Source organism: Genypterus blacodes, unplaced genomic scaffold, assembly GCF_046128005.1.
Source record: "Genypterus blacodes isolate CSIRO-AG114 ecotype Tasmania unplaced genomic scaffold, CSIRO-AGI_Gbla_v1 ptg000215l_1, whole genome shotgun sequence".
NCBI classification, from domain to species: Eukaryota; Metazoa; Chordata; class Actinopteri; order Ophidiiformes; family Ophidiidae; genus Genypterus; species Genypterus blacodes.
Window position 1 is genome coordinate 1,241,846 of NW_027467014.1, and position 133,155 is coordinate 1,375,000.

Consider the following 133,155-nt stretch of genomic DNA (forward strand, 5'->3'; position numbering starts at 1 on the left):
TGCCATGTCTAACAGGGTGAGATCAGAGTTTCAGTACCTGCCTTTCCCCGATTCCTATTTCTGCCAACGTGAGCCGTTTTCTGCACAAAGTCACCACAGCAGGGCCGCGTCACAAAGCTCTCATAAAGTCACAGCCATACAATAGTACCCTGGCCACCAAATCAAGGCTAATAACCTGCAAACCAACTTCAGACGCTTCAAAAGGGCAATTAAGAGCATTTAGAGGCGTTATTTCCAATGCTGGTGTTCTCAGTGAGCTAAAAACAGCTCAGATTGACTTGAACACGCACACAGAAACAAACGCAGGGCTTTCTTGTGGTTGAAGCGAGCGACTTTATTGAGATAGAAAATTAAGAGAACTCTTAAAAAGAAAACGGTGTTAATTCAACACAGACCAAGTTGCGCTGGAACAAGTAACAGATGTAAAGGCGACAAAGGGTTAGCACGTCTCTACGCTCATCCCAATGGTGACATGTTGCAAGATTTTCCGCCAGATGATGACAAATTAAAATGTATAAACAAAAGGACTGCTAGACGCATTTTCCCTCAGAATTTAATCCATGAAAAAGCTTTGATGGGCTTAAGCATGAATCACTGAAGACTAAACCCAACGCTCATGAGCCTTCATCCTCAACTTCAACTGGACTCTTTTTCGTTTTTACCTTGCAAATGCGACACACGGACGAGACCAAATCATTCAAAGGATCATTTCGGGGATGAGCACTGAAAGAGTTTGTGTTTTCTGGGTCGTCTCTCTGCTGGAGGGATGCACACTGGGATGTGAGCTCATCGCCTCTTCCCATGCAAACGGGGGGAGGCAAATGCGTCATCGTGGCCCAGACATCAAAGCGAGTCCATCCATAGGGGTTAACATCCAAAAGAGGTTAACAGCGGTTATAAAAACACGTCGGTAACACGGCCCCCGCCAGTCAGCTACACTTTCAGTTATTACTGGCCCCCCCGTCGCTGTAATAACCCAACATTACGACAACAACGTACGTAGAGGCACCGCGTGCGTACGTACAGTCACGCGAGGGGATTCACTCCGGAGGTGTCAGAAAGACTCGCACATCAATGTTGCTTTACTCGCCGATTGAAAAATAAGGGTGGCACAATGTAGGGCTGGGTTCCATTTCTTTTACCAATACAACAGGAAAGGATAGAGGCTCAATATGCAATATGGCTTTAGCGATATGTTGTTGTCTCTGCATGTAGGAACCTCAGTGGTACACCAGAGGTGTTTTCAAAGGTTTATTATAAAGAAAGTATACAATACCTCTACTCAAGTAATACACTGAGATGATAATACATATATATATATATATACACACAATAAGTGATATTTCTAACAACGATCTGGGATAAAAGGACAGAAAACATCAGGCACGTCTCCATGTATGCTGAAGATCATCCGACGTCCGTTCTGATTCACTTCAGCAGGAGCATCTGCAACATAAACATTATCATTCTGTTCCAGGCCTGCCAGCGGTGTTGGCTGAGTCATATTGGTCTTGAACAGGCTCAGGCTCCTCTTGAACCCCCCCCGCTCCTTAGTCATGCCAGCCTAAGCACTCTGTCCGGAAGATTTCCTAGCATGAGGAGCGCTGCTGTCACGTTTACCATCATCATCTTCCTCATTGTCTTCCAGCTCCTCTTTAGTCACCTCACCAGCTCTTACCCGATGCCTGTCCTCTCCACTAAGTTCTTCCTCCTGTTCTTTCTCTTCATCGCTGCCGTCTGTGACCTCCCCCTCCTCCAGATCTTCCTGAGCTGCGTCCCTCTTGACCCTTTTCTTTTGCGGGGGTTCAGCTTCGGGACTCGTCTCTGGGGTTCCCTTGCAAATGCCGGCTTCTCCCACGGGACGAGACCCTTTCGGTGTGGAGATTGAAACCTGGGTCAGTTCCTGCTTTTCTTGGTCCGCTGCTGAAGGCTTTGTTGCAACAGTGTGTGAGGCTGACGCAGGTTTAGCTGGAACTAGAAGATTAAACACGACTATTGCAACAGCCAAGATCTCACAAGTCCAAACATACAGAAAAGTGATTAAGGACTATGTGTGTGTTGGAGCACAGCTGGAGTTGCGTACAGACAGGAATGAAAGTGAGAAAGTGGGAACAATATAGACACATTTGGAATGGTGACGCCATGGTTTGGCTCCGATGTGACTTTGTGGGATGAGGCAGCATGCCAAGCAATTAGTTATGCAATAAAGCGGGGTGGACATGTGTGAAAGAGAGGCTGTGGAAAAATGACGGGGGAAAAGATAATTGTTGATTATACGCAATTACTCCTCACATTGCGGCGAGTTTAAGAATGTGTGCTGTCATTCGCACAATAAATGAACTCTGACACCTAAAGGGCCGAAGTATTTGGTTTACCTGAATCGAGATATCAAACTGAGCTCATGATAAAAGTCAGTTTTAAGGAGCAATAAATCTGAGGAACAATCCACATCCACATCATACTCTTGTGTTACTGAGATGTCCTTCAGTTACAGGATTTCTGTTCTTTCCAGCTGATCTTAACAGGCTGAATATAATGAATCCTATTTTGGGGTAAACTATAACATTCATTTTATGTTGACGCTAACAGAGGGCTATTGTACTTTATGAGGGAGTATTGGAGCAACTGTTGGAAGAGATAGTTTGAAATGACAGTGGTAATAGTTGGAGGAAAAAAAGTGAAATATTAGGAGAATAAAGCTTTTTGAAGCTGCTGCAGAGACACAGAGCTGAGTCAGTCTGAAGGCAGAAGAAGCCTGAAACCCACACGCCAAACAACTGGCCCTCACACAAATACTGTAACTGCTATCTGGACTGTGGACTGTGAGAACCAGGAGAACCTCCTGAACCTACGGATGTATTATGCTCCAAAAGGGCCAGAAAAAGATGTTAAAGATTTTTCTCAGCTGAAAATTGAGCATTGGGCTAGATGGAGAGAATTCAGGACAAGTTGTCGCTGAAAGGCAGAAAGAGCAAAAACTACACGTTACAGATTAACGTTTCTATGTCTAAGACGGCTATTAACTCAATTCCCCACAACCCATTTCTTAAAGAGCTTACAACTTAATTCTACCAACATTTCCCTTTTTTCCTCTAAATATTATGACTTAATCCTTGTAGAATCCCTTTTTCTCACAACCTTACGAGGTTCAATCTTGAAATCTCTATTTTCTTTCCAACTGTGGCCACAACACTCCGTCTATTGACTCAACTCTGGTCATTTCTGAGTCCATAATTAGTGGCGTCCTTTTGCTATTACATCATTCAAATGTTTCCAGCGGGTTTTCTCCGCTCCGTTTCCTGACCTGTGGGGAGTGAGACCCCTTTAACACGGACGGCAGGGAGGGAAACGGCTTTAGCAAACAGTCCAAACGTATCGGAATAGGCCCCCAATCTAATTTTGAGTAACAGCGAGCGTTATGAAGAGAGGGCCACCCCCTTTTGTTTACACACAGACTGTGGATTGTGCCTTCGTGGCATCAAAAGGTCATTTACCAACATGGCTCATATAACAGAGAAAACGCTCTAACGGAAATGTCAGTCAGTGGCATATACTGTATAACAACATTGACGGGCCTTGAAGGACCTGCGGTTTAATGCACACTAACACTGAGCGAGTGTGTGCGAGCCTGCTCGGCCCTTCACATCGTGTTTACCCACACTGGATGAGCCGCTGGCACGCCGTCCGATTGCTCCTTATCGCTTCCTGGCCGGCTTCCCGGGCAGCGCGGCATTTGCAATTATCAGGATGTCTCTATGGTGGCGAACAATATAGCAAAACAGTGTGGGAGTGAGGCCTTATCACTGAAAACACACACGGGCTAAAATTACCCCCCTTGTCAACGAGCGTGATACAGGGCCTGTGGTCCTTTCTTTGTTTACTAATGCTGCGCAGAGTTGCACAGCGTGACCGCATTGTGTCTATTTGAACAAACAAGGATTCTCTCTCGTTCCCCATGCGGCCTGATGCAGTGACCAACTATCTGACACTAGCAGGTGAGAGGAAGCACAGACTCGTCCTCTCATTTCCTTGACCTCGTCCTTTTCTGTCACTTCACAAGTACATGATGTCACCACGCTACGTTTGATCCTCGTTTTGGCTACGGACGGCGCTTAGGTTAAGCTGGTGTGTGTGTGTGTGTGTGTCTGTGTGTGTTTGGTGACGCTGTGCAGAACACACTCGTTTCCGTTGGGGCAGCATGTTGCCATAGTGAAAAATAAGGGAGCGGGGAGTCTGAAAGTCTCTGTTGGGAGGAAGCAGGACATGATACAACACTGCTGGAATTGGGGGGAGTGGACAGTAAAGGGGAGGGGGGGCGTGATTTTGGGACCACATACATTTTGACTCATGTCATGTTTCCACCCTCTCCCAGCTCGGTCGCAGAGAAACGTAGGTGTGAAACTCAGCAGATGCACGAAAAAGAAACACAAAGAGGAATACTGTAAATGTACTGACTGCTTCTTGATCGATGTTCAAACACTGAGACAAGGACGATTGATTGCCTTAATCACAGCTTAATCAAACGTCATGCCCAGCTGGAGAACAGCAAGGACTCGCTATTCGTATCTTTGCCTTTAATCACAACCAGGACACACACTCAGAGTGGTAGTAGAAGCTCACGCGAGGATAGGTTTGTGTTAAAGGTATTAGTCGTGTAAATGAATATGAATCAAGGAGAACTTTTGAGAAATCAGTCAATGGTGTTTACCTGGTCCTGGTCCTTTCTGTGGATAATCCTGACTGTAGTCTCGGAGTACAACATGCAGCACAGGATACTCGATCAGCACTTTGTAGCTCAGATTGTCCCTCAGACTCTTCTTCATGTCCAGCTTGTAGTATCTGAGTCAAACACAAGCAATAAAACAACAGGAGATTATGAGACTATCAACACAAACCATTGTTGAATGTATTTACTAGATAATTGAATTTCAGCAGCCGGTGGCAGGTTGACTAAAGGCCGATTGAGTTCACTGGAGATTTGACAGAAGCAGTTTAAAGCTTAATTAAATGAATTAAACTGAGCTTAGCAACATCTCACACAAGCACACTGAGATGACACCTGCCTTGTCTTTTCTCCGCCACGCATTAGTCATGGTCGTAAATCAAAAGACTAAACTGTAAGCTGGACTCCGATCCGGACTTATCCGGTTCAAACTGTCATCACTAAAAACCCCAGAGACCCAATATCCCTCTGATGTATAGCCGGGTGCCTCTGACTCGACGGGTGTTTGCTTTGCTAAAAAGACACGAGGAGACAGAGAACGCCCACTCTCTGAGCCAATCAAAGCGCTCTGCTGTGCTGTGACATTTACAGGGCACTGATGGGCCCGGTTCCAGGAAGTCCACCTCGGTTCCTCTGAGGTGGGTCTTTAAGATCATCCCACGCAATCCCACGAGTCAATGGCAATATGTGTTGGCATTTCCTGCAGGACGAGGATAAAGGAGCGAGGCGGCGGCGGCGGCGGGGTGTGTGGGGTTGACATACCTGAAATATCACTGAACAACATCTCAAACAGCGCCGGAACAAACAGAACACGGTGCAGTTTAAGTCTGTGGGAGGCTAAACTTATACAGAGGTGCTATACTGTATGTGAAGGCATCTACACAGGTATCATGGTATTTCTGTATAGATCTCTAAATTAAACTGAAAACTGCCCCACACTGCACCAGATAGATGTATGTGACACTTATGCTTCTTATTTGTTTGACTATACAAGCTAAACGGAAACACGAGTATTTGTAAACAACAGAGGAAGCGGGTTTGATAGTGAGGCTGACCGCAGCTCCCCTGTGGTGTCGATGGGGTTGTTAAAAGCCTTGGCCACCGCGAGAAACACAACGAGCTGGCTGGGCCCACAACACGCACACATCTGGTCTCTATATAGTGTTCCCCTGAATGAACGGAGGGGCGAACGCCGAAGCTCTCTCTCCGGGGGAGGCTGCTATTGTTTTCCACCGCCGAGAGGGGAGACAGCGGCGGCGGTAAGGTGGAAAAGCCACGAAAGCCCACAAATATTTGGACGGTGAAGCGGCGGCGTGATAACCTGCAGCAGTCTCCAAAATGACACGGCAAAGGAAATGTGACTCAGAGGACGATGTGTTTACGGTGAAGATGACACAGAGGCCGTCATATTGTTAAAAACAATGAGGTCGCACGGGGCTGCAATACTTGCCCGTCTTCATCCTTTTCATTTTTCCCCTTGAGATAGCAGAATGATCTTTCAAATTATCATATCAAAAGGATATTGAAAAATATGATCTCATTATCGCCGCATCTAAGTTCTCAGCGAAGTTCTGAGCTGGACAGATGCGTGTGCTGCGTTCTGAATTTTGCTTTACAACGCCGGTGCCACCCACAATTTCTGGTCTTTCTTATTTAGCGTTTAGAGTTATTTATGCCACACACCTCCATAAAACAGCACCTACACATAAAATCCCTCTGGTCTTCTTTACGGTTTCTATTTTCAGCCTTGTGCTTTGTGTTGCAGCAGGCATTTACGGCTAATTGTTGGTGTTAACAGCGTGAGGCAACAGGTTAATCATGAGCGGGATGGGGAAATTGCACGGCAGTAGGAATTTGGTGTATTAGCGCACATTAGCTCGTCATTATAGGTGGCTATTAAGACTGCCTTTCTCCTTTTTTAATGACAATGAGCAAATGCGAGTTGTGGAACTGCGGGGGAGCCGAGGAGAAAGCATCTGCTGCACGGAAAACCGACCCGAGCGGCGCTGTCGGGTAAACTGAGGGGAGAGCAGATAGACGGGCTTAGAGGGGCTGAGGAGAGAGAACGCCACAAATATGCGAAGGAGAGTGAGAGAGAGGTTTCTTTCTTTCGCTGCAATGACAGTTCAAGAGGCATGGATGTTCTGTTCGTGGGGAGAGGAAGAATTTAGGCACACATTCACTCCATCCCAGGCGTGGAATGAATCAAAACCAAACATAAAGTTAGACAAACAAACAGCTGGTGGGAGTGTGAATACTTCTCTTGATGCTAGAGCGTCTCCCTTCCAGTAAGGAGGCTGTTGACTGATTACACCGCAAAGTTTATTTTAGTGCAGAGGACGCAGGAAAAAAAAACGCTTTGTGTTCAGACTCGGCCCCGGATGACCTGCAGGGTAGCTGGGCCTGCGTTCCTCACCATGCTTTGCCTCCGCGACTTCATATTCTTAATCACACGGCTAAAGAAATGAGGGGGATACTTACTCCATCTGTGTAATTAGAAGAGTGGAGGGACCTTTGTGTTTGGAAACGCTCTAACCCTCTTTAGGATCCTCAAAATGAGACGTGACCTCTCTCCGCAGGGGGCCTCTGCTCTTTATTAGTCTATGGATATTGCCGTTACGTAACCATATGTCTTTGGATGGGCTCAATATGCTTGGCCTCCCTCCATCAATCCCTCCATCCATCCCATATACTGCCTTGATCCTGTTGACGGTAAACTAAATTGAACTGTGGACTTGAAGGCCCCCCGTTACATAACGCAGAACATTTACGCAAAACCGTACGAGGCAGAGAGAGAAAAGATGAAAATACTCAACAAGGCAATGCAACACAACATTTACACACATTTAAGTTGATATTGAAAGTGGGTTTATCTCCACAGAAATCATACATCAAGAGAAATCATACTTTCTTAACACTTCTGATCTACCAGTAAACTTAATAAATAATGTAATGTTTGTCTAATCCTGCAGGGTGACATTGTTGAAAGACAAATCCTCAAGCTCACATTGATTGACCTGCTTAAATGTGGCTTTGATGCATGAAGGAACCGTTCAAACACGTACAGACGATACACACAGCCTTCAGACTGAGGTCACGCCAGGCCTCCGTAAACGCTTATGAGGCAAAAACAGATAAAGCGCCCGGGCATTATGGTCAACAGTGTGTTCTCTTTTTTTTTTCCATGAAACCCAAATCGCTTTGTGTTTGTGTGCATTTCCCATATTTATCAATCTGCGAGTCTGCGGAAGACATTTAAGCACTGGAGTCTTGTGGAGTCTCAGCCGGGCTCTAAAGGAAGACACACAAAAACACCAAACATCTGCAAACCCGGGTCCCGTTACACACATACACACACACACAGATTCATGCATACATACATTTTATCTCAAAGCCACCAACTGAGTGTAATCCACACACACACCAGCCAAGAAAAACTATTCAAGCGTGTGAGATGGAAGGGAAAAGCCTGACTGAGTTTACGTAACAAGCACCCCTTGTTCGTGTGTGTGTGTGTGCGTGTGTGTGTGTGTGTGTGTTAGGGTAACACCTGACAAGATGAAAACCCTCTCAAATCACACACATTGGATGTTTATGTGTGATTAGCTGTCAATATATACATTTTTCAGTATTTAGAAAGTACCACTACTAAAAAGTGGATAAAAATCTAATGAATGAAATCAGAGGGTTGACGTGTGTGTGTTGACGTCTGTTTTCAGCTTCAGTTTCTGTGGGCTGAGGCATTCTGAGATATGATCGCTCTGCTAACTGTAAAACACGCTCAATGTGTTCCAGCGTGAAACGCAACATTTTCAACAGAGAGTATGAAGTTCAATCATTTCAAGTTGGACGCCGTCGACTCTGGATTATGATGTATTAAAAATGCTTTCATCTTCTATCGGCTTCCGAGAGATTGACACATTTTGAAATATGAAACATTTTTCAAATTCCGACAAGCTAAAAGAAAACCCTACGCTTGATGCGAAGCGTCGGCTGGCTGCTGAGCTATCATCGTCTCCGCACTCCTCTTTCTGCAATTCATCTCTATATAACGTTATAAAAAGTAATTTATTTGCTTCGAAAAGTGTGTGATGCTCGGCCCACTGAGCGTGCATGTGTGCATTACGCGGATGAGGAATGGCGATGGTAGGGTTTGTGATGTTTCGCGCTGGCCAGGGGGGTAACGATTATGAGCGCTGGGGATCATAATTCACTCCATGACTAAGTGGGAAATGGAGGACGGCCAAAGAATTCGAAACTAGGCGAGGCAAATGGGTGCTATCATCACCCCCCACCCCCCCCAAAGGGACTATGAGCGGGGGAGAGGGAGGGAGAGAGGCTCGGTGTGAGCGAGACAGAGAGAAACGAGAGGAATGGAGGTTAAAGGTAAAACTCTTTCTCTTTCGTGATCAATGGCATTCTCAAAGTTGGGAGTCACCTCTCTAAAGGACAAGAAGAAAAGAAACCCTCCTTCCCAGCTTCAGCTCTGCGTAGCTTTGCAGGAATTTACAAAGTCGCTGATGTCATGATCACAGAACAATTATGTCGATTTCATACGCGGAGGATAAATGTGCCATGCAGCGAGCGGGTCGGTCACGCTGACGGGATGCCAACAGGATTCTCACACGCGAAACGAGACGACGAAACTGCCTCCCATTTTCATTTCTGAAACTAAACTTTTCACACACTGACAATATTCAGTTGTGACGTGACCGAATGATGAGACAAGTAATACAAATAAAAAGGAGAAATTGCAGCATAAGTGACCTAGTGGTTGAGGAAAGTCCCATGTCAACACCCAAGCTGTTCAGTCTGAGCAGAGTAAATGATCATGCTGATGTAAGGCATTAAAGGCAGATCAAGTGGCAAAGGATTGCCCCTTGGTAGAGAACTAACCGGTCAGAATCGTCCATTTAATCTACATTTTTGGTCCTAAAAACTCAAATATAGAAGCAAGAAAATGGGCCCGAGTGTACGCTGCTTAAACTAATAATCTTCTAGCTGTCGGTCAGTGAGGGAATAAAAAGAAATGATGCTTTTGTAAAGAAATAAAGCGTTCATTTTGTCACTTGGGAATGGAGAAGAAAGACAAGCAAGAGACTGGAGCTCACCTGGTAGAGTTGGCCTTCCTCCCCTCTGCCTTCATGAAGACTCTCACGTCATCAAATGGGGCTTGCGCGTACATCTTCAACCTGGAAGAGACAAACACACCAACACAGGACTGTTATGACACAGTCAGGGGTGGGGGGGGGCAACAGAGCCCTGAATGCCCCCCGGGCCGGTGTGCTGACTGATGTACAGCCTTGGATTTAGGGTTCTGCGCATGCAGGGGGGGACGACCCGGCATGCCAGCGACGGCTGTGGCGTGTGAGCCGTGGAGCGCAGCCAGCCAATGGGCCGCGCAGAGGCAAACCCCACTTGAATCCAGACTAAGCAGAGTCTGCTGGCACCGGGCCACATCTGTTTAAGGGAAATCACCGCGGCCACAACAGCTCCCAAAACTCCCTAACACAGTCCCCAGTGCTTTCATAATGCGGCTGTGGTGACTTTTCTACGGTAGATTGCTTTCTGCTGATTCTGTTTCCAGGACAAAAGGTCAGGGCGGGGGTCTAGAGCGAGTGTTCCGCAATCAGAGCGAGCCTTGTTTGAGGACAGCGGTGCATGTTAGGGAGGATAAGGGGAAGTAAGGCAAGGTAGAGTAAGATGGTGGGACTGATAGAGCGCAGAGGTGGTGATAATCTAGCGTGGCGGAAATTGGATTGTTAATCAACATGAAGGATGCGGACAGAAATCCACCTCAATCCAAGCCAAAAGTTTTACTGCCCCAATACGAATGGAACTCTCGTGAAAACCAACACATCTTTATTTGTTTAACCGAAGAACACTAACAATCTGGGAAGGGTTAAAATCCTCTATTGCCTTCCTCTTGTTAAGTCACAGGGCTTTGACCATAGGCCAAGCAGCATGAGTGTGTGTGAGGGTGCGTCATCGTGGGCGCAGTTGAGGCGCTGGCGTCACCGAGGCCACGGGACAACAAGAGCAGTGACGAAAAATACAAGGCGGGAGGGGAGGAGCCTCCACACCCAGGAGCACAGACCTTTCAGATTTGGGAATATGAAACTAGAGGTCATTTACTGTTTACTACTACAAACATCTGCAGCATCATAAGTTCCCTTTCATGGAATGTTCACTTAGACACAGGCTCAAACCTCCAGGACTGAAGTTAACAGTGGGAAGAGTCACAGCTCGACCTGTTTCCGCCTTCTGCACAATCTGGCGAGCATCAAACTAGATATTGTAAGATTTCATTATAAACATATTGCGCTGTGACAAGCAACAGGCTTCATAAAAACGTAATGGCACATTTTGCAGGAGCCATTCATGGTGCCGTTCCCAGGGTGATGGAACGCAACGGCAAAGGATTGCAACTGTCATAGTACGTGTGTGAATTTCAGCACCGACGCTCTGAACAATGCGAGTCTGCACTTCCATGATCACGGGCATCCACTAACTAAACACAGATTCAAAGCGATAAAACAGCTCATTTACTCACTTACTGATGGAAAAGAGTTTTTTCCTCATACTTCCACACCACATATCAAACTGGTGTTGATTTCTCAGCCTATTGTCACATTGTTTTCCTCTCTTTGGTGGCAGATCACAGTAAATAGCATTGTTGAATTTCTGCCACATTCTGCATTCATAGTTGCTGACTTTGCACCAGAAACTGTGTGACAAAGTGTCAATAATTTGATACAATATCATTCAAAATAACATATAAGAAACAGCATGTTGTAACTTACATTCTAAGCTTCTATCGTCACTGTGACGTCATGCTTTTTGTTTGTGTGTGATGACTTCCTGATGAATGAGATGCGATAATTGCTGGAAGAAACATGTTTTTCTACAAGGCCACAATGGAATCCTTGTGAATAGTGTAGACATGCTGAATGAGCGCGCAGGGGAAAGTTTGGCAGTCAGAGGAAGCGGATAAAAATGTTAAAAGCTGCAGAGGGACTCTAGAGCGTGTTGTTTCTGACACAAATTTGTTTCATAGTAATTTGCTATTGCTGTCATTGAGACCGCTGTCGATGATACAGAGTCCCTTTGGAGATCATCTGTAACCATCAAACTCTGTTATTAGTGTCTGTGTTTGGCCTGTGTTCTTGGTCTACACACCAGAGGACGTTTAACTCATTAGGATGCAGCCAACACTGGGAGCAGCTTTCAAAATTGAACCCCGAGTGAATATTAGTGAGACCCTTCCAGCCAACACACCACATAGTTCCCCCGTCTCTTATAATCACTTTAAAATGGCTGCTGAGCCAAACAATCCATTAAATCGACACAGTTGGGACGTGGAAATATGTCACGGAAATACACGGCTGACAAGTCAAACAGGGAGTCTAATTGCCCAGGAGAGAAAGCTCACTTCTGCCGCGTCACTGGGTCCGACTCTGTAGGGTGAATATAAGAGCTCAGGATCTCCTCCAGGGTCTGTGTGTCTGCCACTCTGTCAGGGGAGAGATTACAGAGGGGAAAACATAGCATTACAAATGTGCTGCATTGAGACTTGACTTGAAATAATTGAAATGGCGAGAGTACTGTTGCAGAGGCAGAAGCCGTTTGTGTGTCTCACCTCCTGCGACTGAACCCTGCGTTGCTCTGAGGGAAGACGAGCTTCAGGTGCCACAGGAACTGCTGCTCTCTGAAAGAAACAAAGGAGGACGTGTCAGTGGCGGAAACTCATATCTGGCTTCTCCCCGCAGAATGAGATTAGTAATGGCCGAATGGCCTGTTTGGATTATTTTAAGATTCTATAAACAGATTATGTCACTGGTGTTCTCACAGCATCCGACTTGCAAGTCAAACACAAATGGCCTTGTGTAAATTCAGAGCACAGAAAGGGTTCGGCCCTGATCTCTTTAAAGACAATGTGCTTGACTGCTCTCCAAGATCTCGTCCATCTGTGGGGCTGTGTGTAGTGCAGCGAACAGGCGTCGCCAAGGAGACCATGACATATACACTCAATATTAGGACACCAGCTGGGGGATATCACATAATCATTACTTATTCTGGGGTAATGCTTTGGGCAGTAACTACTAAAGGCGGTTGGGTTTTCTGGGTTGCTGGGCGTTGCACTACAACCAAACACTTATCCCCCCAAACAGCTGCTGCCTCCATATCGGCACTAATCGCCATGTAGAAATGGTCAAGAAGATAATATTTTGAATTGTTTTGTGAGTAAAAACAACACAAAGTAGTTCTAAGTGATGAAATAATGATCATATGAAAAAACTCAACATACTGGTCAGTGAATGATTGGCCATTTACAAATTCCTTGCTCTATTATCCAAACAAAAAAAATATGTCCAAAGCCAAAACCCAAAATATGGTTCCAGAGCCTCTATCTGCCACACACTTAGTGGTGATCATGACTACAAGGACTTGTGGTGACCGAGGCCGCAGATTTTGTCATACGCAGGGTGGAGCAGATTCATCGGCAGCCCGGGGGGACGGACGGAGGCCCGAGGGCCGAGATGAAACGTGCTCCCCCCAGAAAGAGGCCAAGCATAATTGTAAGGCGCGTATGGGCGACCTTGTTATTAGGGCTTGGGAGGAACTCGCCGAGCGTTTTTATAGCAGCAGTTGGCAATTACCTCTGATACCTTAAATCTAGCTGATGTATTTTGAAAGTGTTATCTGGTCAAACGTAAATATTACACTAACAAAGATGATAAATCAAATCTATATACATCCCAAAGGTACAAATAGTGGGTCAGCTATGTTGTAGAATGTTGATTTATAGCAGCATAAGCTAGGCTGTCATGATTTTCCTCTAACCCTAATGTGAACTATCTATCTATGACAATATTCCTCTCCAAATGTCCCCAACGCCCTGAGCACTATGATCGATGGCCCTGACCTGCTGAGCTCCGCCCCACCTGTGTTTGTGACAGCCGGCCTAGCTCTGATGCCTGTGATGCTGTATGGATCCAGATGGGAGCATTATACAACGAGAGGGAGGGAGGGGGTGGAGTGACAGGACATGTTTTCCTTAAAAACAGAAGAAGTGGGTGTGAAGGAGGAGTTCAAACGTGAAGAAGTATGTGCACAACTGGCAAAACACCCAATGAAAAGGTGGTTATGAGTTTCCACTTGGTTGTAAGGAGCAGGGGGGGGGGGCTAAGGTGGGAGTCCAGGCAAAGGGGCTGCAATGGGGATTCCCTACGCAAATATGGGATGGAACCAACACCTACAGCTACTTGGTCAGAGGAATTTATACCTTCACTTGGTTTCTGGGAGTTTCCTATTCCGTGTGTGTGTGAGAGTCTGCAAAACTGTCTTTCTGTCTGTCTGTCTATCTGTGTGTGTGTGTGTGAACACGTATAACAGGGTGGGGCATCGCCAGGTGTGATGCTATTATTCTACCATTGCAGCAAATGGAAAATATGTCTTTCAACGGAAAAGGGGCTTGGCCCAAAGACGCACTCTCTCATTCCAGACGAGGCTGCAGTGCAGAGCAGAAACACCAAACACAAGCATCAGAGGACTCCTACAACATTGACTGCTGAATAGCCTTAGAGCAAGACATTTAAAGTCTGCAGGAAAGTGTTGACCAGCAGCATTAGACTGGTTGTACAGGACAGGCAGCCTCTGAATGACACAATTCCTCGTTTAAGAGTAAGATGCAAGGTCGATAACATCAACAACATTCCATGTAATAAGTGTTGTGTGTATTTAAAGGCATTTTCTTCAGTTCCAAGAGGCATTATTCCTCCAACAGCTTCTTGGACAATAAAAATCCAAGGTGAAGTAGCCTTGGGCAGTGTCCAAAGTAGAATCGAAAAATTGTCAACAGACGTTTGATTATGAATGTGTGTGCAACTGAATAATTGCAGCTGAAAGTGTTTTTTTTTTGCTGGTTGCCAGGGACCACCTCTGTCTCCAACCCATCTCTGTGTCCACGGGTGAGCTACTGAATGGGGACGAGACGCACGTGTGTCACGCTTACATATGTGTGAGGAAAGTGCTCTCCAGATTCCGCGGGTGGCCAGGATAATGAATGATGGAGGTTTTTAGCTCTGGAAAGTCATGCAGCCAGATCCAGATTCTCTTTATTTTCTGGGTAAATTTCACCGAAACCTCATTGTCTTAGAGAAAACATTGGGGTTTCAAATCATTTCAGCACCCTGACTTGAGTAAAGAAGCTTTCATCTCCCGTTGCTTCATAAGTGGTTGTCGTTTCCTCTTCCTTCAACTGGCAGAATAAAAGTATTTTCTGATTTTACTGTACTCTAGTTGGCTTTTCTATGTTTAAAAAGAATCTGGTGAACAGGTTGACTTCTATTCTAATGCCCAAACCTGGGATCTTGGGTTAGGGCTCTGAATAGCTTTACCAATACAAAGCCTGGTTACTTGCCTCTGCTGGGTAGGACCTTCACTTCTTCCTCCAAAGATCTAACAATAATACCTTGGTGCGCAAAAGATGACGTCTCAGACACGTTTTAAATGCAGGAGCACAACCTCTCGTGTTGGAATTGCACATCATTGGCATTTCATGAAGCAACACACGATGAGCCACTGTGGGTTCGAGGAAAAACAAGGAGGACAGGCGAATTCATTTACATGAACACAAGATTGATTAAGTGAGTGGCTCGAGCTGCTTGTACCATCAACACTGGAGCGCAGCGAGAACGACTGGTGGTTTGGCAGAGCGGGAGCTCATCTGGCCGGGATTAAGGGTTGGACAGCTCCAGCGAAAATGCTGCGCCATATGAAACCATGTGTCCTGTGCATCTGCTGAGGGCTAACGTGCCAGGCTTTGGGCAGCGAGAGGGTGCGGGTGGAATGAGATGACAGGACTTTGGTGCCTTTGTACTGAGGTTCAGCAAACAAATCCCGTATTCACTGCCACACTAGGCTCGGCTGCCTCAAAGCAGTGGGGGACAGAGAGGCCGATACAGTGAAGGAAGAGGAGGACAGAGATTACAGGCAGATGTATCTTTAGGATCCTTAAGTGCTGGCTTGACCCTCTGCTGCTGCTGGACAAATGAGGGACGGATAATCGTGGTTCTGGTGGCTCTCTAGTAATAGGAACGGAACAGCACACACAAGTCAGAGAGACAAGATGTGAATGTTTGTCTAAAGACGTGTGTAGAATATGTATGTAGAGGAAAAGATGACGCTTTCATGGCCAAAGCTCGTTAACGCCGATGTTCATCTGTCATTAGTGGAGGATTTATTATTATTCAACACATGGAAAGTATATGATTAAAACTCTATGTCGACAAAACATCACACACTCTCATTAGTCACATGGCTGTGTACATTAGTGCTTTGGGGTTTTCATTCAGAGCATGTAAGGAGATCAGCACGTCGCCCCCAGTCAGGCGGCGGAGTTTGATGAAAGCATCTGCAAACGCTGATGAAACTGCTGGATGCTGCTCTGATACGGGGACGGCAGAGCGGCGAGTCTCTGCTGCTGCGTCGACTGCAGTTCATCAAGCCAATGATAACCAGAAGGTTATCTGCCGGAGCCTGACACGCATCTGACTGAGGCCGCTGACGATGCTTTTGTTTATACGGAATTTTGGAAAGAGAGCGTCCTTGTGTAAATATGTGCGCAGTGACGAATAAATGTCTTCCATAACCAAATCTGGGGTGAATTGTGGGTCTGTCTGCTTCTCTCTGTTTGTTCATTTAGCACTCACATGCAACATCTCACACGACTCGGGATTTGCGCAAAACGCGGCGAGGCGACATCACCGCTGCGCTCCAGCTTGTCCAGGACCGTACCAAGTCGCCCGACAGTAGGAGAAATCACTGTATATCCCTTTTTCATAGCCCCAGCTGAGCACAGGAAAGCGAGGTTTTGTGCGATGTCTGTGTGTAAACTCTGCGCCCTCACTTCAGGGAGTAACTGTGCTGATATTATCGTCCTGAGGGAAAAGCTGATCCCTGACACTCTCCACCCTGAACTCAGCTGTGTCATCACCCCGCACAGATGGGAGTCACAATGTGTGGTCAAGCAGCAGACAGTGGAGAATGTGCAAACGCTCCCTATGTTGGACTTTTATTACCTTCGTGGCACCTGCGTAATGTAAAGGCCGACATGGTTTCAGGGTTTTACTTACACATTCTTGTTCTGCATCGCTCCGTTTAAGGATTTTTCTCCTGCCTGGCTGAGCTGTGAGCACCGATTGAGGTCAATTAGCGCTACTGTAAATGTAAAACTGAACAATTCCCACTGTTACTTTTGCCCACCAAAAACCCTGCGGGGCTTTTATTGTGAAAGCAGTTCCAGGATGTTCTGATTGAGCCAAGAGTCATTTACGTTTTAGCATTTTTTTCCGCTTTTTTTGTTGGCGAGACGGAGGCAATGGAGGTGCCAAGTGCTTATTGCAACTGAAACCAAACAAACGCTTCTTCCAATGCGGATCCCATCGTATAAATCTGTACATATCTGCATTGTGGGTGGTCTTGGCACGGCGCTGCACAGGTACACCAATTGTGTGGAGCTTGGGCATTATTAGACTCAAGAAATCGCCCGAACGGAGGGTTGAATAATCTGAGGCAAAGCGTTCGGTTCTGAATGGTAACAATGGCGCTCTGACATCACTTTGCGGTCGAATCCAAAGCGGCTCATATCATCAATCATTTCAATTCATTCTATAAACTACGTGTGCTCCCCCGGTAACGACATCTGCAAAGTGTAACCCGGCCTGCCGAGGCTGCCTGGGAGGAAAGTGCCCTGTCATGCCAGGCTGGGTCTGTAGAAAACATAATTCTACTTTAACACAACTACTCCCAATGTTCTGCCAAATGCCAGCCATTATATACTTACCCTCCGAGGGCTGGACTCAGAGGCAACCTGCAATTTTGACTCTCTTCTGCATTTGTGCCTTGTTATTGAAATTAGTCACTAGGAAGAGGTGGGAAGAAAGTAAATGCATAACCATTATCCCCGAGTGTGTGCGTCTAATCGCAGACACATGCTTTGCACGGTATTGCTGCTCATGCACGTACAGTACAGTCGCACCTATGCATGTGCACAAACAAACGGGCGCACACAGGCACACACACACACACACACGGAAACACACGCGCGCAGCATAGCCAGCCATGAAAGCCCTTTAGTCAGCTGTCTGCCAGTAATGATCCTTCTCTGGCAGTGTGAATGCGTAGCATGAATATGTCGCTAACCAGCTGCAGTCACACCACTCGCACATCTGCTTTATATATTATGTACTTGGTACATTCTGAAGCACATTCTCTCTCTCTCTCTCTCTCTCTCTCTCACCCCCCCCCCCCCCTCTCTATTCACTGTAGTTTATAGTATACCTTTTATCCCCGTCCCTTGTGCCCACTTACAGGTCTATGAATGGGACACTGTTGCAAAAACCTACAAGTGAGACATACTGAGGCGATACTGGGAAGGAGTAAGGCTCCACCGCAGGCCGGGGACACTTGTATGGACACTGTCATAGAAGAAACAAATAGAAATAGTAGAAAATAAAGCTTCTTGTACCCATTTTCCATGATACTATTTCCAGGAACCTACCCTTTATGAAGCAACTGACCCTGTGGCGTGCTGTGTTAGTGGGACTGTAGGGTTGAGGACGTGCAAAGTCAGTTCCTCAACAAACCTTCACAATGTTGCCTCATCCTGAGATGTGACGTTCCTCAAAAAAAACACCCTTGGCAGACCCGAGTGGCTCTGTCACTAACAGACCAGGGAGGCCACATGTGCGTCTCTGTCACACATTTCACAGACGGGGTTGGTGTTGTCACGCACTACACTGTCTACACATGACCTCACTGGATACAAGCAGCAGTTGGGACTTAACAAGAGTGCCATCCTGTGGCAAAGTTAAACATCACTAATCGGAGGAGAAGCCCAAGCTCGGTGTACTAACAGCCTGACAAAGCTCGCGGGGGAAGCTTCCAGAACCTCAAACACCACAGATGTTTATAACTCCGACACACTCCATGATACTGAAGCAGGATTGTTAATTCTGTCATACATACATCTCGCTCACGTCTTTGCCTTCATCTCTGTACAGGGAAGTACTCAGAGTCTTATGTGTGGCATGCATGTGTAAGCAGCGAGGTTCGTTGCCGTGACGATGCGAGTCCTTACTTCTTGTAGAAAAAGGTGGAGTTTTCTCTGCTCTTGGTGAAGGTGTTGGGGAGCAACCGCAGCGTAATGTTCATCTTCCTGGCGTTGTTTATAAGCAGCCTGGCCTGAGAAAGGCAAACACACAATATTGACGCAGTGTTTCCTGGCATGTGACAGAGTAATCGTGTAGGATAAGCATCCCTCACACACCGTAACTTGAACAGGAAGCGCCGCCGTGTTTCTATTGTTGGCCTTTAACTCAATTAGGTCAGACCGCAGACTGGCTGACATTTCAGGCCGGGCGGAGGACGTCAGCGGGGGAAAGGCATGTTCTGTACCAAACATTTTTGGCTAAATACCAAATATCTGTTTGCCCTCAATAAATCTGGTTGTGCAAGTTTCATTAACCGTTAAACCCGAGACTACCTGGCGTTCCTGTTGCTACCCTGGTGTAAAATGGAAAGGACAGCCCGTTCCCGACTGGTACCGCTACGACTCCTCTGTGACTGGAGATTGGCAGGTAGTGAGACCCAGTAAAAGAGATTTATTGATTGGTAGGTCTACACAAGGATAATAACAGATTACAACACTTACAAGGTTTTGGAGGAAACCCAGAGACCAAAGCTCATCACGTGCCAAGACTTTATCTCTTGCTGAGCGGTCGGCTCATTATGTGAATTGATTTGTGAGTGCTGAAGCGGAGGAGCCGAAAGAAAACACACTTTACTCCAAGCTATCAAATGTCACTTGGGTTGTTGTGGAGCAACAGCACAGGTGAACGTTTGAAGAAACACTAAATCTAGTATTATTGAATGTCAGTGGTTTGGACTATTAGCAGCAGCCATTACATCACTACAAACCACAGTTCAGAAGGACACCAATAAATAAAAGGCACAAGGAGACAAATATTTACACACAGTGGATTCAGCCACTACTGTTGCTATGGTTTTGTATTAACTATCATATTAACCTTTACATTTCCAAGAGGAAAACCATCCAGAACAATATATTCTAAAGGTCGTGTGTCCACAAACTTAACTACTTTCTTATCTTATCTTATCATTTTACACATTATAAAACATTTGTAAAATAATCAACTATATTCCTCCAATAGAAATCTAATAGAATTTATCTAGAAATACGACTTTTGTATGATTTAGTCATACAACAACTGAGAGATGATGTTAACATTCACATCTACATTTGCTTCCTCCTCTCTTTAGAAAGTGAGGAGCATCTTTAGGCCTTGTCATGTTTAAAGGATCTGCTGCCTGCATCCATGTCCTGTGTCACTGTGCTGCCTGACCTGAACCCTCGCACGTTCAGTTGATCATACCTGCTCATACACCCACATTATGATACAACACTGACTGACTTACATGAAAGTTGACTCTGGGGGCCCGAATCAAAGAATCTCTGTTGGCACCATCGGCAAACCGCCCTGTATCCTCCAGAAGCCTGTAGTCTGGAGCAGAGAGAGACCACACACACACACTCAGGTAAACACTAATACAGCTGATTTTGAATGATTTAACGATGTAAAACTACCCCAAGATCCACATTTTAGTTCTAGTATCAAGGAGGACTAAAAGTGATGAAGGACAAACTCACCATTTAGAAGAGCCATCTCATCAAACTGTGAGAGGGCCACGTAGGCCGTCTTATCTCTTACTCCTGTGCATCCTGAGCGTTCCTTGTGATTCTTCACACACAGCAAGCTGGAGAAAAACACAGGAGGGAGAAATCTTTTATTAATGCTTCAATTATTATGGAATTTGGGTTGTGTGGCATTTGAGCTGATCCAGACAGGACTAAAAGGGCAACAAAGGACAGGAAGCTGCAAATGTTATCTGGGGCTTGTTGGTCTGAACAACTCACAGAGACAATTTATTTTCTGGGGTGTCAAAAGCCCCTCAGAACCTAACTGAAGGTTCTTTGATTCACTTTACAGTAACCTTTATGTGGGACCGCGTCCATACAAAAAGGAAGATTTATCACAGTTAAATTTGGTGTTTTCATCACAACCAAGCCAAAAGTGCATATTCAGACAGGAGGACTGCATTAAAAACACTGTAATCCACGCTTGAATAGACCAACTTAGAGACACTCGCTGAGAGACGGACAGTTGGCCAGCGTCTCTCAGCGAACGCATCCCTCGAAACTATGCAGGAGGAATGCCGAACGATGCCCAAAGCAACAGGCAGCCGTGAATGCAGGGGATGACATCTCCTGGCACCCCGGTATGAATCTTAATGAAAAATGCAGGTATGACCTTCAATAAGCTTTGAGTACAGAAGGTTGAGTTGTAAATGCTTCAGCATCCATACAGTTCAAGGAAGAGGCCATGGACTGTTGCCATCAACAGGGGCATGTTGTTGCTGGCAGTGAATCAAAGGGAAGCTCAGTGAAGATCAGTCAGTGAAAACAAAAATACAGCTGTAACTCACCTCGGAAAAAATATCAAGTTAGAGCACGCAAAGGTAAAACTATTATTCTTTTTCAATGTTGTTACATCATTTCTTAGTGAAATGATGCGCAGCTGGTATTGAGATACAGAGCAAATCAAGTCATATCCATTCCCAGAGCTCAGACTATTCACCTGACTTTCACCATCTTGACTTTTATTGAATACAATTGACAAACCTCATTGTCAATCCAGCAGAGACACAATCAAGGACTTATATCCAACATACAGTATACCATGAGGCTGCACCTCAGTCTGACTCTTTACTTTTCTTTCACTGTCCATTGTGGACTACTCACTAACGCAATGATCCTATTAACACACATATAAGACCTGTATGTGAGACAAAGCTCAACAGCCACCGTCCTATTGTGTTTCAGTGCGCCCATGCAATATACTGAACCATAATGTGCTTTATGTTAAACTCCAGAGACAAAAGTAATCATGTTTAACCCCATGTTGCACTCTGGTATTGACTATTTACATGACAGAAAGTAAGGTGTACCTCTAGTTAGAAATATGAGCAACAGACAGGTGAGTTGATCTATTTGTACTGTATATGTAGCAATTCAAACATAGAGAATGACCTCACCTGCAGGAGTGTTTGAAACAGGCAGGACACTTGTACTTGGCCTCCTCCGAGCCACACTGACCACATCTGTTATAAAGAAATAAAATGACATCTTTGTTACAATACAAGTACAAACACATGGACTGTGACATGAATGCACATGTGTTACAGAAACACTTTAAACGGGTGATAGGGTCAAAAGTATGTGGACGCCCTTTGCAGTTTGTGGGTTCTGGTGCCGTTATGGAGGATTGGCTAAGAACATGGACAGGATTACAAATCAAAACCCAGACCTCAACTCAACTGAAAACCTTTGGAATGAACTGGAGACGCTATCGTGATTCAGGCATTAGCCCGAGCCAAATACTAATTTGGCTGAGAGGAAACAAATCTGTGCAGGCGTGCACAGTACAGGATAAATGAGAGTTAAAGCATGCAATACAAGTGTAAATTAGACAAAATAAGAACAGCACATACTAATTTGTTGTCCTAAATGTTGGACAAACTTGAGTCACACAGGGAGGGAGAGCTGACATGCTAACTGTGTCTTGCTAATTTAGCTAGTCACGTCAACTGCTTGTAGGTTTCCCCTTGGTTACTTAGAAACACATTTTCACACTGACAAACTGAGAAAAGTAAGTTAATAGAAAGTAGAGCAAACATGTACACACGTGTCTCAGAGAGAAGCCCCTGTGACGTACATGTGGCTTACCGCTAGCTAATACTTCGCCTCTGTCTGCTAGAAACTTACTGTGACAGCGACATCTTTCGTTTCGCCGCCCTCGCTTCATCTTCCTCACTGCTGTCTTCGACCCGACTGTCTCCAGCGGGCATGATGTCCATTTTGGGGACAGTTAAAGAGCACATGTCTGAGGAGAAGCAGCCGCACGTTTCGAACACGGCACCAAAACAAACTCACTTCCGCCGGCGGGGCAGCAGCAGAAGAAGCGCGTGGAGGTTAATTCCGGTTTGAAATCTGCACATTGGCGCCTCCCAGTGTCAAATAATTGGAAATGCAACTGCCATGTTCAAAGAAAGGCACAATAACAATATGAGAAACGTGTGAAATAGCAACTAAACTGGTTTAAACTTGATACAAACACCACTGACAGGGTTAGCTATATTATTAGATCAAAAGTAGTTACATTAGGAATCACAGAGATACAACAAAACACAGCTTATTGTGGTGGTCATATGGAGTATGATGTCACCACATGGTCATGAAGGGAGCAGTTGCTTGGGTCACTACTTCGGAGTATTGGTGTCATAAATGAGGACATGAAGGTTGTGTGTCTATGTCATACACCAATATAAAGACTAGACTCAGGTAGCTGGTCTGCTAACGGCCAATACACTCGAAGGAAGAAGAGGAAGAAGAAGAGGGAGCCTCTCATTTGTAGCCATGGCCTCACTGACCAAGGTACAACTGCTGAAAGAGAGATTCTTCAATCACTTCAAGAGACAACCGGCGCAGGATGACAATGAGCAACCTCGTGAGGAGAAGAAGAAATCTTTATTTAAGGAACTTTTCAAGTCTCGTAAGAGTAAGACAGACTTGCTGCTGGGGAACATGAAGGCAATGAGTCGCAGGATCGAGCACGAACAATGGCGCCAAAACTTCCTTCAGAATTACAATGGCAAGCTCCGGACAGAAAACATCATCTTGAGACAGAAGAATGGTGATCTGCTGAACACAACTGAGGAGCAAGAGCACTTACTCATCCGGGAGGAGGAACCTAATATGAGTCTCCTGCACATGACTGGAAGGTTTGAGTTTGAGCAGGAGGAGCCAGAAGCCTTTGAAGAGCAGAATGATGAGCTGTTGAAGGAAATTCAGGAGTTGCAGTCAATAGCTGAGGAACAGCACATAGTCAGTCAGAAGCAACCTAATGTGAATCTCCTGGGACTGACTGGAAAGTTCAGAGCAGAGCAGGAGATGGCAAAAGCCTTGAAACAGCAGAATGACGACCTGCAGAGGAAACTTCTAGAGCTCGAGATTAGAGCCGAGGAGCTGAGGATCACCAATAGAAATAGGTTCAAACTTTATGATGTCTGGGGGAAACAAAACATGGAGGATAAAGAAAAGCACATTCTGGCTTTATCTTTCCTCTACAGTGGTGATGACGGGCAACACAAAGGGGAGAATAAGCTGAAGGAGTCAAAGCCTGAGAGAGTCTGTGAAGAAGCTGCCCTCCATCTAAACACTGACTCTACAACTGCTCCCCATCTGCTTTTGTTACACTTAGCAAACTCTGAGTAAAACAGAAATAAATGTGTCTATTAATTTGATTAATTTTAAATGGCTATTGTTGCTGCTAATCAGACTTCTGCTTCATTCACATTATCTACTGTTGACTTCCAACCACAAACCTTGACTTTCTGTAAAATAAATAAAGCATTTACAAACAAATTTGGCATATAAATACAAATGTTCATGAGTTTGGGAGCACTAATACTAATACTAATAAAATTAAATAAAATAGACAAGAATCATAGTGGACGAGTTTCTGTATTTCCCTTTAGTATGACCACATGTGTGTAATATGACAGAGGATGTGTAAACAATTTATTTTGATTGGTAAAGTCTCCCCCCCCCTCACTTTTGGCACAATGCGGGTGTCCAACCAGCAGGTGGCGCGAGTCAGAGAAAGAGCCGCAACCGCATATGACGCAAGAAACGTGCGAAACGGCAACTAAACCGCGGTTATACTAATACTACTACTTCTACTAATACTATACAATACTTCATATTCTCCGATGTTCCATTATTTACCTTATTTACCTAGCGGTTCCTATCGAGTATGACGTCACGATGCGATCAAGGAGGGAGCGCTTGCTTTGGCATTTAGAGTCGTTGTAATGGCGGTTGCTACGGTTTATGGGGCGGTTGCTAGGGTCGATGCCCTAGAGTGACGTCATAAACGAGGGGGGGGGGACTTCATTGACTTCGTGCCTTCATTTAGCACTTTAGCATTTAAGCACGTGAGTTGACTAGAACTGAATTGGGCTTGAATCTATAAAGGCCAGGCTCAGGTCAGTCATGGCCTCACCCATCATGGTGCAGCTGCTTAAGGAGGAATTCATCAACGTGTTTAAGAGACAACAGATAGAAGACGACAAAGAGCCACTTCTTCAGCAACACTCAAGCGCTCAGTGCGACATCATGGAGAAGAAATCCAAATTTATGGGACTGTTTGAGTCTCGAAAGACTAAGAAAGAGTTGCTGCTGGAGAACATGGAGGTAAAAACTCGCAGGATCAGGCAAGAACAATGGCCACAAAACTTCCTCGAGAGTTATAATGTCAAGCTCAGGAAGGAAAACAGCACCTTGAGACAGCAGAGCAAATGCCTGCTTAGGACAGCTGAGGAGCAGCAGCACTCACTCCTCCAGGTGGAGGAACCTCACGTGAGTGTCCTGGTAATGACCTGAAGGATTGAGGCCAAGGAGGAGCAGCGAGAAACACTGTGAAACAGCAGAATGATGACATGAGGAATCAAAATGTGTAGATAGCTGAGGAATCTACGCAAAGTCTCCTGGAAATGAGCAGAACATTCAAGGCAGAAGAATCATGACCTGCAGAGGAAACTGCTGGAGATTGAGATGAGAGCCGAGGAGATCCAGCAGAGACATGAAGGAGAAGAAAGCAGGACACAATCTGGCTTTATCTTTCCTTTACCGTGGTGATGACGGGCAAACAAGTTGAGGCTCCAGGACATCAAGCTGAAGGAGACAAATCCTTTAACAGCCTGAGAAGCTGATCGCCATCCAAACACGGAGCATCTCTGTGTGGAGGTTACATCTTCTCCCCACAGGCTCCGGTCACTAACCAAACTCTGAGCATAAACACACCGTAAAACAGAAATGGAAGTTGTTCTTATAACATAGCCACCTATCATCAAACTGCACATGATGTCATTTTGAGAAGTTGTTAAGTCGATCCAGAATGGAGTTTGAATAGATTTCTTATGGCTGCTGGAGCTTGAATGTTTTCCACATAGAGCAGATTGATGTTGCTTCATATAATCTTTATGTGGAATCTCTATAATGATTTGATGGTGATTTCAAAGTTCCAACAGATCATTGGAGTGTGACCGACTGCACATGGGGAGAAGGTTGGAACAGTGACACACACGTACACACACGCACATCCCTTTCTACTCGTTTGGCTTCAGACTGCAGTAAAGTAGTAAGTCAAGATCCAAACCGTTCTTATGTAAAGGATTCAGCCAGTAAACAGATGATTTGAAGTCATAAACTTTAACCAGAGATGTTTCTGCCAAACCTACTGTGTGATTTCACTGTGACCTTTGCTTCCATCAAAGAGGCAACAGACCATTTGTGGGTAAAATGTACCATTTATTTGTTGTCAACATATTTACATTTGCATCCAACTTTACCCTCCAAAGAATTTATATAATTACACTTTGTTCATGGTAATATAATTTAAGAATATGCCGACGGTTTTAAAGGGTTCTGACTCTGGCCCACTGTAGCTGCCAGCCCACCAAAGCACCACTGAATGAGCAGAAGAAGTGTGAGAAAACTACAGTCACAAGTGTGTGTACACACAAATACACCTATTCAACATAAATACTTCTTTAGACTGAGTTGTAGCTGACCAAATAGTTCTCTGAGAGTATAACTTACTGCGGTACAGTAATGTGAACAAAAACAAAAAGGATATAAATAAACATACAGTATGCTGTCAATATATACACAGGAAATGTAAAAATTCACTGATGACTCATTCTTTGTTGCAGCACCATGGCAGGTTTCCCCTGAAGAACCTACCACATAGAAGGAAAAGCTACAAAACATATGTAGTGTATCAAAAACTGGTTCATAAATTAGAAATGTCCAAATCAACATTAAGTACTCATACAACGAAACAACTCTTGATGTAACCGGTACATACGACGTGAAAGCAAAAAGGACTATCTTGACATTTTAAGCATCTAGTCTAGAAAGCGAATGAGCAGGTAGAGGTAGAGCACCATCTGTCAAGATGCACATGTCCACACGACTGGGCAGGACCAGAGACACAAAGTATCATGAAAACAACAAACAATATAGCCTTTGAATGGAAATGCAATATTTAAAATCAGTCACACATTATCCACATGCTATTGCACTCTTAGAAACCGTTACGCACAGTGCTCCTGTGTGGAGGCCTGGCACTCTCCTTCGGGTTAGGCCCCTGGTTAGGATGGCGAGGGTGCGCTGGGTGTGAGGGCTGGGGCGGGCAGAGGGGAGGAGTGGGGTTTAGGTAGGTTGCTACGTGATCAGGCCCCTCCCCTATGGTCAGGGAGGGATATGGGTCCAGGGTGCAGCCAACCTAAGCACCTTTTAACAGACAGACAAACAAAAAAATACTCTATACATTTAGTTGATAAATATTGGCATACATTGTTCTCCTTTGGCCTTCTCGGCCCGGGATGTTCCACACAGATGGAGTGACTGCACGGTGGTCCGCTCTTGCTCTTGGTGGTCTGGGCCGGACGCTCGTCTGAGTCTCACTGAGCGCCTCAGGGAAGACCACCGACTCCCATGGACACCGTGACATTTTGGTGTATGAGCCGCTCTTTGGTAGGCAGCCATTTTGTGTTTTAGTAGTTCATGTATATATGTTGTAGGATGGTGACATCGGCCTCAGAGGAAGCAGACGGGTCCAACTTCTATATGTCGCTGACTGTGAGCCTGTGAAGTGGGGGGCTCCTGTATATCTACGATAGGTAGCTGACGACTATCCTGAGTATGGAAGAAGAAACGCGACTGGTGCCAGCTGCCATCTTGGATCTGGAAGGAGACCAAGGAAATATGACCCAATTTATATTCAAAACTGAGAGAAACTGTCTTGACAGTTAAACAAAGGTCCTACAGAATCAAGATCAAGCCTCAGAAATGTGTTCAGTTCTTTACTTAAAGTAGACCAAAGGCCAAACAGCTGATTCCTGTCACGTGCTCTTCTTACCTTGCACTCGTCTTGTAGCACGTGTGGTTCAAGTAGTGTGTCTTCCTCAAACACCTGTTTGTTCCAGCCGCGGAAGCGTAGCCTGGTGCTCTCCTGGGGTTTGGTGCCGGTGGGGGTGAAGGTGTCTGCGGGGCTGTCGGGTGGATCGCTCAGGCAGTGGACCGTGATGCTGTGTGTGGCCTCAGTGCTCAGCAAATGGAGAAACTTCATTTGCACTTTTCCTACACTAAACACCATCTGCAGAGGGAAAGAGCAGAATGGAACGTTTCAGAGGTGGAGCGTATCTGAACTACAATGACTCCTGCAAATCAAAATATGTCATTGCATTTTTCGTCTCGTTCTTTGATATCTGCATCTTCCGGCCCGTTCATTGTTACCTTATTAGAGGCCAGTGGATGTAAACAGGTGTGTCCGCCAGATGTGAAGTTGCAGAAGACCTTGAAGGCGTCTGAAGTACAGCCCAGGTTTGGATCAATCCAGTACCAATCTGAAACAAAGAAAGGAAACAAGATAATAATCAAAATATTCGTTTACAAATGCTAATGTGGCCTCTCCCCTGCTGGACGGAGACCCTCACCGTCTTTGAGCTTGTGCTGGCAGTCCAGCAGATCTTTGCAGACACGGGCTGGGTTCTCCCTGGTGCCCAGCGGCTTCTTGATGCCTTCGATCACGCCGCTCAGGTAACGCAGAGTTTTAATTATCTCCAAATTCTGATCCGGCAAGGTCGTCTCAGTGTTCTGGTAACTCTGGACAAAGACAGCAGACTTCATCATCACTCAGTCCCTCTACTCTGATTACATATCCACCATCCATTCATGTTCTCCTTCTCATGAGTATATGAAGTACTTGCCTCTGTCCTGAGCGCAGCGTTGTACTCATACAGACCGTGAGCTGCTGACACGTCATACATCTGCCTCTGGATACAAAACCAACACATTTAGTTTAGAGAAGAATAAGATCAGGTGCCTCATTCATCATTAAACTCAGAGAATCTAATCCGTCTCATTAGTTTTATAATCCTCACAGTTTATGTTGAAAAGCGTAGCAGAGTCCGAATACAGTCGAATACCAGAGGAGAGCAATGAAAACATCTTTCATCAATAAACACATCACATTCTGAACGTCAGTGAGGAGGTAAGAACAACACATTCCACTCCACAGAGCATATTAACGCTGCCATCAGCACGTCATCTGCCTCAACTGAAAAAAGACATTTGATAGTTTTTCCTGCTTAGAATGATCGGAACTGAAAAAAAGTGGAGCAGACAGCGTGAAGTTCCTCCCTTTATCCAGACGTTTCATATATAACTGTAGATAGAGAGATACTGGACGCGATTCTACTTTCCATCAACAGCGCAAGACATGTTTAAATCAAACTTCAAACTTTGTCCTTCAGCTGACCACGTCTCTTCTGTTCTTTCCTCCTCAGGATTGTATCAATACTTGCGTGATGTGAAGCACTTACCGAGGGCCCGGGAGCACCAGGGGGTCCCTAAGGGTGGGGAGACAGAAACACACAGTGAGTACAATAGGAGGGATACAGTGAGTATAAACAGTGAAGAAGAAGAATACACATTCACGTATCATTTTACACTGGACATAAACCTATTTGTGTTTCATTTGGGCTGACATACATGTACATAGTTAGTTTGAATGAAGGATTGGCACAGGGAGAAACACTTACTCTGGGACCTGGACTGCCGTACGGTCCTTGAGGCCCCTGAGATTTACAAACAGAGAGAAAATGAGTGTTAACATGACAGAAATGTCTGAGTGATGTTTCTACGGGCAGTTTAGATCCACATTAGTGACTCTTCATCACATTCCTGCTCCTATATTAGTTATAGGCATTGATCCATCATCTCACTTCACCTTTATGGAAGAAACGCAGTCGGACTTTAACTACGTATCACACACACACCGCCTTGGACAGCTGGTGTGTATTATACTACTGTTGGTGTGTTTATGTATGTCTGTACGCATGTACGCGAGAGAATACCAACACGTTTGGCATCGTGGGTGTCTGAGAAGAAGCCTGGAGTGAGTGAATGAGTCAATGGGGCCATTGTGTGCGAAGCATGTACAGTATGTGTGTGTGTGTGTGGTATGTGTGTGTGTAGTGGTGTAAGTCGCAGTGGGATTAAGGTAGAACTTACAATCTTACAACAGTTTACGGTACGGAGCGGCAGCAGGGATGGAGCCAGTGTATATAAGGACCAGGCTGCGGCTCGCTATGCCAACGTTTTGACAAGGCATTTCCTCCACCGCGTCTACACCAGAGGGGTCAGGAAGGGGCTGAGGCTGCCAAGGCCCCACGGAGCGTTGCGCCTCCTCAAGACACTAAGAGACAGCTACTCTCACCGTGACTCAGCCGCAGAGGTGTGCTGACACTGTGGGGCGGTTGCATAAACACAACCCGGCGGTGAACCCGGCGAGCGTTCACGCGTCTATAAACAGGCTGTTCATCATTTACAGCAGAGCTTTTCCTTTTTTGCCACCCACAACCTGGTGTGAGGCGGTGTCACAACATGTATCATTACATTATTCTTTGAGGCAGATCTTACCATTTCGCCGCCGTTTCCTTTTGGACCCCGAGGCCCCTGTGGCAAAGACAAAACGTAAGGACTTCAGTTTGTGTCATATTTAAAGATTTGATAGAACAGCAGTTTACAGTACATGAGACAGGAAGTGCAGGAGTAGTGATGCTGTTTGGAGGTAAAGGTTCATATACGACACACATCCACCTCAGAGTTTTGCCTATTAAAGGCTCATCTGGTAACAATTCAGTGAGGTTTGGCACATGAGCAGCTTCAGAAGCACTAAAAGGTAAAGTCCCTTCTGCCAAGTCAATGACATCACACACACACAGACACAGACACAGACAGACACAGACACACACACACACACACAGACACAGACACACACACACACACACACACACACACACACACACAGAGGGACCTACAGGCATTCCCAGAGGGCCGTTCAGTCCTTCAGGGCCAACAGGTCCAGAAAATCCCTGAAACAAACAACAGGAATAGACGACTCAGTTTGAATACGAACAGTGCAGCAGCGAGCCGTAAAGAGTGTTTACACTACAGAGGCACATGTATGTAACAGCAACTTGTTCCAGTGACAATACATCCTGACAAGAAGGTATACAAACAGACATACTTCTATTGTTTTATATTCATTTTTGTATATTATTATTTTCATCAATAATAATGCAACTTACCAGATTCCCCATTGGACCCTTTGGACCAGGGAATCCTTTCCATCCAAAATCACCGTTCGGTCCCTATTCCAATGGAAAAAGACTTTGCTCAGTTACAGAAATGTCATGATTCAGGGTCAAGACGGGAACTTTTTTCTTTACGCATCTTATTTCCTTCCTCCTCCTCTTTGTTTGTTACTCATCCTCTCACCTTTGGTCCTTGGAAGCCATGTAAACCAACCATCCCCAGATCTCCAGACTGGCCCTGAAGACACAAAAGACAACCGCGTCAAGAACAGCGACGCCTCACATTTGACAAACCACTACATTTAATATGGAAACAGGGTTTATGTGTGCATGTATCCCAATTTATCCCACTTTTATGTCCCATTTTATCCCTACTGGGAAGCTCCAGACATTATCATTCTCTGGTTTCTCTGTCACACACCACATTTCCTTGTTCTATACAAAAGGACTGGCAGACACACAGAAGACTTAATGTCTGCATCCCAAATACACTCATGTCTGTATCTAAAATAACCCCAAACGACATCCATGCACCCACCCAGACAGCCAGAGAGAGCTTAGGTGTCTGTACCCCTTTCTGTGGCTGAGCTCTGTCTGTCATGGCAGACGCTCTGTTTGCACAGCCAGTCATCCACATCCTCTAGACAGCTCTGCTTTCTGGACAGAAAGTTTGGCCGAGAAACTCTATTCACTGACAAGTGTAAATGGATATGACCCAGGGGCCGGTGTCTGCTCTCTGTTTCACCGGCATCAATGGAGATAACCGGGCGAGGGGGGGGTCCAGTGTTGACTCTTTTTTCTTCTCCTTTGAGTCGTTACATAAGTAAAGTGGAGCACCTCATTTTCAGCTCCCTGGAGTGTGAGGATCTTACATAACTTGGCTTCACCAGGCGGAATGTTTCCATTCGCGGTCTCGCCCAGATCATTTCTTACTCCATTCAGAGCAGAAAAGTGTCACACACACATTTTTAAGCCTCACAGCAGCTTAGCTCCAGAAACCCCCACAGCTATATTTAGACAGGTTTAAGAAAATGTGCATATAAGCCTAAAAAACTCTTTTCTAAGGTGAAAAACATTTCTCGGGATGGTATCAATTTATCCAAAGGAATGTGGTCATGTGTATTTTATCAGAGAAAGGTACAACACAGACTTTGATTTGAGGAAAAATAAGCAGAGTAACCAATTGGATTTCACTCTTATCACACATGCAACTTGCTACAACGTCCCCAATCCAATTATCTCATTGATTGATTGATTGATGGGAGTATTGACGTGGCTGACAGGGCTGTTTCTGCTTTTGAGATAGTGATTAGATAGAATGATTGAACACAATTTAAGTTGGATTTTAGTGCTGGAGCATACTCACTGGCTGTCCTTTGGGTCCTATGTCACCTTTCCTGCCTTGGTCACCTGAAACCCCCTCTATGCCTTTCACTCCTGCGGCTCCCCGATCACCTGCAAGGCCTGGCTCCCCCTGAACCCAGAAAGGTCAGTTAGTTGGTTAGTTCAGTTAAGGGGGAAAACTTTCTAACTCTCTGGTTTTGCCAGGACAGAGAATACATGAATTCCTGATTGTGGGCGTCACACCTTCTGACCAGGTGGTCCCATTTCTCCAAGTAGTCCAGGAAGTCCAAGTTCTCCCCTTGGCCCCGGGCTTCCATCGGGTCCCTCCTGTCCCGGCACGCCTCTGTGGCCCTGAACACACAAATACCACAATCAGTTAAAAGAAATCGTCACATTTAGTAGCTTTTCTTATTTCAACCACAAAGAGTAAACAGAGTTCAGATATAGGAATGAAGAATTTAACATGACTGTGAGTCACTTATGGGAGGTAAAGAGACTGTGTGGTCAAAGCTATGGTTGTGCATTATGCAAATCCTGGAATGCTTGAAATTGCTGGCTAGCTGCTGAAAAGTACAACATGAACAAGCTGTTTCATACAAACAAACTATAAGCAGACATGAACATTACAAGGAGGATCATTTTGTGGTCTCTCAAATGTCTGATGTTGGAATTTTGTCCTTGAACGCACCACAGGGAAATGGTTTGAAATTGTCAGTTGTTACAGATGCATCACCATGGGATGATGGGATGGAATTGAATGTACCCGAGCACGTGTCAGATCACTGGTAAGCGGGCTGTCATAGCTTGCATGTAGTTAATTCATGATTTAAGTATTTGATTTTGATAGATGATTAAACAATATGAGATCATCCTGGATTAGCAGGTCTGTAGGCCTTTAGTGGACCCTCGTTTCCTCAGGCTCCACGTGTTGCGACATTATTGCTCTTTCATCTTAGATGCCGTTACAAACAGCTGATGAACCATAATGAGGTCATAAACTTTAATGTACCTTTGTCCAAACCTTTCTTAGCTCTAAGGTAGAATTTCTTCGCACAAGGCTTTCTCTGCATATTTCCCCATTTCTACAACACGCATAATCCCACGTTAACCTTCTTTTGATTGATCCAGAGATCACCAAAGATATGTTGTGGACCAAGAGATGGTGCGAAGATCTGAACTATTGAAGAAATTCCGTTGGTGCAAACTAATAGCATCCTAATTCACATTCAGTCCTTCTCAATCTTATTTGAGTGTTTATTTCCATACTCCTCTAAACACACATCTAAAGCTGTCATGTAGTCGCAGCTGTAAAACCACAGCGTGAAGCCCACTGGCCTCTGCCGCTTTCTAACATTTCTTGACAGTTTGTTCCTAAGCGTTTCCCATAAAACTGACTGCCTGTCACCGAGTTGCTTTCTCACACCGCAGACCACAGCGGTTTCCTGCTCCATCAGCAGTGCGCCGTGGCAAAAGAGCGCCAGCGATATTAGAATAACAGATCGAGTGGGTCTTCGTCTCGCATATGGCTTCTGTTCCTAGATCACCGTGAGGAGACGTGATGGGTCAGGAAGCAGTTTGGAATTACACCGCCGTAACGCCTCTTAGGTGAACCTCCAACCCGGTGGGAGAGAAACTGTTGCGTAAGGAAAGGTCACCGGCTGTCATCTCGATAAGGTTCATTTAGAGACTTAATGAAGCCGGTCCGGTGTTCCAACCCTCAGACACAGACGAGCAGGGATTTATGTAAGCAAAAACACACAAACAGACCATTCAGACGCTCAAGGAAAATGGATTAAGTTGTTGCGTCAATGCAAATATTTGGGTAAAATTAGTGTGAAATGAGGGGAAGAGGCGCAAAGAGGGACGAACTGTAGGAGCAGAGCATTACATCGTCGATCTCTCTCCTTACGGTTCTTTCAGAAACCCCTTTCCATTTCTCAAAACTCCATTACTAACATAAAAAAAATCCCAAATTCAAACCACATGTGCTCTTTGGACATACGCAATTGTCATTTTTACAATGTAGTTTGACATTACAAAGCTTTTATATCACACGTAAAACTTTCACTTTCTAAGCAAAAACTGTTAATTTACCACTTGAGGATCCGTTTCCACCTTGAAGCTCAGAGGTCGCCGTGATTTCACATGCAGACGTACAAATCACGGGAAATCCAAGTGCATTTCCAATAAGCACATGTTTTTATTGTGTGACTTGTAAGAGATGATGTCATATGTTATCCATCCCTTTGGGGAAGTTATCTCAACGCTTTCTTACCCCCACCAGGAGGTCACAGCTGGAGGTCGGCTGCAGAACCGGCCCCATGTTTAGCAGCTTTGGGGTGGAAGCAGAGCAGAAAATGTGCTAACAAGGAGGGCGAAGTTCTGACTGCTGCTTACACGCGACTCTGATGGTGTCAAGAGGCAAGAAATAGAGGAAATGCTCATCTGACCTGGAGATAGACTTTACATATTTTCGTGTTTGTTTGTCAGCAGGATTCTACCTTCGCAAGGCGCAAACAATTCTGATTCATCTGACGATCAGATAACTGAAGATCTGACGTCACATGTGAACCCCATGCAGTTTAATTCTCTCAATGCCCAGGTGCGTATTCAGAATCGTGAAACTATACGAATTTCTCTCGGGATCAATCGACAGGACTAAATGTTCGTCCATAAGTATGAATCATTATGGGAAAAACTGCTGATGGTAACAGATGTGGTTTTCATTTTGTTGCTGAATGATTAGAAGCTGCAGCACATACGTCTGCACATACGTCCCCCCCGCAACCCCCCATGTCTACAATTAATGCAAAAATGTTCCAAAAATTAGCAAAGACAGACTTTCCGCCCGGGGTCACGTCACCTTTTCCTGTCATGCTCGACTAACACCGTTGTTAAATAATGAGGAATTGTTCCAAAGAGATGCGTGATGGAAATCGCCGCTTTCTTTACATCCAATTGGCAGCGTGAGCAGTAATGAGAATGGATCAGCACCAGAGGAAATTGACCAGCAAGCTGATAATCCACAATCATTACGGGGGAATAATGAATTCATGAGGAGCAAAGGGAAGCGGACGGCACTACAGGGACTTCTTCTTCTTCTTCTTCCGCCGCTTCCTCCTCCCAGCCTTCCAGCAGCGGCAGAAGGAAATCATATTAGAGTGAAGTTTCTCACTGTGGAACTATGCAGCGTGAAATCAGCTGCGTTTCCTGCTGGGCTCCCCTGCTGAGAAAACGCTTTTATTCTTTGCAAGAAACAATGAAGTGCAGATAGATTAGAGGCTGCTAGATCCATTCAATCATTTCCAACATCAGGGCCAATAAGCAGCTTCAAGTTTCAACACGTATCCCTCAAACAATAGTGCTTAGGACAATGATACTTGGTATAACAGACAGATTATAGTCAGTATTTAAACTTTTGAATTTTGATATCCAGCACTACTGCGGGAAAACTTCGACTTTATGTGTAACAAGAGGGAATAAAGCCTAAATAAACCCAGAATAAATCAAACCCTTAAAGTCTTAAATTAAAAGCTGATGAGTTTCTCGAAACCATAAAAGAGATTCTTGATTTAGATTCAACAGCTTATGAAGATTTCTGGATCCTGTATTAAACTTCAATCCAGTAAAAACACCTGCGCCGCCCCCCAAAAATGTGACTTACGAGGTTTCCGCACAACATCAACCGTGACATGAATGGAAGTGACACAGAAACGACTCGGCCTCAAGCACGCAATCCCAATTAGAGTGTGGCTGCATATGTAAGTTTGAAGATTCCCACTGAGCTGGAACCAGTAAATGTCAGTCAGGTGAAGGGATTTAAGGGTTAGACGTCCTCTGAAAGCCGTAGCCGGGGCGGCGCTGAGGGAGATGATTGGGCATCAGCTGAATGATCCGTTGATGCAGTGGAATAAAAGTCTGCACGATTTGGCACAACTAGTGAGCCCAGAAGCAGAATATGGTGTCACATCAAAAAACAGAGATTTAGTTGGAGGGAACCTGCCTTTACCTGCTCATATGGAACCTCAGGGGACAGTCCAGCTGCTCACAAAGCTCTAATTCACTCAGGACTTTTGGCAACTCATAGGAAAAGTAAAATGTCACAGTAATTTTTGAAGATAAGGTCCTTAGAGGGTCCTGAATTGGGGCAGAGGGATCATTTGGCTCCTTCCAGCATGTCTGCTAGAGAGCTTGAGCACTCAACTGTCCTCTTTAAAGTTCACTTATGCAAGCAAATCTTCTGACTCCTCCTGTGACCTACATTCATAATGCTGAGCAAGAATGTTTTAGGCATACCATATAATTGCAGCCCTACAGTACGTGTATGTACATAAGTGTGAGCCAAGTAGGCAGTTGGAGGGTTTGAATCCCTTGAATGTCCCCAGTGTTTTCTTTTGTCACTATCCATCCGTTTTCATTGCTTTTTCTAACAATTTTGCACATTTTTTGACTGGATTGGAGGTCAGGCAAAAACAATGACCTGGACACGTTACTACATGCCCATGAGCAAGGCAGAGTTGAGATCAGATACGCAAGGACAGCTGCTATGTATGTAGACTTTAATTGTGCAACAAACTGAACTCTCCTCATGTTGCCTTTACTTTACAATGGTGGAACCCTTTCTTAATCCTTTATAATCCTAATTCTGTCTGTGCATCTCCGGCATATCTGCCTTAATCGCAGTAAAGACAAATAATCAAAGTATTGAGTCTATGTAAACATTGTGATTGGAAACCCACCAGGGATACGGTGCATCCTGCCAAAACACAATCCAAGCAGACTTAGTTTAATTCTGAAAAACCTTAATGTTGTTCAAGCAAAGACATTTCAGCCTTGTTGCTTCTAACTGCAACCGTCCTGTATGCCGATGTTGCTGCAGCTTACCTGTCTTCCGCGTTTCCCTGGTAGTCCCTGTAAGCCAGGCAGTCCCGGGAGGCCGTCCAGCGCTGAATATCCCATGATCCCCGTGGGTCCAGGCGAACCCATCGGCCCCTGGAAAATGTCCAAAAACAAGATCCAGCATCAGTCATCCCCGTCCAAACAAGGCGATAAGCAATATGTTAAATAGCAAGCTGGAGGTTCTAATCTACATGGATTTATGAGCGTCTTTATTAAAGCAGGTTTGTAAAATACGTCAGCTTTCTACACCCAACACACACACACATACTCTTCTGCTTTACACGTGTAATAAAGAGATTCAAACCTAAGCTCATCTGAACCAAATTAAATTCACCAGTGCTTGTTTTTGCCAACACTCTCTGCCATATGGATGCGGTTTGCTAAATTGGACAGTCAAAGGAAGCCAGTTTTTATATTTCAGTATATTTTCTAATGGCCAATGTAGCTAAATTAAGAGTCAAAGACATCTGCTTCATCCTCAGGCATCAAACCTCATCCAATGGCAATCAAAAGATGCAATCTGCTCCTAACTTTCACTTACAAATCGCTTTAGACTGTGGAAAAAATGAATCCATGGAGAAAGATTATTAACACATTAGGATTTAGTTATGGTGTCTCTCTCTCTCTCTAAAGTGTAATCTCTGCCACTATAAAGTTTAAGTGGCAGTAGATCTGTTTTCTTGGTTATAGTGTTGCCTTGATTCAATGGACAAAATGGTGATGTAGAGAGAGAGGAGGAGAAGGCTGTTGTTTCCTATATACACACACACATTGGATGACCATAGAAACGCCTCTCCATGGTCCTGCTGCTGTTTGTGTGTGTGAGCCACGTGTGAGGCTGAGATGATGCCATACTCACTTCAGCTCCAGGTGCTCCGCTCAGCCCTCTCGCTCCTTTCTTTCCAGCTGAGCCCTGGATATACACACACACACACACACACACACACACACACACACACACACACACACACACACACACACACACACACACACACACACACACACACACACACACACACACACACACACACACACACACACACACACACACACACACACACACACACACACACACCATTAGAGGGCTGTTTTTACACTTCACCCAGTCCAGACGGAGTCCAGGGAATACGTACAGATGTAAAACGTATACTTAACGCCTCGCAATGCTGTGGAGTCGGAGTAAAATGAGGTGTTGAGGAGATATATAGCGTGACACGGAGGGAAGGGAAGGGACCTCCGCCGTTATGTTTTCAATAATAGCACATATGGGAGTATATTATTCTGCTTGGTAACACGATAAACTAAAACAAAATAAACTTCAGACTTCAAAATGGATGCCGTAGAGTGCTTGGAAAACAACATAAAAATGAGAAATAACAATAAAATGCTTATGAACACCAAACCTAAAGAAAGTTTTCAGAACAAATCTCAATTCTCAATGCGTCCTGGTGCAGGTTTAGAAAAATAACTGATGAATAATCTCTAATTTGGTGTTTCTGCATGTTGCATGTGAAGTCACACTCAGTATAAACTCGAGCCAATGCAAATAAATGTACGTAGTCGTCCTTTAATGGGCTTTTAGCAGCAGTTCTGGATCATTCTGTCTGTGGAATCCGATCATGGAAGCCAAAGTTTCATAGGGAAATTAAGGTTATGTAACGGGAAGGTTTAGGACAAAGATAATGAATAAAGAGGTCAATTTGCTTAAGAGTGCAACCTATGAGGAATATTGAGAGCAGAACTGAAGTAATCAAGCACTCTGGGTGGCCATGAAAACATTCTCTGTTCCCTGACATACTTTCCACTCCTCCCGTTGAGGTTAAGATTCCTCTCCTACCTGGTTTTTACTAAGTAAGCAGTGTTATTTTGTACTCTTTGTGACATTCCACTGTGGTTTATAACAAACAGCTTGAAATCGTAGATTGGCGAACATTGTTAAAAAAAGAAACCGAGCTGGCCAAATGTCTGCGGGTGTTTTTTTACTGTGGAGGAGTGTGAGCCCATCAGGTATGAGCCCAGACCAAACACAACACAACCCTGACCAGCAGTGGCTGAATAATCCTATTTAAACTCACCGGATGCCCCATCTCTCCCTTTGGACCTGGTTCTCCAGGAAAGCCCGATGCACCCTGAAAAACACAATTGTTGTCATTAAGCCCATTGCATTGAAGATGATATTGTTACAGACTGAAGGTAAAGACGTTTTCCATTACGTAACGCTCACGTGTTGGCCTGTAAAGGTTGTGTTAGATGAGAACAAGTTACAGAAGCACCTGAACGCACCATGAATAACTGTTTTCAGAACAATTCATGATCTGAACTGCAGAACTACAGAAGAGGAGGAGCGGTGACAGACTGTGTGGCCATAAAGTCACTTAGTTTTCTTCACTTCTTGCATAGATTACAACCATACAACTATATCACATGTCGATAGTGGGCTAAACTTCTCTATGGTACTTTGAATACAAGTCACAAAACATACAAATGCTACATGTTGGCATTTTGTATATGTTCGTTTGTAATTAGAGCACCACGTATGCACTTACAGGTGGGCCTTGTGGTCCAAGAGCACCACGAGATCCAGTGACGCCAACATGGCCCTGAAACACAATTTACACACATGAAACACACACATGAAACACACACGTCTGTTTACCCAAGTGTACGAACAACATACATACTAAACATTATATACTATACAGTTCCAACGGCTTTGCGCCTTCATGGCTATTATTCTAGCATCGGAGACAGAAACTTACCAAGTCACTGCGCTCGTCACACGGGGGTGAGAATCAGCTCTTATATTATATTTGGCTTCATGTTTTAATGCAAAAGAATTGGCTCAATCCCTCATTACATGCTGATAGGAATCCATAAATTGGTGCCCTGTGAAAAATAGCATGTCTCTGTAGCGCCTCCGTCTGATGGAATCTATGAGCTAAAATAACACCATTTACTGCAAGAACAATCTCTGCCTCAGCTGTCGACACTGTGTGTAGGTGTGTGTGTGTGTGTGTACTGGCCCTATAATGCACCAGGTGATACAAACAACAAGCTTAATAATCTCGGGGAATGTGGAAATCCTCTGCGACATGTGTGGGCTCCTCTCATCTCAGCAAACACCAAACCCTGTGAGGATCCACCACCCTGTGATATCTTTGATGCAGCTTTAATGGTTTTGACTACCTGATATCCTTCATCGCCAGGTTCCCCACGCTCGCCTCGCTCGCCTGCGGGGCCCTGTACAGACACACAGACACATGGAGATAAAGACACGTAGTGTATACACTGAAGTCTTACCAGCAAAGCTTTGCTTGAGCTTAGTAACATAACACACACACACACACAGACACGGATGAACCATCTTCTATAGAATTTCAGTTTTAAATAATGATGTCTGTCAGTAATGTAAAGCACTTTGAACTGCACACAGTATGATCAGGTCAGGCTCTATAGAGCAACACTGTGCCTCAGTGAGAGCCTCATATTTATGAATGACTTTGCTTTCTAAGTATATTTCAGTCCAAATTCAGTGCTGGGAAATAAAGTCTCCACCGTTCACCGTGAATGTGGGTTTTCCCGAGATGCAAAGACTTTGTTACATCTTCATCCAAGATCGTGTTTTCTTGGCCACAAGAATCTTCAAGGTAACTCGATGCCAACATAAACTTCAAATGAAATTCTGTTTAGACAGACTGAGAGCAATGAAAAGCTCCTTTCTGGAGCTCATGGGGGTCTGAGTCCACGCAGGGACAAAAACAAAGCTGAGCTTTAATCCAGGAACGTGGAGGAGCAATGTTAGACATGTTCAGCATCATAAGAGCTGAGCTACTGCTGTATATGAGCGGGGTTAGAAATCTGATAACGCTTTGGGATTATATCTTATAATGTGGAAATCGTCATATTCAGTTGCGTCTCTCTGCCAATAAGACACCAGGCAGAGCTGATGTATGTGTGCAGCTACAGTTTATAGGTTAATAGCTGTTGAATGTATTGACCTTATGTAACATATGTGGACTTTTAACCAAAACGTTTGAGTGCCGAGACCAAACAGACAAGGACTAGAAAGGAGAGTTTAAAGGAAAGCAAAACCTACTGGTTCACCTAAGGGCCCGGGAGCTCCTGGGGTCTTATTGTCCTCGCCTGGGTAACCCTGCATACAAACACACAGGACTTTGTAACCAGGCATTTGAAATGTATTTAATCCAGGTAAAAGAGAATCATGAAATAACGCATCACGTTACCTTTTCACCTTTAGACCCTGGTGTTCCAATTGGCCCAGGTTTGCCAGGGTGACCCTAAAAAAAAGAGGAAAGCAGATGATTTGACCTCGCTGAGCCACCAAGTACGTCTCTGCTGGCTGCAGCATGTTTCTCTGCGAGGCACGACAGCCACAGTAAAGCCTGTCAGCATCTTAATCACAGGGTTTAACATAAACACGGCACTCTTACATTCTGTCACTGAGGGATTTAGGGTTTTGGCAAGAACTCGGAAATCACTCAACGATGTGCGTGAAGTGTGAGCGGGTTCGAAAGGCTGCATGTGCGCATACAGGACGTACACATCCAGTGAACTCGAGGTGCCCTGTGCACAGTTATGCAACACAAACCCAGAGGTGTTGGCACTGACCGGGCACAAAGCTCCTGTATTTACCATTAGTGGGGCTGCCTCTGGGCACTGGGTTGCCAAATTAGCTGGATGCATTTTCTACTTCAGACCATGTTCACTATTTCTGTTGGTGCTGCGGTTTTGAACAGTAAAAATTCATCTAATCCCGGTTTATTAGACAGGAATGTCAGCACAGCGGGGATGCGTGGGCAAAGCGGAGACCTCCACACTACTGCCAGGGACTGAGGACATGTTGCCTCTAATACATTTCACCTCAGGGAAGATGGAGAAGAAAGAGTGAAAGCCTCTCATAGCAGCTCAGGTAGGATGAACTCACCGTGTATCCTGACAGTCCCAGTTGCCCTTCAGGCCCCATGACTCCCGGTCGACCCTGGAAGCGATGCAGAAAACAGACACAAAATACGGCTGTGAATCAGGCGCGGCGCTGTTTGTTTTGCTTTTCGGCTCGGGTTCAGTTAAATATAACCTTGGCGTCACACAGGCAACCGTGCAGCCCTGAATCCTGCGACCAGAGTTGTTTTATGACAGAGGGGGATATAAATCTGAACTCCGCAGCTATGACAACACGGTGGAAGTGCTTCTGCTGTGCTGCTCTGCAAAATGATACAAAAACAAACGTTTCTCTCCTCCTTTTTTTATTGCTTATGCTCTGCTGCTTATATTGCTGGAACAAAGGACTGAGCCAGACACAGTGTTACACCTGACTGTAAACACTGCTGTTGGAATTAAAAGAAAGGAGATTAGTCTGAATAGGAATTCTGTTATCAGACAGATAAACCATCATAATGCCTCTGAATCACTCTAAACCAATAATCTGGCAGAAGCTTTTATAATGATACTAATGAGACCACAATCACACACTTCACACTATTATAAGGATGATATAACTACAATTACTGATTAAATTATAAATGTTTTGTATTCAAATCGGTCACAGGATGAAATAAAGGGTTTGACCTGCTGATCTCCTGGTCTACTGGAGGTAAATACAGGATGTCATGATCACTCACTGGGGGGCCTCGGGTCCCTCTGGCACCTTTCAGTCCTGCCTCGCCCGTCTGGCCAACGTCTCCCCGGGAACCGACCTCACCGGCGATTCCTGGAGGACCTCGCTCTCCCTGGTAGGAGACAGGATGTGTGTGTAGCGTGTGTCAAGATGAGATAGTACAATGGCGACAAGGTGACAGCAGGTGTGTTCACTCTCGTCGTCTCTGAACACCAAAACAAAGGCCGAGACATTTTTTGGCAAACTTTTCCTGGCACTAAAAAGGCTGTGATGAACTATGAGTGTAAACAAAACAAATCCAAAACAGCTTTGACTCTCTGATCACAACTGGACGGTCTGATCAGCTGCACATTGTGTGTATTTAAAAGATGAAAGCACAGGAATCACCTCACTGCTGGATCTTGTGATTTGTTTATTTATCAGAGCTTGAGTCAACAACATTACAATTGACCCCAACTGATGGATCAAGGAGATGAAACAAGATGACAGAGTGATTCTCTGGCACCACATGAATGCTAAAAAGTCTTGGATCTAATCCCTCTTCTGTTTCCTGCTCAGGAAAAAGCCGTAAATGTGCCATTGAGCAAGGCTTTCTTACCTTCTTGCCGTGCCGTCCTCGGTTCCCTGGAGGCCCTGGTTTTCCTTCTGGCCCCTGTAATAGGAGACGAATGTGATGACGAACACGCACTTTAAACACAAGCCAGTTTGGTGATACACAAGTCCACATTTTGGGAAACTACAAACACTCTTCATGTCCAAGGAGATCAAGTTTTGCTACGTCATACTGCCAGGAGGGATCCAACAACAGCTGCCTATTGTTTTGTCTATTCCTGCAGTCTAATACAGAAGGACTGAAACAAAATCAAATTGAATCCGGGTTGGGAAACAGAAGATGAGAACTGTGAGTGACTCATTGTGTTCCAGCCTCTTTATTATGGTTAGAGGATGAACAGGTCTGAATCTCTGTCTTTAGTGGATGCTGTGACTGACAGCTTCCAATACAGCACCAAACCTCCAGCACATGAGAAGACTGACCCCTACTGGAGTACAAGGGGATCATCTCCATGCTGCTTGGGCACTTGACTGTATACTTTTGTGATTCCAGAGCAAAGTCCTCTTGTGAGCCATCCATCTTAAATCTTAACTCTAAGTCTATTTCAGAATGTTAATCTAAATCGCACTAGATTGCGTTTGTTAGAATGAGACGTCTGAAATCGACACGTTAGACGAAGAAATGTTTGAAATCTTACACGAAAGCCCTGTTTCCCTGGCTCTCCGGTTGGTCCTGGGGGGCCGTTGTTTCCTTCCGTCCCTCTGTCTCCTGGCTCACCCATTGGCCCACGATCACCTGGCTCACCCTGAGTGTGTGTGTGTGTGTGTGTGTGTGTGTGTAAAAGAGAGCGAGAGAGACAGTGAGAGGGCAGCAAGTTTCATTTTACTAAGAACAGGTCAAAGGTCAGACAACCTGTAGTGTTCAGAGGCTGATACTCTGAGGTATACGACTTACTTGTGTAATTGTTCCATATATAATTTCAGTTATAACTTAAATAGATAAATTATTAAGTTAAGGCAGAAAAAAGAAAGATGTTTGCTACTGTGTGTGTTTACCTTGGCTCCATCTTTCCCTTGGGGGCCGTCCTCACCAGGGGGACCAGGAAGACCCTACCAACACAACAGCATTTAAGGCAATCAATCAATCAAATCAATACTAAACGGAGCTTTGGTCAATAATCAAAAGTCAGCCAGGTTTGGCTTGCAAACACACACAAGGTCTCAACGGCTAATTTGGAGCCACTTACCCTCAAACCCTCTTGTCCTTGCTCCCCTTCAGCTCCTGGAGGTCCAACATCACCCTGGATGGACACACAGGTTGATCAGGAGGTCAAAACCCACACACACAACACACTGCGAGCACGTGAGCCTGTCTGTCAATGAGTCGGAGGTGAATATTTCAAGGGCAAGTTCACAGCTTTTCACGGTGTTCAAGCCTGTCGGGGAGGAACTGAAGCTGCACGTGACGGCGGGGAAACATGGCACGCTCGTACTGACCTTTAACCCCGGCTCTCCAATGGCACCCGGCTCCCCCTCTACACCAGGGCCACCCTGAGGAGAAGAGACAGAGTGCGTGTTAAATCCCCAAAAACACACAAGTAGAAAATGAATCGAAACGCCCTGAATATATGATGGAACGTACTTCATGTCCTTGCTCTCCATCAGGGCCAGCGTCTCCAGGGGGTCCTTTGGGTCCCTGCAAGAAAAACAAACCAGCAGAAGATACCATGAGCGGAATGATATTGAAACACCAGCGCAGACATAACACACAACCTCCAGCAGCTCCTGTGAAAACAAACAACACACACACACACACACACACACACACACACAAAAACGTAAACCTGCGCGAGAAAGGAGGAAGATTGACACCGAGCCAAGAGCAAGATGAGACGCATAACATTATTGGAACCTCACACCCACATAAATATTTTTGCGTCCCGATTGTTTGACATTCTTGACGTGGCCGAGGGGGGTCGGAGGATTTCCTGGAAAACTGGGAACACGAAGCGCGAACCCAAGACGCACGGAAACAAGGTGTGGAGGTTTAGGTCGTGAGGGTACGAAAGAGGAAGAGAAGCAGATGAAGGGGTGGGAAGCTTCTGGACTGTTTGGTTCCATGGTTCTTAAACTGTGGTACACGTACTAGCAATGGCAGGTGAAGAGCCCCCTAGTGGTGAGCAGGATGAGTGTGGAAATGTGGAAATCAATACCAAATTAGTCATGTTTAAGGTGTGAGTTGTGGTGTGTTGGTGAGGTGGTGCTGAGATGTTTTGGTTGATTTGGTCTTGTTTACATGCTCTCATATACTCAAAGGACAAAGTATTTGCGACTGAAGGCAAAAGGCGATACAGCCGAGCCTGCTGTGGCAAAATCGCAGCATGAGGTAATGCAGCAACATCAAACTCTCATTATTACAGGATGTTTACATGCCTGAATAAATCAATTCACAATCACATCATCTCCATCTGTTACTTGCTTCAATTTGTGCCAATTTCAGTCGCATTGAGGCGTATACGTGTTGTTTGAAAAAGCTGATTTATTGCCTTAATGGTCGTATAAACGTTTTTTACACACTAATGATTTCACACACAAGGCGTTTTACAAAGCGAGATGCAGAGAAACAGCTCTTACTGGTTCGCCGTGGGGTCCATTCTCCCCGATGCTGCCTGGAATGCCTGGTTTACCCTAAAAAATACACAGACACACACACACAGAGTCATAAGTTACATGCAACATAAGTCATTCATGTGTGTAATTATTGCAGAATATGATCCAAAAATGGTCCAAGATCAAGGACGTCCCTGGCTCAGATCCTCATCATCATAACCATCATGTTAACAAGTGCGACGATGAATGAATCTCATCTTTCAGCAGCTCAGCACAGAAACACTTTGATGTGCGGATTACTTTGGCAATGATGTCACACGTCCCCCTGGTTGAGAGCCAAGCATTGTGTTGCCAAGATGAGACAAGACAACGTAATTGGAGACAGCGTTTACTCCAAGGTTAACAGAACAGGATGATACTGTGTTAGGATTATTATCAGGAGTATTATTCTTTAACTGTTTCCATCAGCTAAAACAAGCTCACTGTGAGGAAGATGAAGAGGTACAGCAGCTGACTGAGTGGAGCTGTGACACAAATATCCTACAACAATAAGAGAATCCTCAAATATGAGCTGTTGAACATGAATGTTCCACTCAACACTCCAGACAAAGACACTAAACACCACCAAAGACAAAGACAAACTCTGTTACATTGACATCAGACGTCTCTAGACCTCCTCACCTTCTGTGTCTGGGTTCAAAACTATGTTATTATGGTGAATCAGCATCATATTAACTGCAATTTGATTTTAAACTGCCAGATCAAGATCGATATGTGGATCTGGGTTTGGATACACACACATACACGCACACAAAAAGTCGACAATGTTGTTGCAATCTCAAAGAATCCATATCTTCCTTCATATCTGATCAACACATCATTGATCTAAGCCCAAGTTCCTACAAGATACCAAGTACTTTTCACAGTTTTAGGCAGGAAATCATAGATCCTACAGCATAAACTCACAATCACAGTGATGCCAAACTGCACCAACAAGAACAATCAAGAAAACAACGAGAAGAGAGAGAGAAAACGTTTCTAGAAACAAGACGGATCGAAGGTTTCCAGACACTAGAGGGCGCTGTGAGTCCACAGCTTGGAGAAACGCTACCACAACAAGAAGCCAAACAGGACCGCAGGTAAAGGGGCCTCTATATATACTGCAGTACTTTGTATCTCTACTTTGTGTCATCATAGTAATAAAAGAGAAATATACTCCATTGACAGGGTTACGACCAGAAACAGACGGTAAGTTTCCACGCTGATGACCCCTGTGTGTGTATGTGTGCCTGAGAACATACTGTGACCTCACCCTTACACTCGGATGCTTGGGGAGGACGAGTCACTGCTTGTTCTGAAAGCGTGCACTCGTGTGTGTGTGGGTGTGTGTGTATGTTTGCGTATCCGTACGGAGCAATTACAAACAACGTCAAATGTGGAGCCAAAACATGATTAGAGATCGTGGAAAAGAAGCTCATTCATCAGTGGAAACTCCCGACAAGCCAAACGACGGAGCGCAAGGCCAACAGAGTAAAGCCAAGCGGGGGACGGAGATCATCCTCGTCTTAAGCCCTCGGAACGGTGGATGAAACAGGCTGTAGTATAACAAACACACTGCGGATACAAGTGTCAATCCACTGTACAGGCGGCACACACGGATCAGCTCTGGAATCTGTTTTTGATCTGCTTTTGTTTGCATGTTTCTACCATCCGTGCAGCATGAGTTACTTTACCCTTCCACAGTTCAAACGCATGTCCTGACCATCATCCATCATTTCCTTAACGGCACGAATGAAAGAAGAGAACGAGAGAGTAAAGAATAGAAAAGAAGAAGAGCTCACTGGTAAAAGGAACTCAATTATTGGTTTGGGTGCAGGGAGGTCGGATTTCGCCACAGGATCTGTTTAAATCTCATCCAAAAGTGCTTGAAACAACACGACTGATCCGCACGCGTCACATTATACGCTGCACAATCTAGACTACTGGATAAAAAATGTAAATAAAACTTTGTCTGCAATTATTGGGAGGCACTAAAACCACAAAGAGCTGAAATGTACCAAATTGCTCGTTGTGTCTTTAGTACAGAAGCAGTTTTGTTGCTACTATCCTGCAAAACACACATGCACACACAGCTTGATTATGAGCCAAGAACACCTTTCAACTTCACACTTCAGGCGTCTTTGTTGGCTCAAACCTTTCATATCATAATTACACACACACACACACACAAACACACACACACTACATGTGAGAAAAGGATGTGGAAATGTTTAATGTCTGCTTAATTGTTACTTACAGGCTTCCCGGGGAGGCCTCGCTCTCCTGGACCGCCAGCTTTGCCCTTCAAAAGGGAAATTAGTTTGTCAATGATTTAACTTAAACATTGAAGAGAGAAAACAGAGACAAAGACAATAAATCCTTTTCCCCCCCAAAACTTCATGAAAACAACCAAACTTAGATGTGAATGTTATATCCTCACCAAGCAGACTCTATATTATGTATATTCCATGAACCACATAATCCTATTAAGTCCACCTTTGTTTACATTTTTGTTTTTACAAGTATAGTGTGCATGTAACCATAGCGACCAAGTAAGAACAGGATGTTTTATGTACCATCTTTATCCTGATTGGCCGGTTGTTATGTACAGTCGTTGACTTGTGTGAAACAGAGATACACACTAGCCACATACAAGTGAGTGTGTAGGTGCATAAATTGCGTAAAGGTGCAAGGCCTCACTCCCAAAAATCCAAATGCTCTCCTCTGATTGGCCAACGAGGACATGGTGGACACAGGGCCAACACTCACTGACCTTCACCCTGTACTCTGTGGGCGTGTTTAACCAGGTGTGCAGGTCAATGAGCTATATGGTGATGTAAACATGTAAGTAAATAATATGTTCCCTTGAACTAAACCAAGGCATTACACACACACACACACAGATAGTCGTGACACAGTTCTGAGCTCTCAGAGGCCTCAGGCTGACACAGGTGGTGCGGGTATGTTTTGGAATTATATGCAGTAATAGATTTTCCAGTGCCGAACATTTATGATTCCATCTCTTTTCATCTATGAGCAGTGATTGGTTTGGGCTTTGGAATAATGAGGGAACATATACATTCACCATGACGTGTTCCACCAGCCTGAAGCCCCAAATGGCATGTAGACATAAAGCATTTACAGCCACCAGCAGTCAAATGAGCCTCATAAACATCATAAACATGGAGTTCAAAGGGGCACCTGTTGTTTACTATTTACTGTAACTCATTTCTTCCATCCAAAGAGAACAAAACTGAAAAAAAAGACCTGAAGACAAATGCAAACACAACATAAAGAACACTCACTGTGAATCCAGCCTCGCCTTTCTTTCCAATTTCACCTATTTCACCCTGAAACAAAGACAAAAATACAGCAATTGTAGATGAATCAGGAGGAGGAAATGAAGTAAATGACAAGCCGATTCAGGTATTGATTAACATGAACATGAGTTTGTTGAGCAGCTCCAGCCAATCAAAAGGCAGCATTTACAGAGAGTGTGTGTGCAGGCTTACCTTGGTGCCCTCAGGCCCTGGTTCTCCCAGTGGGCCGTCGGGACCCCGGGGACCCTGAGGGACAGAGAACAAGACAACACAATAGGAATATGAATGCACAATTGCAAACATAGAACATAAATACTAAGAAAAGGCAATGTCATCTTTAATAAAATCTCCTAAATGTCACTTAGGAGGAATTTCCCATTAAAACTTCACACACAGGCTAATCTGTGTGTATTCTTGGCCTCATTGGAGCATCTATGGCCCGGATGCCACACCCATAAACACTACAGGGGGTCTCCTCGCCTTGTTGCACAACCACACAGGTTGGCAGACAGATAAAGATCTGTTAATACAACACCAGCCCTCCTCCTCCTCCTCTTTTCCTTTCAGCTTATCTGCTGAGTCCATCTTACCTCTGAGTGTCTCTGAGCCTTTGATGTTCTCTCTACTTGCTTCTGTTCTGTCTGTGGCTCCTCTCACTTTGATCTGCTGTTGTGGACCCAGTAAACTTCAAAACGGCATAAGGCCAAATGATGAAGACATCATACATTTTTTACTTATTGTCCTTTACTGTCTTCTCTAGTTGTAACTTCTTCTTCCCTGGTTGCAAAGGCCCAAATATCACACGGGACATAGTCAGGGGTGATGTGGACCTCTTACCAACAGGGAAAGGAGTCAGAACCATGAAAACACAGTATTATTTTTAACTTTTGTTTTATTGGGAAAGTCCCATTGAGAGTAAAAGCCTCTTTTTCAAGCGAACAGAAAAAGTTTCACAAAGAGTATCAATTAAATCAAAACAGAGACAACCTACAGTAAATTGTACTTCTCAAAGTCCTTCAGCAGACACTTCAAACCAGCCAAGGGAGACCAAGCTGTCACTTTAAATAGATTCTTCCTGTGATCGTAAACTATATCTACCAGAATATTTTTGGGGGGAATACAAATCATCCCAGAAATGATTGTAATTGTTTCTATTTCTACTCTCTGCTAATTTATACCAAAATGGCACGACAACAGCTTCTGGCCATGTGTCGAGAGATTTAACACGATCAACTGTGAGTGTGTGTGTGAAGGGAAAAACAACTTACAGGCCATTAACGTTTCAAAGTCAGCCAACGCAGTAAACAAATGTTTAACTAGTCACATCAGTTTGCACAAATTCATTAACAGAGGCAGCAAATATGTTTCCAAAAGCGTGTGAGGAGCATCATTAAGAGTCCAGTAACAAGCCAGTAGTGCTACATGTGCACCATACACACAGCAGGGTCTAGTTCTTCTTCTTCTTCACTTCTGTACTTTGCACCAGGAGGTTGAGCTTTTTATGCACAAACCGCAAGTGCTGAGGAAGCATATGTGTTTACATCCCTGCTCCTCCATAAACAACAGCCAGCGGGTAAACGTGCAACCCAGGATCCAGAGGCCAAGCTTTAACAATCCTCAATGTGCCACGATCGCGTGTAAGCCTGCGACAGAGCAGACAGATCACAGGCCCAGAGCCTCCGAGTGGAAGAGAAGAGTCGAGCGTAACTGTAACGTACACGCAACGTAAGACAGAAACTGGAACCACTAACTGACATATGCAGGGATTATGGTAAACAACACGAGCTGCGGCATGTTAAGTGCTGCCATGTGTTCACACGTTTAACAGCATGAGAGCATGTAAAGTGATGAGAGGATGAAGAGAGTAAATGATTTCACTCAGGAGACTTTCCTGGTTTGACCCACCAGACCTGGCAACTTGCTGCCAAGGGCCCATGTGTCTATAGATCCTGATGCTGGTCGTACTTATCCCACACAGTGATGAGCTATAGCAATGTATGAAACTAAACATTGCTTTTAAATCACAAATCTTGACATTTCAGGCATAATGCCAGCTGGAATTGACTTCCTAAAGACAATAAGTGCTACAAATACATTGACTTGAATGTAATAACTCCTCATAGCTGTAGATGATTTGCACATCACATCATCCACATCAGTTCAATCATCTCATTTCCTTGGCAGATGACGATTACATACAGTTTTTCATTTTGACATTTAATTATAGAGCATTTTTTAGATTTACTTCAACTTCTCATCTAAACATAAGAGGACTATTGTTTTGATTTGCAGATTCACCGCAAATCAAGATGACTTAGGTTTCCCATCATTTGAAAAACAGAACTCTTGAATGATGAATTTTGCCTCCTACAGCGAACACTACACACACGTACTGTCATATATTTTCTCAATTTGTTTTGCGGTTCCTGTCTTTCCTTTAAACCACTAGTTTGACCCCTGCACATATTGTTTAAGCACATAGAGTTCATACAGGAGACAAACAAAGGCACCCAGGCTATCATATAGTTTAAGTCTATAAGGTGTCATTCTCCTCTCAACCACACGGTGTCCCACCAGTCTTATCATAAGCGTGTCTGTGAGACTATACGATAACCTCCTGCAAAATGAGATTCCCTTTATAGGCCACATAAAAATGCTTCTATAAGGGTTTGTGAGCCAAGTGGAAGGATAAACACACGTCCTGTCACTGGGTTAACCTCTTTATAGAGCTGTGATGTGAAACAGACAAACAGTGGACAAAGAGAGGACGCTTCATGGTCCTTCTGTGCTCTGATGTTAAAGTCGTGAGGCTCGTAAAAGACTGGACAGACTGAATGCTGCGAAGGAAACACAGGTTCTTACCCTCCGGCCCTTTGACCCAGCGGTGCCCGGGCTCCCCCTCTGCCCCTGTGGACCCTGGGAGAAGAAGAGGAGACGAGGAGGAAAGAGAGAGAGAGAGAGAGAGAGAGAGAGAGAGAGAGAGAGAGAGAGAGAGAGAGAGAGAGAGAGAGAGAGAGAGAGAGAGAGACAGAGTAAGGAGTTGCATTTTACGAAGGTTTTCATCATGTGATCGTCACTCTTCTGGACACATTAGTGCAAATGTGAAATATAGAGAGAATATTTCCAAGCCAAACAGAAAACCCTCCTTTATGGAGCCTTCAGCCTGTTAACACTGTAAATATGAGTCTGGTGGGTGGATTATTAAGGCGTCAGACCAACTACTGGACAATAACAATAACTCATACAGGGCCAGACTAAATGGAGAGAAACAGGCACACTGTGGTATCAAATCTCCCTCTTCAACTCTGTTAGCGTTTGTGAAACCCAGTAGGGTCGTTCACTTTGATTTAAGAGTCAATGTTACTCTAGCAATTAAAGTGTTTATAACAGGCAGCCAGGAAACTGTGGGGGAAAGATGAGAATCAATGCGTCTAACCTTCTCACTCCATTAACTGCTAATGTGTGCTTGGCTCCATCCAGAATACAAAGATAGTACATTTATTTGATGCAGTAAGTTCTTTAATACAAATGTATGGATTTTATAGATGCATGTCTCAGTATTTGGCAGAAAAGAGATGAAACTTACAGGTGCACCTTGCATGCCGAAGTCCCCTGGACTTCCTGGTAACCCTGGATACCCCTGATGGAAGAAAACACCTCATCAAACTGCTGTAGTATTTGTATTTCATAATGGCTGCTGTGGTGCAACAGTACAACAGAAGTGGAAATCTAAGCAACAGACACACCAGTAACTGTTTAAGTTTGGGGCTGTTTCAAATAATTGTGACTCATTCATGGAGGGTAAACACACTCCATCCAGCCTCTGCCAGACTGCTTATCGTGCAGGTTTGCTGGCAACGAAAAAAAGTCAGTAAAGACAGTGAATGAAATTAAACAATGATGAAGAAACGCCATTGGCAGCTGTTCCCTTCAAATCGTCTTTAAACAAAAACACATTTCATGATGATGATGATGATGATGATGACAAAGATGTGATCTGTGATCTGAAGCGCTGCAAAGCCTCTCACACAACCCCTTAGACCAATGGTTCTCCCCTCCAACCGAGCGACAGACCGATAAAAACACTTGCCTGAAACCGGGGGGTACAGTTTACTGTATCACTGGATCACCTCACACACGCCGGCGCGTGATAGCGGGAACCGGGAACGTCCGTTGCCTGCACACTTGCCGGTGGAAATCACGGACAATACGTTTTTGCTTTTTCCGGTCACCAGTGGTTTCAGACGGTGGTCCTGGTGGCCGGAAATAATCTAAAAGCAAAACGTGTTGTCTGTGACGTTCCCGGACGTTGGTCCCGGTGGACGGAAATAAACTTAAAGCAAAAACGTGTTGGCCGTGACGTGACGCCCGCGTGGAACGTCCCATTGAAAGTGAAAATCACGGACAGTGGACCCCTGAGACGATATAAAACAATAAGGGACCGCTGATCGGTCTGACTAAATACTCAACAAGTCAACCACCTCAGTAGTAATCCAGCTCGCTCAGGCTCAGGCCTGCTTCCCACAATTCTGTCAAAATGAGTCCAGGTCCAAAACATTTTCCACGATATTGAGTATCGAGTATCATTGTGCACATACAGACATCTGTCAAACTCCACTTCAGCGCCATGCAGGAAATGAAGGCAGACGTAGCCAAGATAAAACAATGACTTTCCAACAGCGCCGATGTCAACACCCACTTCATCCTGCGTACAGGGTGAGACACGCAAGCAGGGAGACGTGCAGGCAGGGAGACACCAGCATGGAGTAAGGAGGTGAGGATGGATGAAGTTTCCTCAAATAAATCTCCACTAAGAAATCATGAAGCTGGATCAAGGAAGTTTAAATGAAACTATCTCACTAGAGCCTCTAGTGTTACAAAGTGGAACATACTGGAAATGAGGGAAACTGTCTTGACTCTGTGTTATGATCCACACAGGGGGAAAAAAATTGTATTATTGTGCAATATTAACATCCTTCGAAGTGCAAGTTTTGGAGTGTTTTTGACACTTCTGGCACCCTTCATGTTTCATGTCCTCAAAGACATTTTGTTCCACAGCCTCACTGAAGAAGACCATGAAGGTAATTAATTAATAGACAAGGAGACCTTGTCACCGTCTGGGTCTCAGTGAGTCAATTTGTTGAACCGCACAGACCAGACTGAACGATACAAATGAGTCACTGACAAAAGATGTTTGGCTTTAATCACAATCCTACGACTTAACTGTGGGAAAACCAGCAAATTTGGCCCAGAAAATCTGCTGAGAAATTTTGCAACGTCTATGAAAGTTTTGTATCGACAAAAGTTACAACACTGAGTCTGGAAGAGATTACCACTCAACTCCACTCGGCCAAAAGTTACAGCCAAAACTGCCCAGAGGTTTAGTTAGAGATGCATCACAGTCAGACATCAGTTTACTGGATCACCTCACACACGCACACGCACACGCACACACACACACACAGGCTCCTGGAACTCTCCTGTACACAGCGGTGCAGGGGTTTGCTACTTATCAGATAAAGAAGAAGAAGAAGACGAGGCAGTGACTGTACATACCCTCGGCCCCTTCTCCCCAGGTGGACCTGTTGGACCTGCTGGTCCTCTGTCGCCCTGAGGAAACAGCAGAAAGGAGGAAGGAGAGTGTTGAAATGTGACCTGAACAATGCTAATGCAGTTCAACACAGCCCTGAAACTGGAGAGCAGCTCCTTCAAACACAGCAGGTTCAGACTGACAGCTGGTTCAGAAGAGCGACACACACACACACACACACACACACACACACACACACACACACACACACACACACACACACACACACACACACACACACACACACACACACACACACACACACACACAGTGAGGGACAGCAGAGGATTGTTAAAGAGAGGTGAACCTGGGTCTCCTCTCGCTCTAACCCCTCCAACCACTCGTGTCTGTGATGTTTTAATCCTCCAACTTGTCCAACATTCATGACTGTACAAGCTCCCGTCTGCTGCTCCGAGCACATTTATCAAGCGGCAAGCGTTCAAGGCTGTTGTGTATTGGAAACACAAGCCTAAAATCAGAGGGTGCTATTGGATTAAATATATGTATATATAATGTGGAAGGAATTCGTAGGCTGTCAGGGTACGGCTGGTGCTGACAGATTTAACCAGGAGGAGGATTGTTCGTAAGAGGAGGCGGAGGAGAAGTGAGACAGGAACATGTCCGGACACACAGGGGGCTTCTGGATAGGAAGGGGGGGGGGGGGGGAGTGGAGAGCGGTGGGCCAAAGAAAAGAGGGCGCCTTTTCCAAGGACCTGCTGTCAATAATCAACAACGGGTTAAACCATTTCAGTCATGCAGGAAAAGCAGCAGGAACCATCGTGGCTTTATGGTTCAAGCCTCCAGGCCTCTCAGGATTCGACACAAGCATTTGAAATGCACTCATGCGCGAGTTTGCATTGGATTAAGGGTTAAAATGATGTCATGACGGAACAGCACATGTGTATCAGCAGCAATGGAGGGCATAAAGGGAGGAACCAATTTGTCCTGAGAGGATCGTAAAGTGCTAAATTGTTATTTTCCTCACACATCAACCTTAGAAGTGCTGCGTTCACAGGGGTGACGGACATAATGGCCGTGTGTGTTTGACAATATTGTTATTGATGTGGATGTGAGAGTGTTGAGTGTTTATCTAAGCATGTGGTCTGTGGCCCCAGGAGGGCCTGCAGCCATGGCTGCTGAACACATGTCTAATTACAGGGGTCTGCAACCCATCGGCCCCTGGCTGATGCTGATTGACAACCTAATGACAGGGAAACTAACTTCTTACCTTTTCACCAGGAACTCCTATCACTCCTCCTATTCCGATCAGACCTATGGGACCCTGGAGAGGAGGGGAGAGGAGACGAGAGGAGAGGAGAGGAAAGGAGAGGAGAGGAAAATATTGTGGTGAATACACACATCTATCAATGTGACTGGACATCATCATCATCATCATCTCCGTCCATCTGAAAGTTGTTTCCAACCTGCTGTGACACCTGGAATGCAAGAGGTCAAAGGTCAAAGTGAAATGCTGAGGTACAAAATGAAGGCTGAGTGTGTGTGTGTGTTTGTGTGTGTGAAGGGGGGTGGTCCTCCAAGGCTCAACTCAGTTTCAAATCTTGATGTGAACTTGTAAACACATATTTAAGACTGAAAAACAATTAAAGACATTTTAATTAAAGAGAAGGAACCAGGGGGTAAATCATTATGAATAAGTGAATGATTTGAATGAATCAATGTTCATTTATGAGAGATTACGACATTGATGACATTACTTATGCATTTTGTGGCCATGATGATGACCTGAGAACATGAAGGAACTCGTTCAATCATTCTTTTATTTCACTAACAGGGTAAAATGTCCCAAAATGTTGCTCAGTGGGGCCAAAAACTGACATGGAACTCAACGTTTAAATCATATATAAAGCAATGTATACTCTGTCCCCCAATACAGGAAAACGTAACTTAAAGGCAGTAGAGCTTTTGGCATTCCTTCCTAACGCCGCTGTGATTGATGCGGTATTTCACTTCCTGCCACTAAATGATATTCTCCACAAATTTGGTTTGAGGGGAGAATCAATCAGAACGTCGTCTTACAAAAACAGCAGTGATTGGAAATTATTAGAATAACGCTGGTTTCAATAACAAAGCGCAGATCCGCCGCACGTATGAGTGAAGGAGACGTCACGGGGAGAAACGCTCATGTAAATATGAGAGTTATCAGAGCTTAAGCACTTCCAGATCAGACGTCTGGAGAGGGGCTGTGGTTTGGACCAGCGCCAGGCTCTCCACGGGAGAACGTGGTGTGCCAGAACGACAGTAAATCTTGCGGGTGGCGGCGTAAACATCCACCCAGAAAAGGGGACACACTATTCTGAAAGCCTCATTACTGGATTTGTATATTTTTGCTTAATAAATAAAAAAAAAATGGGCAAATAAGTGTAGAATAGATCAAATACATCGTCTTCCCTCTGGCCCCGGATTCACCGCCTGCGTCCTTCATCTTCATCCTTCCATGAAGATGTACTGAAGATTAGAGAAGCTCAGCGAAGGAGCCCAGAGCCAGGAAGAAGAAGAAGAAGAGGGAGCCGACAGACGAGACGAGAGGGAGATTAGTGTAACGGCTTGACAAAGTGAGTGAAACTAAATGAAAGACAAGAAACAGACGGATCGCTAAGATACAACACAATGAGATTCTGTTCCATTTGCCAGTCCTGATCCCTGCTAAGGAGGCTGACAGACCCAAAACGCTGCTCGTGTATCATCACCTAGAGGGTCTGATCCCTCTGGATGAGCGTGAAGCAGCTGAGCGGCGTGTCTGTGAGGCGGCGCAGCCTGCAGGCACAGGAACAAATCTACCTCAAATCCCTTAATTGGAGCATGAAGTGGGACGATGTGGCATCCCGGAACGTTTAACAGGAGGAAACGCTCTGGAGAGGTTTTTCCACGGGACAGGGGCGCCTCTCTGTCACGGCAGAGGCTCATGTCACAGGGCCCGTGTAACCATTAACCTTCACGTCGGGGAGGGGGAAGAATTACATCCAGAGTGGCAGAAAAAGCTTCACATGTGCCTCTCTGATGCACACACACACACACACACACGCAGTTTCTACATGTAAGGCATGTTTCAAACCACATGTGTCGCTGCCTTTTGGTAATTGAGAAGTAATACTCCCTTTTTTTTTTTTGACAGTAATTGAGATCTGTGGGGTCACTTGAAATGGAACACTCAGCAGCCAGACTAAATTGGTTAAAATGCAGTAAAGATTGAACTTGAAACACTTTACGAGAGGCCTTGACAGTCACACAGGGCCCAAAAAGTGAAGACAGGCGGCCCGGGCCCCCCCACATCAACCCGGGGTTAACCTGCTCTCGTCAACAACCTCCCTCTCAGGTCTTACACGTATAATTTATTTGGAAAGTGAGGTAATGGCATTCATTAGAGCCTACATGTGCTTTAGAGTGGGTTGTTTCCAGCTCAGTCCCACGGCTCCTCCGTGGCTTCAAAAGGCCTTCTTCTTCTTCTTCTTCTCTGCAAAGGCTTAATCCCTCTCATATGTGCCGTGCTGCATCACGGTCCAGCTCGGCCTGCTCAGGCTTCACTATGTGCAGAATGCAAATATTAACATAAAGGGGCCTGGGGGAAGGAGCTCGAAGCGCTCTGTGTGTTCGGAGCCGTTGTGTGCAAATACAAAGACAAACATTTTGTCTGGAGTAATGAAACGCTAACTGAAGTGTAGAAGGTAGAAACGGACATATGGAATACTGCGGTATCCAGGTACTTGCTGGCACATCTGCTTTACTGTACAGGCAGGTCACAGCAGTTTTTAATTATGGAATTTCTCAGGGGTTTATTTTGAAACCCTCACAATTATTTCATGAGGAAGACACATCGGCTCAGTACCACTGAGGCCTTCAGCAGCACCACTGTGCAAACCCAGTGAAAACAAGATGTCTCCACCAGGTGTGTTACTGTCCATGTTGTCATTCACGTGTAACTGAAATATGGGAATAAGTATAAAAGAGGCATTCAGGGGCAATCAAGACCTTTGAGTTTGTTTGGCTGGATGCATTTCTTTTGTCGTGAGCTTTGCACTTGCTCATTAACCTTGTGCTTTGTCCTCCCTGTGTAGCCGGGTGAATCTACACTTGCTAGGGGAGGCAGTAGCTCAGTGGGTAGAGCTTCCGCTTGGGAACCGGAGGGCTGCCGGTTCGAGTCCCCCCTCTGCGAAGGGTGGTAATGTAATGTAAGTCGCTTTGGATAAATGTGTCTGCCAAATGATCGTAATGTAATGTAATGTAATGCTACGTGTTGAGGTCAAAGGGCAAAGTGCAAGAAACAAACAACAAGCCTCCTCTAAGGATCCAGCTGTAGAATCATTGGCAGACAGAACATAGCAGCTGCCCAAACTAAACTTAACCTCAGGCTTGTAGTTAGTGTGTGTATCTAACCAGGTGTGTAAAATTCAAAGTCTAACATGTTGATGTTACACGTTACCAAGGTAAACAATTACCAACAGATTACAGTTCTGGGTCTGTTTGTCTGGATGCATTTCTGTGGATGTGAACCTCCAGCTTTGAAAGTTTGGCAAAGTTGGACACATTAGTATGATTCAAAGACATTTTGGCAGGATTGAGCCACAGACAAACATGCAACAAAAATGAGGTCACTTCCACAATGCGCTGCTCTGCCAGGTTGACTAAGAAACTATTTGGTTGTGAGAAAGAGGCGATAAAGTGGGTCAGGACAGCAGCAAGACACCGGAGAGCTCCTGTCAATCACAGCTGGGAGTGGAGCTGCCACACCGGAGTGTTTCACCGAGTCGGCATCGTGTCGTTACATTAAAAGGACGTTTCATGTCTCTGACACAGATCTGAGGCGATCAAAAACTACAGGCGCCATGTTCCAGAGGCTTTAATGATAAGCTGCTCCTCCACAGGCGGAAGGCTGCTAATGAACGTACACGCTGTGCATTAAAGCGTGTGGAGGAAACTCACTTGTGCGCCGCCTTTTCCGACGTTCCCCAGGTCTCCCTTCTCTCCCTGCAAACACAAACAGTGAGCTGATTAACTTCCTGTAATCAAAGCGCTTTCTGTCACCACATCACTCTGCTACTGGCACTTTTCACAGGATATTAAGAGAAACAAATGCATGAGGAACACACACACACACACGGGATGGCATATAAATTTGTGTTCCTTCTCATTATAGTTTGCAATTATACATAATGGAAGCTCTGGGTAGCTCATTTTCTCTCTTAATTAAGAGGAGCAGTGAGTTTATTACAGACTCATCCTTCTCCTCTGGTAAGTGGGTCACATTAGTTAGAAACATGAGGACGCCTGCACCAGAGACAATCATTTACTGCAATAAAGCTGTGCTACACACACACACCATCCCATGAGAAAACACAAACGCAGAGATAAATGATCTAAACACTGAGAGAACCTGAGGCGTATTCATGAAACTACAAATGTACTGATGGTATTCTATTAAACACACTCACCTCTAGACCATCAAGGCCAGGTTCACCAATGTGTCCTTTCCTGCCAGATCTTCCCTGCAAAGACACACACACACATACATACACACAGATGTTTATCTCGTATCCCAGCTGCTGCCTGATGGAACCAAGATCTAAGCAAAATGCAAAATCACTCAAACCACCTGCAAGAAGGCAAGTATTTGTGTGTGTGTGTGTGTTTGTGTTTGTGAATACTTACAGTAGGGCCAGCACTGCCAGGTGGGCCAAGTGGTCCTTCATCGCCCTGCAGACACACACACACACACACACACACACACACACACACACAGAGAGAGACACACGCACACACGCGCGCGCGCACACACACACACACACACACACACACACACACACACACACACACACACACACACACACACACACACACACACACACACACACACACACACACACACACACACACACACACACACACACACACACACACACACACACACACACACACAAGACAAGTAAATACAGCTGGCACACCACCACCATCTCAGCCAAACAATATGTACACATGTGCACACAATCCCAGCACATCTGCAAATCTTTGAACTTTCAGCAACACAACAGTCCAGTATTGTCTGGCACTCCATTTCTACACATGCAGCCCCACTTCAAACCCTCCTGTCTTCCTTCATAACCCCCCAAAAATCCATTTAGCTAATAAAACTCATCTTGAAAGCATAGATTGCGGCTCTGTTTTATGCTGGAAACTGTTTAAAATCTAGTTCAACATTCTGCTACTTAACCCAGAAGTAAAAAGTATTTGAAGGAGGATCGTCTGTTTGTGACTTTATGCTTCTCCTAAGTGGGTCAAATTCTTCATTAAAATGCATTTGAGAATGAAATCAAAACAAGCTCCTCCCTGCATTGCTATAATTCAGACATTAATACGCTGGCTTGCAGTTTTATGGCTGAAGCTGCAGTAGAAATTCATTGAATCTGCAGTAAAGTAACGTAGCGCTTAAGCCGTCCAAGTAAAATAACAATTAAGTATAGATTAAGATGGGGAAGTGGTGATTAGGAAAGGAATCAATGCCTGATCAGCAAGTTTAGAAATGTCTGAGCCACAATTTTGCGTAAGTACTAATCACAGTTGTCATCTGAGTAGAGAGCCTCTGATTCCCTGCAGAGTAAAAGCATCATCAAACAGGACAAATTGAACTACAGCACAAACCAGTCTAAGCACATTGTTATTTTCCACCTCTGGCAACGTTTCACACTAAAACACCTTCTTCTTCCTATTCTGCATAAACGAGCGACTCCACGCCAGGAAATTCTGCGAGAGAGGACAGGTCTGCGGCCTGAGCGTGCGCCTCAGAGCCAGCTTACACCATCAACGCTGCAACATTCAGCATTCATAGGGAACGTGTGTGTGTGTATGTGTGTGTGTGTGTGTGCTTTGTACAGCTGCCAAAAAGGCTTCTGGTCCCGTTTTTTCCCCCCCCCAGGATTGGAAAACTTTCATCCTTGTTTTTATACGTATCCAACAGTGAATCATGACTTCACCCTGTGGAACAAGCCCGGAGAAGCTCCACTCCACCAGGAGCGCGTCGCTCAGGAGCTTTGAGATAGGACGGGATGTTCAATCTGCTGTGTAAGTGAAGCTCTCCCCAGACAAATGAGTCAATGGAAATCCTACGCTGCTCCCACTAGTTTCCATTCTATTGTATCTCTGCACTGTAAAGACCAGTGGAAGAATGTCGGGTAGCATGTAGAAGCACACTCACCTGTATTCCGTTTGGTCCCTGTGGGCCTTGGGGACCTCTGGCACCCTGCAGACCCTGAAACATCACAAAATAAATGAATTAGGTGGATAGATCACAGACAGACAGACGAACGGACAGGTGCAGGTGTACCTTTGGTCCAGGTGGACCGTTGGGCCCTGGTATCCCGATGTCTCCAGGGAACCCCTGTAGAAACAAGAGACAGTTATTTGTGGAGTCATGAGTCACATGATTGATTGGTTGCGTTTGATCGCACACGTTAAATCAGCGTGTCCTCTGGTTGTGTACACACAGGAGGGGCCGGTCTGTGTTTCAAAAGGCAGGAATGAACTGGTAACGTGCTACAGCAGCGAAAATCAGACGTCTTCTTCTATAAATCTGGAACAAAGCGACGGAGGGCGTCAGGGTCTGTCTCTGGAGTACAGGAGGAAAGATGTTCAGGTAGTGATGGATCGCTACTGAGGCCCAACAATCACTCATTTTGAGAAATTTCGCCGCCAGCTCTGCCCTGTGTGACCTCTGCCCCTGCGGCCACGTCCTGCTCCTGAACTCACCGTGCCTTTGACATTTTCCATTTGTCTCACGTGCTTCAGCCACGTGGCGTCAACAATGACCTGTGTGAGGACACGAGAGGGATCCAAAGCCCAGACAGGAGGGAGGGAGACGTCCCAACAGGTAAGACTGATGCAGGTTAGACGCCACAGATGAAGCTCATAAGGAGCAAGCGAGGAGATTGGTTATAAACTCACATACCTAAAGATATATAGATAGAGTGTGTGAGCTTCCTATGACAGCTAATGGGAGTGTGGACAGGGTTCATCCTCTGGGGAGCACAAAGGTAATCCGTCATTTCTTCTTCTTCTCCACAGCTATTAAACAAGCTACTGGCTATACAAAGAGACAGGCAGCCAATCAAGAGACTGAGATTCATTTCATTTTGAATATAAATGTGAGTTTGATTCATTTCCACTCAGCAGTTGTATTTTGCAGCTACCAGATTCTAACCGTCTTTCTGACTTCCTTATCGCTTTCGTGTCTTTATTTGACGGTAACCTCGGGTGGGAGAGTCCATAAAAGAGGCCGTGGCTTGGCTCGACGCCCACCACATTTCACATCACACACGCGCGCACACACACACGCGCGCGCGCGCGCCAGACACACACACACACACACACACACACACACACACACACACACACACACACACACACACACACACACACACACACACACACACACACACACACACACACACACACACACACACACACACACACACACACACACACACACACACTCTAATAGCAGAGTAAAGTCATAGGTTTTATAGCTGCGTGTGTTTGCATTGGCTCATAAACCGTCTTCGTCTTACTCGGAATTCTACGCTGTGGCCTACAGAAAGTCTTAATGAATGATCTCTTGCTCTGCCCTCTCTCTCCCTCCATCAATCATCCTCCGTTTCTGTACATTTCTATAACATACCTGTATCTTCCTTATTTGCAAATAAAGCTAAATAATTACCTAGCTACCCTCACAGACAAACGGAAACATAACAAACCTTTTTGCGCTGTAGGGAAACTTGCACATGAAGTTGAAGTTTACACATTCTTTCCCTCAATTTGCTAAATTAAAGTAAAGAGTGGAGGTCAGGTACAACTAAAGGTCAAAGCTCTTATCAGTCTTTCCACACAGAAACACCTGGAACGACATGTACTGTAGGTGAGCGACGCTGATCTGTGAGCATTCCAACGTCGGAAAGATGAGCGGCGCCGGATATAAACTGCTCAATATCCAAAGGAATTCTGTTAAACGTCCCTTTGTACTCCGCTTATGAATAAGGAGCGGCGATGTGAGGAAACCCATTTGTCAGATAAATACCTAATACCTAAGCTAAATCTGTCTTGGCAAGTCAGAAAAGGAATTCCACTGTCATATACAGTATAACATGCAGGTTGCAGCTGTGTGGCTACGAGAGCGCAGAGGAGAAGCTTTGGATAAAAGCATCTTACAAATGATCGTAATGTAATGTAATGTAATGAGAAGATCATCAGATTGGTTTGTTTAGGGTTTGTAAAGCCTGGCTGTAGAGGGCGCTGTTTAGAGGAAACTCAACGCTTATGATGTCACAAACAAGTTCATGTTCAAGATTATAATGAGCCTGAAATCTTAAGTGCGGTGGTATTTAGTTGTCTTCAAATGAACCTTTGTGATGTCATACCGACTGTAGAGCTCCAAAGCCCTCACAGAGCTCCTCATGACCACTAAGCTTCGTCTCACACACAGCCCTCCTCTTCTTTCATCACAAAGCACTCTGATGTTCTTGTTCATGTATGTTTCTGGTCCTACCTCTGGTCCTGGAGGCCCGGGTGGTCCTTGTGGTCCGAGTTCACCGATTCTACCCTGAGAAGTAAAGAAAAATAAACAAGAAAGAATATGAGATTCTACCTTCTCGCCATTTTTCATTATAATCTCATATGTGTCGTTCCATTTATCTGCTCTATGATCCTCATGTCCATTTATCTGCTCTGTGTTGTTGTTAAACCTCCATATTACTGCAGGAGCTCCACTGTGTTATCAGGCCAACTTCAGGTCAGACGCTGAGTCAGCCGATCACTCATCAGACACTTGTACACCCAAAGGTGCTCTCTCACCTTCTAAATTAGTCATGACTGACTGGAATGAGTGTGAGGTCCTGCAGCTGTCGGGGTGAATCTACTGCTGAGACAAAGCAGGCATTTACCCTGCTGGTTTACATTTTAGTGCAAAAGAAAGATGTTTTTATAGAAAAAGGAAAGAATCTAAAATGAATTTGTCAAGTCATCGTTTCACTGCAAAGCTTCACTGCTTTGTAACAGGTGAGCAGGGTGGTTACTTCAGGTGTTTGATGCTAAGCAGCTACAGTGACTACACAGCATCTGGACCTGTTTACCATCCATAACCAACAATGAGAACAGGACCTTTCTACATGTTTCCTCTTCCCTTCTTGTTTCTAGCTGGAGGAGACTGAATCTATGCCATCATGGTCTCATCTCGTTAGAGCTCAGAGCCCAGCAAGTGCAGCGCCGAGTCTGCACCCAAATCAGTTTATAGTCAAACTAAAATAGAGCCCAGATCTCCCTGTGGTGCACTGTGTTTACTCTGATTTGTCTATAAAAGCTGAACATAAGCTATAAAGGGGCATAAACACACACACAGATACCACACACAAAAACAGACAAACACACATAAACACAACACGCACGGATAAATACACATTCACTGGTGTCTGCGCGCAAACACACACACACACACACACACACACACACACACACACACACACACACACACACACACACACACACACTGACATACCACTGGACCTGCTGTTCCTCTTGGACCTGTTGGACCTGGCACACCGGCAGCACCCTGAAACACACAAACAAGAGATTTGGACATGGCCTTGTATGTAGGTGTGTGTGTGTGTGTGTGTGTGTGTGTACCATTTTATAGTGTCTATATTTGTGTGTTAGTAAGTAAGTAAGTAAGTAAACCATAAACGTGAATGAATTTAAACTTCGATTCTCCTAGTTTTCTTACTGACCTTATCGCCTTGGTAACCCATCTCTCCTTGTTCGCCTCTCTGTCCCACTTCGCCCTGCATGTTACAGTATCACACAGCAATGACACAACACTATCCTGCCACAGTGATGACAACCACACACCACTGATACACACAGAAACTGTACATGTATGCCAATCAGTATGAAGATCATCCAAATCTGATCAGGATGTCTCAACACATTCATCTACTACACACAGATACACTGCAATAATAAAAATATTTAGATCACCTTATCACCTTTCAATCCAGGCAGGCCGGCTCGTCCCGTCGGGCCCTGACGTGTGGATCAGAAGAGAGAGAGACACTGAGTAATCCTGTGCAGTATTACATCATCACCTAGAGTTCTTCTGGTCTCGTTACCAGTCGCTGCCTACCTGAGGTCCCACTATTCCAGGCAGTCCTCGCGGTCCCTCAGGCCCTGGGTCTCCCTGTGGAGATGAAGAAGACAAATGAAACACACGTATCAATAACACACATACACAAACACACACACTGCTGCTTGACACTTTGATTGGCGTGTTTGACTTCTCGTCTCCTCTTGGCAGAGAACATAATCTGCTGTTTCCTTACGATACGATAAAACTTATCCCGAGGGAAATTGACAAAAGACTTGTCAGGAGCGGGATTTGAACCAACGCCTCCATAGGAGACCAGAAATCCCTTTTGCTCAGGAAGGCAAACACCTTGAGTCTGGCGCCTTAGACCGCTCGGCCATTCTGACAGCTTACACAGCATTGTTCCTGTATGTCACGTGAACATGTTGGCAGTGTATCCAGTTATTGTGAGTGGGCCTGGACTCCGCCTCGGTCCCCATGACGTCCCCCTCAGATTGACAGAGGTGAGACCAGGATGTGTGGAGGAGCACGTTTACATGCACGTTCAAACTTAATTACACTGCCATTAGGGGAATACATAGATTTGTTTTCAATCTGCTATGACAATGATGCTGTGTGTGCATGTTGTGTGCGTGTGTGAGGTACACAAACAGATGCTCTCGCTCTCACACACACATGGACTCCTTTAACTAGATGCAGGCATTGCGTCGAAGCTTCTTGCCCGGATTCCTTGGATACTGTGGTAAACATGTTATAGGGCGTCTGGGCGACCTGCTCTGTTGAGTTTGTTTACTCTTTAATGAGACAACAGGGCGGCTTAAAGGAAGCAAAGGCTGCGCGTGAAGAGATCATAAAGAAGAAGAAGAGTTTGCTCTTGACGCAGGCACACGCCGTGCTGGTGATCTCAGCTTGAGGTTGATGTCATAGAGGCATTAGAGTCCTTAAAGGTCTCATGAATCCTGTGAGCTGCATTTGAGTGTGCGTGCGTGCGTGCGTGCGTGCGAGGGATTTTCTTCCATTAAAATAATCAATAGTCCAGTGTTTGTGATATGTAAAAAACATAAGAAAATAACAAATGGAAGTGAGCGGCAAGTGAGAAATCATGGCTCTGTGTTGTTGTCATGACAGACATGTGGCTGAAACTAGAGGTCCCATCTGGAGCTGGGGAGGCCGGCGTTTGATGCTGCAGCTCCAGACACAGTACCTCAGACACAAATCACACACACGGAATCAAAAGAGGCTTTCAGCTGTGGGAGGACAAGGTGAAAAACGACATGCAGGACAGGGCAGAGCAGAGAAGCAAGGAACACAGAGAGAGAGAAGGAAGGAGGGAGAGTGAGTGAGCAGCAGGGTGGACACGACTAACAGATCTGGAAGGAAGACGAGGAGCCGAGCGGTTAAGGACGTGACGAAAACATACGACTGCAAAATCAAAATCAAAGACACGTTTAACGCCGCCAGATGCAAACGATCTCTACACTTACACCGTATATCACACTGCAAAGCCCAGATTCTTCTTTTTTTTGGACACCTTTTTACCCACTTTCCCTTTCTCCCTTTACGATAAAGGAGAGAGAGAGAAACAAGGGAGAAAAAAGTTGCTATAAAATGTTTAACAACTATTTCAGTCTCCACCTCACACTTTTGTTTTTCATTCAGGCAGCAAAAATGTGTCTGGAGGCCTCGGCGCTCCGTTGAGTCACATGCTGGCAGAGACATCAAGTGCATACCGGACCTAACACTTGCTGATCTCTCTCTTTCTCTCTCTCTGCTTACTCAAAACTGTATAACTTTGCATGATTGACATACAATAAAGGAGTGATTTGCAGCCAGAGTCGTAAAGTGTGTGTGTCTGTGTGATTGCGTGTGTGTGTGTGTGTGTCAGAAGATCTTTGTTAGATGAAGTTTGTGTCCAAGTGGCTCTAACTGGATTCGGCAAAGATGTAGTCGTCTGGATTAAGGAGACGAAAAGTGTTCTGGCTTTGGGAGTTACATTGGAGTTACATTTCTACAGAATTTATGGCGTCAGAGAGACAGGAAGTGTGGGGAAAGAAGGTGAGATGCCGTTACTCCGTTTTAATCACCCGCCAACCCCAAAATTCACTGTTGACTGCAGTGTCATCCAGCAGCCATGTGTCTTTAGGTTCTGTCACTTTCCTCCATCAGTCCAGCTTCTCCCCTCTGAATGGAAATCACAACCTCAACAAGATCCAACTCCATCAAATGATTGATGCTCAGTTATGTTTTGGTTTGTTCCATCACGGGCCATTAAGTATGAACAGTCACATTTCTGGATGGACTCTTCCAGCCAAACCATACAAGGCGTAAAGCAGGACAAGTAAGAACAGATTCACTTATGAGGATTTACTGATGAATTCTGAGTCACAAATGAGTCCAAGTGGCTCAATTGATGCTTAATCTGGTCAGATATGTTTCCTTTAATACAAAACCTTCAGAATAAAACTAAAAGAGTCAAATCAGGAGTTGTAAAGAAGCACAATGACCTCTATGCTGTGCTTATACACAAATACACCGTGAAGCCATATGGGAGATATGAAGCGATCAGAAGTGTGCAGGAAGCAACGCACATCTGTGACGGGACGAAGCGAGACACAAACAGGCTCCACGAGGACGCAGCACGTCCTCAATATTTGGCACTGGACTGTCATTCATACACACATGTGGTGCACCCACGTATTCATACAGGACATGATGGGGTCACTTCCCTCCTCTCCTGTCCTGCATGATGGCTCCTGGTTCTGAAAGGCACTGACAACTCTGTGTTGATACGTTACTATCATAAAACGATTGTGCTCTAAAGGGTCAACTGTACCAGACAGATTTTACTTCCATATTTACACAATAAAGACAAAAATCAACATCTGAACACATCAAAACATCACACCAAGCATCTGTCAGGTGTCACACTTTCCTCTGGTGTTTGCATTGGATTTGTAAAGATGTGTCTCTGTGTGTGTGTGTGTGTGTGTGTGTGTGTGTGTGTGTGTGTGTGTGTACATCTGCTGAATGTCTGAGTCACATCCTGTCCTCTCCAAACCAAAGCGATCTCTGGTATCAGGTCAGAGCAGACAGAGATCTAAAACCTGGACTGAACCTCAGATTAAACATTAATCCTGAGTCATGTCGATGTTGTTTTGAATGAAACCACAGGATTTTCAGTGTTTTAAACGATCCTACACAAAGAAAAATGAGGTGTTGAGTCTAATGATAATAATAATGAAACATAAACGTGACGTAAGATAAATGACACAGACGTGACAATTTGATTTGTTTAAGTTAATATTTACGTCAGATTAGGATGATGAGGTTTGGTTTGACAGTTGACTAAAAACAATATTGCCTCATTCTATAAACGATGTGCAAGTTTGCTTCAATGCCTGAACAGCAGATGACCTGAGATTCAGCTTGTTTTTCCAGACCTGGAAAACATGATATCTAAGAATTATTCCAGTATTTCTTAGTTTGAACCCTGATTAGAGTGAAATGAAGAGTGACGTGTGTACGATCGCTTACACACAGATTAACAATTCAAAAGAAGCTGTGTGTGTGTGTGTGTGTGTGTGTGTGTGTGTGTGTGTATACATCTGCTGAATGTCGGAGTCACATCCTGTCCTCTCCAAACCAAAGCGATCTCTGGTATCAGGTCAGAGCCGACAGAGATCTAAAACCTGGACTGAACCTCAGATTAAACATTAATCCTGAGTCATGTCGATGTTGTTTTGAATGAAACCACAGGATTTTCAGTGTTTTAAACGATCCTACACAAAGAAAAATGAGGTGTTGAGTCTAATGATAATAATAATGAAACATAAACGTGACGTAAGATAAATGACACAGACGTGACAATTTGATTTGTTTAAGTTAATATTTACGTTAGATTAGGATGATGAGGTTTGGTTTGACAGTTGACTAAAAACAATATTGCCTCATTCTATAAACGATGTGCAAGTTTGCTTCAATGCCTGAACAGCAGATGACCTGAGATTCAGCTTGTTTTTCCAGACCTGGAAAACATGATATCTAAGAATTATTCCAGTATTTCTTAGTTTGAACCCTGATTAGAGTGAAATGAAGAGTGACGTGTGTACGATCGCTTACACACAGATTAACAATTCAAAAGAAGCTGTGTGTGTGTGTGTGTGTGTGTGTGTGTGTGTGTGTGTGTGTTTGGTGGCTCACAGTGTGGATGGTGAAGCTGAGGTAAAGGTTAAGTAAACTCTATCCATGCAGATGGATGCTCTAGCGGCCCACAGAGCGACCTTAGAACAGAGTGACCTTAGAAGAACCAGAGTAAATCCCCACACTGCGGCCACGGCAACCAAGCCTAAATGAAGCTTGAAATGATGGCACAGGGATGTTCCATCATTATAGCACACACAAACACACACACACACACACACACACACACACACACACACACACACACACACACACTTAGAGGCCTTTGAAAACCCTACATTGTGGAACATTTATGGTCTACCCAGAGCAGTCAGAAGACACTGAGCTCTCTATACATTATTCCCTCTCCAGGATACCTGCCAACACTAACTCTGACTTCCTCCGTTTCCTCTCTGCACATTCAAAACGCTGCACATTGTATATTCTCAAGCAGCCAGAACCTTTGGCCTCAGCCAGTCAGCAGCGTCGAGGAAACCCGACGGGCCGCCAGCGCCGCTTCACTTTGATTCCAACCAATTCATCTCCACTTTTCAATTGCTTCTGACTTTACAACATCCAAGTTCTGAAAGTGCATGAAATATGACTTGGCAGTCACCTGAGCGCGTCTCCGAGGTTTCGGCGGTCGGACTCTTTTAAAGGACGATACACTGAGCGAGAGAACAGCCATCAAAAACACATTAGCCTGGCTCGAGTGTGACAAAGATACAGTTGGCAGCCTGGAAATCTCCCATCCATCACCAGAGAAACATTACGTCCTGCTACCAATCCTCCAAAACTAAACAACCCGCAGAGAGACAAGTAGGATGAGTGATTGACAGAGGGACAGGCAGACAGAGACAGGAGGGACATTCTTGGAGGCTTGGAGAGAGAGAGAGAGAGAGAGAGAGAGAGAGAGCGAGAGAGCGAGAGAGCGAGAGAGCGAGAGAGCGAGAGAGAGAGAGAGAGAGAGAGAGAGAGAGAGAGAGACACAGGAGCCATTGAAATAGAGACGTCCAACATGGAGCGAAGGAAATGGAACAAACATGGCCGACGGATAGTGATACTCACCCTCAGACCAGGGAAGCCACTGATGCCAGCACCACCAACAGGCCCCTGTGAAACATCACAGCAACATCCTAAGTACACAGGACAGGACACTTACAGTACTGCACTACCCCACGTCCCCCAGAGTACAACAGAGACAAGTATGACTTTAAGGGGCTATTCTGTCCAAGCACAAGACAGAAAAGACAGCAATGGAGGAAGAGGAAGTTGGTCTGGGTGGCCATTGTGTTTCTGATTGATTTGTGATTGCTTTGGTTCGTCTTTATAGCCGATTATATATATGACCGATACATGAATGAACAATATATCGGACAAGTTTGTGTTACAAAGGCAAACGTATCTTATTTAAGAATAAGAACAGCAGAGGAGGAGGAGGGAGAGAGTAGAAATGGAGAAACAGCAGATGTAAAGTCAAAGGATGAAGCCAGAGTTGTCACCTCATTGCCATCAGGACCAGGAGGCCCCCGTTCCCCTGCGTCACCGACCACACCCTGAGGAGCAAACACACCATAAGCACATCAAACACTGAACCTGAAGGTCTTAACCTGACATTAAATGGGATTTTCTTGCATTCATTCATTCAATTGTCCGCAGGTGATGGATCTAATATGTTTGTTTGAACAAGGCGTGATGAGCTTTGACAGGGTTTTGATGAACTGGCACATGCTTGCACACAGAAGTCTTTGGGCCGTGGACTATGATCCATTGAGCCAGGCAGCACCGTTCCAGGAAAAAGCCTTAGCTTGATACAGACGCTGGGCTCACGGCCCGCTTGGCACCTCTGACACAGCGGATCTAACACTTGTTTTTTAAACCTCCATTCTTCGGTGTGGGTGTGTGGGTGTGTGGGTGTGTGTGTGTGTGTGTGAGAGAAGCCTAACCATGACATTCCATCTGTCTTTATCTTAATCTGGAGGTTTTTTCATGCCACCCTGGAACAAACTTGGGACTGCAGATCCTGAACCACATCTAGCGTCTTGCCTTTTATTCTCTGGAGAGGTTATCCATCTTGTTTTGGCTCAGCGGAGTGTAACTATTGGCCTCGTGTGTCGGTGCCTCAGCATATTGACAGCAGATGAAGCGTACTGATGACTCATCACCGTGTCCCAGAGGCGTTTGTGGGTGTAAAGTGTCGTTGCCGTTTTAGGAGAACCTGGGGTAAAAGCTTATAGGTTGCATAACAATTTGGTCAGCTTTTAGAATCGTCCTCGTTGTGTCCCCAGATCAAGTGGACACCCCCGTCCCATCCCGCCCCGTCCTGTTCTTTCCTTCCTTCCTTCCTGCAGCTGCTTAGGATATTACTTTTCCACTCTGGGTTATTGACAGATGATAATGACATATTTTACTCTTGCAAGCTTCTTTCAAGAGCTCTCTCAGGTTTCAGCGTTTCACGGTTGACCTCATTAGTACCTGTCTTCCATTGAGTCCAGGTTTCCCCACAGGACCTGGAATGCCCTGAAGAGAAAGACATGGACATTCAGAACTCAAATCTCAGCTATGAAACTGTAGCTGCTGCCAATTAAAACAAAGAGTTTTAGCAATGGAATTAAAATGGTAAGATGCATTCTATTAGATGGAACATTCCCCTTTATATCAACATAAGCAGAATAAAGGGATTCATCCAGCCTGTCAGAGAAGCGCGATATGAAACATAGCTTATACAGAGAAACAGACACGTTATAACCAGATATCCATCACACAGAATCAAATTCCCCTTGCAAAAATCTATCTGTTGGGTCACAAACCAAAAAGATTGGTCGCGTCAGCATTCAGTGTGATGAAACGAGCCATAAAGTTCTAACAGCCTCACCAGACTGAAGCAGCAAATCAAGACGGAGGATATCAATTTCCACGAAATATTTCAAACCTTCTAAGGCTGTAAATTAATTTTAATTGAATTCAACTTATATGCTGCCTTTCATATTTCCCCCCACCCCCCGACCCCCGATAGTTAAAAAGAAAAAGTTTAATGACTGGAGAGAAGTTGTGACATCATCATCTGATACCCATCTGTAAGCAGTTTGTATCTCCAGTGATTTAAGCAAAGATTTGATGAAAGAGGCCGTCTACTGAAGTTCAGATGGGAAAGTAATTAATACAATACACATATATGGAGTGGAGGAGATATATGGACAGGAACGAAGATTAAAATGTGTTTCTAACTATAAAAAACATCTTATCATATCAACATAAGGAAAACATGACATCACTCACTTTCTCGCCCTCTAGCCCCGGTGGTCCGGCGACGCCAGGAGGCCCAATGAAACCCTGCAAAACATCATACACACAGCATTAGTCATGTGTGTGCAGGCCTGATTGAACATTATGTAGCAGTTTAAGGTACATAAAAGGCAAAACAGTTTTTTACTCAAATGGATGATACCAAATCCACTAAACTCCCCTATTTTTCCCTACGTTTGTCCTATAGGTGGCGATAGAGAGATCATCTTTGGTGTTAAAGTCATAATCCTCTTGGGAGCATGATTATAGATCTTCGGGGGCTCATTCGGTGACTTCACTCGTCTTCTTTATGTCTGTCAATACGTCTTATACCCCATCAGACGACCTGGAGTGAACCCTGACGACCTTCCTATCACACGTGTCCTCATCATCACAGAAGCAGACTGGAGCATAGTGCTGCTGCTGAGTTGGTGTTTCGGATCCTAATTCTCCTCGGTCTATTCCACAGGTCTGTTTCAGGCCTCTAACATAAACACAGCCTGCAAATTCAATCCTGTGCGCAAAGTGGATCCAAGTAAGTATTCCAAGCGTCCAAAGCGGGAATTGAGGAATGAAGATCGTCTAACTAAGGACTTACAGATCACCTGACTGACAGATATTGCCATGCATTGGCGTCTTAAGTGAGGTGAACCTGAGCCAAACTGCTGTGGAGACTCCAGGATTTGGAAGCGCTGCAGACTTTACAGTGATCTTGGAAAACGCTGACACGGTTGTAACCCTTTTGGAAATCGTCAACGGGACCATAGAACTTCTTTGTGCCTGCGAGGCTTCTAAACCAGTTTCTTGGTGCCGCTGCCAGAGTTGCTGTGGGTCGATGTATCCTTACATATATTGTCAGGAATGCGTTCGGGCTGCTGGTTAATCAGGACCCAGTGTACCACTATGAGTTAATCTGACATCAAGGTTTCCCAGAAGGAGTGGGAGCAACGATCCAGCTTCTCAGGAATATTGTGTCAGTGTTCCACAAACTGAAGGTCTCGATTTAAAAGCTTGTCTACAGCATCACTTCTGGTCCCAAGCTGTGGGTAAGTGAGCGAATTCAGAGGACAGATTTGAATGATTAAAGGAGGTTTACCCACAGGCTGGTTGGCAGAACAGGACGAGCTCAGTAATGCTGGACGACCGCAGCATCGCTCCTTCGCGCTCAAAGAGTCAGTCGAGGTAAAAAGCACACGTGGCAAATATTCCTCCTTCTGTTTATACCAGTGAGCCTATCAACATAAACACTCATCGTCTCAAACCTCACTTATAATGTTTCTACAGTGACAGTGAAGTGAATTAAACACTATGTTCGACCTCCGCCAAGTACATTTTTTGTCCAATTCTTTCAGATTTTCATAACAGTTTAATAATTCGCAGGACGTCGCAACAACTAAAGATTTCAATGAAATTTGGCAGAAATGTTGCATATTGGTCCAGGATCAAGTGGTCAGTTGTTGATTCTGACCCAGATTCACCAGCGCCACCAGGTGGTATGTTACAGCACTACAATCTATTTAGAATACTGGCAAATAATTCCTACACCATAGGAGCAAAATACTTTTTTGTGTTGACGATTTGCTGGAATTAAGAAAAATCTAGACACCTTGACCTGATCCTGAAACCTAGTTTTCACCAAATCTGGAACAAATTTGGCAAAGCGTGAAATGAAAATTGGTTGGATTAGTGCCTGTTGACTCTAACACACTGTCAACACACACACACACGTTGCAATACCAATAAAACACAGCTGACTGGTGCTCATATAAAAGGCAGTTGCATCTCACCATGTTCCAGCATCAGAACACTCATCCACACATAAGTGCTCACTGATTGAATCAAAACACAACTCAGCCCCCAAGATCACCAACTAATCAGGTCGATTGACCCGATTATGTGTTTGATGCATTTTCATACCCTGATCATTACAGACAAGCTTCTATTTTCCATTTAAGTAGCACATTTGAGTGGATTGTGTAGCCATGGAGGAGGTAAACGTTCCCTGTGAGCTTCCTAGTTTTTCCATGATGCACACACACATTCTCTGGCCAAGCGTATACACATGACACTGATCTGTGTACTATGTCTGTCTGTGTGGCTCTTTCTCACTCTCCCTGTTCCAGCTTGACAGAGTGATCCCAGCTCTCCCCTCTCTCTCTCTCTCTCTCTCTGAGCTGCTTTTCTTCCCTTGTCGGCTGCTCTGACCTCCTTCCCTGCTTTCATACTTTCTACCCTGTTTGTCTTCCCTCCTCTTCTCCTCTCTCTGTTCTCCTGTTTTCGGGGCATTCCTGCTTCCTGAGGAATGAACCATAGTGAGAGGAGCCAGACAGCCTTTTTGGAGAGACAACACAGAGTCCGGCCCCCGGCCCCCACAAGGAGTCTGCAGCTCCCCATCAAGCTCGTACGTCAGAAATACAACTCAAGTCTGGCTCCGTCCTCTCTAAAGCAAGACTGCAGGCCTCTGACAGCGTCTTTATCCTTACAGGAAATGAAGTATTCAGTCCAGGGGCAGACAAGAGACAAAAGAGCCTGATGTACTTACGCGGACACCTTTAGGACCTGGGTTACCTTGCGGCCCAGCTGAGCCCTGGAACAAAGGAAAGACTATGGTGAGGAGGAGGGTGGGGGGGAGTATTGTCGTGGTGCACACACACACAAGCAGGGCAGTGGTCATATTTCGTCTAAACACATCAGTCTCTGGACAGCGTCAGTTTGGCCTGATAAGAGAGATACAGTGACTGACAGAGAGCTAAAAGGAAACACATGCTGTTCACACTGCAGGACGCAACGTTATACTTCCTGGACTGCATCACACACAGCACACAGGTTTAAACATCCACAGGAACACACAGTTTCATTCATTTGGGTATTTCAGTGTCAAGGACACCTTTCGGAACAAAGTGCTTTTTAATATATTTTCAATGTTGTGACTCTAAATGAGGGACAGATGCACGTCCAAAAACACAAGCAGGAGAGGAAACGAGTGCAGCCAGAGAAGAAGAGAATAGTAGATCAAGTAGATCGACACTTTCTACAGTAGATTCTGCGTATTTGTATAGAAGTCTGTGGGAACCTAAAAAGGATGAGATGGAGGAACTGGAAGCATATTTTTCACTGCACCTGCCTGCCAGGGTAACCTGCAGCCCCGGCTTCCCCCGGAGGTCCTGGTATGCCCTGAGAAAGAGAGAGAGAGAGAGGGGGAGAGAGAGAGAGGGGGGGGGGGGGGAGAGAGAGAGAGAGAGAGAGAGAGAGAGAGAGAGAGAGAAAGAAAGGGAAAGGTGAACAGGGAGATTAGATGGACGGATAAAGTGAAAGAGGAGAAACCAACACAGAGCTCGACCAGCTCTGCCAACTGAGGAATAAGAACAAGCTCTGTTCACCGCTCCTGACTCCACCCACACAAACCCGTCCTATTAACTGTACCTTTCCACACCCCCACCCCAACAACCCCCCCACCATCACCTGCTTCAGCTCACCCTGACTCTTGGCAGTTTGGGGATTTGGTTGATTGGCGTCTCCAGGTTAAGGTTCATCATCATTGCTGCCTCATAGCAACATATAACCGTGATAAATATCAAAATTAATGCTGGAAATTACTTTGACAAGCGTTGAGATTTTCCTCTCTGGCCTTCAGGCTTTTCACCGTCTCAACAATTTAGTAAAGCCAGTTGCCCGTCTGACCACTTAGTGTTCAGGCTAAAATTAAATTGAGTTTGTCGAAACTCTGCCTGGAATGTGTCCATAATGTTGCTTTTTCTGGATTACGAGGGATCGTAAAAGTCATCAAATGCAGCAGTTTTAAATGGCTCATATGGGTTATTGAATCATTTTGTGACAGACGTTATCACTCGATTGTAAAATGACACCTGGAATCCTGATGAAACCAAATGGGATCATTAATACAAACAATTGTGCCTGTGGCTTTAAATGCTTTCGTTTGCAGACAACAAAGTACAGATTCTGAAACCATATGAGGCCCTTAGTGACTGCAGTGTGTTCTATAGGGGGTGGAGTGGCACCTGGCATCTAAAAGATCCCTGATCACACAGAAATAATGGCTTCCTTCTTCAATAAGTGCTGTGCTTTGGACATGTGTGTTGACTGTTAGCACTTTGATGATTCAAATTGTTTTTCCATCGCAGGGAGGGGAATAAGCAGGATAAAAGGAATGGCTGACTAGAGAGGACAGTTAAGGAACTGAGGCAACCGCCTTGGGGAAACACAAGCCACATCTGTGTGTTCACGTAGGGTCATGAGTGATCTTCTACTGCTCGTCGATGACAGCTGTGACCTGGAAACACTGACTGCCAACAACTAACACAACAACAACACAACAACAGCAACACAACAACTGTCCCCAGGCCTTAATGTTAAGGAATGGGATCAGAATTTACCCTTAGTTTTCTGTCACACGCATGTTCTAATGTAAGCATCTTGAAGCATCTTATCAATGACTAATCGATTAACGATTAAACCTATTAAAAAACTGGTGTTTACAGTGATGCTGTGAACCTCAATTCTTTAGGATTTTAGAAATACCAAAAGCACCAACAGATGATCCTTAGGCAAATGTGCACACAAATCCATTATTTCCTCTTTGCTGAAACCATTAATACAATATAAAAATCAGTCCAGATATCCTGACAGACATTAGTCTTGCCGATTTATATTTAAGATCTAAATCAGCATGTGATAATCACATTTACCAGATCAGATGGAGCAAAATAGAAACCATATATAATAATTCCAGTCCAGTATTTCAGCATTAAAGCTGTAAAAACAATCTTTGGGTTCTCTGGACCATTGTTCCATTGAAAACAAACCCAGAGCATCTAATGGAAGAAACCAACCCTTTGCCAGATAATAAAGTGAGCGAGGATTATGAACTGTTTAATATTCATGTTTCAATCGATAATTGGTTAATCTTTAACAGATATAATACAAACAAAACCATAATCACACACACTTACAGGCACACAACACTACTTACTTGTTCTCCTGGCAGTCCCGGTGGTCCTGGATGACCCTTAGGACCCTGGAATAAAGAACAAAGCAAATGCTGTTTGTTTCCATTTCATTATATCTTGAGCATATTTAACAAAGAAACATCACAGATACCAAATCAGCAAACACTCTAGAACGTGTGTTTGTGACAGAGATTATGAGGAGGATCACAGTAAGGAGTTAATTTGACTGTAGAGTGGAGACTGTATGTGGTATTTGTGCATTCCTGGCATTAATTCTGTCATTTCTGTTAAAATAAGTCAGCTGAGGGTTGTAGAAACGTTCTGGAGCATTCACACTGCAGCCAGGAGTCTGCTGACACATTTTAGGTGCAATGTCAAAGTTAATGACCTTTGACCTTTGCATTCAACTTAACTACACATTCCCATGCACACACAAACTCCTTTTAAAACATGTTTAATGCTAATACTTATTATTATGCGTATGCACACACACACACCCTGGACAACAGTATTAAAACACATCTAACAACTTTTTCTAACATGATTCTGTAAACATCATTCATTTCTTTTTCCACAATTTGGTCCCGCAGCCAAATCCCACATTTAGTTAAAAAAGCAATCCTCCTAAACTAAACAGGATTTGCAGTTTGTTAAATCAGAGCTTTTCATCTATTAAGGCCTTTTTATTTTTCTCTTTCACGTGATGATGAAGAGCAGATGTTTACAGCTCCACATCACAGGGTCAGGGCCGGGTCAGCATCTTCTTGGGGCAGCGAGAGACGCCTGACTCTGTCGTGTGCTTCCCTGGTTGTGACACATGAACCTTCACACTCAATAAAAGGCTCACTTGGGGGTAAAGAGCTTAGGGCCCGAGCCAGTCATTTCCTCTGAAAATACTTGAGAGGGCACAGTTCATGCGCTCGCTATATTAGGTTCAGCTACTGCAAACACTGGGGCGGTCCCCTGGGAGGCAAGGTGAAGGCCAACTATGTGGAGACCAGACTGAAGAGCGTCCAGACCAGAGCTTGAATAAGAGACGACCTGCATGTGTAGTCTTCACTAGCTGGTCTTGACCTGCTGACCATCACGTGCACCTTTAAAGACCTCGTGAAGTGATTGATTGGAGTGTCCATGACGTTCTTCCCACTTTAGCAAGACAATTGACCTGAGGAGGTATTGGATATTGTGCGTGTCATCGACACCCTGACCCAGAACAGAGTGCCTTTCCTCTTTCGGATGACTTTTGACCTTAACGCCTATCGGGTTTGGGTAAGGTGGCGCCGAATTGTAAGAGCAAGCTCTGATCACAAGAGAGAGAGAGACGAGCAGAGACATACAGTAGCTGGGGATTCATGGTGCAGGGGACAAGGTGTGAGAAAGGAAAGATGAAGTTAAGAAAGAATAATGAAGACAGAAAGAGAGAGAGAGTGAGAGAGAGAGGGAGAGAGAGAGGGTAACGCTATACTGACCACATTAAAAGGTTGTGCTGAGGCCCAGCTCATGTTTGAGGCTAACACTGGGGGGATTACACAGTTGGAACACTGAACAACGTGTGTGTGTGTGTGTGTGTGTGTGTGTGTGTGTGTGTGTGTGTGTGTGTGTGTGTGTGTGTGTGTGTAACTGAACCAATTCTAGATGTGCACTGCCTCCTTTCTCAGTACAGAGGATCATGGAGAAACAGTAAAGCAAAAAAAGGAAAACATGACATCAGCTACCTGAAAAGTCCTTTCTGACAGATTCCAAACCTCTTTGGCGAAAAAAGATTTAAAAGCAGACAAACACGCCGACTCTTACCAGAGGACCTTGAAATCCATCCGGACCAGGCAGACCTGTTGGACCTCTGCCGCCCTGTTGGAACAGATAAGACATAAGACAAACAAATCAATAAGAGACTGATTACTGGAAGTTAAGTAAATGTGTCCCAATGCAGTTCCCAAGTCCTTCTCAAGCAAAATTATATGAAAAGTAAAAACTCGGACTAAGACTTTCTACTCCAGAGGGTTAACATCATCTTGTGTGTTATTTTCCTAATGAAAACCACATGCTGAGCAATATTCAGATATTCAGCAAACGAGATAAGAACTGAGATTATTACTGGCAAAAGTGTTAAACCAGGGATAAGAATGAACTGAGAGCGCCGGGACTTATTGGAAAGCTTTTTACGCTCCACTTTCCAGTTAATAAGGTCAATGACTGAGATCTGATCACAATCACCACAGATGGAAGAGCTGCACTGGTGAGTGAGGATGACTCCGGGAGGGGGGCAGATAAGCACGGATATGCATTATACAGTAAAGCAATCTGTCGACAGTTAACATCTCCCATTTGAGGAATTTCCTTCAAGGTTTTCCATGAGTGCACAGAGCTCACAGGCTGGAAGACACAGATACATTTAGAGCTTAATTAGTTCAAGAAATCTTGCATCACTATCCACTGTTATAATGCGGGAGAGAGTGAGAGAGCGCGAGAGAGAGAGAGAGAATAAGAGATACCAGCTGTGGTGACGCCACGCAAATCTATTCAACCAGTGAGTCAGAAATACAGACGCTGGTTTAAGATATGAAGCTCCTGCAGTAAATGACTGAAAGGACAAAGGAGAAACAGACTAAAGTGGTTTTCAAGCTATTTAATCTGATGCAACTCAGTGAATGAATGATGCGTTTATCAATGATTATGTTTGGTTTCACACTGATGATTTCCGAGAATACTAAATATATCAACAAAAGCCATGTGGGAACGTTTCCTCCACTGACATCAAAACAGGAAGAAGTTTCAGGCAGGATTTGAACATGAAGCAACAACAGAAAGGGAAGAAAACATATTTCTACTCGTCTCCATCATTTGGGCCATATAGCAAAAGAAGTACAAGAACATTTAAGGAGTAATTAATCATTTGTATTTGTATGATTCCTTGCATTTCTAGGTGATAAATCTTTCTTGAACATTGCCCCGAGCTCACCTATGAAAAGAACAGTTGTGTCCCTGAGGCTGAATTTCTTACCTTCTCTCCTGGAGGAGCCTGACCTGGAGAAAGCCCCGGGTCTCCCTTAGAACCCTGTCACACAAAGAGTCACATGGTCAATAACCTAAACAATCAAAGGTATTTCTATACATATCACATACACACACATCAGGCTTGAACTGATTGTTTTCATTACATTCTTGACAGATTCTTGTGCTTTACTTCATTTCCTCAGGTCACATCTTTCAGAACGATTCCATCAACCATCATGTACCAGCCGCCAGTGTCAGGGGTGAATGGTACAAACTAATTCATCCCATATTGACAAAGGAACGTTGCCAAAAAAGTGCTGAAGAGTTCAAGATTTGAGAGGCTCTAAATCGTGACAAACACAAAAAAGGAGAGAGAGAAAGGCCACAATTTGCTTGCAAGCTTTTGTAAGGAAGCCTTTGAGGATCCTGACCTCATCCTAATTCTGTGTCACCTCAGACCACATGTAAGAATCCCACAAGGAAGAGAATCAGTCAAACAAAGTGCCGGAGTGGAGGTGATGGTAAGTGCATTACCGCAGAATAGCAATATTACATTTCAACACCCGGAGGGGGTTTAAGGTCAGAAAGCTCTCTTCTATTTGCATACAACTAAAACACTTAAATGTCCCTCTGGATAAAGCAACCAGACTCTAAACTGTACGGTGAAACCAAACGCCAGCTGACATGTTGGGAAACCACTGAATTTACTCAATTCTGCCAAGTCTCTAAACATTGCGGTCGACTGTTTCAATAAGACAATAACAAAGAAAGTTTCTAATAATTTGTCCTTAGAGACTTATGACATTCAACACTTGGCTACGTCTGGCCAGTGGTTCTTAATGGCTTGAGTCCCTTTGGTAAACACAGGTGTTGGGCCCTTTTCTTAGCCTTTCCACAACTTCTTCATTGGTTGACAACAGCTAAGTTAAAAAGCCCCTTTGTTAAGTTTATTGTGATGCTATATCCCATAAGGATCTATTAAAAACACTTGAAAATTAAGCATCTTTAAGAAGTACTCTATGTTTTTCTGCAGATGTCCAGAGAAACTCTACAGTTTAGGAGGAAGTTTGGACCATTGTGTAGGTGTATGGTGTCACACCAAGTGTACAAAGGTGTTTTATCCACCCAGCCCCAGTTAGACGCCTCATATTCAGATCCGCCCTTGGACGGTTGTGTTAAACATCAAACTCCAGACCTGAAAATGTTTGTTTCTCCAGGTTGCGGTGTGTTGAGCCACCCTTGCCTGGCCCAGTTTGACAACTACGGTCCATTCTTCTCGTTAGTTATCCATCAATGAGGCTTTACTGTTCCTCGCAGGTATTACCTACTTGTTTTTTTGAGCACCGTGTTCCCAAAGTTTTGACTGATAGCCATTGAGACATATAAGAGCTCTGGGTGGAGGAATATCTAAGCGAGGTCCTCCTGTGTTTGAAAAGTGTCAGCAGAACGTGGAGCAGATTGAAAGGCTCTTTTAAGTCCTGCAAGCATATCGTCATAACATTTCAGGCTGTGCCTCAAACACATGTCAACTCAGCTTTTCAGCTTGGCATCAGGGACTAGATCCCTCTGTTTGAATCCTCAGAACCAAAACACAAAGTATGTGGAGATATTTTCCTAAACTGAGACAAAGAGTCCCTCTCTTCCTGTTCCACCTCCACACAGGGGTTGGGGGTCTGAGGATGACTCACCGAAAGGTCACAATATTAGACATGCTGGTTTTGGTTTTGTGTGTGTGTGTGTTTCTCTGTGTGCACATGTGGGTGTACACAAAGTGGGCGGCAACACACTTCAGCCAATTGGAACCCCTAAACCAATCAAGAACAGTCTCAGCAAGGTCGAAGTTGACACCAGAACACATCCATCTCTCTCTCCCAGTGCTCTGTTTGACTAATCAGAGAGGAAAACAGAACATTCCTCTGTGTGTGTGTGTGTGTGTGTGTGTGTGTGTGTGTGTGTGTGTGTGTGTGTGTGTGTGTGTGTGTGTGTGTGTGGAGATCATAATTCATGAAAGGTACTTCATAAACTACTTCTTTCTTTAACAACATATTCTACAACATGTCCAGGCTCGGGGGCGTCTGACATTTCCACATCAAAAGTCCACTTTTCTTCTGATTCTGCATCCATAGTGAACCCAGTCTGCGGTTTCTGTTTCTCACTGACTGTGGGGTGGATGCAGCAACTCTTTGGTAGCCAGATGGAATCACTGTTACCACAAACATGTGCACGGAGCTGCCCAGTGCCCACATCCTTGCTCAGCTGCACCGGCGTGTCCTTTCCATCTGGTTCCATGTTGGAGAAAGCTCATCACAGATCAAAACTGCTATCATTCTTTTTTTCTTTTCAAATTAAGTCAGTATGGTTGATAATAAGCCCTGACAAGCATTATTCAGCCCTTTAGAGGAAATCAGAGTAACTGTGATCCAGGCTGAGTCTTCCTTGTCACACAGTGCCAAGATGTGTGCATACATGTGGCTGCGTCTGGTTAAAACCCTCTCACACTTAAAGTAGACAGATTGCCTGAGTCTCTGTTATAATAGATGCCATTTGCTGTTAAAAAGTAAACAGATTTCAAGCCCTGACAGTGCAGATTTACGGAAATGCTCATTTTCTTTGCCATCTTTCTTATCATTTTCTTTACCAACTTAATTGCTGAGAATACAGAGATTGCAACACCCGACTTTACGTTTACATGCCAATTGTCAATTTCACACAAGAGCAAAAGCAAATCTTCCTATGCAATGAAAGACATAATGGAGTGAAGTCTGCACACAGATTTCCATGTTTTATGTTATATTGTGAAGCCTCTTCTATAATTAAATGCACAAAAAAGCACCTTCGACCACTTGTGCTCTCTGCTCTCATAGCACTACTGAGCACACTGTGTGAAAACATGCTGTTTAAGGGCCCAGTCTCTTTCAGGACTCTCTCTGATCTGTGCAGGCAGGCAGTCGTGTATTTTAATGACTCTGTAATGATCCTCAAACCCACACAGCTACGTCAGAAACGCTGCCATCACCATTTATCACCACTACTAAGATGGAAACGAATATTAGTATGAACATGAGGTCTCTTTGATTTTTGGTATTAAATGTTACAATACACAAAACTACCTCAATCATTCTATTTGTTTGATGACAGTTTTGTTCGTGTTGGTCGTCTCTTTTAGGCAGAATGCACATTATACAACACGGAGCAATAATCAAAACAACACTTTGGCTCGTCTTTCAAACATGCGCTATTGTTACCATATGAGTGATGTGTTCTTCCTGAGAAATGTGATACAACAGCACAGCACATCTTCATCTTGTTTTATTTCGCCAAACACGTATTTATCACATTAGAGAAATCACACAAACCCACAGCTTCTAACCAATGAACTTGGTTTTGCAATACCAAGGACTTCAGTCATGGGTAGTAAGATGTCAAAGCACCACTATTGACCTAGGGTAACCATAGCAACAAATGAGTGAGGGAGCTTTACTGGAAGAGCTATTTCTAGAAGCAGACAAACACAAAACTAGTCTTGGAATGATTAACTTCACATCTGTTACACCAAAGAAAACAGATTTTTGCGAAGGAAAAAAAGAAAACGTAAATTCAGATTCAACAAGTTGACAAATCATGATGCCTAATTCACTCAACTTTTTGGCGCATTAGGACCAGTGTGTAGGTTAACTATACCTTATCCTTAACAACATCTGTTTGTGGGCAAGCACTACAAAAGCATCTAAATGTGCTCCTATAATGATTCTCTTGATTCACTGTGATGGTGAAACTACAAGGTTTCAGAAAAACGCAAAAAGGCATCAGGGGCCAACAAAGTGTTTGAAGCCTGGATCCTCTTACTTACATAAAGAGAATAGAAGAAACGCCAATAATAATAATAACAGGACGAACTGATTTATTTGTCATCAAAAACAGTAGTCTTCAAAAAAATAACTTGGACCAAATTACACCAATTGCCAGTGTTATGGAATCATTTTTCGGAGAATTGTGGATCCACCTGTGGATGCAAATTGGTAGCAGTTTCTTCTTCCCCGAGCCACTAACCAACCAAAGCACGTAAACAACAACACATCCTCCTTGGTGAGGGTAGAAAGCAAAACAGCCTTAATGAAAGTTAAACATTTTCTCAACTCCTCAGCGCCTGTCAGCTCTTGTTTGTCTCAGGCCGCCTTGTAATGCAAACCAGAGGAATACTGAGGTGGGGAACTGCAGTTGTACGTACAAATTAACAACTCATATTTTCAGTATGATGACATGGCAGGTTGTTGGCACTCCGCCAGGGTATACGCAGGATCCTGCACAGGTGTAATGGAGTCTTTGTATACATTAAATGTGCCTTTGTATCATCCAATACAGTCCAATATTATAACAGTAAAATCGGTACACGTGAGCACACACTGTATTAGTGTATAACCCAGTGCCTGTTCTGAGTTTACATTACCTCCGATCCATTAAAAATACCATCAATTCCAAATTTCCGACTATAAATGATCATTTGTCAGTTTATGTGAATTATATGAATCACTGTAATGGCAGAGATCCGCCCCCGTCCCTCACTCTCTCACCTACATTTAATTGTGCATGCAGTCATCTTAAGCTCATCCATCTGTCCACACTTGAGAAACACATCTTACTTGAGCCACGGGGCTTTTTCCGACTAATAAAGAACGATCCCGTGTCTGTTCCTCTGGTTTCTGTATCCTGATCAAGCATGTCATCGAGTATGGATGATATAGAAAGTGTATAGTAAGGGGGATTACATACTGATCCAGGCTTTGTTCCAATATGGGCCCTCGTCAGGACAAAGACAGTGCGCTCCTACAAACATCTGCTGTCATCACTTTGCGCCACATGTTCACTACATATACTGAGCATCACTGCCGTGTGGAAGCAGAGGATGATATTGACCATCCTTGCCCCGTCTCTGACAGGACTCATCTGGCTCCTCCGCAGCTCCTGCAGATGCTAAGCAGACCCCCCCCCCCTCCCCCTCTCCCCTCTGGTGCTTTCAGGAAGCCATCTACAGCTACCTATCACAGGAGAAGGCCACTCACCTTGGGGCCCGGTAGTCCAGCCTGTCCTGGGTTTCCGTGTGGACCCGTGGGACCCTGGAGAGGAGACAGACAGGAGACAGAGAGAGACGAGGGATTAATGTGCATGTCAGCAGAAATAACTCAGGATGTAAGATGAGTCACATGGCAGATCTAACCTCCAGCTGCACTCTGAACTACAGAGGGATGACACCAAAGCTAATCTAGAATGACTGAATGATCATTTTCTTAGAATCACACATACCTGTCATACACACATGCACACACTGTCACATTTGTTCTTGGTGTACAGAACCAATTTCGTTCCATGAACTTCACAGGTATGCAATGTATGCATAACCACATATGTGCACAGACACACACACACACACACGTGCCTACACGTGTGTGCATATGCATGTACACACACCGTACATACACTACATTCCTGCACATCTGCACCCCTGCTGTTTGCCAGCCTTTCTCTGCACTATCGCCAGGAGCCAGGAAGTAGGAACCTCTCTCTCACTCTCTCTCTCGCTCCCTCTCTCTACTTTCTTCCATATCAGTAATCAATAATCAACCAAGAGAGCCCATAAAGCACTATGAAGGTCTTTCAATGGTCTCTATGTTTAACGCCACTGATGAAACTGTCACCTTAAAGGGCCGGTTACAATATAACAACAGTAAACTACAGGGCAGTAAATGCCAAATACAGACGCCGCAGAATGAGTCTGTATTTGCTGTAGTGCTCTGTGCTGAGGCAGCAGACGGGGACGCGACCACAGCAACAAACAGTGCCCGCAACTTCCCACCACACACACACAAATACACACACACATCCCAGGCCTCCATCTTTCTCTGCTTTACGACTCCAGAGTTTAGACTGGATTCTGTAACAGCCATGTGCTTTCCAAACCCTTTTACTAGGAGACATGTTTTACTGTTGGCTGGAGCGGTGTGTTGGTGTGTGTGAGTGTCTGTGCGTAAGTGTGTGTCTACCATCTTCCTGTCTTTCTTCCTGCTAGTCTTCATATTCAGACTCTGTTAGACGCGTTAAAATACAGCAGAACATGAGAGAAAACACCACTCCTGAATATTATTAGTTATATTATATTATATATTATATTATTAGTCATCTGATGTCAATGGTGCACGCACACGCACACACACACAATATACACAGAAAGAAACATTCCCACTCATTCACATAAACACACACACACAGCATGTTCCAACGTTTTACTGATGATAACTGTTTCTACATTGGAGCCTCATTATCCACTGCAGCTCCACAGAGGATGTTCAGTCCTTGAAGTGTAAAGTTAATTTTACCGTATTTGGTCTCTTATAAACACAGATTCAGTGTTTATATTTACATTCCCTGAGTGAAATCAACCGTTCCGATGTTGCTGCTCTGGGTAAAGCTTCTAAAAAGAGCTTGAACTCAGCTACTTACACACCTTCCCTCCCACACATACCACATCTACTGAGTGAAATGTGTCTTGCTCTGTTTAAAGATGCCCTCGGGGTCTGTGGCAGCGTATCACAGGATTGCATCATGACAGCTTTGGCAGATGCATATGATGGACACACTCGCGACCAGAGTGCAAAATGCAGCCTGTTCCTTACCGCTGCTGCTGCTCTCTGCATCTGGAACTGTTTGTTACATGTGGATTGCTCCAGAAAAAAATGGCGAATAACAGCGCAGCATGCATCCTCTGGCGGGCTATCTCATTGTCATGCGCCATTACAAAGCGAGCCTTGTTCCTGGTTTTAATCACGCTAACCACAAACATCGCCTCTTTCCTGACACTTGCAGCTGGACGGTGACGTTGAGTACAGGCAAAGCACATTTGGCCGGTGCCTGCTGGCTGCCACATGACAAGGTGAAAATACAGAACATTGGGGCAACTTTTTTGTTTCCTGTTTGGAGTGCCGTTGTTAGGAGGAGAAATGCCCTCAGGTCCAATAAACTCAACTCCAAACATGACTGAAGACGTAAAAATACTTTCTGTCCTGCAATGGCCTCTGTAGAGCTCCACGCCAATAACCTTGTATCACAATCATACACAATTCATAGGGTTCGGGATCGCCCTTCCATGTCTAGAAGCAAGTTCTAGGTACAAAGACATAAACACTCTCAATTCATTGTATTAAAATCCAAATCAGAATTAAACTCAATAGATTCTGACATCATAATCATAATTGCAATATGAAGTTCTGGGCAATTTCTCAAATGTTCCTCTCCTGATCCCTACTGAAGGCAACAGTGTCCATCTTTCCCCTACAGCGATCTGCCAGGGTACAACCACCTTAAGGCGCACGTTACTCACCCGTGTACCTCTTTTTCCTGCAGGACCAGGTAAACCAGGGGGACCGGGAGGACCCTAGATCAGAGAGATAGAGGGAGATGGAGAGCAACAAGAGAAAGAGAGAGAGAGAGACAGAGAGAGAGAAGGAGAAGAAAAGAGAGAGAGTATGTTAATGGCAAGCAATAACATGCAGTTCACTGTCCTGGCCTCCGCAATGATGAGTATGTGCTATATTTATGTAAGAGCTATTAAGTTCAAAGAAAGAAGCCAAGTGTTTTCAACTAAAAGCTCTATTAGGAAAGCTCGGAGCAGGAGGGTCGAGTTACAGTCCTGGGATGAGACCGACGCCACCAGCCTTTGGTCAGCTCGGGGATTAACTAAAAGCCTTCGTCATGGAAATAACATAGCAAGAAACATGTGTCATGTTGTGGCTGACGCAAGTAAAACAAAAGAAGGAATAAAGAATTCACACATGTGCAGAGCACCTCCACATTCCTGAACAGACCCCAAACGTGAGCCTCATTAATTAATGCATTCCTGCCATACAAACCAGAACGGTGCCAAAAAACCATGCACATAAGGAATGCACACTATTTCTATGTAAATGTCATAATACATTGCTTGTAATTGGAACAAAACAAATAAAAGACAAATCTGTCCATGTGTAAGATAAATCACACAAAATCCTCTTACAGGCACAACAAGGTTCAATGGATCTGGGCATCACAGAAACAGCAGCGCACACACGGCATCTTTAGGGTGTCTAAACACAGAATGACCCCACCTACACATTCCACACACCTGTGCCCAAGTGTGCGCAAGGGGCACCTCACGGGGACTGAGGTTCACTTCAGTCAAACTGACAGGGAACTCTTTCTGTGTCCACCCTGAAAGTGAACTTTAAAGTGGATCCTGGTCCCTTTCTCAGTCTCTTAGCATTGATTAGATCTCCAACCTCTTGCTCTTCAAATCACAGGAGATTGCAGTCACCTTACTCCGTTAAACCTAAACGGAACGCGACTGCTGCGTCTTCATTCACACATTGCACGAATCAACGATAAAGAACAAAATGGACCACAAGTGAAAGGTGGTACGAGTACGCTTCAATTTTGGGTCCTTTAAGAGCATCTGAGTTCGTTTAGAGTGTTCACGCATCCACAAACACTGCCAAGTCAAAGGTCTGAGACCATTTGAAGCACCACTAGCACAAAGCAGGTATGAGAACCTCCTTTACTAGCAGATATGGGGAAAGCGAGGATAGAATGCTGTGGATTCATTTGAGAAACACTGCAGAAGAGACAATAAACGGAAGTCATGAAAAGCCTGATCCACTATACGAGGGTCATGGGTGTCAAATCCATGCTTGAGAACCACTAGGGTCCCTCTAGTCTTAACACCTACGCTGGTGGGCCGAGCTGTGTACACACACGACAGTGATAACATGTTACCTTGAGCATGAAATGTTGGTCAAGACACCAAGTAGACAATTTTGAAAAGCCAATGATGTCTACAATCACTGCAGCATGTAAACAGTGTCTGTGTGCTGCTGGTTAATGACACCTCGTATGTTTGTACCTAATGGCTCCTTAGAGATGCATTCACTTGTCAGTTCTGGTCAGCAGACAAAACAGAGACTCAGTTTAATGACTGGCTCCTGATGGTTCTCCTCTGAAACAAGTTAAGACTAGAAAATGGAGGCCTGTCAGAGTCATTAGTGGCTATCATGCATATATACTCAAAGGACATTACGACAAACGACGCAAACACACAGCAGATCACCAGGGATGTTCTAAGAAAGGTCGGCGGAGCTCAGTGAGGTATGTTAAAGAAGCACGCCACCAATTTTTGTGCCTTAAATTCCGTTCACAGGTGATAAATTGAAATGAAATGGAAGTGAGACAATCGACATCAATGTGTTCTCTGGTTGGAAAACACCAAGAAGTTGGCCAAAGAGGAAATCTCCTTCTGGGCGATTTAAGCTTGAGATCAATGTGCAATCCCTCCACTGCCGTCTGCCCTAATAAACCTGAACACATTTGGTTCTCATTAGAAAGGTACAGTATGCAGATCAAGACAAGAGAGCAGGCTTCTTCTAGTGGGCAAAATGGCTCAGTTTAGTTTTACCAGACTCAAAGAACACAATATGATCGCCCCAACTTCGTACTGCTACAATCAATAGCTAGCATAATCTCATTATTGACACCTTTTAATACCCAATACGTTTTAAACTCAATTTTCTATCGAGATACACAGCAAGTTTATAATTAGGCTGTGATCTGGAGTATCCTTACCCCCTCTGAATGTCCTGGATGGACAAAGAGGGAGAAAGAAACAGCTGTTTGTTCCTCCACACTCCCACACACAGACACATGGAAACTGTGAGCACATCACCGCCTTCACCACAACAACAGGCTGCAAAGAAACCAAGACCCTCATGAAATAAAAGGATCATATTCAAGTGCTTGATGTGTAGTTACAGAGGCAAAGGTCAAATCTGTTCCACTGGAGACAATTCAAGTCAAGTCATTTGACTCATCATCATGACTCATCAATTTGAACTCGACACAATCTGTGACATTCCCATGAGACGATGGCACGAGAATATCTCCTTTGCACAGGGTTTCGAACCAGTAAGTGAGGCGTAACAGAGTGTGTGACAGACACATTCCCAAGAGGGTAAAGGCATTTGGAAGGTGATGATCCAACACAAAAACAATATTCCAGATTACTTCATTCCGTCACCAATCCTGCGTTTGTTAACCATCTGTTGTGATTTCACGTCTAAAGCTCAAACCCAACAACAACCCATGTATTTGGCGGCAGTAGCTCAGTTCATAGCGACTCAGCTTGGGAACCAGAGGGTCTTTTGTACAACTTCGCCCAAACTAGCTGTGCAACATCACACCACGGAAGTGCCCAAAAACAACTGTAACACAATTCTGAAACATCCAAACCGTGTATTTAACGAATATTTAGCCATCTTATCACAGTAGCTTTATTACAGGCACAGCAGAGGTTTAGCAGCCAGAGCCTAACTGGTTCCATTCAGAGGCTTTGATGCTTCATTCTTACTCAGAATGAAGCATCAGACCACATCAATCCTGTCTTTTGTGTTCGCTGGAGCTCTGGTGGTGTGGCTACAATTATCCAAGAATTTTGCAGCATCACATATTACAAATTTATTTCTCTCATATAACATGTTGCTTGACAATTCCCTTTGTTTTCATCTGGCAAAGAAAAAATGAAATGTGACTTTTTAGAATCCTCTGGGGTGTCGGACAAAAGTGCAACAAATGGAATCAATAAAGTCTTTCCCCATTTTTTTTTCTTTCGTACAAGTTGCACAGAGCATGAATGAACGCACCGCTTTGACTGACAGCTCTCGTAAAGCGTAATGGTAATATTAAATAGAATCACGTGAAATAAAAAGGCAAATGACTTCAATCGTGAAGAATTTAGTTCAGTAGCAGCCTAAAAATGATTTGTCTGCCTGACGACATCATTTTATAAGTCCATTAAAAGGAAAACAATCAAACCTCAGAGACCTCGGCTGTCTAAACTATGCATTTCCAAAGAATGGCCGACCCCTGTTACACACAGCTGTACTTGTCTGGTTATGTACCCTCAAAACTATGAAGTATTTCCCTCAGGGAGGTAAACCAGCTTGTATTCAAGTTCAAACTAAGAGATAACGATACAAACAGAGCGAGTCACTGACCCTCCGCTGACCCAACATTCAAAACATGCCTGCGCCCACGTGATCAGAGTAACCACTGCCAGCAGCTTCGCCCCGTCTAGTCTGCAGAAGAGTTGAGGACAAACTCAACGTCGAACTGTGATCCAGACTGCACAGTGCATGCTGGGAACTCTTCAGCCCAGCGCTAAGGGCCGAGTTCTCACAGTTCAGTACCTACATGGCTGCTGGCACCTTCTAGCTGAGGTAATACGATGGAAACTGCCAAGCCTGTCCAGACGTCTTACATCATCACGTACGCGCAGAGGCTTTAAACAAGAACAAGATAGCAAAACCAGACGCATCTCACTCTCATGGAAACATAAGCACACGGATGAAGCTCTGAGCTATAAAGCGTTCGGAGGCAAAGTTGTCCTGACAGCCAGCTTACATCATGAGGTTACAGCCCATTCTTCCTTGCCAGGCTATACCTCCAAACTAAGGATGAGTTATCCGCTGTCACATAAGAGCAAGAGTAGCTGGCAGCATTTCAGTGAGGGAATGACATGTTATTTTAACAACCTGTAGATACATGAAAAAAGAACAGTGCTTGGACATGCCATCAACTCTAAATCAATCCACCGCACTGCCAAAATATATTTTTTTCATGTGTGCTGGGAGTGTGTGAGGAAGCCAAACGTTAGAAAGCACTGAAAGCATAATTGTAATTTACTTCTTGATCATGCACGGCAATGCACCGACTTGTAGCTCAGCTCTTTGATAAAGTGTTCAGGTGATAAACACTCATACGATGTGATTCTCATTCATAATTCTGATCACCTACCGGAGGACCTGGCTCTCCTTTGGGGCCGCGTAAACCATCGTCATAGTCGTAGAACATGTCCGTCTCTTCATATCCATAGTCGTAGCCTTCCATGTCGACGTCATCGTAGCTGCTGTCCTCAGAGTTGTCCAGCTGATTGTCTCGGTACAGAGTGGTCCCGTTGGTTCTCACGTGAACCTCCAGGCGTGGAGGAGTCTGCTCAGTCTTGGCGCTGGAGTCCCTGGAGCTGGTGCTGGAGCCGTTCTCCAGGTCTTCCTTCACGCGACTCAGGCCCGGGGTGGTGTCCGGGACCGGTGGACCGCCGGTGCTGCCCTCTTCCTCTGTGCTGTTCTCAGATTGATCGTGGTCCTCCTGGGGCCTGGAACCTGCTGGCTGACCTGTGGTAGGGGTGAAGGGTAGCGGTCTGCGGGTGATGCCCAGAGCCGACATCCCACTCAGGGTAGCTGAGGGGGAACTGTGGGACTGAGGAAAGGACATGGTGGGCTGAGTGATGGGTTCCAAAGGAGAAGCGGGGCTCCGGTGCCACAGATGAGGTTGTACTGATGTGCTCGGGTCGGAATATTGTGTGACAGAACTGCCTGGCGATAGCTTAAGAGGGGCTGTTGTTTTCATGGGGGTCTGTTGGGTGGTGGCTACTCCAGCGAGAGAATCTGTCAGAGGAGAAGAAGAGGGGTCACGTGGCTCAATATCCGGTCCGGGCTGCGGCGAAAGCAATCGGTGAGTGTCGGCCAGCCGGCACTGTTTTTTAAGATAGCTGCAGTAGTGAGTGGCAGCTCGGGCGGAGGGATAGATGTCCAGCTGACAGAGCCGGCCGATGAACGGCGCCGCTTTGGAGTTCATCCTCCCCAGCGTGAAGAGGCCACCAGAGCTCCCCAGTGTTTGAGATCTGCCGAGGGTCTGCTCCCGCTGCTGCACCGCCCCACAGTCCGCATGGAAGGACACCGAGCGTGGACGGACTCCCACGGCAAACGAGTGCTGCTGCTCATTTTGCCAGTCGTAGGTGAAGTAGACAGAGGCCTTCTCGGCAATGTAAACCACCAATTTACGCGGCAGGAGCTGAATGCCAAAACGTAACCTGTCCCTGCTGTCCTTGACGCTGAAAAGAAACGCATTGTTTGCTCGCCAGGAGCTTAAGCTGACCACAACAGAGAACTCCTCGCTGATTTCGGGCGGGAACAGGCTGCCAGCTGGGGCCTCAAAGAGGGAGTTTGAGTCGAGTAAAACTCCATATCCAGGAGCGGGGAGAGTGGACGGTGACGTAGGAGTGGTGTAAGTGGAGGATGGTGAGTTTGTCCTCTGGTAGGGATCGTCTCCGTCGCTGGGGGCTCTTAGCTCTGTGAGCCCCAGCCGATAAAGGACGTCCACACCTGAAAGACAGAGGAGACGCAGGTGAAACAACATGCCGTGGCAGTTCTGGTGTTTGTCAAAGATCAATCAATCCCAAACACATGTGAGAGCATCTGTTTGTCACAAAAGGGCCAAGCTGAAATGAGATGCACGAGACACTTCCATCTTCATCACAAGTGGGCGATTAAACTTAACTGTAAAAGATGTCTGTTCTGAATTACGCACTGCGCCTTTAATGAGTGTTTTTGTGAGTGTTAAGTTAATGAACATAATAAAGATTTTAGTGCCTACACAAAATATAAACAAAATGCTGATGACTCAATGATTGGGGTCTGTGAAGGTTCAGACTTTACGTAGCGTCTCGTCTGCACTCTGCTTCACAAACATTGGATTTTTCAAAATTCCAATTTCGAATCAAACCAATCGAACTGCGCTGCCCAACTGTTGACATTGTTGCACATTTCCCTTCTAGATTTCAAGGAAAGAACAAAATGTCCAGCTAACAATGCATCTCCACAGTTTCATGCAGGGAGATAAATCACAGCTACAAACACTCAGAGGGACTGCACACAATCTGCACTTGTTCAAGCCAAATGACTGAATGAGAGAGTCACTGCTCGGCCATTGTACCCTCACAGCAGAGTCCAGAAGATGCCGGGGACCCCTCCTTGTTTTTCTGCTGAAACCAAGTGCCAGAAAAGCAGCTGGAGCCCAGATGAGTAAAAAGGGGAGTGGAGAGAGAGAAAGATGGAGGCTGAACCGCCCTGCAGAAACGCAGTCAGCACAGACTTTTTGAATCAGTACACCAGCAGTGATTCATGAGAGCAGCTCTCCACCAAACGACCCCGTCATTCCTTTCCTTGCCCACAGGTAATTCTTCAAAGAATTTACGCTCGGCCTCACTGACAGGCCTGAAGAGCTTAAACGACACTCAGAGAGAGGAGACGCTCTCAGCAGTTTGGGTTTTGGTCAGAGTTAAAGGCAGATTGAAGGCATGCTTAGAGGGAAACGTGTCACGTGTCACATGTGTCAGAGGCGTGAAGTCGTATTTCTTTGGAAAAAGTTCTAAAAAAATTATGATAGGACGATATTAATACGACAAAAAGGCAGAGGGGTATTTGACAGGTACTCTAAATGATAAACACAAGTGCGTCAGGGACTTTAGAAAGTGATATGTGTGAGTGTGTGTGTGTGTGTAAAAGAAAGCGAGAGAGAGACAGAATGTGAACATGAGTGTGTGTATGTGTGAGTGAGTTGGCAATAGAGGCAGGTGAGTGTGTTGAGCCGTGTGTGTGTGTGTGTGTGTGTGTCTTTTTAAGCTGCTAATTTCCCTGGAGGTGATCTTTTTTTACTTTCACCTCCATTGCCATCAGGTCAAACGTTGAAAGCTGAAATGTTGAAACGTCACAAACGTTACACAGATTTACTTTTCTGGGCTCCATTTTGAAACATCTGCAAAGCTGTTACGAGCAAAACCCGAGCCACTGCTATTCTCTCCTTTGCTACAGCATTACTAAGCACACTGAGTGGAAACAGACCATGTCTACCTACTGTCTCTTTAAGGCCGCATCCTGAAAAGCCTGCTGTCAATGATGATATATTGATGTTATTATAAGTTGAATTAGCAATTTCCAGTAAGAAACAGACTGATGGACAAATACGCTCAGAGTACACACATGTAAAAATATGGACACGTCAATTAATAATCAATAGTGACATCTGGAGTCACTTCTAGTTGGTTGTAGACTAATGGAACACTTGTTTCAAATGACAAGAGCCAGAGTAGCACGGCTGCAGGCTGTTGGGATTGTGGAAACTTTGCCACAAGAAACAAAACAAATGTCTTTGAGGTTGCAATAAAGTATATTTCCCTTTATATGTAGTACAAGATGAGAAAACCCCCTGAGACAGACGGCATATCAGATGAATCCACTCAGCGGGGGGAAGCTGTCGCTTTGGGGAGCAGTTGATTAGACCGGATTACGATGTGGTTTGGTTGTGGCCATTGCAGCTAACAAAAGGTTTGATTTGTCTGTCTCAGTGCTGCAGAGGGACGGCGGAGACTGGAGACGGAACAAAGAAGCAATAAAACAGAAATGAGATGAATATGAGCAAGTGTGGTTTGTGCAGGACGGAGCGCTCCTCCAGTGGATCTATCTGCAGCGGATCTGAGCACGTACGGAGACGTCCTTGACATTCTTTGCCGGAGGTAACGTCAGTCCAGATTCCAATTAACCTGTCTCATATGTGAAGACAAGCTGCTCTTGCACTCTGTATGCATTCCTCCTTCGTTTGTTATGATGGATTGATCCTGTGCAGAGTGGGCTCCACACACACACACACACACACACACACACACACACACACACACACACACACACACACACACACACACACACACACACACACACACACACACACACACACACACACACACACACACACACACACAGGGGATAACGCTGAGATGGGAATACGGGACGGAAACCTTTGCCGCGCTTTGGCTTCAGCATAAACCTGTAGGCAAAATCTGAGACGAAAAACGTGAAGAAAGCTTCGTGAGGTGAAATCATGCATGTACATATTCCTGGAAGCGGCCAGGAATATGATGTGCCAGTCAAAAACCAACATCTCACACCCAAATTAATCACCCTGGGTGGGGAGATTTCCTTCTGATGTTTTCCACAGAGCTGGCTTATTGCTGACATGAAGGCAAGTTCTAGCAAAGGTCTCAGATCTTGAGGAGCATGTGGGGTGACACTCTAACTGGCCAGCAGCTGTAAAAACACCCAGATGTGACTGATTCTGTTATCTCTCACCTCCAGCTCCTCTCATCCTTGTTCCCCGATTAAAAGGAAAATAACAGATGCGTATCACCTTATCTCCTACATCTGACCAGCTGAGGACCAGATGCCAAAACATCCGAAGCATTTATCTGAGACTTCCGCTTCCTCTTCCTCTCTGATCAACCGATTGGTGCTCTGTCACCAAGTCATTTAAACACCGATGACCAGCAGAGGGAAAGCCAGGTAAGCGTGAACCCAACCTTATTCGCCCTACCTCCTCCTGCATTCTGGGAGCTGGAGAGCAAGCGCAGACATGTCGAGGTAGCAGGTTTAAAAAAAGAAACGAGGAGGAAGAGGGGAATAGGCGCTCCTGTGAGCAGCTGCTGTCGCTCTCTGACAGATGCAGCGGCTGCATCCTGCCTGTAGTCTGAATGATATCTGCTGCTGAATAAGGCCTCCTGCGTGCCAAGGGTGTGTTCAATGAGCCGTGGTTAAATATGCATAAATAAAAGCATTAACAGGTGAGGGATCATACGCTCTGCTGTTCTGTTTAAGTATTTTAGCCGAGCGACATCCATCAGAGCAGGAAGAGAAATGGCTTCTGAACAATTTCCATCTTCTTATTTTCATTCATTCATTTACCAGGTACTTTTTCAATGCTTTATGAAGCAGGAAAAATAGATTCAGCTCCACTCACCCCTTGCTTTAGCGCTGCAATTTCACTCGAAACTTAGTCAAACTTTCCTCAACTATACTACAATAATCAGAATAAAATCAAAAGTGTTTACCTTGTGCTCGGTCGTCTTCTTCTGCAGAAAGCACTGCTGAGCATCCTGACAGGAGCAGGAAAAGGTTCCACCTAAAAGGGACAAACACATAGAAATACATTTAGTAAAATAGATAACATAAAAGCAGGTATGAAGTATAACATACAGGTCACTAACTGAGCCCTGCAAGGGAACTGTGAGGTCATAAATACATTTATGACCTCCATATGTTAATTTCTTGAATTAGTTTGGATCCATTCACTGCTCGTCTTTGAAAGTTGAAATACAGATCATTCACACTCGTGGTGGAAGAGCCTTTAAGTCTGTTTGTATTGTTGCAGCCTGGATGAAAACCAAGAAAAGGAGACAACCAAGACTAAGAACTTAAAACCAACTAAGAACCAATATGAATTACTTCTGAAAGATTCACAGGAGTTTGCGCAACATGTAAGGACCAAAACCAAGATGTGTGTTTACTGTGATATTCCCAACAAAAGAGATCCGAGCTACATCCAGAGACAACACTCAGTTTCCACTCAAAAGTCGACTATCATTTCAAAAATATCCAACGGGAGACATGTAGGCAAACATTAAACAGGCACAAAGGTAAATATTGTTCAGGTTCAGGCAAATCAGAGAAGAAGAAGCAGAAGAAGAAGAAGAAAGACAAGGCGACTCTCCTTTGGCACTCCTTCCGCTCGGACATTAGCTTTCAGGAGTGTAGCATTACGCCGCGGACATACGCGGAGAGAGAGTCTCTTTATGCTGCAGCCAGGGTGCGGGAGGTGATGACACATGGATCATTTCTTGAGACAGTGGAGGGATTGGAGCTAATGTTTCCTGCAGCAGCAGACAGGCTCTGCAGGTCTACAGGACATGTGCATGTGTGGAGCTGTAAAAGTTGAATATCTCATTCAGGGCTGCACCTAACAATTGTTTTTTCAACGATTAATCTATAGATCCCCCCCCCCCATTAGGCGATTAATCTAAAGATTTGTATTACACAATATAACAATTCTTCTCTTGAAAACAAACAAATGTAACAAAGATTTGCAATGTATTATTCCACAACTAGCCACCTTTTGACTGATAATCTCCGTTTTACAATCCAACATATTGCGTATTCAATTCCAGTAAAAGTGACCGAGCGCAATCTGCATTCAACAAACAAAAATACATGAGACGCAGGTCAGTTTGCGCTTCCGCACGTCAGCCGGCACAGACCCGCTTGCGGCTTGCTAGCCACACTGAGCCGGCAAACAGCAGCACGGCGGCCGGCAGAGAGCCGCTTTAAAAACGCACTCCGGGATGCTTTCACTTCAGACTGTAGCCGGCTTTTTTTCGCAGCAGCTTGTTCTCCGGTTGCATGCACGCGTTCACCTGGCGCAGCCATCTTACGTCATTGAGACGCGCCGGCGCACGGTTATGCAAATCAACGTATTTACGTACGAGTAGTCGATTTACGTCGACGCGTCACCCCACCCCTAATCTCATTCTGGAGAGAAGTCATAGCACTAACAGAGACAGAACTACAGTATTTCTAGGACTTCAATCAAATCAAGCCGTTATAGACAACACATCCATAGATGAATAAGTTGTATTCAGGTGTTATTGGTCTTTCTAACATCAATATATTTAACATTTTCAATTGCCAGTGGCTTAAAAATGGTTCAACAATGATAAATGAGTGAACATGTTCTCGCAAATGTGTAACATGGATAGAACACGACTGCAAAAATCTAAATTCGTCAAATCACAAAATCCGAAATGTTTCTTTGGTTTATGAGGTCTCAAGCTGGTTGATACTGAACTTTGAGTCAAATTTAAATGTCTCAAACCTTCCAAACCTAAATCCTCAGACCTTTTCAGTCTTGAGGGTTTGTGACGCCAAGTTCAGATCAATCAAACATCACTTTGAGCAGGGACCTGAACCCCCTGAACCCTGTTTACTGACGCTTTAAAATATGACATTTATATGATTGGAAATAGACTGAAAAGCCGCACACGCAGCACTTCTGTGTCATGTTTCATCGTTACCAGACAATGATTTATTTGGTCTCGGAGGCAGATGTGATTATACATAACAATTGAATGCTGTTCATGCAAACATGCCTCAGCAAGACCACGACCACAGAGAGGGGGAAGACCTGACTACGATGCAACGTGTGTGTGTGTGTGTGTGTGTGTGTGTGTGTGTGTGTGTGTGTGTGTGTGTGTGTGTGTGTGTGTGTGTGTGTGTGTGTGTGTGTGTGTGTGTGTGTGTGTGTGTGTGTGTGTGTGTGTGTGTGTTTCCAGGGATCTTCGCTCAGAAAGCCTCCCTAAGGGGCTGTGATCTGGTCAGTACGAACTGCTCAGCAACTCTTTTAGACTAAACAGGATCAGATAATCAACTTCTGTGGTCACAATCAGAACTTCAAAGGCTGCAGCTTACATGCAACACAACAACAACAACAACCAGGGTCTGGACTGAAAATCACACTGCAAATAAGACCACTATTATGAAGGAAAAACAAACACCGTCATTATGAACTTAAGCCTCCACATTCTACAAATACAGATTTCTTAAGATTTCTTAAGAAGTTTTGAGTAACATATCTGAAATGAATGAGATATTAAGTTTCACAGACTGAATCACAAGCTGCATGCATGTCATGATCTTTGAGTCTGCGTTTGCAACAGATTCGAAGAACACAGGTACAAGGTTTGACCCCATCTGACCCCATCTGACCCCACCTCTAGGTGGCACTGCCCACCATGTCAGGACATCACCACACACTCACTCCAACACTTTGTTCATTCATTCTTCTCGTTTTCATTTTACACGATTATCACAGAACAAAACCGCTCTCAGTCTTTGGAAACTTGATGCCTTCAGCTTAGTTTACCTTCAGTTGAGTTAGTTTAGCATGAGGCCTTCATGAATAAACTGATCACCCTGTGAGACTTCACCTCTTTATCTTTATCTTCACTGTTTTAAAGATAAACAACACTTCTCCTTAATGATTCAAGTTATCAGTTTCCAGAGGGGGAGAATGATGCTGAGAATGATTTGTGGGTTCAAGATTTGATACAGAATCTTAAAACTACAGCTACTTCAAGATATTTGTTAGTACATTACATTACATTACGATCATTTGGCAGACGCTTTTATCGAAAGCGACTTACATTACATTATATTACCACCCTTCGCAGAGGGGGGAGCAATTGAGGGTTCGGTGCCTTGCTCAGGGGCACCTCGGCAGGGACTCGAACCGGCAACCCTCCGGTTCTTAAGCGGAAGCTCTACCCACTCGACTACTGCCTAGTAAAAGCCAATTCATCTTCAGCTATCGTCAGTCTGCATAAAACAACAGCCTCAGTCAGAAGCTAGTAAAACACTTTAAGAAGTTATTTATCATGTGACTTGTTAAAGGACTCCGTACATTAAGAGCACATCCATCAGTCTGACAGCTCTCTGCACTCACACACACACACAGAACAGCTGCGACCTCCAACTTTAAGTGGCTTCTGACAGCTAATGTGCTTATTTTTATTACTGAATAAAAGTGTTAAGGAGACAGAGCCCCTGCATATGTTTGATAACTGATAACCCGTCCAAAAGACAGAGACAGAGATAATGGGCAAGAGGTAGTGAGAGACACAGAGAGAGACACAGAGAGAGACACAGAGAGAGACACAGAGAGAGAGAGAGAGAGAGAGAGAGAGAGAGAGAGAGAGAGAGAGAGAGAGAGAGAGAGAGAGAGAGAGAGAGAGAGAGAGAGAGAGAGAGAGAGAGAGAGAGAGAGAGAGAGAGAGAGAGAGAGAGAGAGAGAGAGAGAGAGAGAGAGAGAGAGAGAGAGAGAGCTCTATCAATCACAGGCTGCCCCATCATGCCCATAGCTGCGATTCTTCAACTTGAATTACCTGCTAAAGTACAGAGAAGGCTGCAGGAATACAACTACAAACGACAAACTCTCCTCACTTTACCATGTGTTGGTCCGTATTCACTCAGTGCTCTGTAACAGAAACGTCTCCTGCCAACAGACACTCAATCTAACCTGAAGATGACATACAGTAACTCTGTCAAACAGCTATTTTAAGGATTTGACTGTATTGTTGCCGTTACACTCTCATCACACAACAAACACTTCAAGTGCATCCCACAGACGCTAAATTAGACACTGGGCTGCAGCTTTCCTCCATCCTCGCTCCATAAACGTATCAACACCTCAGTCGCTTCAATCCGGTTATTAATACCTCCAACAGATATGCAAGCTGAGCACTGTCATTTATATCCGTCCTCTGATCCAGAGCCAGAGGAACAAGTGACTACCAGCTGGTCAGACGTGTCACTGGACGGCTCAATGATCCTGATGTTTCTGTGTGAAAGGAGCTCCATTCCACCTCTAAACCACAAGACCGCCTCTATCACATGGAGCTCTGTCATATATGCAGACTTCCATATTCTTATTTTAGTTTCCGGGGGGGGGGTCTGTCTAGAAACGTGCAACAACAACATTGATCGGCTTCTACTCTTCCTAGCAACAGGTCGTCTAGGTCCCCTTTAGAAACATCCTCTCTGCTTCGATTGGCCTGTTGCGTCAGTTTAACACTCGGTTTGTGTGTGTGCAGTTGTGTTCTCATGTGTTTCATGTCAACATGTTACGGAAATACAAGATTAATCAAAAACAAACCTTTTGAGGCATTTCCAGATGTCTGTGCTTGTTTTACAGGATGTCTTTCGATTAATAGGAACCTCAAGTTGCGCAACATTGACAATGTTCTACACATTCTGTCTGTCCTGCTATATTACACTATCCAGGTACCAGCTGTATTCCTAGGCCTATCCATTGGCTAGCCGAGTTCTCCAGTCAGACCACTTGGCTTCCTGTGGACCTAGACAGCAATTTGAGAACCCTACCAGGAATTAAATATAAATTATAAACACATGAGTGCTCGTATTAAACAACCTCATTGACCACATCGGGCCCAAGCGGCCAATAGTTTGAGACTCGCTCCTTTGGGAGGTTGGTTTGGCTACACAGCTACCACACAGCTCCTTTCCAGTCTGTGCGGATTATGTTAATAAATGTAAAACTGAAAATAAGTTGCCAGGCCTACAGGCAGGCAGTCATGTTCGATCCCAGCACGCCGACCCAACAGTCTCGAGTGAAATTGAGAGATTCAGACCCACAAACCAATGAGAGGAAGACCCAACTAGAGAGAGAGGACACACTCGAGACTGAAAGGAGGGACAACAGGGGGCCGTGTCACCTGTTCCCCATCGAGAAACTGGTGTGACATTCCACAGGCAGGGACATTCACACACACACACACACACACACACACACAGAGACACACACACAACAGTAGAAGAAAGAAATAAGAGAAAAAGAGGAGGGATATATGAATGCAATTATTCAACTGTTGAAGGAGAATGAAGCCGACATTTATAAAGCCAATGAGTCGCTGGTTCTGCTTAACATTTGGCAGAGTTTAAAAGTAGACCAACAGAGCAAAAAAAACAACTAAATATAACACGTAACATTCCCTTTTGGAGCGCCAAGTGGGGCCATCTGATGCTGATTCAGAGGCTCTTTCTGCCTGTGTTGTCAGCCAGTCTGTGTGTGTGTGTGTGTGTGTGTGTGTGTGTGTGTGTGTGTGTGTGTTCAGGGCTATTTAAAGGCATCCCGACGCTCTGCCCACCAAACACGACGGGATCAGCGCTCCTGCAGGGCTCACTGCTGTCACTCAAAGCGCCGGGAATTCTTCCACACGCCAGGTTTCTGTCCCGGCATAACGTCGGACAGCTAAAGAGGGATCCTGTTCTATCTGAAGTGTTTGTAGGATATGAAAGGAAGGAAGTGAAACCCGCGACATCAAAGTTGGCGATGTGTCGTGTTTAGAAATGCCTGCTGATCCACTTGGATGCTGTGAAGTTGTGGCCTTTTATTGAATCTGGAGGTAAATCCCGGTCTAAGTGACAGCTTCCCAGTCGCAGCACTTAATGGAAAAGACTGCTGAGCGCGAGACAAAGCTCCCCAAACACTGCACTGTTGACTGAGGGAAATACCACTATGTGCCATGTCAAGACTATAAATAATCACAACTTAAATCTCCCCTCCGCAATGAATCAGCCCGGCTACTAAAGAGATCTTGCGTTTCTCCCCACAAAATGAGCTTGGATCCCTAACAATGGTTCATTCAAAGAGGGAAAAAAGCTAAGAGGCAAATGGAGAGGCAAAGTGGTTAATTTGACTTGGCAAAAAAGCGCAAACGTACTTAAGTTCTGTTTACAGTCCTCGTAAGGAGGGAAACTATTTTCCCTTTTCACCGAGGACTGCGAGGGTGCGACTTGGTGAGCGGTGACATTCACAGTATATTGTTTATACGGCTAATTTGGCAAGCTACTTACCGAATCCATTAGTAGCAACAAACCATGCAAAGCTGTTAATCCACCCAAACAACTCTAAATGTTCAACTTCACCAAGAGCACCAAAAGCACAAAAACACACTTCTGGAGGACTCAAGCCAAAACTCAATGGAGGACGACTCGACTGAGCCGTTAAATTTGACCCTTCTAACATAGACTAGGTCAGTGTGGTTGTTTCAGACTTCAGAATGTCACCACAACATGTAAACGTCTGACTTTAGAAGCTCTAGAATGAGTAATTCTTGGGAAAATTAACCTCACCTCCACTCTTCTATGCCCCCTTGGCAGCGATGAAGCCATACTGAGCCCAAGTTTAAATGCAGTGGAAGTCAAAACACAGTGAGGCAGAGACTCCAACACATATATAACCTGACAGAGTGCTCTTAAGAGCCGTATAGGGTCTCATAATATATGTGGCGAGACATAAATTGTGAGACAACTACGCACTAAATGTGGCATTTACGAATTTACAATTACTCTCCCCGATGTCATAAATCATCATCACACACACACACTAACAGCACACTAACCACATCTGAGTGTCTTTCCAATCAGGCCTCTGTTCCCGCACGCTCAGCCCCTCCGCCGCAACCAAAAACATTCTTGGACATGAAGAAGTAACAGATCCGGGGCCAATATGTGTTCCTGCTGGCAGTATTACAGCTTTCACACCTGTGTCCACATCATTACGACTTCATTATGGAATCACTGAAGAGGTTTGTCTTCTTCACATGGACATTAAAGCAGGTTAATGCTCTGCCAGGATTCATTATGCGCTCATAGTTTGACAATCTACATCAAGAATCAGCCACAAATCAGATCCTGTGTGTGTTTGGTTATGTCGAGGGTACAAACAGGAGCAGTGCATGTTTGTCCACCGTCTTTCTCCTGCAGGAGACGCTCAGATTGGTGACTTGGAGTCAAGAGGTCAGTGCAGAGCAGAGTAAAGATTGACTCAGTCCACAAGACAGCGAGCAGACAAAGGGCTGTGAGTAAACTTCCACGGCTCTTTATTGGTTTGCCCTTTTCCTGTTGCAGGGGGACGTGCAGATGTGAGGAGGGTTAAACACACTCACTCACACAGACGGGCCAAAATCCATACGGCTGCCTGAGAAGGTGGAACGTTCTGCTGTAGAGCTGTGAAACATCCATTAAGCTTCTCTTCATCTACATTAAGCCTCTCGTCTCTGCGCCCATCAGGTTTCAGTCATTTCATATCAACCAAAGTGGAAATGAGAGAAACATTATAGATCAAAACTCCCACCAGGTTGTTGAGCTTCTGAAAGATTCAGATGGAAAACAAGGAAAAACAAAAGATGACAGTGATATTCAGTGTAAGCAGCATGACATCATCACTACCATGACTACTACACACTGCTGTTGACCGGATCAGAGGGGAAATCCATTCAAACTCACAGCCACGGTGCGACAACAAGAAAGATTGCTCAAGAAATGTACAAGAATGGACATTTTCAGAGATATTTATCAGCTCAATGTATTTCTCCATCCATGCTACTGACAGACACAAGGCAAAGTGTATAGTATATGAGTGCATGTGTGTGTGTGTGTGTGCAGCCTAACAACCCAAACCACAGCGGCGATGAAGCACCAAAGCCTGCAACAGTGGGTGATTGTCTGGGGTTAACCAGTGACACACACACACACACACACACACACACAAACACACAGTTGTCCCATAAGTCTCTCATTATCATCATCACTCTCAGGCACAGAACACACCTTCACCATCTCCCTTACTCAGGCTTTCCACTTTGTTTTCCACAGAACAAACAGTATCAGCAGAGAACAGCAGCTCTGACTGTGAGTCCCAATCGTATCTGGACCGCAGACAAGTTGGGAGTGTGTGTGCAGAGTTAGACACTAGACACTGTATGGAGGTATGCAGAATACAGCAGCTCAGCAGCTCAGAGCCGCATGCTGCATGTCAATAATGGACACTTCCATGAGGAATGTTTAGCTTTAAAGCCGACAAGGTTGGATTAATCCAGTCGGGGATAGTTGCTCCAAATGCTTTAGGGGTGATTTCTGTGCTTTGAAAGTGGGAGAAGGAGTTTGGAGGGGAGAGAGCCACATGGTTTGACTATAGATCCTGTCTGATCCTGCCAGGATGTCAAAGCCAAGAGCTGTGGAGCTGTGGACCTCTGAACCACTCTGCAGTTTGTCTCCAAGAGCATATTTCACATTTCAAACACACTTGTGTGTCTGATGACAAAAAAACGTAGTTTTTTGGGGGGAATGGAAAGTTTTGATAGATTTGAGTTTTGCAGCTTGTGTGATTTGGATGAAGTTTGAAAAATGATGAAGCAACAGATAAAGATCTATTTGGCTCTTAAAACACAAATAAATCACTGAAAACAAACAAACTGAAGTCTTTCGCAGGAATTCCCTCTAAACATGTTGCACTTTACGATCCTGTAATTGATCATATAAAGGATTAGATTAGAAGTTGCGGTTCAAAGCCTGGAGCTGATGTGAAACTTTGGCACGTTGCAGATCTTTGCTTTAGTCAGCTGGCGCGGCTGTCAGGTAAAGACGCTTAAGCTCAACACAAACACGCACATCAGCATCGATTTGAAATGGAAAAATTCATCTTTGCACAACTTCAGTGTCGCAAACGTGCAGATTTAAACAGAATTCAACCAAAACAGGCACTTACGTTGCTGCCGCGGAAACGTGTCCACTCCTTGTCCGTTGAGCTCCTAAATGCATTTGTATGCATTTGTCCAGGCAGCAGAGATCTGGGTGAAAATAGAATCACACTCGGGATGATACCTGCTCATGGGCTCGGTTACAGCCGAGGAGGGGGGGACGGGACGGGACGGGACGGGACGGGACGCGTCAGTGGACCGAGCAGTACCGCCGCCTCAGAGCTTCCTCATCGTACTGCAGGCAGCCCAGAGCAGAGATCCTCCCGCTCCGCTCCTCACGCAACACTGATCCCGCTGTTTCTGTCCCGAGTGGGAAACGCGCAACAGTTGGAGAGAGAGAGGGGGAAGAAAAGGGGGAAAAAAGCTCAATGAGAAGTTGGTTTGGATGTTGTCCAGTCGAGCCGCAGCGGTGTTTACTGCGGTGCTGCGGGGGATCCAGAGACCAGAGCTCCGGCTGCTGCTGCTGCTGCTGCTCTCTCTCTCTCACACACTGGGCTCCACAGTGCGGCTTCACCTCCAGGCGGTGGCTCCTGGTTCCTGGTTCCTGGTTCCTGCTATGTGCCGGGACTTGCACCGGTGTGAGGGGACCAGTGTTTCACCCCCCGACACGGCAGCTCCCCAACCAGCTGCTGGTGTTGGGTTTCAACAATTACCGATCGTGACATCACAGACGAGGTTTTGACTTTCACCACAGATCATTGTGAGGCCTGATAGTGTGTTCAGGGCTGAGTTTAGCCCACATATGCAGCACACTCACTCACACACACTCACAACCTCACTGAGAGAGCAACTGAGACTGGATTAACGAAAGGAAATAAAGACTAATAGACTAGTTTTCTGATACAGCAGATGCAGCTCATATCTATCTTGCATATAGAATCCAATCAACAGCAACACACACACACACAGACAAAGACACTAGTTGATCAATATTACCTGGAATGCACAATCCATATCAGGTGATCAGATGTTCTGTTCCTGCATGCAAATGATTTAATGTTTGCTTGTATTCCTCGAATTCACTTCTAGTGTCTGAAAGAGCTGGAAAGCAAACACATCACAAAGAGACAGAAGACGGGGAATAAATAAAACAAAGACAACATGAGAGTCCTGATAGAGTAAGAGGATCTGGAGTGAACAGAGATTTGCTCAATATGAATCATAAAGTGAGAGACGGATTGAAATGCAACACTTCGAAATGAAAATGAACTCTTCATCGGAAAGTTGTTTCTTGGCAGCAGGATTGTGGGACGGAGGGTCCAGTCTGCTCATAATGTTCGATTACTCACACAGCAGATGTGCACATACCAATACGATGATCAGCAGCAATAAAACATGCATTCATTAAGCCGCAGCTTTGCTTTTATTTGTGTTTGTTTATCTGAATGGGCAGTTCTAATCTGCCAAAGTGCAATTACATACAAATGATATCAAACACAGGAATGAGGCGCAGAACAGGACACCCCATCCAGAGATATATGGGGCCGGTGTTGTACATAAAATGACCCATTTGCATCCTGGGATTTATTTTCTTTGGCCCGTGTCCAGGATGGTTCAGGCTTAAACCTGCTGGGCCTCCCATTGCTCTGCATTTCTGCTGACATGAAGTCATAATAACAAGCAATTAGGACGCAGACCTGCAGTTTGATGTAATCACGAACATGCGGTCTGAGAACATGTAAGAGGAGTTTAGGCGGGTTCTCACCTGACCTCATTGTGTTCTCTGTTATAAGACGTGCAGCAATTCCATCTGAAGACTTTCACTAAAACAAATATATTGAAATCATAGGAGCGTAAACTGCAGGGGTGTTTATATCTTGAAACATTTTTGCTTTGGCACTGATTATATTCCATTACAATCATTCTGCGTTCCTCCCTTGTAAAAAGGCCGTTTCTCCTTTGTATCGTGAGCGTCCATTTTTCCAAACAAACAAAGCTATAACCCACTTCCACAGTTCCCCCGTCTTCAGGTTAACCCATTAACCTAGAACAAACAGAGCTCTGTGGGCCCCCAGGCACCTCTACCCCTCCCCCCCTTCATACATCAGCATCCTCCTCCAGACGACTCCAGCCTCCCTCGCTCCAGCCCGAGCAGAGAGAGCGAGTCCATATGGTTTGCAGTTTAGGGAACTGGGCGGGGGAAACGCTACTAGGAGACACAGCGGTTCCTTCCTCTAATCCCAGGTGGAGTAAACAGAGTTACTGAACCAGACTTGAAAAAAAAAAAGCAAAGGACAAAAACTTTTACAAAAGCCCAAAGCATGGAGTAATGTAAGGGCGGTAACAGCAACATGGAAACCCTTAAGCTCTCTGATTGGTCTGGGGATTTTCTCAGCCACTATAAGCGGCGATGTTTGTAAGGACGTGTAATGGAGCATTCATGTTAGGGTGCAAAAAGAAAAGAAAAAAAGGCATGTGAGGTTCTTTGTGCCACAGAAGCCTGAGCTCGACTGCAGCAGTGGGTCAAGCTCTCCTCTTCCTCTTCATCAAAGACAGTCGCCTCAGAGCAGGAAGCACGTGCACGGGATGCACTCTCCTCTCCCTGGCTTTGCCATCAGCCAACATCTCGGGATAGCAATGCTTCGGCCAGATGTTTTCCTCCACTTCCAAGAAGCAGAAATGTTGCGATACGATTTCTCTGACAAAATCCCGAATCGACAACACGCAGAAATGCACTACAGGAGTAAAACCCCGTCCAAGACTTTTGTAAGATTATATACATAATTCAAAGAAAAAGAGGTATTTCTGTTTTTACTGCTATTTCCTGGAAAATGTGTGGGAAAGCAGAGTAAGACGTACAGAATGTTAGACTGATGACAGCCTCGTTTATGTTAATAATTTAGAATCTCTTCGGCTATGTTGAGAACCTTAAAGCTTTTTATCATCCATATACACATAAACATGCACACACATTTACAATAAACTTTTCAAGATGAACGTTCTCTTTGAAAATCTACACGACACTCAGTCAATTTCTCATGTCCAGATGTGTATTAATCAATCCATTGTGCACAGAGCAGCAGAACGTCCATTAATCAGGATCAGATCAGTTTGCTCTCCTGAGGAACGGACAGACACAGATGAGCATGTTTGCACACTGACCCCCTTCTGAAACACATGCACTTCTTCTCCTGCAACTTCATTACAGTTCCACCAGATGACCAATACACGTGTGTAACTGTGCCAGAAACAACCGCCATCAATACACCAGTGTTGTCTTTGATGCTGACTGTAGCTACATTTAGATGCACGGTAATAGCCTGATATCATCCTGCAGTAGATGCATGGAATAGTCTGACTAAGACCTTAATCAGTTTCAGATTAGTCTATAAGCTTAAAGAGGCGGTCCGGGCTGATATTGGCCGAACCGTTCGGGCTGTAAATGGAAACGTCAAGGCATTAATCACACGCAACTGGAGCTTTACCGGCACGTTGTGTTACCATATCTATAGTGACAATGTCCAACTTAATCTCTCAGCTCATGTGAACATCTTGGTCTCTGTCTCATGTCTTGGTCAGAGTATTGACATTAGCCGGGCTTCTGTGTGCATGTAAACGCAGCTTATGAAGATCTGGAATGTGCACAGAGGCCTGATGAGAGCTGCTTGTTATCAGAGACAAAGTCCTTCCACATGATTGAACAAAGCCAACATGTCTATGAAAAGTTGTCTCCTTACTGTAACTAATAATTCCAGATTTGCTAAACCCATTTTTTTATTATAAGCTATAATCAAAACCCCAGTTTGGACACAGGGGGGCACCGTCTCTGTCTCAGGCTGCTTGTGTTTTCCTTCCTGCACGCTTTTACATCTCAACTCCGGAAAACACTTCCTTCCCACTGGACGGCCTGAATCCAAACACCATGTGGCCGATTTGAGAGCATATTGTCTTCCAGCTTTACGTTTCATAGTACAGTTCAGTAACAGCCTTTAAATACAGCATGTGTGTGTATGTGTGTGTGTGTGGAAGCTTTAGGCCTCACGGGACCAGAGTGAAGCCAAAATCAACCTTTGCTGTCTCAGCAGAAGAAGAAAGGAGAAAGAGGATGAGAGGGAAGGAAGACACAGGGATTTGGAAAGCATGAAACTAATTTGGTCTTGTGTCCAGATAGCAGATTCACTGTAATGCCTGTTTGCCTGTTTGATGTCTCACGGTCTCCATTTCCCTCACATGTATACCAGGACAAAGCTGGACAACCTGGTGCGGAGACGTTCCTCAGCTTCACCTTTCACACTTACAGACGTGACAATAGCTGCAACAACCGTGTTCTCACATAAGCCTGACATTCCAGGTCGGTCCGGGGACGTGTTCCTTCCCTCCCAGACTGATGGGTGGCAGCAAAGCACCCGGAAGCTGCTGAGACAACTACCAACATTTAGAGAACGTAGAAGAGAAAGTTCTAAGCTTTTGCTGTTACTTTGGACAAGAGACTTAATGATTTGCCAAATCCGTTTGTCCTCTGAAACAACCTGAATTTCAAGGGACGCAAGAGTATCGAGACAAGGGAAGACAATCTGCACACTGTCCCTCTCTCTCCCGTCCTGAAATGTCCCGACCCCTGTCCCTACACAAGTCTACCCTGAGAATGTTGCTGCGGTCTGCCGATGACAACTGCAGCAACAACTTTTCCTGCATTCCGCTTCATGTGCACATTCTTTCATGCTGTCCAGAGTGTGATCAGGTTGACAGCTGAGTCTACCTGTAGACCTGCTTACACCCTAAAACCCGCCTCGCTCTCTAATTAGCAACAATGGCGGTGTGTGATTTGTGTCCTCGGTGTGTGTCGCCGGAGCGCAGGGCTGTTATTTAGCTGAGCAGAGAGAGAGTGGGCAACAGCTGGGAGAGTGCTTAACAGATGGCGGTCGAGCGCTGAAACATTGCTTCATGTAAGTGAGTGTGTGTGCCTGTGTGTGTGTGTATATGTGTGTGTGTGTGTGTGTGTGTTAGGCTGGTGTGCGGAACTGAAGGGACCATGGGAACGCAGGGAGAGAGGGGGTTGTTTGAGCTGTGGAGGAAGTCTGGAAGTGTGTCGAGAAAGGGAAAGCCTCCTTTAGGGGTCATGTGGGGTGGAGAAAGGCCAGAGAGGAGCAACACACACACACATACACACACACACACACACACATGCACACACTCGCGCGGTAGAAAGAGTGTTGCCTTGTGTTTGGCTTTGCAGATGGTTGAATTGAAGGAGATCTCAAAACCTCATTCATACAATATAGGAGATATTTGATCATTGGATGCTGCATGTTTAACAAGAAGTTACCAACCAACCAATCAAATTCTGCCAAAATCACAGTCTGATGATCCTCCTTTGACCATATTTAAATTTCTGTCCTTGTAGTTTACCTCAGAGGGGAATGGCGAGCAGGAAAAGCATAAATGTGTCCTGAGTGATGAAGACCTTTGGCTCCTTGACGCTGTAATTAATTTTCCACTTCTGCTTTTAGTGCCATTTTCCCTGATGGCCATAAAAAGACTCGCCTGTTGTTATATCAGGCCCTTCATCCCCTAAAGCTTTCTCATGACTTTCCCATCTTTTGCACTGAAGCGGAAAGGGGAAACGTGTCTCTCCCCCAACTCAAACCAATGTGATGTCCAGACGCCTTTGAGGGGAAGTGGCTGCACTTTGAAAACATGCAAAGTCTTCATTTTGGATCACTAAAGGGAGTTACAATCTGTAGGTTGCCGCTCTATATTTAAGCTGGATAAATCATCTACGGTTACAAGTGGAGTTTATGAACTTCAGTAGATATTTTTCCAATATGTCAGCACCATAATTTGTCCAATAAATGTAAAGTATTTGCTCCTAAAGTGACAAATGATAAATAAAACTCCTGTGCAACTCAGGGACGTCTACCCTGCAAGGACATGAAGGATTGATCTCCATAAGACTACAGCCTCCATGTAAGAAACATAAATACACTCCTGCTTAATTGACAATTAGATGCGTCTGTGAGAACTGGATTCATTTAATTTGAGCTGCAAACTTACAGCATTATGCAAGAAGCAGAAGAAGAAGAAGACTGGGCAGTAGAAGACACCTGGAGAAATGGCTTTGCTGTGGATTAGAGGAGTAGCGAGAATTAGCCTGGAGAAAAAAACCCAGAGCCACCCTGACCCGACTTTCATCTCTGGAGCCGATCCTCCGTCTGGCCGTGGAACACAGAGCGGCTTTATGCTGCTAACTAGAATGTTCCTCAAACAAAATCCCATTTCATTTCAGGAGAGGCTTGAGGGAATGGCTTGAAAGGCTCCGTACGTCTTATCTGCAGTGATACTATTAGGCTGCGTGTAATTGAGGAGCGGCGGGTTCCCGTGTAGTTTCTGTGTGAAGTGAGGCCAAATGCCGACGATGATGATCTCTACGCGGGGACGAAGAGTCACAACAGAACAATCACAGCAGAGACTCAACAACGCACAAAGACGGTCATTATGCTGCAGCCTCTATGTGTCCAAATACAGTTTATATTACAGCGGCTCATCTGTAATTATTGTCCCACGTTACAGAAAAGAGATCTAGACATAATTATCTAATCAGGTTTAATGTTATTTAAGCTCAGTTTTGCTCTAAGTGTCACATAAAACATGATGAGCCCAAGTCTTAAAGAGGAAAGTCTGACTCAGCAAAGCCCAGAATGGAGTTTTACGACTCCGGGAAAAGCTTGACACTATTTATAAGGCTGGGAAGTGGAATCTCTGTCGCCACGGAACTGTGAGAAGATGAGATCACACAGGTGACCATCAAAACAGGAAGTGGTAGTCCGAGGTGGCCGAAATGCAGCAGCCTTGGTTGGTATTGTTGCAGGGATGGAGCTTTGCAAGAGACTTCACACCCGCTCGCCACCGCCTCGCCCACAACTTTAAGAGGGGGGGAAATATTTCACATGTCTGCTCTGACCACAGGCCCCGCTTTACCTTTCAGGTCAACAACCCCCGCCCAGGCCCAGACTGAGACCCAGGCCTCCACCATCACTCATCACGTAATTATGGCTCTGAGGAGGTGATTGGAGGATGAGACACAAATAAATGCTGGTTTTCCCTCGTAGAGAAACTGTGAGTCATGGACGGCCTCTCGTCTGCCCTCACATCTCTTCATGGCCTGTTTCAGCTTTGATGGAAATCATGTAGGTGAGAGGTTCGACTTGCAGAGGTTGAACTCAGGTCCTGTTTTTCTGAACCACACAAGTTGTGATTGACCTTCCTCCCCTCTCTCCCCTGTTATGACTCACTTCAGCAGGTCTGAACACACCGACGACCTTTGTGGAAGTAGTCCCAGTCTGATGATGATGTGATGTGAACCAGATCTCCACTAGTTGCGAACCATTCATGGTGATCTGGCGACCCACTGATTGATCTAGAACCACAGAGAACTACGTATGTGTTCAATATGCTCTCCATTTCGTCTACAGGCAAAAACGTCTCTTTCATATTATGTAAAGCAATATGTGGTTTCTTCGAGCTGCATTCACATTCAGCGTTCTGTTTACATAACTGACATGCAAACCAATGCAACAAAACTTAATATAATAACAACTTATTCACTGATTTAGACCAGAGCCAAAGCAACAACCTGAGAGCGCCTTAAAGTCCGGAAAGTGAAGGTATTTTCCACCAATTTAATGCACATTTTTATGACTAAAATTGACTTACTGTAAGACAATCTGTATACTGATGCCATATGTGCTCCCCATCTGGTTGTCATCAGGTGTTTAAAATAGAATCTGGCATCGGTCTCACTGCTGGCAAGCTTTGCAGAAAGTCAAAAAAGACCCTGGACAGAGGGAAACATCCGGATTCTTTTTCCCCCTAACATGGTTTATGATTTCTACATGTGAGGATGTCGTTTAGATTCGTATCCTACTGTCTTCCTCCTGTTTACCTGCGCAAGAGACTGCATCAGGTTCGTTTGTTGACGATCCGAACGCATCCAGTCTGAAACTTCAAACAAAACGATGAAAAACAGACTTTGTATTTATTTGTAGGGAGAGAGAGCGAGCGAGTGAGCAAAACACTGTGTTCTGTTGCAGATTAGAAACAACTGCACTGAAAATTGTTCCCAGTTTGAGTGGAGGGGAAACATACATTCACTGCTGGAAGAGCTGAAGACCTGCTGTGATCCCAGAATCACCTCCAGCAGGAGACACAAAGGAGGAGCAGCAGGGATTTACCTACGCACACAGACAGACAGACAGACAGACAGTCTTACAGTGACCTCTTTTATCTTCCCTTCCTTTTATCTTTAATTTCTTCCTACCTTTCCCCAGCAAAATTCCTTCTTTAAACTGATCTGAATCACTAAAAATTAAGAGGTTTGCATCCATTATGTTTACTTTGGATACTTGAGTGCACTTTAATTAAGATTTAATGAAGATGAATTCACCCTAAAGTGTTCAGTTAAAGGACACAGGGATACAATCTTTCCACTTTACTGCAGATTTCATTTGTGCTTTACTGTGGACAATGGAGGGTAAGATCCTTTTGTCCTTTACTTTCTGGTCTTAGTTTACACTCTGACTTGTCTCCATCAATCATTTGCGCCTTGTCACTGTCTTCTGTCATCAAGGCAAAAAATAGAGCCGCCTGTCTGCCCTGTAAGACCCAACGAGCACCGGGGCAAAACTCTGCCACCTGTCAGGCAGAACGCAGGTTAAAAAGCCAAGCGAGCATCTCCAACAGGACAGACACAGATGGACAATCACCACTACCTCCTGTGTGTGTGTGTGTGGGTTACAGGCAAAGGACCTCATCATTACCTCATATGTGCATGCTGTCCTCTCTGCCAAGACCTGGATCACTTGAAGTCTTACATCACTCATTAGATCAAACAGGACGTGAGATTCAGAGTTTCCTACAGTTAACAAACAGAAAGGGACAAATGTAAGCGAGCCTACATTAAAGCCCTGTAATTCAGACCCTATGAGGATAAATCCTGATCAAGAATCAGTTTGGCTGAAATAGTGATTCTTCATAATACAAAACTAAAACATAAACTTTCAATATTCTTCTGAGGTTCTTCTGGGTTGGAACTGCTCACCTTCGGCTCACCTTTGCGAACAGATGGGATAAGAACAGACCATGACCGTGACATTGCACCTCAGGTCAGTGACTGCAGAGTGCAAAAGTCTTTGTTGCTCATCAAACACAATCAGGTAACCCTGGTTACACCCTTGGTAATGAATTCCAGCTATGCATCATGGGTAAGCAAGCAGTTCATATCTTAAACTAACTAGGCAACAGTTGCTCAAGTAGAAATGAAAAGCAGGGATTAGCAGAAGCAGCAGTTTGTCTTGTATACTTTGACACTTTGCGCCGAAAATAACTTCAAACAACACAAATAAACACAATAAAAGTGACCTCAAAACTACTAAACAATAATTTGATTTAAGCCTGTTTATAATTTCCATCAGTTGATCAATTTGTTCATGTCTGCGGCTCAGCTGGACTCACTGATGAGTAGATGTTTTGCACATCGTCTCGTGGTTCTTCTTCCTGTGATCAAACATCGGCGGTTGTTTCCTGCAAACCTGAGCGGTCCAGAGAGAGACAGAGAGAGAGAGAGAGACGGCCCCGGGGTCAGCAACACCACTTCCAGACTGTTTTGAACCGACCGGGTCTGCTAGTCACAGGATGGAAACCCAAACAGTTAGACCGGCCAAAGCAGCCGTCAGGTCAGCTGCGGTTCGTTATGTAATAAGGTCTAGAGAACATGAATGGATCTCCTGGCAAGGTGGTGTCTTTCGTTCTAACGGAACACTTCTGATGTGAACAAAACCTGGCTGTAATTATCTCGTTAAAGTCAATAGTCTGTGTTTATGTTATTTCGCTAAAAAGCCTCGTTTTGAGCTTTGAGACAATGCCTTTTTGAGGTTTTTTAATTGGTTTTGAAGAGGTGACGTAAGTCCAAAGATGGCAGAATTACCCAAACCACCAGAAGAGCGATTTATGCTTCGAGTGTAGTTAAAACACGAATACCCCGAAAGATTTATTATTTTGAGGTTTCCACCCAGCAGCGGCGATGCAGCATTTAGTTTCAAGGCTTCGTAAGAATAATTGCGTTCCATGACAGTGTAGACGCAGATTACAAACAGAAGAAATACACGGAGACGATCGCACCAAAGGCAAAAGAGCGTGCAAGCAGTGACTCAGTCCAAAAGTAAAGTAAAATGGAAAGAAACCCCTTTGTTGATCAAGACAGTGATCGAGTAAGATCTGTGAACAATTTCCGCTAAATGAGTAGCCTGTGGCATGTGTAAACACACTCACACGCACACACACACGCACACACACACACACACACCGTACACACACACCGAACGCACACACACGCGCTATTATCTGTGCCCTGTGAAGTGACTGCTGGTGGATTTTACACACTGGCTGCATTTTCCTCTGGAGATCATTGAGAAAAATGCAAAATGTGTTGGAACGGACCTGAATGGATCAAGATGGATGCAATTCACAGTTGCGTGGTGCAAATTGGACATTTAGCAAGTTGCAGTTCAGGGCAGCAGGAGAGAGAAGCTGTTTTTTCTCTGAGATGTTTTACAGCTTATCCATGTGGCTCCTTCAGTTTCTACGTGTGCGGTGGACGAGACACCTGGAGACATGTGACTCCTGTGTGACGACATGATCCCCTCATATCACCGACACGACTCTCTGAGGAGGGATAACTGTTTACTGCCCAACGTAGAACTGAAGAATAACTTAGATGAGTGGAGAAACATCTTCAGCAGTAAACAGCAAGTCTGTTTAATGCGTCTGTTTCGTCTTGAACTACAACTTAGAGACGAAATAAGAAGAATGACTAGGAGCCTTTAACATGAGAAAATGTCACTGTTGACGATCACTGCCAGTTTCCTATCATCCCTCTGTGTCTCGCGTGTTGTGTTTCAGAGTTAAGTATCCATATCATCATTTCCGACACTTCAGCCACTTGTCAACTGTAAATACTCTCCTTTATTTACAGCATGGAGACAGAAGGACAGGAGGACACTTGATCTGTACCCATTCACATCTATATATACATGTACGTGTTCCCTGCTCACTGATTTATCTCAAACAAAACACAGAGACGTGTAAGGTACAGACATGTCAACAATGCTGGAGGGAGAAGAGAACAAATACGTAGCAGGAAGCAAGAAACTGGAGAGTGGTCGCTGAGGAGCTTAAACATCTGTAAAATATGTCTCCATTACGATAAGCAAAGCCATTTTGTTTTCTCAGAATAGGAAGTTGGAGGATTAATGTGTAAACCATCTTTAATCAAAAACACAATTCCTCAGCGGTTATCTTGAAATAATAAACAATATGGAGCTCTCGTGGCGCTCAATCAGATTATGTAGAATGAATAGGAGTGAATCGTCTGTAAAGAAGAGAATACGGGGGGGGGGGGGCGTTCCTGTCTTAAGCTCAGATCTGCTCCTGCTTCAACGGAACAAAAGGTCGAGCCCTGCTGGCAAAGCTACAGTCTGATCGTGGAATCTGATACAGCAGCTCCAACACTTACATCAGCACCAGGACGTCCCACTTACGGTACAACGTCTGTATTGACTGGCGCTGGTGTTTGTACGCTACTGTAACACGGGTGCGGGTCCGTGTCTTCCCGTAACAGCGAGCTTTGAACTTGCCCTAACTGTCCAACAGAGGGAGACCCTGTGAATCTCCCGGCCACACGTAGACCTGTGTGAACTGACCTCTGACCTCTCACATGTACTGTACATAATTCATAGGAGTAGTTTTAACGGTTTGATGGAAAGTACACAGCAGAAGACCTAAAAGTGTCAAACATGTCAAAGTTTGAGTTTAGGATGTTTAAATTTGTTGTTTTTTCTCATTTTGGGTGAAATAATAAAACCAAGTCTGAAATCTTCTTACACAGCTTGGGTGGGAAATGAAAGATCAAGTCTGACAATAAAGTTTGTTGTCAATATTGATAGGAAAACACGATTTGGCAGATTTCTAAGACATCTTGAGTAGCTCCATGTGTTGTTGAGGTGCAGGGAACATTGCTTTCTTAAATCAATTGAAACCTGCCAGAGTAATAAGACGTTAACCTGTTTTGAATCCAAAACGATTCGCCCCAGGAATTTTCCAGACAAAAGAGACAAAACAATAGAATTAAAGTTTAACAGAAGAAGCTGAACTAAAAGACAATTATTTCAAATCAAACACAATCTCTGAAGTTCCGTTGTTTATGTACCAAAACTCTTTTAAATAGAATTCTTTGTTACTTGTCGAAGGTCAGATCGTCAGGCAGAATGTTTCTGTCCTGCACGATTTCAAGCGATGCCGTAGCCCAGGTCAATAGGACACCATCTGCACTCAAGACTCAAGGTCAAAAAGACACAGACTGCCAAGACGAGTAGCCAAGTAACTGACAGGCGTTAACACTCCCATAACTACACTGCTAAGCTGCGTTAAATACGCTGCACTGCATTAGGCCGCTGCCCATCATCTGACTGCATCTAAACCATCTGAAGGCCTCGATTAGCACTCCCACCTTTCCTCCTCCTCCTCCTCCACCTCCTCCTCTTCCCCCTCCTCATCTCATTTCACACTAAACAAAGTCACGGCGGGTTCCGACAGCTGAAGCCCCCCGCGTCCCATCACCTCGCAGTCGGAGCTGCTGGCCGGGTTGATGAACCTGCCTGGAAGGAATCTGCAGGCTGCTCCACTCCACCGAGCACAAGTAATGAGTCGGAAAATCTCACAGTCGGAGCTTCGGGGGTTCACTGTGGGCATCGGGGGAGAGAGGTTGTTCGAGGATGGGAGTGAGAGGACGAGGTGTGTTTCACATCAGGCACTTCGGAGGTTATGTGTGTGGGCAAGCGGGAGCACAGACAGTTTCTCTGCAGGAGGAGGGGGAGGAGGAGTGGGACTAGATGAAGCAGGGATTATCTCTTTGATCTGTAAAGCGTGTCTGTACCAGGGGAGGCCGGGAGGACCTCTCAGCCTTCGGCCAGGTGCACTGCCAGCGCCCCTGCCGAGGTGCCCCCAAGGTGTGAAATGTGCCTCCAATCCCTTTCGTACACGGCCAATCACACAGCAGACCTACAGCAGGAGAGGATGGGCAAAGAACGGCCAGTACAAAGTGCAGGGTACAGGAACAGAGAGCAGGGTACAGGCTGAGAGAGGAGGGTACAGGTTCAGTGAACAGGGTACAGGGACAGAAAGAGAGCAGGGTACAGGCTCAGAGAACAGGGTACAGGGACAGAGAGAGAGAGCAGGGTACAGGGACAGAGAACAGGGTACAGGGACAGAGAGCAGGGCACAGGCTGAGAGAGCAGGGTACAGGTTTAGAGAACAGGGTACAGGGACAGAGAGAGAGCAGGGTACAGGGACAGAGAACAGGGTACAGGGACAGAGAGCAGGATACAGGGTACAGGAACAGAGAGCAGGGAACAGGAACAGAGAGCAGGGAACAGGGACAGAGAGCAGGGTACAGTGACAGAGAGCAGGGTAGAGACTGAGAGAACAGGGTACACGCTGAGAGAGCAGGGTACAGGCTCAGATAACAGGGTACAGGGACAGAGAGAGAGCAGGGTACAGGGACAGAGAACAGGGTACAGGCTGAGAGAGCAGGGTACAGGGACAGATAGATAACAGGGTAGATGGACAGAGAGCAGGGTACGGGGACAGAGAGCAGGGTACTTGAACAGAGAGCAGGGTACAGGAACAGAGAGCAGCCCCTCTCAAATCAGTTTCTTCAAGCAGTGAAATGGATGTAAACGCTGGGGTGGAGGGCAGACTTGCCTCATACTGCGCTTATGCAACAACTCATGAACACGTGGAGAGCAGTGGACTCATGTGGATTCTGTGGATGATTTGCTGCCTTTAATCACAGTTACTTGAAGGTGAAATACTCAGAGTACAGTATGTTTTCAGTTTGATAATGTGGGAAAAGTTTCAGTATGAATGAAGTATGAACCACAACATGAGATCCAGTGGTGAAAATTAGGATTTGTGCCAATGTGTGCCATTTCTGTCTGTTTGCTTCCTAAACATTCTCCTCCTCCTCCTTTTCCTCCTCCTCTTCCTCCTCCTCTCCTGTTAGTCGATATGACTGGCTGGTGCATAACCGAATGGGGCCAATCGAATTGTGCATCCGAAAAGCGTAGATGTTGCTGGCGTGGGCTCAAAGCATTCTTGTGTGAAATGTGCAGCGCATACAGACAGAGGCCTCTTCCATGCAGTGACCAATCTGTTCTGCAGGCTTGGCGTTGAATCTCCTCCTCAAGACCCTCGAAGCGCTCAACTCTCCGGCCTGTCGCTGTTTATTTTCGCACCACTTCAAGTCATGTGTGATTCCTCGCTGATGTTAGCCCAACGTTCTGGTTTGAATGGTTTTTGGCATAACTTAAATATTAAACATTCACTTCAGTGGAGGTTTCAAGGAGACAAAAAAATGACAAAACATTTTTAAGAACATCTGGAAAACGGAAACGTTATAATTTTTAGAATAACTCACGACCGCACCGGCGAAGAAATACTTCAAGTTCAGCAAGAAAAAAGCAGAAGTAGCCGAAGGGAAAACCTGCAGATGGAGATTGCCAAAGCATGCAAACTGTTCCTCTAACAATCAGGATTCATAATTGGAACTGAGAAGAAGTTGGGAATGTACACAGGAATGATGTTTGCGTGGTCCGATTCGGATGTTCCTTATATGGAACATGACAAAAAGAAGGAAAGAACACGGTGAAGTTCAGTGGGATTCTTCTCCTGTAGTTAGCATGTTCTGACATGGTTCAACATGGAGACAATACACAGTCATAATCAGAAGATGACTTCATACAGTAATCATTTGTCATCATGACATTCCTGCTAAAGTGTAGAGCGGAGAGGAAAAAGGGCCGATCTGCCACTCATGAACCTCACTGACTTATATATCTTTGTATGAACGGACAGTGCAGAGAACGGCTGAGGTGAGAATTTGAATTTGTGAGTGAGTGTGTGTGTGTTTTTGGGTTCTGTACAGACATGTTTCTGTACGGAAGACAGCAAAGCAGGAGGAGGAGGAGTGGGAATATCAAAGCGTGGGATGGGGCAGGGGGGTTGAGTCTTCTGAGTGCTCCGTCTGCATCCATCCACGCCGCAGGACACCAGGAACATGTGATGAGGATGAACATCACACCCCTCAAATGTCCTTTTGCCCTCTCTCTCTCTCTCTCTCTCTCTCTCTCTCTCTCTCTCTCTCTCTCTCTCTCTCTCTCTCTCTCTCTCTCTCTCTCTCTCTCTCTCTCTCTCTCTCTCTCTCTCTCTCTCTCTCTCTCTCTCTCTCTCTCTCTCTCTCTCTCTCTCTCTCTCTCTCTCTCTCTCTCTCTCTCTCTCTCTCTCTCTCTCTCTCTCTCTCTCTCTCTCTCTCTCTCTCTCTCTCTCTCTCTCTCTCTCTCCATCTAGTTCAGTCCGTCCTCCAGCCATGAGCCCCAACAGGTCAAACACAGGCTTCTGCTAGAAAAGAGCCAAAGAACGCCACATCTCACATCTGATATTGTGGTGAACGCTTAAGTGTCAGATCTTTCAAAACCAAATCTGAAAAACACTCACAAGCTTTCAAATTTGTACTATTTACACTTAATATTCTGTTTGGGTCACGACCCTCTCCAACCAAGCAATGTCAACTTGTGAACACTTGTCTCAAATGTCAAATGAGTCCATGAGCTGTCTTTTTTTTTCTTGTGAAAGCCTGAAAAGTCAGACTAACCAGTATGAACCAGTTTTTCCCGCTCCATTTTTCTTTGCTCTCTTGCTCATCACTGCACAAAACCCCTCAGTGTGAGAACCACTTGTTTACACTGTCATAATGCATAACACAGCGTGATCATCATTTTGTACAGGCATGTGGGGAGGAAGAATAGAAAGACGAGTCATCGGAAAGGAAAGTGCATAAGAAGATCGAGACAGTTGAAGGTGTTGAAGTTTGCTCATACATGGAAATTAAAGAAGTCAAGTGAGAACACGAATCTCTCCGCTTCCGACTTAAACAAACAACTGACTCTCTCTCTCTCTCTCTCTCTCCCTCTCTCTCTCTGTCTCTCTCTTTTTGTTTTTGCTCTTACGAAGAGTTCACCTGTCTGAAGCAGGAAAGCATAAAACAAGAGGTGATAGATGTGCATCAGGTAAATGCTGGAAGTGGTGCAACAGAGAGAGAGTGTGAGGTGAACATGAATAATTGATTTCCACAGGTGTGAAATCTATTTTTTATCTTATGTAACAGTGACGTGGACGGATTCTTCAATCATAATTATGCAAAAAAAAGGCTGCAACAACACATCGGGAATATTTTTCTGCTGTCTTCTCCATCCAGCATACATTAGCTGTTGTGAGACAAAAGCTCTGCACCTGCAGGAGCCACATTAGCAAACCATCATGTCACTCCCCAGGTGCGTTTAGGCAACTTCAAGATGGTGAACGTGGGTTAAATTATCTGAACTCCAAAACAGGGTTTTAACCATTAGAATCTGAAATTATCATGCAATCACCAAATGTGCCCTCGAGAGAGCAAGAGAGCAAGAGAGCAAGAGAGGATACACAGGACGTGCAACATAATAAACATTGGAGGAGAAGCGGTCCAATTCATTATACACCTCCTACAAATAATCAGGTTTATCTCCTGCGTGCAGCAAACAGAACGGTGCTACGCTGTCTCAGATCTGTTGGAACCTGAACTAAGCCTATGGATAAAATAAAGACATCAGAGATATAATGAATGGCGAGATTAAACAGAGCGGTGGAGAGGTGTGGCTTCTCGCCTCCGTGGGGAATTTCTCACATCACAGTCAGGCTCAGCGGAGTGAGTGAATAGAGTAAATGAAACCCTGCTACTAGAGAGTAGAGGTGATGACCTGCCTGCTGGATCCGAGACCTTCAAGGCACAGATCCACCTAAAGCAAGCAGACGTCTGGAAAATCTGCTACCAATTTTCCCGGTAATACAAAAAAATATGAGTGGGAGGGAGAAACATATGAAATGTGTAGAGGAGATGGAACTCCTCCAGCGAAGTATGGATCGTAAATAGGACGAGATTCATTCTTGGAGTAGGATACTGAGCATCTGACGTCAACACAAAACCCTCAGCCAACAACTGAGCAAAAACCCCAACACACTGTGTGAATCTAAACAGGAAATCACTGAATTCATACCAAATCAAGGTCATTGTTGAAGAGTCAAACTGTATTTTACTTATGCGGAGAAAACTTAACAATATCTCACATTCACACAAACACACTCATGGCAGAGGCATGCCGTGCAAAGCCCCAAACTGCTCATCAGAAGCAGTTAGGGGATCAGTGTCTTGCCCAACAGCACATTCACAGGCTCCTAGAAGGAGCACAGAACCAAACCAGGAAACCTTCTGATCCTTAGACGGCCGCTGACCTGCTACTGTACAGCAGTCAGTTAAGGGTCAGTGAGTCGTGTGAAAGAAGGAACCAGCACACTGCAGGGGAAAACCAATGGCCTTTTAAAGTAAAATTGCCTAATTTTCTAGGTAATTTTGTCATTTTCTAGGATTAAGAGGATTTATTGGAAATAAGAGTAACAATTTCCCCCCATCTTGTCTTTATCCCCAAAAAGAAAGTCAAGTTGTTTCCCAATAACTTGACTCCAATTACATCACACCCATTGGCAGAATTCACAGCCTCAGGGTCTGAATCTTGATGCCAAATAATGAGTTTAGCAAAGCTCCAAACCCAGAGTTCATCCTGTGGAAATTGGGTGCTAAGAATTTACCATAAACAGTTCATTAAGGAAATGGAGAGTTTGTAGTCAGGGGCTTAGGAAATAGAGTTATAAAGGCTTCCTGCAGAACAGCAAGAAAAGGGAGAGGAGAGGAAAGGAAAGGAGAGGAGAAGAGAGGAGAGGAGGGGAGGTCATGTCCAGTGGAGGTCTGCCATTGTGTGTATCAACCAGTCTTCCTTGCTCAGTGATTACGACTTGACACAGTATCATTAGTTGCCAACAAACACAGTGATCAGTGTGAGAAATACCTCATTTTCAGAATAAATAGTGGTTGTAAAACTATGAAATATGTCTAGCGAGTCACACCCACCCAGCCCCGTGTTAGGCACATTTATGTGCTTTGGCATCCAACTCAAACTCTCCTAACAAGTTCTGAAAATAAATGAAAGAAAGTACACTCAAACAGTCAATCAACTGCTACTTTCACTGTACTTGCTTCTCTTATTTCACTGCTACTTCAACTGTTACAGCTACCGCAAAAGGTCAAGAAGAAAGAAGATCAAAGAGAGAAAGAAGCCAACAAAACACAGGGGATGGATTCAGCTCTGAGACAACAAGAATGAGTAAAATTTGCCGGGCTTGTTTAGCCCTGTTTATTGGCTAAAAGGCAAATATTTTCCTGTAAATGAACTCCCACCTCCAGGATCTGTGGGGATTGCACTGCTAGTAAATCTCGGATATGATCTGACCTGCACTCACAGCTCACCTTTACGAAACACCACGTTTGAGCACCTGTCAGAGAGTACAGAGAGTGAAGGAGACACAGGGAGAGAACGCGTTGCTACATATCTTCTAGATTTATATATATTTTTTAGTTTAGTGCATGTTTAACCTGTGCACTTGGGCGATGCCTGGCCCCTGTAAGTCTAGCAGGATTATATAGAAGAGAACTCTCAGACAGACAGACAGACAGCCCTTTAATGTTTCGGTTCCTTGAAATGCCCTTCATCATCAGAGGGATGATGTGTCCAGGTGGAGGGGAAAGACCCAAAACCTTTCACTGTCTTTTGAAGACCGTGCAAGTGCTGGAAATGTGGCCATCCTCTGGTACAAACAATAAATTGTCTTTTGCTGATCGTTGTTCATATGGCCCCATGTTAAATTTTCAACTGAGAAAAATCTTTGACATCTTTTTCAACTCACCGGTTCTTTGTTATCTTCTGGCCTTTTTGGACCATAATAAATCTCTACTTTCAGGAAGTTCTGCTGGTTCTTACGGTCCAACCTGTTTTCAGATCGCAGTTACAGTTTTAGCATGAGAGCCAGTTTTTCCACATGTAGTTCTTCTGCCTTCAGACTCAGACTCAGCTTTGTGTCTCTGCTTAATTGGCTGCACCTGATATTGATAAACAATCAGCATCGTCAAATGATTACAGCTTTAGCTGTCACTCAAACAGCTTGTAACTTCTTCACTCATTCATGTACAAAAACATTTTTCCACACTTCAGGCTTTATTCATTCATTTTTTTTCAGCATTTTCAGATGGTACCAGTTTAAAATGCTTCCCATATTAAAGGTATGTCAGCCATTCCCTATTGAAATACATAAATACCTCCTTCAGGCCTTCATACTTTCAGGCCCTTTCAACGTCTTCATTCATTTGTTCCTTCAGGTGCAGAAACCATTTAAACATTCCTCAGGCCTCCAGGCTTCAATCTTTCAGACTATTGTTCAGATTTTACAGATAGCAGCACTTTAAAACACTTCAGTTTTGTTCAATTTAGTTTTTTCAGTCATTCCCTATTAAATAGGACTACACTGCGCCCTAGCGGACGTAACTTAGAATGACACCTTGGTTACTTCTTCAAACTCCAAACATTGCTGATAATAAAGCTCATACTTATCTGTTCAGTTACTTTTGCTTTAAGATTCAAATAGTGAATTCTTTCAATATATTAAGTTGCTTCAAATTCATTGCTACTTTTTTCAATGACGTTAGAACTGTTTAATTTATTCTAATTAATCCAATGTAACTCATCTAAACAGCGTTAAGACTGCAAAGGTTTTAAACCGACAGCAACACATTTTTCTATACATGTTTTTTTTCTCCATTTAAATGAAAAATCTAAATGCAACTGCGTGCAGGATTATTCCATTACGTTTGTTCATTTCAATAAAGTTTTCAACGGCTTTGCGACCGTAGTCACGACATCTTTCGAACGATTTACGACTGTTTTGGAGGCTGATTCAAAATGGAGTAGTGAGTGAAATTGACGCTAATCCACAGCTCAGGATTTATCAATTAAACACATCTAACTAACAGGTTATCAAGATACCAACCTTATCAACTCCAACACAATGGCTGACGAGAAGAAGTCGGGCTCTCTGGGTTTCTTTTCGAGCTACGACGACCTGAGCGACAGCAGCGACAGCAATGGCAGCGACTCAGACGAGGAGGGACAGAGTGGGAAGAAGAAGTCCGGCAGCGGCGCACCGGGAGGCGGCTCGCGCTCCCCCCAGCAGGGCTCCGCACGAGCCGCCGCCGGAGCTCCGTTGCCCAAACCCGACGAGCTGTTTAGCTCCGTGTCCAGACCCGCTTTCCTCTATAATCCGCTCAACAAGGAGATAGACTGGGACAGCCTGGCAGTCAAACCCCCGGAGGAGGTAAACAAATAAGATTCATTAGATTCATGGGCAATAATAAAGTAACACAGGGATTAAAACGCTGCTTTAGGCTCTGAGCGTTAATTTAATCCAGATTTGATGAGTGTAACCAATTGTAGACCTGCTTTAATCTGGATTACACACCACTTTAAACCAGTGTTTGGTGTTTAGACCAGTGTAACGGCTCGTAGATCTGTTTCTCTAAACCTTTCTGCCTCTTCCTTCGGCTCCCACAGGCTCCCAGAGTGTTCAAGCCGTGGAAGACCAACGCTGTGCCTCCACCTGACAGTTACGCCTCCGAGCCAGAGAGGAAGAAGGGGCCTCCTCCCGGCATGGACATGGCAATCAAGTGGTCAAACGTGTACGAGGATAACGGCGAGGACGCTCCGCAGGCGCACACCGGCAAGGCCATGTTCCTGCCCTCAGAGGAGCAGCAGCAGCAGCCGTCTGACTCAGGTAAGTCCACTCATGGATCTACAAGAGCACTGACTCACGTTTTGGACTGGAGATGATTCACTGTTGTCCTCCTCTTCCCCCTGTGGTGTCGTTTCAGATGAAGACTCAGACAAGCCGGCCATGTCCGCTAAGAAACGGCGGGTGGAGACGTTCCATCAGAAGGAGAAGAGGAAGAGGGACATGGGCCAAGCCACCTCAGATAAGAACTTCGTAGAGGAGGAGAAGAGAATCCTCAGGCAGAACATCGACTGAGGCCCGACCGCCGCCGGCAACAAGACTCTGACCTCACTGACTTTAGAACACGGAGCCATTACATCACGTGCTGTAAACACATAGAGCTCCTTTAGCCTGCAGTTACCATTTTGCAGTATTGTATGAATAATTTGTCCGGCTTCAAAGTTACGTCCGCATACTCGACGATAACTTAAGTCTGAGTAAGTTTCGTTTAGCTCTAATCCTGGAAAATCCTTCATTGGCTGTGACGTTTCCCGGTGTTTTATCTCGTGTTCGCCGTCACTCTCGGTTCCAAATACGTTAAACTGGACTCAAACTGAAGCCCGTTACCGCTGTGACGCTTTATTATCTTCTATAAGGTCCGTTGGTTTTGCATGTTTGTCTTTTTGTGATCCGTCAACTAAACAAAGGTCCAACTGTGCTGCACATTTAGCAGATGCAGAGTTTCTTATGGTTTGTTTTATTGTAAATATCCAGTCACCACTGAACCGTGAAACCTGATTAAAAAAACATGAAATCAGTGATCAAATGAGAAACTTTAAAGCGCTTGTTGTTCCTGCTTACGGCCACTAGATGTCGCCAGTAAACCACAGCTTCTAGTCCGATCTTCTGCTAAAAGCTGTTGATTCACTTTTATTACACAACAATTTACACAAAAATGGAATTCAGTCTGTTTAAACAGTTTTTATATTATTGATTTGACTTGTTTGTTTTCAGTGAGATTCTTTTCGTCGTACACCACAAAAGGCAATAAAGGGTTAATGTATTTTACTGTAGAGTGCTTGTTTGTTTTTCATGTGAAACACAATACCGGTTAGAATTCAGATTATATTGGATAGAAAGGTGTTTTTGGAATCCAATTGGGTTTCACATTTTTCTCCAGATAATATAAACAGCAGCAGATCACTTTACTGTTACAGTGTGAATAGTTCAGCCCCCAAATTCGACTAAATTGACCCAAATTCTGAGAATGTTTGCGTTCATCGGAGCAAACATAATTGTTTTTCAGCTAAAGGGAAAAGAGAAAAATGTCCACTTTGAAACAGGTTAGTGATCAGAGGAATTCCTGGCCTATCTGTCATCGTGGGCTGACCTGAAATAATGGTAAATATGCCTCTGATAAAATTCCAGCTTGCAGGTATGTGCCTGGCCTTGTCTGACATACGGACGCCGTCCTACACAACAACAGCAGCCGACTGATCTTATCTGCATATTTACGAACAAATAACTCTTCCTGCACCGACGGTAAGAGTTATGGCCAGCGGGGTCACGTCTACCGGTGTTTAATAATTCTTCATGTTGCCGGGACGTTTTCCCAGAATATGGATGTTTTGGTCGGATCTGTTCCTGGAACTGCCAGCGTAAAAAGCTGGATTTCCTGTGAAGTTCCTCGCCGGTGTTGAATTTGTTTGGCGTAGCTGTTTTTGCTGTGATGTGATATCCACAGCATTCCTGGGCTGTTGTCTCTTTGTGTTGTGGAGCTCAGGTTGCCAGAGGAAGGTATTTCTTCATCCTGCTGGATGTCACACATGAATGACCTTCTCTTCATTCCTTCAGACGGCGTGTTACGCGTGGCGCACTCGGGCCTGCTCTGCCTCATGTTTGCACGTACGCCTGTCAAAGCATCAAAGACGCTTTAAATGATGCGTCCACGGGGTGAAGATGAAGATTGTGTGATAGGCAGAAGGATTTGAAGCCACCTCACCTCTTGAGTTGTGAGCTATTTAGTAAATTGAAAGAAGTGGGCAATAACTCAAAGTGCCTCTTCCATGAAACATGTCGGTCACTCACTGCTCCTTCATCACTGTGACACATTTCACTGGAGGGTCGAGACCTCATGATGGCCATTGAATATTCCGAGGCTGCGACTCTATGACTTATGACATTTCACTCAATCAGCACAATGGTGCAGCTTGTAAATGACTCACAGAGCTTTTCTGTATGGTTTAAAGTAGTGAAATTGTGAAATAGTAATATTTCTCTACATTCTACACACACACACGCCCTTCAACGGCACGTACGTTTACACACATATATACGAGGCACTCTGGTTGGTCTCTGTTGTGTAATTAAGGCACTAATGTGTTTTAAGGTGAACACATGAAGGGACTTAGTAAGATTCTGTAGGTTGATGAATAAACGCAACCAAGACTTAATAGGCATTTCATCATAGCTTTGATTAAAACCAGAGATTTCTCTCTCTCTCTCTCTCGCACACACACACACACACACACACACACACACACACACACACACACACACACACACACCTGAGTGAGTCTCACCTTGTTAGCATGCAGGGAAATGTAGTTTCTGTCATTTTGTCGTTCTTTTCAAGGATCCAGTCAACCTCCACATTGTCGTGCAGGTCATGTGTCCTGGTTTGACACAGCGCCCCCTGCAGTCACACGTCTCTCCTTCACGCTCTCTGCTGGTCCCTCCAACCAAAGACAACAGATTCAATATGTACAATTACTGATATCCTCCTTTAAGCCTCCCACGCTCAGAGCACAAACATGACTTCATACTGTCTCGTTCTCACTGAGGCCTCTAGCTGCTGCACTGACTCTGTTTACTTCTCCAGAACCTCTCTCTCATCCTCGGATGTTTTCTGTAGGCAAACAGCAGCTTTTCACACTAGCAAACTGGCCCGGCTGTGAGAAACAGATGTTCAGCAGAAAACAAAGCCGGGGTGGAGCTGAGGACAAACCGCCTTCCTCAGACCCTTCAGAGGAGCTTTCATCTGAGATCAGACACACACACATATGAACACAATATCATCCATGCACACTGCTGTGGCGACGTTGCAAACATGTTGTTTTTGTGCGAGTAATAAAGATTGAATCTGGTCGTAAAGAAGAAGTGAGTGTAAGTGCTCTATCTCTCTTCATCTGGTGTTGAGTGTGCAATGGAATTTTCCAAACCATCAGAATGAAACACGACGCGGCAGCTTACAGTAGATTTGTGGCAGCGGCCAAAACAGCTCCGGCTGTTTGAAGCAGCAGCAACATTTCATTCCTCTACCAACGAGACAATATCACTAAATCTGAGAGAACAGCAGCGTGTTGAGCTCTGGAGGAAGATAAATATTGATTTTTGCTTTGAGCAGCAATTTGGAGACGGAGGTTCAGACCAAAGAACATCAGCAGTAAAGCTCAAGAAAGTTTGGTGCACTTTCCATCCCAGGAAGTAGAAGAAATGAAAGAAGGAGGAAATAACAACACATCAAAGTCATCAGTTATCAATCAGCAAGGTTTTCAATCATGAGTAGATTTATGATCCCTGTATATGTCATTAATATAATACCAAGACATCAGATGGAGTTGAAAACGATACACTCACAAAAAGTAATATCATTCTAAACAACCTCAGAAAGTCAAATGATGTCTCTGGATATTTTTGAGCCCCACAAGTTCAAAGGTTAACCTTGTCTAAATGAGCGGTTTAAAGGATGAGTGTGTGCAGCTGAACTCAGGAGGAATGCAGGTGGAGCTGATGGAGCACAGTAGCACCAGACCAGGAGTCTGACCTCCTGTCAGAGGCCGTCTGTGGATAAAGATACAGAGCAGACACAAAGGTGGCCCAGACTCTGCCCCTGCCTCTGTGTGTGTGTGTGTGTGTGTGTGTGTGTGTGTGTGTGTGTAGCGGTGGTGGTCTTACTTGGCTGCTTGTTAGTAATGGCGGAGATGCTGTGCGAATTCTGTTATCTTGACCCTTGCCCTGTTGTGGATTGCGCGATCCTGCATTCACACACACGCACAACGCAAGACGCACACGCACGCACGCACGCACGCACGCACAGCACACGCACACGCACACGCACACGCACACGCACACACACACACACACACACACACACACACAGGTAGGGCATGACTGTGCAGCTAACTTTGTTTTGCTATTGGATAAAGAAACAACATTTTGAAACCATTTGATCGGTCGGTGGTTTTTGGTCTTTCTGTCTTTGGCTCTGTTCTAATGGGAAATAAAGAGAAAGTGGAAAAATAACCACAGAGGAGAGGGAGAATCTGCAAACCAAAGGATCATATATCCCTTTTTATTCCCACTGTGATTTCAGTCCTGGTTCACTGCTGAAACACTGAGTGAGACTCAGATTGATGCATGAATCATCACGCATGAATTGCAACCTAAAACCGTATTTGGAATCTGGCATATTCCTTTGATACGCCGCTTATTCCTGCAGAACACCCACAAGCACCACCAGAAACAATATTCAAGTTAGTTACACTTTACCAAACTGTCTTTGTCACTTATCTTACACTTATTGTTGACATAAGATGCGATCCTGAGCCTGGAACACAGAACAGGATGTTCGCCCGCACCAAACTGAATATGTAACGTTTAAACAAATCAGTTCCCTCTTATTGACCTTTTATAATGTGCTGGACATCAGCCAACCACGCGTTCTTTATGTGTGTGTAAATAGAGCTCCCTATAAGTGTGTATTATATTTATAAAAGGTGAAAAGTATCCCAGACTTTCCCTTAAACCAAATGGATATTCAAGCCCTGATAAAAATAAACATCTGGCGGAAACATCGGCTCCTTCCTTCTTTCCTCATCGCCGTGAAAGTGATCAAATGTAAAGATTCTGCAGATCGGCGACATC

The 133,155-nt window shown here is 44.8% G+C and overlaps 3 protein-coding genes across 3 annotated transcripts; 1 reads left to right on the forward strand and 2 right to left on the reverse strand.

Annotated features, from left to right (window-relative positions):
* Positions 1 to 1,238: 1,238 nt before the first annotated feature.
* znhit6 (zinc finger HIT-type containing 6) lies at positions 1,239 to 22,803 on the reverse strand. Its single transcript, XM_076170210.1, has 10 exons — positions 22,632 to 22,803; positions 21,902 to 21,967; positions 20,457 to 20,563; positions 20,225 to 20,310; positions 18,867 to 18,970; positions 12,363 to 12,431; positions 12,156 to 12,236; positions 9,835 to 9,915; positions 4,709 to 4,839; positions 1,239 to 1,974 (listed from the first exon to the last, which is right to left on the reverse strand). Exons 1-10 carry the CDS (start codon positions 22,745 to 22,747, stop codon positions 1,565 to 1,567), a joined length of 1,251 nt encoding a protein of 416 aa, XP_076026325.1. The 5' UTR covers positions 22,748 to 22,803; the 3' UTR covers positions 1,239 to 1,564.
* A 3,426-nt stretch (positions 22,804 to 26,229) lies between these two features.
* On the reverse strand, positions 26,230 to 108,089 carry col24a1 (collagen type XXIV alpha 1 chain). The gene is made up of 60 exons (XM_076170166.1): positions 107,502 to 108,089; positions 98,434 to 98,504; positions 93,513 to 94,879; positions 89,017 to 89,070; positions 86,705 to 86,758; positions 81,652 to 81,705; positions 80,445 to 80,498; positions 78,674 to 78,718; positions 76,804 to 76,857; positions 76,226 to 76,270; positions 73,678 to 73,731; positions 72,874 to 72,918; positions 71,901 to 71,954; positions 71,467 to 71,511; positions 66,259 to 66,312; positions 66,114 to 66,158; positions 65,864 to 65,917; positions 65,635 to 65,688; positions 64,630 to 64,683; positions 62,416 to 62,469; positions 62,287 to 62,340; positions 60,747 to 60,791; positions 60,530 to 60,583; positions 60,021 to 60,065; positions 56,311 to 56,364; positions 55,049 to 55,102; positions 53,079 to 53,132; positions 52,355 to 52,408; positions 49,685 to 49,738; positions 49,478 to 49,522; positions 48,430 to 48,474; positions 46,158 to 46,211; positions 45,166 to 45,219; positions 45,021 to 45,074; positions 44,771 to 44,824; positions 44,580 to 44,633; positions 44,222 to 44,329; positions 43,570 to 43,623; positions 42,976 to 43,083; positions 42,282 to 42,335; positions 41,581 to 41,634; positions 41,433 to 41,489; positions 40,523 to 40,576; positions 39,883 to 39,936; positions 39,412 to 39,465; positions 38,196 to 38,249; positions 37,322 to 37,429; positions 32,681 to 32,788; positions 32,460 to 32,567; positions 31,278 to 31,331; positions 31,088 to 31,150; positions 30,818 to 30,871; positions 30,417 to 30,452; positions 29,537 to 29,572; positions 29,318 to 29,344; positions 28,703 to 28,768; positions 28,430 to 28,598; positions 28,230 to 28,339; positions 27,853 to 28,089; positions 26,230 to 27,677 (listed from the first exon to the last, which is right to left on the reverse strand). Exons 1-60 carry the CDS (start codon positions 107,552 to 107,554, stop codon positions 27,531 to 27,533), a joined length of 5,166 nt encoding a protein of 1,721 aa, XP_076026281.1. The 5' UTR covers positions 107,555 to 108,089; the 3' UTR covers positions 26,230 to 27,530.
* A 19,314-nt stretch (positions 108,090 to 127,403) lies between these two features.
* cunh1orf52 (chromosome unknown C1orf52 homolog) lies at positions 127,404 to 129,297 on the forward strand. The gene is made up of 3 exons (XM_076170217.1): positions 127,404 to 127,836; positions 128,073 to 128,292; positions 128,390 to 129,297. The coding sequence occupies exons 1-3, from the start codon at positions 127,531 to 127,533 to the stop codon at positions 128,542 to 128,544; spliced, it is 681 nt and encodes a 226-aa protein (XP_076026332.1). The 5' UTR covers positions 127,404 to 127,530; the 3' UTR covers positions 128,545 to 129,297.
* Positions 129,298 to 133,155: the final 3,858 nt, after the last annotated feature.

Coding starts and splice junctions, on each gene's coding strand:
- znhit6 (XM_076170210.1), bottom strand. CDS start 22,747: ATGTGCTCTTTAACTGTCCCCAAAATGGACATCATGCCCGCTGGAGAC. Junction 21,968..22,631: donor CGAAAGATGTCGCTGTCACA/GTAAGTTTCTAG, acceptor TCTTTATAACAG/ATGTGGTCAGTGTGGCTCGG. Junction 20,311..20,456: donor TGAGATGGCTCTTCTAAATG/GTGAGTTTGTCC, acceptor TCTCTGCTCCAG/ACTACAGGCTTCTGGAGGAT.
- col24a1 (XM_076170166.1), bottom strand. CDS start 107,554: ATGCATTTAGGAGCTCAACGGACAAGGAGTGGACACGTTTCCGCGGCA. Junction 78,719..80,444: donor ATGGATTTCAAGGTCCTCTG/GTAAGAGTCGGC, acceptor TCTTTATTCCAG/GGTCCTAAGGGTCATCCAGG. Junction 60,792..62,286: donor AGGGACCAAACGGAATACAG/GTGAGTGTGCTT, acceptor GTGTGTCTGCAG/GGCGATGAAGGACCACTTGG.
- cunh1orf52 (XM_076170217.1), top strand. CDS start 127,531: ATGGCTGACGAGAAGAAGTCGGGCTCTCTGGGTTTCTTTTCGAGCTAC. Junction 127,837..128,072: donor CAGTCAAACCCCCGGAGGAG/GTAAACAAATAA, acceptor CGGCTCCCACAG/GCTCCCAGAGTGTTCAAGCC. Junction 128,293..128,389: donor GCAGCAGCCGTCTGACTCAG/GTAAGTCCACTC, acceptor GTGTCGTTTCAG/ATGAAGACTCAGACAAGCCG.